Source organism: Natator depressus, chromosome 15 (genome assembly GCF_965152275.1).
Source record: "Natator depressus isolate rNatDep1 chromosome 15, rNatDep2.hap1, whole genome shotgun sequence".
NCBI lineage: Eukaryota > Metazoa > Chordata > Testudines > Cheloniidae > Natator > Natator depressus.
The window spans coordinates 14215226-14352948 of NC_134248.1; the positions used below are offsets into that span (position 1 = coordinate 14215226).

The following is a 137723-nucleotide window of genomic DNA, read 5'->3' on the forward strand; positions in this document are numbered from 1 at the left end:
GTTTGGCCTCAACAACCTCCTCATATAGGAAAGTACTGTCATCTCCAACAAGGAAGGATGGTCCAGTGGTTAAAGTGCTAGCCTTGGACACAGGAACCTGGGCTGACAAACTTCTTGTGCAAGTCACTAAGGAAAAGGCTTGTGCAAGTCACACAGAGGCTATCTATAAAATAGGGATAATAGCACTTCCCTACCTCACAAGGGTGTTTGTGAGGGGAGACAATACATGAAAAGATTGGGAGGCACGCAGTTATGATGGTCCCAGGTGATGGGGGCCATAGTAGATGGATTTCTACATAGATTTTACAGAGGAAGAAAATGAGGCAGGGAGAGATTAATGAATTTGCTCAAAGTCACAAAAGAAGTCTAGAGTTAGAGCAATGCCTCTCACTCCTGCACTTCCACCACAAGAATTATAAACCGGGGCCTGACACACGAGGCTACAACACTGTTTTTACAAGACCTGGATTCAAATACCGGTAAGATTCCATGTTCCATCCATGACCGTTGCTCAAGTCGGGACTGCATCACCTGGTCTGGATGTTTACACAGAGCAGCCGTAAACATTAGAAATAATTCTCTTGGACTTCCCGTTTTTACTGGCAATATTGATCACATTCCATGCAAAGAAGCTTTATCCAGTCCCACATCTCATCCTGGATCTCCTGTCACTATCAAAACGCGGACATGGCCAAATCTGAATGCCTTATTTTTCCTTCCAAATACACAGCTCTCCCTTCATTCTCTGTCACGGATAACACCACCCCCTTCTCCTCTTGTCCACTCAGGCTCATAACATAAGGACCCTCTTTGATTTTTCCCTCTCCTTTGCCCCATATATCTACACTGTATCCAAATCTTGCCTCTTCTTCCTCCATAAAATATCAAGGATTCAACCTTTTTCTGTGTCTCCATACAGCTAAAAATCTCTTCCAGGCCTCCTTATCTCCCTTCCCTGTCCAGCTAGTTTTGTGGGAAATAAGTCATATTTTATACATTCAGTCACCACCAATATCAGCTCTGCTTTATGACGTCATATGCCCACATCACATATAAAACAATGCTAAGGGTTCTACATCATCCAACTAAAGAGAACTAGGGTATCTCAGATGACCACCATGGAATGTACAAGAACAAGCTGTTAGCGTGTGTGATGCACAGTCAATTTCAGTTTAGAAATCACTTGTTGCCTCTGGCACCATGGATGATGCTGCAATCCTTAAAAAGAGAGGCTATGTCTTGGGAATCAATCTGGGAGAAGGGTCATATGCTAAAGTGAAATCTGCCTACTCTGATAGACTGAAATTCAACGTGGCTGTGAAGATAATCAACAAGAAAAAAGCTCCTCATGACTTCCTGGAAAGATTTCTCCCCAGGGAAATAGAGATTCTGGCCAAAGTGAATCATCGTGCAATTGTCAAGACCTTTGAGATTTTTGAGACATCTGATGGCAAAGTCTACATCGTGATGGAGCTTGGCGTACAAGGAGACTTACTGGAGTTCATCAAGAGCAGAGGGGCCATCTCTGAGGATGTAGCTCGCAAGATGTTTCACCAGCTGTCTTCTGCCATCAAGTACTGCCACGATTTGGATGTAGTCCACAGGGATTTGAAATGTGAGAACCTCCTTCTAGACAAAGACTTTAATATCAAACTGTCAGACTTTGGCTTTTCCAGACGACTGACTCGAGATGAAAATGGCAAAGTTATTCTCAGTAAAACCTTCTGTGGTTCTGCTGCGTATGCAGCCCCTGAAGTGTTACAGGGCATTCCTTATGAGCCTAAGATTTATGACATATGGAGTCTGGGTGTCATTCTGTTTATAATGGTCTGCGGATCAATGCCTTACGACGACTCAAACATTGGAAAAATGCTAAAGATTCAGAAAGAACACAGAGTGCACTTTTCCAACTCCAAAAGCTTGACAGTTGAGTGCAAAGATCTTATTTACCGCATGCTGCAGCCAGACGTGGCTCGGAGGTTGCACATAGAGGAAGTTTTTAATCACAAGTGGCTGCAGACTCCAAAACCCAGAGTTCCTTTGGCAACTTCATTTGTAAAAGAGGGAGAGTGTTCTCAGAATCTCAGAGAGTTGAAGTCAGAGCACAGACGGGAAATAGAACGCTTGGGGGAATCTAAGACAGATCGACCAGATTACAAAACTGAGTTTAAAGCAGTGCCCAGATTGGAAGCAGTAGCGGAAGCAGAGGATGCCGTTCCCGAGGAAGAGCAAGCAGAAGTTAATGATCTTACAGATCACATGCAAAAAATAGGGATCAAAAATGGTGATGATTAAAGGATAGCCAAGTATTTTATCTAGCCCCCAAAAGACTAATTGACAAGACTGTGAAGTGAGGAGTATGAAAAGGGACCAAAGCAGAAAGATGTAAAAAACAATTTTATGAATTCTTTTAGATCTCTATATCGGTAGCAACATAGCTGAACAATCCATCAATAAATCACTTACATTCATAATAGAAGTGTAAATGTAACCAAAGGAATATTTTTTTCTCCTAGTCAGATCTGGCTGCAGAATGGTGTAGGCACTGCCGCAATACCTGGCTTCTTTTGCTACATGTCTCCTGTCACTGTGAAGCTGTTATGAGATTTGTCATCATTTTGATGTTTGGGAACTCACTGAGTTGTAGCCAGCCTCTGACAGCCTGTTCCCTAAAAGAGTGGAATAAAAAGCTATTGTCTCCTTCCATTAATCGTATCTTTGAGCTGGTTCTCAGTGCCAATTCCTTAAGTCATCTGAAAATGCATAGTTGGACTTGGAAAGACTTCATGCTTCTAAGCAGGTCAGCATGGCCAGTTCTGCCCACACGGGTGAATTTAGGCTTGACAAGACCTAGGTCCACCAAAACGCTATGGGGCTGCAACTGTGTTATGTGGCTTTTATGCAGGCAGGAGCTTAAAGGTACATTTTGACACACACTTGCCTATCTCGACTATAGCTACATGAACCCTGTGGGGTTTCATTTTTGATGGGGTCCGTCAAATCAGCTCTGTTGTTTCGTTCACAGGGGGTTGGAGGTAAAACACCCCCTGCGTGCTCTGATGGAGGCTTGGCTTTGCAAAGACAAACTTCCATCTGAATAGCCACTCCCTCCCAAGCTCTGGAATGGCACCTCAAGGGCACCTCTTTTCTCCCACCTCTTTCTGTACTGTGGGCTCCCCTCCTGCAGTTTGCACCATGGTGAAATGTAGGGGAAAAAAACCAAGACTGAATTCTGCAATTTACAAAACAATTGCACAGGAGTTTCCCTTTGGGCTTAAGAATCAAAGGTTGCCTTTGGTCAAGATGGACAGCAGCACAAGTAGCTGCAGCCTCCCTACCCCAACTCTGCCTATACTGACAGCCCTGACTGTCGCACCAGGTCTATAGAACCAGCCAAGAGATTTTTATTGATTGATTTTTACATCATTCCCATGTTCATTTGGTCCTGAACGTCAGCCTCCTAATTGGAATTATTCTGCCATGTTTCCTAGTTCTGTGCAAAGCTGTTCCCATGTAAGGCTTGTCCCATTTAGCTTGCATGTAAGGATGCAGCAAGTCTTGCTTCACACAGGATCTCACACTAGCCTAATTATTTTAATGTAATGCCACCTAAGGGGTTTCCTGGCAAAGTGGGTTAATACTCTAGTCTCATCTCTGGGGACCCAGATGCCCAGCCTGATTAAGGCAAGTGTAAAGAAGTCGGATGGGTTTACTGTAGGTTTTACTATCCACCCCACCGAAGCATTAATACAAGGTCTTCTAGTACTAGTTCCCCTTTAAACATTTCAGCTGGAAGTACTGCATGCTGTGGACGTGGTTTTCTAGACATTGGAACTAGAGTTCCAAGCACGTATTAAAAAGGGCTGACGGAGGCCCAGAGGGATGTCTCTGAGAAAAGCAACGCAGGTGAAACCTGGATAACATACTGCACTAGATCACTGCCTCTCTTTCATAAGAATGAAGAACTCCCCCAAGCCATTAAAAAGAGAGAGTGGTGAGGAGGAGGTGGAAGGCAAGTTAGAACCACTGATGCCATTCCAATGTCCAGAAAGGCACGTTAGAGATGGCAGTGATGTGCGCTCAGACTCCAGCACATACACCTATTACTGCTCTGTCTCTCTCTATCCTCTATGGATCTTAGACGTTTTTCTATTCTTGACAAACTACTGAGGACTATGCCAGAGTTAGCCAGGACCTGCACTCAGCTTGGACTTTTGGTTCTTAAGTACTGTCATCCCTCATGCTGGCAACTTCTCCCTCTCACAAAAGTAGCTTACGCTGTGCCAAAACAATTATGCTAAGTATCAGATCCTCTCCAGCATTCCTTTGACTTCCCCAGAGATCGACCTGATTGCTAACTACATATTAACGTAGCACTTACATGGCACTTTACATCTTCTGAGAGCTTGTACAGATGTTAATTCATTTGCACAACATCCCTGTGCAGCAGCCAAGCAAAATCACCCCCACTTTGCAGGTGGGTCAGCTGAGGCATGGAAACCTGAAGGTAATCACCCTGGGTCACACAGCAAGTCACTGGCAGAGGTGAGATTAGAAATCAGGTTTGCCTGGCTCCTAATCCCAAATACAAGACACTAGCTCAAAATGCCTTTAGCTCCAGGGGCAGCCCACCACAGAACTAGTCTATTGAACAAATTTCTCTCTGGTTACCGAACCTGGCTCTGTAGAAATGTTGGCACAGTTGGGGAACAGCATTCTGTTCCTCTCCGACTCCCTTGTCATGTGTGATATTGACAACCACACCTTTGTATTAATGTAGATCTTATCTGGTCTATCCTGCAGTGAGCTGCTTCAGACCTCTGTATCCACTGGCTCTCTGCTCATCTTCATTGGAACATGTTTTACATCTACACACAGCCCCTTGGCAGTCATTATTCAGGGAGTTGCTAATGGCCCTAGCTTAGTCAATGACTCCCAGCCCCTATTTCAGTTCCTCTGCAGAGACTAAGGTTTAGAAGATGAATGATTACTTTGAGATGAACACAGAGAAAACAGAACCATTGCTGATCATCCCTTCCCAGCACTGCTGGTCACTGTCGTCTCCTAAGAGATCTAAACTGTGTAATATTGGAGGCACCTGGGAGGCCATATTGATCAGGCGGTAAAGAAATGAAGGTTCATTACCTGTAACTGGAGTTCTTTGAGATGGTCTTTGTGCATTCACACGCCTGGGAGGTGCTGGCGGGTCCAGTTCAGACAGTGGAACCTTTTCATAGCAGTGGCCATTGGAATGCTCACATGACCCTCCCCTCAACATTCCTGAACGTTCGGAGGGTGAAGCTATAAAGGAGGGGTAGGGGTGGAGTCCTCTGATGCATCAATTCCTTTCACCACCTCCTCCAAGTCAAGTTCTATGAGGACTTAAAGGAAGAGATGAAGATGGGCTGGAAGTGTGACTATGCAGAGTCTAGCTCCAAGAAGTCCAGATACAGGTAAGGCCAGGTCTACGCTACAGCTCCATATTGGTAGAACTGTGTCACTCAGGGGTGAGAAAAGTCCACACTGCTGAATGACGTAGTTGTACCAACCCCACCCCACCACCCCCAGACAGTGCTATGTCTCCAACATAGCTACCGCCTCTTGAGGAGGAGGATTAGCTATGGGGATAGGAGAAGCTCTCCTGTTGGCGTAGGAGCATCTACACTAAAGCGCTACAGTGGCACTGTGCACAAAGACAAGCCCTAAGTAACCTTCATTTCTTCAAGTATCTGCTGCATATTCCCACTCCTGGGGTAGTTTGGCAAACAGTACCCCATAAATGGAAAGTGAGATTCAGAGTTCTACTGACTAGGAATTGAGGTCGTGCTCTACCAAACTGAGCAGCTGATGTAGATTCTAGCTGTAGGGAGTAGTGCTTTGTAAATGTACGTACAGAGCTCCAAGCAACAACCCTACAGATTTCCGCAATAGCAATACATCTAAACCATGCTATGATGAAGGTAGCCATTGCTCTGATAGAGTGTGACCTAACGCCTATGCAGGGTGGAGTAGATGCTAGTTTACACTTTCCTCTGTGCACTAACTGACACTAGACAACATCTGTGAAGCGACAGCATGACCTTTATGTCTGCATGTGAAATAAAGAGACTAGAAAACTTACAAAATCCTTGACTTCTGTTTAAATCTGTTTGTCCAGTTTTAGAAATGTTATTCCATGAGATAAAATGAACAAGGACATACTTATAATGTTGCTTCTAAAATACATTCTATTTGCTGGAGAATAAAACGCTCTCTTAACAGCCAAAGAACACAGCTTTGACTCACCTGTGTGAGCATGAAATCTAAGGGGAAATACTGGCAGCTTTATCGCTTGGTTAACGTCAAAGTCACATACCACTTTGGGGAGGAATCTAGGGTTAGGGTAGATCACCATCTTATCCTTGTGAAAGATGGTGAATGGAAGCTCAGCCATGAAGGCACAGAGGTTACTCAGGCCCCTGGCAATTTGCCACTGTAATTCCAAGCGCTACCAATGAAAACACCTTTCTACTGATTGAATCCATTTTCTTTCTCTCCCTATCAGAAAGTCTGGAGGGTGATTGTCCTCCTCTGGATCTTTGGACAGCTACTGCCACAACCAGAGAGCTAAGGTAAGGTGCATGTGAATGAATGAAAACCCTTTGTAGGATAAATGATATCATGTGTCAGTGTTTTGATGTAGCCTGACATGATGGAAGAGTAGACCACACTGCTTTCACAGGGTGGAGTAGTCCACGGAAGGGTAATCTTATTCTTGATGGAAGAACCAGAATGGAAGGTTTCTTGCAAAGTGATCAGTGTCATCACCCTACAGTTCTAGAACTTATGGACAGAAAAACATCCTCAGAAGGAGAGGAAGCCAAAGCAACCCCAACATTTGCAACTGGGGGAAGATTCAGCATCAAGTTCTGGCTCCAACTCTTGATATTCTTCCTGAGCTGCAGGCCACTCGTCTTCTGACGGAGTGTGACGGACTAGGATTGGAGAACACTCCCTGAAAGCAAGTGACATTGACAGAACTGGGAATCTTGAAACTTTTCTGGACCCCTAGTAGGGCAGGGGTTCCTACACTGATGAGAACGTGGATTATTTCTGTAGTGCCTAGGTGAAAGCTAATAGGGCCATCCAGGCCAGGGAAGTACCTGCCAATCATGACAGTTTGTTGAACTGTTGGCTGCATGACTGGTGTGAAGCTGAAGGGTCTGGTTTTGTGGAACATTGGGCCCTATTCAAGTGGAAGAGGGGTCTGTATGAACAGGACAACCTGCATCTCACACTTAGTGGGGGCTAATCTTGGTTGGAGGCCAGCTGGAGCAGCCAGGAGGACATTAAACTAGCAACACACAGGGAGGGAGCTAAGAAGGGAAATGTAGTACAAACTCAAATGCAGCTTGTCACAAACAAATTGAACCTATGTGGCAAAGAATGCAGAAAGAAGAAAATTTTCTATTGCTTATATAGCAATGCTAGGAGGTCTGGGGGCCAAGCAAGAAGAATTGGAATTCTCAGGGATGAAGAGAAAATTGATCTATTTTGACTTTCTTGAAACCTGGCTGGATAATTCACATGATTGGAATATTAAAATTAGTGGTTAAAAGCTGCCTAGGAAGAGTAGAGGGGTAAGAGAGATGTACACTCTACATTAGAGACTCCATCACCTGTTTAGAGCTGTTGATAACTCAGAACTACAGGATCTTGAATGCTAACAAAGCCCAGGAGATAGTACTAGTGGGAGTCCATCATAGACCATTGAATCAAACTAGAGAATAGGATGTGAGACTCCTTAAGTACCTGTCTGCACTGTGTGGAGAGAAAAATTGCGTTATGGGGGTTGTCAATTTGGGAGACATAGGCTGGAAGGCTGCTTAAGGCAGAAGTGAAACATCATATATAATTTTAAAACACAAAAGTATTGTGCCCAACATGAGGTAACTGCTTTGGACCTCTTTATGACTGAGCAAGATGAATTAATCACTAGAAGAAGTTGTTGGTTGCCTAGGAATGAGTGATCCTAACCTGATTCCATTCAATACAGGCACACACAGGACAGTCCAACCAGTAATAAATATACTTGGTGCTTCAAAATGAACAGTTCCCAAATATGAGGAAAATTATGAGCAGAACCGATTGGGAGAAAAAAATTGGACTGAAAAACATGAATGAAAATGAACATAAGAACATAAGAACAGTCGTACGGGTCAGACCAAAGGTTCATCTAAGCCCAGTATCCTGTCTTCTGACAGTGGCTAATACCAGGTCCCCCAAAGGAAATGAACAGAACAGGTAATCATCAAGTGAGCCATACCCTGCCACCCATTCCCACCTTCTGGCAAACATAGGCTAGGGACACCATCCTTGTCCATCCTGGCTAATAGCCATTGATGTACCTATCCTCCATGAACTTATCTAGTTCTTTTTTGAACCCTGTTAGCATCTTGGCCTTCACAACATCCTCTTGCAAGGAGTTCCACTGTGTGTTGTGTGAAAAAATACTTCCTTTTGTTTGTTTTAAACCTGCTGCCTATTAATTTCATTTGGTGACCCCTAGTTCTTGTGTTATGAGGAGTAAACAACACTTCCTTATTTACTTTCTCTACACCAGTCATGAGTTCATAGATCTCAATCATATCTCCCCCTTAGTCGTCTCTTTTCCAGGCTGAAAAGTCCCAGTCTTATTAATATCTCTTCATATGGCAGCCGTTCTATACCCCTAATCATTTTTGTTGCCTTTTTCTGAACCTTTTCCAATTCCAATACATCTTTTGAAATGGGGCGACCACTTCTGCACTCAGTATTCAAGATGCAGGCATACCATGGTTCTATACGGAGGCAATATGATATTTTCTGTCTTATTTATCCCTTTCCTAATGATTCCCAACACGGTCAGCTTTTTTGACGGCTGCTGCACATTGCATAGGTGTTTTCAGAGAACTATCCACAATGACTCCAAGATCTCTCTCGAGTGATAACCGTTCAGTTAGACCCCATCATTTGATATGTATAGTTGGGATGATGTTTTCCAATGTGCATTACTTTGCATTTATCAACATTGAATTTAATCTGCCATTTTGTTGCCCAGTCACCAGTTTTGTGAGATCCCTTTGTAGCTCTTCGCAGTCTGCTTTGAACTTAACTATCTTGAGTAGTTTTGTATCCTCTGCAAATTTTGCCACCTCATTGTTTACCCCTTTTTCCAGATCATTTATGAAGATGTTGAATAGGACTGGTCCCAGTACAGAGCCCTGGGGGACACCACTATTTACCTTTCTCTATTCTGAAAACTGACCCTTTATTCCTAGCCTTTGTTTCCTATCTTTTAACCAGTTACTGATCCATGAGAGGACCTTCCCTCCATGACAGCTTAATGGGGAGTTCTTTAAGTAGGGTTTATTAGATGGCCAAAAAGCCACAATCAAGAAATAGGACAACTTTGGCTAAAAGCAATCTTGGTTCAGTGGCAAAGTGAAAGCAGCAATTAGAAATAAAAAAGCAACCTATAAAAAATGGAAAAAAGGAGAAATAGCCATCCATATAAATTAGAAGTTATGAAGTGTAGAAAATTGGTATGGGAAGCTAAAGATATCAGAGAAAAATCTATGGCTGGTGGGGCTAGAGACAGTAAGGCGTTCTTTAAGTTATTAGGAAACAAATAAATCCTAGAAAAGGTATAGGCCCATTACTAGGTGGAAATTGTAAAATTATTAGTAATGATGCAGAAATGTTCACTAAATATTTCTGTTCTGTATTTGGAAAGAAGCAGGATGATGGGCTTGTACCACGTAAGGATGATGAGGTGCTTTCCAGTCTATTAGTAACCGAGGATGTTAAACATCATCTACTATGGATAAACACTTTGAAATCAGCCAACTTGTATAATTTACACCTAAGAGTCCTAAAAGAGTTGGCTGAAGAGATCTCTGTCCCACTGACCATTTTTAATAAATCTTGGAATATTAGGGGAAATTCTAGCAGACAGGAAGACTGCTAATGTGCCAATATGCAACAAGGGCAAGCAGATGACCTAGTTAGACTGACATCAATCCCTGGCAAGAGTGGGAAGCTGCTATGGGAATCAACTGATAAAGAACTAAATGACAGGAATATATTGAATTCCAGTCCACATGGTTTTATGGAAAATAGGTCTTGTCAAACAAACCTGAGTTCATTCTTTCAGAAGATTATAAGTTTGGTTGATACAGGCAATGGTGTAAATGTAATAGACTTGGGCTTTAATAAGGCTTTGACTTAGTACCACACAGCATTCTGATTTAAAAAATAGCACTAAACAATGAGCACACATTAAGGGGACTAAAAAACGACTGACAGGTCTTTAATGGGGAATCATCAATGGATGGAGGGAGTTCTGAGTGGGATCCAGCAGAGGCCCAACGTTATTCAACATTTTCATTAATGATCTGGAAGTCGATATAAAATCACTGCTGATCAGATTTTCAGCTGACACAAAGATTGGTGCAATGGCAAATAAAGATGAGGATAGGACAATCATACAGAGAGAGCTGGGAACCTTCCAACAAACTGCATTTTAATACAGCCAAATGCAAAGTTACGCATCCAGGAACAAGGAGTGAAGGCCATACCCACAGAACAGAAGACTGTGTCTTGGAAAGCAGTGACTCTGAAGAAGATTTAAGGGACACACTGGACAAGCAACTCAACATGAACTCCCAGGGGAATACTGTGGCAAAAAGGGCTAGTGCAATCGTTGGACATATAAACGGGAGTAGTGAGTAGGAAGGTGATTTTTCCTCTGTATATGGCACTGGTAAGACTGATACTGGAATACTGCACTTAGTGCTGATGTCCATATTTTTTAAAGAATTTGGAAAAATTGGGGAGGGTGCAGAAAAGAGCCACAAAAATTAGCTGAGGTTTGGAAAAAATGCCATACAGTGAGATACTTAAGAGCTCATTCTGTTTAGCTCAGTAAAAAGAAGATTAAGAGGTGATTTGATTTCAGATAATAAGTATGTTCACATGAAGAACACACCAGATACTAAAGGGTTCTGCGATCTAGCAGAGAAAGGCATAACAAAAACCAATGGCCAGAAGCTGAAGCCAGACAAATTCAAATTAGAAATAAAGCACAAATGTTTAACCGTGAGGGGGATTAAGCACTGGTATGAACTACCAAAGGGAGAGGTAGAGCCTTAATTTCTTGAGGTCTTCAAATGAAGACTGGATGCCTTCTGGAAGATATGCTTTAGCCATACAAAAGTTATTAGGTTCAATATAGAGTTGAACTGGGTGAGATGCAATAGCCTCTGATTTAATGGTTCCGGCTGGCCTTAAAATCGATGAATCTCTGAATTGTTAAACAGTTAATTCATGAACATGACACCAACAGGTACTCATCATGGACCTTTCTAGTGATCTGAAGATATGTAATATTAACAGTAAATAATATTTATAATCTTCACCTTTAATGTCAGATTCACCAATATCCTCTGGCTGCTTTCTGCCACTCTGGAGCAATACAAAGTAACCAGTGTGTACTGGGCAGGTTAAACTGGGTTTACAGTTGCTCTGCATCTCCAGAGGAGCCCCAAGCAGTTGGAGTGTAGTGGGGAGTATGGCTTGTACTCTGTTTGAGCTATCCAGAATATTTTTTTCCACATTTCATTCATATATTATACATTGCATGTATATTTCCAAGATATGAAACTGGAATTTGACTCTCTAGATCACAGACTTCTTCAAACAATAGAACTATATCATGCACATTAGCTGTACAGAAAGGTTTGTGGTTAGTTGAATTGTCTTTTATATCATAGTGGTTCCAGTAAAGAGCATCATGAGCTGCCCCATCTACATAATGACAAATTAGACATAACACTTATTAATAACTTAGTTCAATTACAACTTAAGTTCTTCAAATGTAGCCTATCCATGAGGTTTCAATACTTTTTAATGAGATGGACATTTTAAGAGTATGTTACTCTGTTAAGATCGTCCAGGATGAAGAATGATAAAAGTACTACAGTTCTTAAACAACCCATTTTAAAATTCATTTTCATTCAAACAATTTAAAGGATTTACTTGTAAATTCTCAGAAAAACTTATTCTGTCCACAAAGAATAAGTGCTGTAATTTTGAGGCTATATTCTTCTTACATAAACTGGTTGAATCCCTGCTTTAAGGGCAAAACTCAACTTTCAGTATGGAACCACAACCAGTGGCTCCATGTAAACACATATAAGTGTGTATGTTGTATGAGACATATATAGGGCTTCCGATTTTTAGTTTTAACTGAAAAACACCCCCAAATATAAAACAAAAAGCAGTGTTTATCCCAAAGAACACCAGAAATTGTTACTTGTACCCAAGGGCTTGTCTACATGGAGCAGTAGAAGGGACTTCTAGGGTGTGATCTCTAAAACACGCTAACATGCTGCATCTTACTTGGTCCATGTGGACCCTACTTGTATGCACTAAGGGTTCCCTAGTGCACTTTAACATAGTGCAGTTTGAAACAGTACTACAGTCATTAGTATATTACTGTAATAAGTAAGGAATAAAATCTACATTATTCATTACAATATCTACAAAGAGAAAGCCCCAATTTTTGGACAAAACTCAAATTGCTAAAAATAACCTCCCCAAAGTGAAATTAATAACCCCGCCCCCCCCCCCCCAACAGAAGCCCCAGATAAAAGGGTGTGGAAGCATGTACACACAATTTAGCTTCTAGGGGAAAGTTTTCTTTTGGAATTTAAACATTCTGCTGCGGTGCTGGACACTCAGGACACAATCCGATTGAGCTCTGACATATATGCCAGACAGTGCCACTAATGCATCTACGGGAGTAAAATGCAAAAAAACAAACAAAACAAACAAACATGGCCATTGTTAAATTAGAGTAGATTATTAAAACTGAACATTTAAAAGCAGTGGTAGGAAGCAAAGTAAAGATTGGTTTGATGTATTAAATTTGAAAAGCCCAAAGCTTCAAGCCTTTGAATAATTACAGTTTCTCCTGACTGTGCTCTGCTTATTTCAGAAGAGGTTTTAGAGTATTTTCTGAACCGGTGATTTTCCTTAGTTTTTATGCTACAGCAAATAGAATGTATTTTAGAAGCAATATTATAACCATATCCTTGTTCATTTTATCTCATGGAACAACATTTCTAAAACTGGACAAAAACAGATTTAAAAGAGAAAGCTGTTCCCTAGAGCGGTGTGTGTTTGCTGTTCCGTAGACTCCCTTTGTGTTCATTTTACTTTCATAAGACACACAAAAAGAAGTATCCTATAACTGAAACCAATCAGTTCTCTTAGCCAAGCTATGATCAAAATACAAAATGGAGTAGCACGCTAAGAAGCATACATAAGTATCAAAGCACAGGAATCAAATACTTTCCATAGCCAAAGAATGGAAAAAACACTTCAATTATTTCTCTTCTCCTCTTGTGAGAGTGAATGGAATAATCATTTTACCAGGATGTTACAGTACAAAAACAAGGTGACAGCGCTTGTGGATGATGTGCTGGAATGTTGCTTTGGTTTTTGGCTTCCAGTTGCTTTTCAGTAGGTCTGACAAAGGCATTTAAATTCACTAACCCCTAGTAACAGCAGCTCCGATTTGTGACATCATAGCCCCACATCATACATTAAACAATGCTGAAGATTCTACAACATCTAACTCAAGAGAAGCAGGGCATCTCAGATGGCCACCATGGAATATATAACAACAGGCTTCTGGCATACGTGATGCACAGTCAACTTCAACTTATGAATCACTTGTTGCCTCTGGCACCATGGATGATGTTGCAGTCCTTAAAAAGAGAGGCTACATCATGGGGGGAAATTTGGGAGAAGGGTCTTATGCTAAAGTGAAATCTGCCTACTCCGATCGACTGAAATTTGATGTAGCAGTAAAGATCATAGACCGGAAAAAAGCTCCTCATGACTTCCTGGAAAGATTTCTCCCCAGAGAAATAGAGATTTTAGCAAAAGTGAATCACTGCTCCGTGGTCAAAACCTATGAGATTTTTGAGACCTCTGATGGCAAAGTCTACATTGTGATGGAGCTGGGTACAAAAGGAGACTTACTGGAGTTCATCAAGAGCAAAGGGGCTTTGACTGAAGATGTAGCTCGCAAGATGTTTCGCCAGCTGTCTTCCGCCATCAAGTACTGCCACGATTTGGATATTGTCCACAGGGACTTGAAATGTGAGAACCTCCTTCTAGACAAAGACTTTAATATCAAACTGTCAGACTTTGGCTTTTCCAGACGACTGACTCGAGATGAAAATGGCAAAGTTATTCTCAGTAAAACCTTCTGTGGTTCTGCTGCTTATGCAGCCCCTGAAGTGTTACAAGGCATTCCCTATCAGCCTAAGATTTATGACATATGGAGTCTGGGTGTCATTTTGTATATAATGGTCTGTGGATCAATGCCATATGACGACTCAAACATTAGAAAAATGCTAAAGATTCAGAAAGAACACAGAGTGCACTTTCCCAAGTCTAAAAACTTGACAGTTGAATGCAAAGATCTTATTTACCGCATGCTGCAGCCGGACGTGGCTCGGAGGTTGCACATAGATGAGATTTTAAATCATATTTGGATGCATACTCCAAAATCCAGAGTTCCTTCAGCAACTTCATTTGTAAAAGAGGGAGAGTGTTCTCGGAATCTTGGCAAGTTAAAGTCAGAGCACAAACAGGAAATAGAACCCCTGGAGGAATCTCAGCCAGATAGACCAGATTACAAAACTGAGTTTAAAGCAGTGCCCAGATTGGAGGCAGTACCGGAAGCAGAGGATGCCGTTCCCAAGGAAGAGCAAGAGGAATTTAATGACCTTACAAATGAAATGCAAAGAACAGGGATCAAAAATGGTGATGACTAAAGAATAGCCACCTGCAAGAGTCGTTTGCATGGCATCAGCACAACTAATGAATAAGACGAAGTTAGTTTTGAAAAACAAGAGCCCGGAACAGGAGAAAGTAAAGTCCATTCATAACAAGCAATTATTTTATAGCAATTCTATTAAATTTTCTTCTTAGTAACCATGTTGCTGAATTGAAGGGTTAAATAAGGAGGTAGATTTTCCAAGCCATCTAATAGATTTGTATGCCCAATTCACATCAGGCCTATGGAGTACTTTTTCCATAGCTGCCTCACCGTTGAATGCTGAAATGCTGCGGTGAGTTAAGGTTTCATTTGCGCAATGTTTCATCACAATCTCATGCCCCTTTCACATTTGGGCATTAACACAGTGGCAGCTAGCCCTCTCCCAGCCCGTTCTGTTACGTGCATAGGGAAAAAAGGTCACGGTTTCCTTTCATAGTCCAGTGCCGCAGTGGTGCTGGAGTTACTGGGTGGGCCAATTTCTCACCTCACTAAGATTTACTAGCGATTCAATGCAGCAGCATCACAACAGCAGGCTTGGCTCTTTTTTTCCCCCCCTCTTCATTTTCTGATGCAGAGAAATGGATTTTGCTAAACCATATCACAGTGTAAATGGAGCGCTGATATGCAATTGATTACAAGTGCTGATCTGCTTACCTGTAGGGAAAAGGCAAACTGCACTATTAAGACCCCTAGATTTGTCATATTCTAATAACAGGGAACTATTATTGTTTAAAAACGCAGCGAAGGGGACGCCCTCCCTTACAAACCGTAACTGGGCCTGGAAACGTGCCTTCTGTTAGAAGTAACACCTGAGATTACTGGAACTCTAGATTTGCCTCACTTCACTTTTACTTTGTAAATTTGACAGCACTGTGTCTAGCTAATCAATGTCTCCTGTTGTTTGTGAGAGACTCAGAGGCAGGTACTGGATTAATTCACGGAGGAAATGGAGCATTTTGAAATGTGATTGTAAAGCCATAAAGTGGCTGGAGGGACTCAGGGGCAGCTGTAGAGTTTGAAACTACTTTGGATTCTTTTTTTCAAGCTGCCCAACCTTCAAGTGACCATGTCCCAGTGAACTGTCCCATTTTATAAACAACTTTCCAGTGTCACATTAACAATTTAGGAATAACCAGCAGTGACGTTCTTGTCAACCTGAGCAGGGAGGGAGATCCGGAACAGTGTTAGCTTTTTCCTGGGCATTGCATGGGGAAAATCAGGTTCTGGTTAGCACCACCCCTGTAGGGTCAACTGCCGAGTCCCCTTTCCCCTGAAGGAGGGATTGCAAGTAGCCCCAGTTAGTTTTACAAAAGTCACACTTGACATGGTGGTCACTGTCCTACTAGAAAAGGGCCATACCACCCACTCCCACTGGAATAGCTTTGAAACCACACCAATAACTCAAGCAGTAGTTTGGTTTTTAAACAGTACTTTTTGTACATTCTGTAAATAATTCCCTACAGTTATACACCAATCCCTGCCTGGGGGATGCTATTACAAACATTCAGCATCTTTGAGAAAAGCACAGCAATTGGTTATAATACCTGAGTGAGCTAAATCTTTACTACAGTTTAGAAGCAGGGTTGGGGGAAGAGGGAAGTACCAGATCCCTGCTCGCCCTCAGCAGCTACAAAAGTGATCGGGAGAGGGGCACAGCAGTGAGGTCCAGGACTCACTCCCCCGACCCCTTTGCTGAGAAGGCCAGCTCCTCTCCCACAGCACAGATCCTGCCTGGTGAGAAGGGGGAGAGTCCCGGCAATTACTGTGAGCCGCATTCCATGGGCAGTGGTTATAGGCTCTATCGATTGTCTCCACCATCGGGTGCTAGGTGTTGAATCACCTTTAGCTGCTGGAAGGAAGGAGTTTCCTCTTTTCCCTTTGCTGCAGCCTCCTGGTTGCTGCGAGCCACCAGGGGAGGTGCATCTCCACTACTCCATATCCCTCCTCCAGGCTGCTGAAGGAGCCAGGGAAAAGGAGGGTGAGAAGAGGTGCAGCTAGGGGACTTTCTAGGTCTAACTTTCCCACCAATCACTCCAGCTCCTACTGCTGATCCTCACAGCCTTCCCAAACCACCCCCACCAGGGTGTTCTGAACAGCAACAGCTGTGAAACTGACCCCAGTCTGAATTTCACTCTGCTGCTGCAGGGCAGAGCTAGGGGCAGCACTGGCACCATCTGCAGAGGGAGGAAGGTGATGCATTGTTTACATTTGCCAAGCTCTCTTCACAACAGCTCAACAGAAATATTTAGTAAGTGAAAGCACATGTCTGCCAAAATGAACGGTTTATGCCCCACCCCCTCACCAGAAAATGCTTCCATTCATTAAAGCAGATTTTTCTAACCTTGAATTGTAACATTAATAAAAATAATTTTCTGTAGCTTTTAGAAATATCTCCCACCCCTACTTTCACGCTCTCCACAAGTGAGCCGTGCGAATGCATCTGCTCAGCACTTGTTGCCATCGTGGTTATCCTCTGTCAGCCTGACTCTTTTGCTGCCAAGCAGAGCGAGGCAGAAAATGCAGCTTGCTGAAGTGAATGATGGGGGATCAGAGACTTTCAAGCTTGTACGGAAAGTTCTACTTCTAAAGAGAGAGACAGAGAGATTGGCCATTAAAAAAAAATAATAATAATAATAGAATTTTATACCTTGGAAAAACCAAGTGATCTCACCAATTCAAATACAGCCTGAGCCAATGGCCACTGAAGTCAATGAGAAGCTGGCCATTGAAGTCATTGGAAACTGAATCAGGACCATATGGGGCTGTGTTGTGGCTCCCTAAACCACATCAGATGGTCAAGGTGACAGCTCTGTTTGCAATGATTATATTTGACACACATACAAAAAGCCAGTGATGCATTCCTTGTAACCAGGGGCAGTGAGGAGCACTTTCCTAGTGCACAAGAAACTACCCAAAGGCTGCTGACCTTCCACTTTGACCCCCCCCCCTTTTTTTTTAAAAGAATAAAGCCTCACTTGAAAGGTGATGCCACAGCAACAGTAAATTTCACTGTCCCAGGCTGACCTCTCCCCCAAATGACTGCATTCAATGTCAGAGCATTGTAAAATGCAGGTGTGCTTCAGACCAAACACTGACGACTTGTTTTTTCTGCTCAGATTCTAAGATTTCCAAAGTTCTTTATGACATCTACAACTTGCTGGGTATTTCAGATGTGCACTCCCATAAATAGCTCCTGCTGTACTTCACTGCAGGGCAAAAATACTTGCCACATTTCTGGACTCTACCCAGGAGGGCAGACGAATAGAAAATGTGTGCACTGAAGGCTGCTCCTCTGTGTCCTCAAAAGACTAATGCTCACCAGTGGGCCTGTTGGACACTAAAGAGTGCAGTTTAAATGGATGGAAAGTTAGAGAGAGGCTTTCTGGTATTTTGGCTCTTTCTATGCAGAATTGGGATTGGAAGAGGAAAGAATACGGAAACTTGCCTACATCTCTTCTTTACTCAGCGGAACAGCATTTTTCAGTGGAACGCACAGCCATAAGCAAGGAAGTTTCACACCTTGGTTCAGGCCTTAATACAAAGGCTTGCTACTTTATAAATAGACACATCTGTACAGAAAGAGAGGCACTCAAATGCAGTCAGCAGGGTCACACTTTTTAAAAAAAAACAAGGAGAATTACAAAAAAATATCCCAAACATTTCTGGCTATTTTCCAAAAGTCCAAGCCCTTTTTTGCTATTTCTGGAAACGACCTTGTCCCCTACCGATTCTGTGTAACATGTCCACGTGGTATGAAGAGAACTTATACCACACTGGTAAATAGTCTGCTTCCAAAATGCATGTCGCAGGCTGCTCCACTCTTGTTCTAGTAATGGCATGTCAAGTGCGGGAACTATGCACTACTCGAGGGCAGAAATGGTCCCAAATCCAGCAACTGCTAGATGACATTCTAGCAGCTTTAAGCAAATACCCCTTGCTCCTGGCAGCGCATACTGCCCTCAGCTTGCACACAGCCCTGCTGGTGAAGGTCGTATTCAGAAGAAATCAGATGCCTTTCGTCTTTTAGGGAGCTGCAGCAGGTTGTCTGTGATTGAAGCGGGATCTTGTGTTACTGGCATCTCAGAGACAGTCCTAGGAGGTGGGGTGCTAGTGGGGGTGTGAGACCCTCCTGCTGGGGTCTTATATCCAGGGGTTCCTGGGTGTGCTGGAGAAGGGGTATAACTGGCTCGCAGGGCTTTGTCAGTGTATTTGCTCGCCGTCCTGTTTACTAGTCGTTGCAATGCTGGTGACATAGCTGGACTCAGTCCTTTTGGAGTGAGGCTGCAATAGAAGCAGAATAGTTTTAAGAGAGCAAAAGCTGTGTATCAGAGAGTACACAGATCACTGAACAGACGCAGCACCTCCCAGGCCCTGCAAACTCTGACTCGCACGCTCCCTTCTCCTTCCACTCCTGCATTACTTGAATCATTCAGAGCACAGCTCAGGACAGAGCCTGGCCATTCTGCTCTTCTGGCAGCAATGCCTGAACTCTCCTCCCACTTGTGTGGTTAAACCTCAGCCCCGCTGTCTCTCTCTCTGATTAATGGCAGGAGCCCCCTGAATGCGAGCGATGCTCCCTTGCCTTCTCTTTGGGTCCACTGAATCCTCTCCGTCCCTACCCCAAACAACCAAGTCCTGGAACGTCTCTGCCTTTTGTGATCAGTTGGGGCACTTACCCTCCTGGAGCAAGGGCAGTTTGGCCTGGGAGGAGAGTTCCCAAAGTACATGCCTTTCTACCATACTGCCAACAGCCTTCTCCTAGAAACTGGGCTTGTTCACATCTAAAGTCTCCTCCCAGTTTGAGTGTATCCATTCTTGCTTCTCAAAGCCCCTCCTTCTCCTGATCCTTGTACTCCTTCTCCTCACACAAATGCCTTTCCTCTATGCATGCTGATTTAACTCTTACTAGACAGCACTTGCTATTCTCCCCCACTGCCAGGGACAGTTTAATATGGAGAAGTCTCACTTGGCCAAGTTTTCCGTGACTCTTCTTAACGCTTCCTGTTTCTTCGCTCGGTTTTTAGCAGCCGCCTCATTGGCCATCTTGAGTCCTAACCGCTCTCTGCGCCCAGGCTCCAGGATCTGTAAATACACCAAACCAGGTAAGTCTCCAGACTGCTAACCAAGCCCATTCATAGCTGGAGTCCAACCCGTAAGGATCTACATTAAGGATGGGAGGGGAAAGAGAACCCACTCTTAGCTTTGCTGCTATCTGGACAGCCAGAGGCAGTTGAAGATACACAGATCTTCAGCTTGGAGATCCTGCTGTAACAAAAATGGTAAAACAGTAACTGCCTCCTTGGCTGAGCTGAACTCTGGCATTTCCTCCAGTTGTCTTCCCTGAACAAAACGTATCACCTCTGTTTTACCTGGGTCAGCCTTCAGCCACTCAGCTCTCACCCAAGCCCCAGTCATTGCTAAGCTCTGGGAAAAACCAACCAACTGCACTGCCCAGGTCTGACAAAACGGAGATAGAAGAATTCCACTGCTGCTATCCTCAGGAATCACACCCAAAAGGTGCTCACTGTTCTCCAGGTAGGGAATGGGAGACATCCTGCATCTGAGGTGAGATGCAACTAGTAGAGCCAAGCCACCTCCCCAAACCTCACTGGACTCAGATGTCTCAGCTGGTGGTGATGGGCCAGCAGGGCCAAGCTGGAAGGAAGCCACCCAGCAGGGAAAGTTTGATTTAAGACTCCCTAATCTACTTATATATCAAATCCCAAAAATGAGACACCCTCCTCTTCTCCAGACTCTTGGAGAACCCCAGAATATTCAACCTCAGGATGCCTGGGATGGACCAGGAGCACTCATGGCCAGAGCATTTTATCCAGCTAAACTCTACCCATAGGACCTAGATAGCCAGTACCACAGTCAAGTCATAACCCTACAATAATAAATGTTAGTCTATTAGTGACTCCTCCCCTGCCCCACCACCCCAGTCCATCCCCCAAAAGATCTGAGTGCTGAAATCTGACATGGAATACCTTAAAGGCCGGTCCAGGTGTCCTGTCCACATACGGCGTTTCTGACCCATCTACTCGCAATGGGGTGCTCTCTATCTCACCCCACGTCATGAGAGGAGAGTCGTTCACACCTAGCAACAAGTTAAGAAGAGTCAGTCTGGGATGCAAGACATTTGTAGAGACTGCAACACCCAGAACGTGTGCGCTCTGCCCTAACACAGGGGCGGTCTTCTCCCCACAACAGTTAACAGAAGCTGGTTATGAAACAGCATAAATCACTGGTCAGCCAATGGAACAGCCGTCACTACAGAGACTATCACGCTCACTGTAGGAAAGATACACCATCCCTTTACCAATATCTAGAGCTGCAGGACAATTTCCCAGAGCCTGATCTAGTAGCTGGCTTGTCAGGATAAACCATGGGATCTTCCCCCTAACTGATTTCTGTCTTAGAGAATATTTATACCATGGAAAGGATCTGCACTGAGCATGCCAGCTGCAGGCTTTGCCAGGTGCTGGAAAGGACGCAAGGATCCCCAGTCTTCAATACGAATGACTAAAAATAAATGGTCGCAGAAAGGTCAGCATAAAATCAGTTAGCCCCCAATAAAAACAGAGCCCACTAGATTCTTATGAAGTACCAGAGAGGTCATTGTATAGAATACACAATACAGATCTATTCAAAGGGAGGGAGAGAAAGCCGTAGGGCTGAGGGAGATTGGGCGTGGTGATAATGGATTGCAAAATGAACAGGAGCTTGCAATGCACTAGGGAGCACAGAGAATCTGTTTGGATCAGAATGGCACAAAACCCCAGCGTGCTGTTAATGGATCTATCCTAGTACAGGGGCTGCCCTTTGGATAAGTTGGAATGCTGAACTGTTGAATCATTACCATTGTGAACTGGCCTCAACCATTGACCCACTGGCTCCAAACAGTCCCTTTCTCCCCGTCACTCTCACAGATTTCCTTGGTTTTCTGACATCCTGCGCTGCATGAAAAGAGAGGGGCCCAAACTCAAGCACCAAGGGCAAAAAACAAAGGCGGATTCCGACAGAATGAAACATACTGAATTCCTCAAAGCCTGTGCTGAGGCTGTATTACCTGCCTAGATAACTTCCTATCAGCCTCCACTAAAGCTGCCAAATCCCTCCCAAGGAGCTATCCAGGGTGGCAAACCAGACCACCTACAACCTGCATCAGAGCCGGGCAAAGTGCTGCGAAGAGCGATCTTACTTTGCTGAAAAGATCCCACACGTTCAGGAAGGCTTCTCAACCAGCATGGATCCACTCCACCTGCACCCATCAACCCACCTGCATTCCCAGAGTTCAGGGCACTCACTCACCAAGAGGTTGTGGACACCCTAAAAGTGTCCCGACACAAGACTTGTGAATCTGACTCACACCGCTCCAGGCGTGTTTGTGACCCTCTTTCACAACAGTGCCGCTCCCGACCAAAACAGCCAGAATCTGCTCTTCCAGTCCCACCAACACCAAAGAAACTCACCCTGGATACTTCAGTCCTAGTTATCTTTCAGCCCATGTCAAACCTCCCATTCCTGAGCAAGTTTACAAAGAAGCTAGCAAGAGGCCAACTACCAGCTCATCTAACTGAGGCCAACATTCTAGACCCGGCACAATCTGTATTCACAGCAGGATACAAAACTGAAACTGCTTTAGTTGCACTGCTGGATGATCTCCTGCTGCCAGTGGCTAGAAGGCAGACAGACTCCATTCTCATCCTCCTGAACTTCTCTGCAGTGTTCAACACTGTTGACCATGAGATGCTATGATCTTACCTGAGAGGGGTGGCAGGAGTCCAGGGTAACGTGCTAAAGTGGTTTCAGTCCTTCCTGGAGGAATGCACCCAAAGAGTAGTGACGGGAAACTGCACCTCCACTACTACCCCTCACTTGTGGGTTCTACAAGGATCAATTCTCTCTCCAGACCTTCTCAATATCTACATGCAGCCACTAGGTGAACTGCTCAACAGACATGGACTCAAGTGCCACTAACATGCAGATGACACACAGCTCTCCCTATCCTTCACATCATATGTCCACATCAGCTCATGGACGAAGAGCAGCTGACAGAATCTGAACAAAACACAGGTGATGCTGGTGGGCAGAGAAAGGTATTTTGAGGAGTTGGCAGCCACGGTGCAATCTCCTTTGATTGATGCACAATTGGTCACGTCAGTCCATAGTCTAGGAGGACTTGGATTCCTCACTGACGCTGAACTCTCAAATAGCAACAGCTGGGAGTAATGCTTTCTATCATCTCCAGTTGGCTAGGACACTCTGTACCATCCTGGCAGATGAAGACTCGCCCTCAGTTATTCATGTCTTCATCACTGCTCGACAGGAGTACAGCAACACGATACTCCTGGGCATGAAACCGAAACTCCCGTTAGGACAAAACACCGCAGCACGTCTCCTCAGCAGCACAGGCTGCTGCGAGCACATCACACCTGTCCTCCGCTCTCTACACTGGCTTCCAATGGCATGAGTCCAGGTTATCTAAAAGACCGGAGCCTTCTCCCGGGGTGGCCCAAGACTGTGGAATGAATTCCCTCCAGAGCTGAGGACTATCACAAACCTCCCCTCTTTCCACTTCAAGTGCAAGGCCCATTTCTTTGACGTGCCTTCTCCAATATAAGCACGTAGCAACCAGTAAATGTATTTAACAATTAACAACTGGAAAACAAAATGAGACAAAACAAAAAGCGCTCCCAAAACATGACACTCCCCCACAGGGAAGAGGAGGGCAGAATAAACACCACGTGACAGATGTGCTTAATGCACTACTGGAAGGCACTCAGCTATTTCAGTGATGAGTACTGTATAAAACTATCTATATAGAATAGAACTGCTGGGGGGAGGGGTAAATGTTTGTGAAATGCTTTGAGATCCTTGGATATAGGCACTAGAGAGACACTCACCACCAGAAAGTTACAAGTGCCATGCTCCCCTCAGAGTTCCCATAAGCCTTTCCTAGGATGATCTAGTCCATTCAACCCGAGTCCAGCGAAGCAGCATACACGTCTCAGAGCCTCCCGAGCCCAGCATCGTTTCCATCTTTGGACTGAGACTTGACAGAGCATTAAATTGGCATATTCTCTACCCCAGAGACCCATTGGCTCAGCAGACATACAGAGTCGAGGTCAAAGCTGCCCGATTAAAGAAGCATTGACTCCTAGGGTGGAGTGTTCATCAAAAGGTCAGTGGAACAGGACAGCATTGCAAACTACTTCGCTTTTACATCAGAGCAAAAAAAAGTCTCTTCTTACCAGGGGCAGGAGAAGGGGTGGCCACAAATCCATATCCATTCACTTTTGGAGACTCCTGAGGGATCAGCTCCTTCCCATCTGGCCCTACTTTGCCCTGTTTGTACTAGAACAGAAAAGCTGGCATCAATCGGGTGCACTTGGAGAAAGCAGACAATTAGGCACATTTGCCACGTTCAGTTCTCATAACTCGTGCACCTCTCCCAATGAGGGGTATTTCGGTCACAAGCGTGTCCTTTCTGTAAACCAACCTGGGCATTGAGGGCTGCTGCCTGCTGGAGCTGGGATTTGCTCACAGCTTGGCTGAATGGATCTCTCAGAAAGCGGGTGTTTCTATGGACAACTTCTCGAGGCTTCTTAAACACATCGTCCTCATCGGGCACACCTGGAACGGCAAGCCAAGACATCAAGGAAAGGGCTGAGGGCCCACTAACAGGGGGCAGGCTGACTTAAAGCCCCCAAACAAACAATCTCAGGGGTCAGTACACAGTTCTGCAAGACACAATGTACAGATGCAATTATATTTTGCCATTTCCACCCATTTAAAATAAAGTTCACATTAATGCAATTAGGTGTCTAACCTATGGCCTGAAAAACAAGGACAAGATCAAGGCTACATTAGAAAAGCAGGAAACACATAAGAGTTCCCACATTTCACATGAAGGTTATTTACCATGCATTCATAGCCAAAAAAGGCATCGAGGCCCAGTCTGGGTTTGTTAAAGGATCCCATTGCCTTTTAGACGGCAGCCAAGGGACCAGCAAAGCCCACATATACAGAGCTGAGTAGGATGGTAGGAGGAAAGAGGGGAACTGAAAGTGCTCATTAACAAGACAAACCCAATAGGAAGGAGCTAGGACTCCTGAAAACAAACAGCCACTGCAATGTGAGTAATGAGCGACAGGATGACAAATGGCAGCAGGGTCGAAACAACGCAGGAATGACATGGGAAAGAATGAAACTGAGCATATCCCTGCCTTGCAGAAGGAAAAGCTGCAAAGTGCAATCTTACCACAGTGACAGCAAGTCAGGCACCTGAACAAGTGCTGGGGAAAGCAAAACGGAAATGCAGGTGCTTTGTGACATCCACCCACCTGAACCAGTGCATGTTTCCAAATCTGCTGATGCCTCTTAAGGGGCCAGTTTGCTTTACCTGCTGGGTAATACATCAGGGAATTCTGAGCCTTGTACTCCCAGGTCTCCACGCCAGCTTTCCCGCTCTCCAGCGCCTGCTGCTCTGCTGAGGGAAGTGCCAGATTCTCAAGTCGTCGCTGGAATCAAATTTAAAACAAAGCCTGAATTGCAGATTCTCATCTCAGACTGAAAATAAGCTTGATAATTCATCTGCTTGATGCTCTGCTTTTCATCTTTTACATCTTGTGTCTTTCAGAGAAGAGCAGTTCAGAGATTGGATTTATCTGAAGAGACCAGAGACAACCGCTATAAAATAAGATACCAAGTTTAAAGGAAGAGGTGCAAATATTAGCCCTGGAATGGCTTCTTGCATTTCTCTCTCTCTCTTCTGTGCCCCAGGCTGACTCAATCACTGTGTTTTGAGACTGCTACTCTGGTGCTGGCCTTTTAACTTCGGTATCAGATCTTTTGAGCGGACAGGATGTATGCGGGGCTAAAAAAAAGTGCACATTATTTGTTACAGAATCTTTGTAAACTTAAGTTCACAAAGCTCTTTGAGATTAAATGCTGAGTGGTCTTCTAGAAATACTGACGACAGAGCTCCCCGCACCAGTAACAGCTTCCCCTTCCCCAAGTCCCATAAAACTTTATTAACTAGACAAGACACTTTTTCAGTGTTTCCGGTCATATTTAACACACTTCATATCAGCAACACAGAGGATTCTGAACGCCAATAACTGAAAAAGATCAAGACTCTGTCTGCCAAAGAATAAGGCATTGACAGATGAATACGAAGAGCTGTTCAACAGCTCGCTACGGGTTGCTGCCAAGAATTCTAATACTTGTATTTAGACAGTGCTTCACATTTTCAAAGCTCTGTATAACATATATCCTCAGCACCCCTGGGGTATGTCAATATTATCCCCACGCTCTAGATAGGAACAGCAGCAGCACAAAGAGGTTTAGTGAGTTGTTAAATGCTACAGCAAATTGGGGCAGAGCCAGGATTAAACTCCAGAGTTCCTAGCTCTGTATGCTAGATCTCACTGCCTCATGCACACACAACTCAAAACCAAGCAGTCAGTGTTTTGTCCTTGATGCATCAGTATGATTAATTCAACAGTCACATATCTAGAGACAAGGAACAATCACAGTGGGTTCTAGTGGGACTCAACAATAGAATGGAACTTAATACTCTCTCTTCTCCCTGCCAAAGGCAAGAGAGAAACTATAAACCATCTTTCTCCCTCATTTGGTTAAACAGACGACAGCACTTGTCCACAGTACTATGTTAGAAAAGCTCAGCTATTCAGGAGCCATTTCCCCACCTGGGCAAACTCCTCTTCTGCTTCATACAGCCAAGAATGCCTGGCCTTTTCCTTCTCTTTGGCCACTTCCATGATCTGCTCAAATGAAGCATTATCCTCACTGGTGTGTTTTGTTAAGAAGCTGTCCAGGCTGGGAAGAGTGTCCTTACTCTGTTCTTTCTCCACTTCTCCTAGAGAGATGAGGGAATAAGTCTGAGGAAGAGGCTCACGCTCCCCTTTCTGTAATGAGCAATGCCTGGTTATTAATCCCCCATGCAAGTATTTTCCCCCACTGGTCCACTCTTAACTTGAGCATTGGTGAGGAATCTGTATCTAAAATGAAAGTACATATGAAGTACAGAATAGTAGTATTGACTTGACTTATTGAAGGATCAGTGACCCTTTCCCACACCCATCCCCTTCAGGATCATTCATTTATTCACATTAAAGGACAATTCAGAAGTAGTTTGCTGCCAGATGACATGTCCGTGTTCATACTGTTCTGTACATGAATAGCTGTGTTCCTGCCACCTTGCCCAGGCAGAAACCCTTTTCTTGGGAAGCAATGAAGTTCTCACATCAGAGATGGTTATTGATCCAGGCAGGCCCACATCCCACCCAACCTGTGATGGAGTTTCACTTAGCACAGATACTAGAAGGTGCCACTTTAGCGGAAGGGTAACACCCGATAACATGCACAGCAGTATTTCCCCTCCTGCTGGAGAACCCAAATAAAGAGGATAGCCCCTTCCCTACCTTCCTCCGCAGCTTTGATCCCAACCTTGGGCTTGTTCAACAAGGAAGAGGCGCCTGGGTGCACTTCGGGTGTTTCAAACGTGGCTGGAGTAACATCTGTGCCAGAGAAATAAATCCCAGCATGTGTTACAAAAATGGGGAGCAGATCATCATCATGTTACCCCTAGTGGATAAGCAAGAAGCTGCAGCCTCTTCGGAGGACCTGTCTGCCAGCTCTCATTAGTCTCAGATGACCTACAGATTGTGGTTAAGAGGGAGGAATTCTTTAACTAGAGTTAGGGAAGGGTTTAAAACGACATCTGTGTAAATCAGTTCCAACCACTGATGAAGTTTCAGCTCAACTAGATAACTGGTCCTACTCCTGCTGGGCACCAATGGCAAGATTCCCCATTGATTTCAGTGGGGGGGGAGGGGGGATTGCATTCTAAGCATTCTTTATTTTATCTGAAACAATGACAAATAAAAGCAGGCAATGATTTGTGTTCCATGGTAGCCCTCACTCGGGGCAAGGCCAGTCGCAAATGGCAACACCAATACCACAGGCAGGGAACCCATTCCATGGTACACGTCCTTCACCACACGCTCCCAATAGCGCAGCAGCTGCCCCTTTGCGAGCAAACACCCCAACTCCATACCAAGGAGTCAACCAGAGGCTGAGTTTTACTGTGGGGAAGCCTGTAAATTACCCAGCATGAGAGTTACATGCCAACATGGGAAACAGCACCTAAAACCAGGCTGAAGGAGGGAAGATTAACCCAAAAGGAGAAAAATAAAAACCACACATGCACACACACACCAGAAGCCCTGTAAATGGCATGCTCCCTTAATTGAAATGACTGGGAAACACACAAATTTTGTACAATGGATCTAAAATAAATAAATAAGTTGCACATGTATTCTGACCAGCACGTATTTCTTGCCTACAAGCATCTTCACAGCAGCTTACAGGGTGACTTGGCGTTTGCTGGTATACTTTGTCACTGCACATCCCTCTCTTCATTACATGCTGCTTCCTTGATCTCTTAGTGATGCTAAACAAGTTCTTATCTTAAAATGCTTTTAAATGTTTTAAAGCTTATACTAGGTTTATTTTTAAATCAATTCCTGAAATAGAAGCAGGTATCTAACAGTACAGTGGAGGCCTATGACATGAACCTCTGATAATCAGGTCATCTATTGCCACTGGAGTATGTTAATTAAAAGGATACACCATTGTATTAAATAGAGCTTCATAGCAGGATTCAGAAGAGGGCTTGACATAACAAGACTATCCAGAGTTATAATAGTAAGAATTAAAGAGACAGCCCAGAGTTTCCAAACAGACATAGCACCTCATGTTTCAGAGCATAAGGTGACCTCTAACAAATGGGAGTTAAGAAGCAGTTTCCCCAATGGGCTGGTTATTTTATAACCGCCCCTCCGCATGGTTTCTTGTACCCTTCCTCTAAAGCAGCTGATACCAGCCACTGTTGATACATCATTGTGTCATCCAGGCTGGTAACTCCTGTGCAATCACTACTTTTCCATAATTAGATCAGAAGGCAGCTACAATGTTCGATTCTGTGCCTTAAATAAGTTGGGTTCCCAGTCACTCAACAACACTACAATTTACACCTTGCTAGCATAAAACAATCCATAAGAGTGACAAAAAGACAGTACTTCATATCTTTTACTTTATGACACACATCCACACTAATAGCCTGACCATGAAATCAGCCACCCAAGTGCCAGCCCTTACATGGTGCAGGTGTCTCCCTGGACCATTTCCCCAGTGAGGAGCCAAATTTGATAGCTATTTGTCTCATTTTCTCTAAGTCGCCACTTTCTTCAGCCTCCAAGTATTCCTTCTGAGCACGTAACTTCTCAACATCAGGAAAGAAATCCCTCTGAATAATTTTCTCCAAACTCTATAGTTAAAAAAAAAGAAAAAAAAGAGAACAAACAATTCTGAGCATATCTGGCAAGCAAGAAAAAACAAGATCAGTTTTGGGGAAGATTTCTTGGAAGGGGATAAGGATTTAGGGTTCCATGAAAGGCCACGATTGACTACAGTGCATACTAATACTGAAGTCCTATTTATCCACAAGAGGTACCACAGATGCACAAACAATACCAGTGCTGGCTTCCCCGACACTGCCCCAGCAGCAGGCTCAACTATGATCTAGAGCAGTGGTTCCCAAACTTTATTTGATGAGTCCCCCTTTGGAGATTCACGTTCCATGCATGCCCCCCTCTTTCTAAGAGGGACCAGAGGACCCAGCACCATGGGGGCCTGTACTCACCTTGCAGCAGCTGCGCGGTCTCGGCTCCCAAGACCCAGCTTCTTCCCTGTCTCGCTCCCACCCACAGGGGAAGCAAGTGGGCTGCACTGAAGAGGCGGGGTCAGGAGTAGAGCAGAAGGCTGCACTCCTTTAGTACTGTCCCTCCTGACCCCAGCCCCTCAACACGGTCTTGTCCGTTTCCCCTGGGCAAGCTCTGTCCAGAAGGGGAAGTGGACAGGGCACTGTGTCCTGGGGCCACAGTCAGGAGGTGGCTCTGTCCCACAAGAGTCAATACTTACTAAGTGCAGCCTTCAGCTCCCCGCTGTCCTCCCCAGCAGCGGAGGGTATCTGCCAGGCGATAGCTAAAGCAGTGGGCATGTGAGACAGGCAGGAGCCTGGTCCTAGCATTTGAGACCATTTGCACAGACCCCTCTCCACCTCCCCTACCGGACTGAACTCCTCCTGACTCCAGCCCTACAGTGCAGCCCCATCAGTTCCTCATGCCCCCCTGATAACCTCATCGCACACGTATGGGGAATATGCACCCCAGCTGGGGAATCTCTAGATGGATCACCTCTAAGAGCGAGAGAGATTAATCACCATTACCCTTCAATCCTTGGCATCTTTGCTAAGACTGCTTAAGGGTGCCAATTAGCATTAAACGTGAGGGTGGCATTGTGAAGTAGACATCAGGAAATGGATGGAACCCAACTCATTTAAAATAGGCCACTAAAGATCTGTCAGAGTGTAGAGACTTTGGATATGTCTATGCTGCAATCGAACGTATATCACAACTCGAGTAGACATACACACACTAGCTTTCATCTGCTAGCATGGCTAAAAATAGCAGTAAAGATATAGTGACAGGGTTTGGCCTTGGCTGTGCAAGCCCACCCAGAACCTCAGGTATGTACTTGCCTAGCTAGCCTGAGCCAGGGTCCGTGCCATCACGTCTCCACTGCTATTTTTAGCTGTACTAGCTAAACTAAAGCTAGTGGTGTACGCCAAGCTGCATTCACACCTACCCTTTGTTACATCTTATCTGGCCCTGGCTAGCAGGATAACAACCCAAGATAAAAAGGTCCACATACCCTTAACAATCCAACCTGACCCATTTAGCCCCCTCTGGCAGATTTTTCTGCCCTTTTGAAAACGTCATGACATATAGCACCTATAATTTTGAAGGATCCAAAAATACTCTGTGAAAAACATTTATAAACATAGACCGTATAGGTGTCATATTATACAGTGCTGAAACGCAGCCAGCTCTGAAACAAAACCCAGCAACTGCAGAGCAGTGCACAGTAACATTACACACCAATCTTGGACAGGAAACAAAGACGACTCTTATGGCCACTATAATTAAAGAGATTGGGAAAATGTATCTTCCCCTTCATTTTTCCTCTTTGTTTACTGTGTATTAGGCAGCACCTTGTACACAGTCAGTTTCACCCTTCCCTGTGTGGTCAGTGCTTTCCCCAGCTGGTCGGCTGGGTTCTCCACCCAGGAGCAGGGTTGGTAACAGTTTTAAACACAGAACAGCAGGACTGTAAAGCCACCCACGTTGGCACGGACGGGTCGGGGTGGCTGGAGTGTCTGAAACCACTTTCCCCCCTTGTTCTAACGAGCTGGGCAATGCTGAGTTGTCAGGGCCCCTTTTGGGGAAAGGCACAAAGCCTGGCTCCCCGAGGCGGCGGTTCGAGCCGCAGTGGGGGGCCCGATCCGGGGGGGGGGAATATCGCTCGCTATTGCAACCCCCCCACCCTTCATGAATGGCACGAGTTGGGGGTGCCTCGCAAGCAAAAGGAGATAGGACCCAACTCACACTGAACCTCTGACCCGAGTGCCCGGGTCACTCCCCCACCGCCACCACCTACCTACCCACTCTCAGACAGGCCTGGCCTCCCTCCCCAACCTACCCCATCCCCCGCCCCCCTCCCTCCGACAGCTCCGGCCTCCCTCCCCAGGCCGCCGCCCCCCCCCTCCCTCCCTCCCTCCCTCCCTCCGACAGCTCCGGCCTCCCTCCCCAGGCCGCCCCCCCCCCCTCCCTCCCTCCCTCCCTCCGACAGCTCCGGCCTCCCTCCCCAGGCCGCCGCCCCCCCCCCCTCCCTCCGACAGCTCCAGCCTCCCTCCCCAGGCCGCCGCCCCCCCCTCCCTCCCTCCGACAGCTCCAGCCTCCCTCCCCAGGCCGCCGCGCCCCCCCCCCCCTCCCTCCGACAGCTCCAGCCTCCCTCCCCAGGCCGCCGCCCCCCCCTCCCTCCCTCCGACAGCTCCAGCCTCCCTTCCCAGGCCGCCGCCCCCCCTCCCTCCCTCCCTCCGACAGCTCCAGCCTCCCTCCCCAGGCCGCCGCCCCCCCCTCCCTCCCTCCCTCCCTCCGACAGCTCCAGCCTCCCTCCCCAGGCCGCCGCCCCCCCCTCCCTCCCTCCCTCCGACAGCTCCAGCCTCCCTCCCCAGGCCGCCGCCCCCCCCCCTCCCTCCCTCCCTCCCTCCGACAGCTCCAGCCTCCCTCCCCAGGCCGCCGCCCCCCCCCCTCCCTCCCTCCCTCCCTCCGACAGCTCCAGCCTCCCTCCCCAGGCCGCCGCCCCCCCCTCCCTCCCTCCCTCCGACAGCTCCAGCCTCCCTCCCCAGGCCGCCGCCCCCCCCCTCCCTCCCTCCCTCCGACAGCTCCAGCCTCCCTCCCCAGGCCGCCGCCCCCCCCCCTCCCTCCCTCCCTCCGACAGCTCCAGCCTCCCTCCCCAGGCCGCCGCCCCCCCCCCTCCCTCCGACAGCTCCAGCCTCCCTCCCCAGGCCGCCGCCCCCCCCCTCCCTCCGACAGCTCCAGCCTCCCTCCCCAGGCCGCCGCCCCCCCCTCCCCTCCGACAGCTCCAGCCTCCCTCCCCAGGCCGCCGCCCCCCCCCTCCCTCCGACAGCTCCAGCCTCCCTCCCCAGGCCGCCGCCCCCCCCCTCCCTCCGACAGCTCCAGCCTCCCTCCCCAGGCCGCCGCCCCCCCCCTCCCTCCCTCCGACAGCTCCAGCCTCCCTCCCCAGGCCGCCGCCCCCCCCCTCCCTCCCTCCCTCCCTCCGACAGCTCCAGCCTCCCTCCCCAGGCCGCCGCCCCCCCCTCCCTCCCTCCGACAGCTCCAGCCTCCCTCCCCAGGCCGCCGCCCCCCCCCTCCCTCCCTCCGACAGCTCCAGCCTCCCTCCCCAGGCCGCCGCCCCCCCCTCCCTCCCTCCCTCCGACAGCTCCAGCCTCCCTCCCCAGGCCGCCGCCCCCCCCCTCCCTCCCTCCCTCCGACAGCTCCAGCCTCCCTCCCCAGGCCGCCGCCCCCCCCCTCCCTCCCTCCCTCCGACAGCTCCAGCCTCCCTCCCCAGGCCGCCGCCGCCCCCCCCCCCCCCGACAGCTCCAGCCTCCCTCCCCAGGCCGCCGCCCCCCCCCTCCGACAGCTCCAGCCTCCCTCCCCAGGCCGCCGCCCCCCCCCTCCCTCCCTCCGACAGCTCCAGCCTCCCTCCCCAGGCCGCCGCCCCCCCCCCCCTCCCTCCGACAGCTCCAGCCTCCCTCCCCAGGCCGCCGCCCCCCCCTCCCTCCCTCCGACAGCTCCAGCCTCCCTCCCCAGGCCGCCGCCCCCCCCTCCCTCCCTCCCTCCCTCCGACAGCTCCAGCCTCCCTCCCCAGGCCGCCGCCGCCCCCCCCCTCCCTCCCTCCCTCCGACAGCTCCAGCCTCCCTCCCCAGGCCGCCGCCGCCCCCCCCCCCTCCCTCCCTCCGACAGCTCCAGCCTCCCTCCCCAGGCCGCCGCCCCCCCCCTCCCTCCCTCCGACAGCTCCAGCCTCCCTCCCCAGGCCGCCGCCCCCCCCCTCCCCTCCCTCCGACAGCTCCAGCCTCCCTCCCCAGGCCGCCGCCCCCCCCCTCCCTCCCTCCCTCCGACAGCTCCAGCCTCCCTCCCCAGGCCGCCGCCCCCCCCTCCCTCCCTCCCTCCCTCCGACAGCTCCAGCCTCCTCCCCAGGCCGCCGCCCCCCCCTCCCTCCCTCCCTCCCTCCCTCCGACAGCTCCAGCCTCCCTCCCCAGGCCGCCGCCCCCCCCCTCCCTCCCTCCCTCCGACAGCTCCAGCCTCCCTCCCCAGGCCCGCCGCCCCCCCCTCCCTCCCTCCCTCCGACAGCTCCAGCCTCCCTCCCCAGGCCGCCGCCCCCCCCCTCCCTCCCTCCCTCCCCTCCTCCGACAGCTCCAGCCTCCCTCCCCAGGCCGCCGCCCCCCCCCTCCCTCCCTCCCTCCCTCCCTCCGACAGCTCCAGCCTCCCTCCCCAGGCCGCCGCCCCCCCCTCCCTCCCTCCCTCCCTCCGACAGCTCCAGCCTCCCTCCCCAGGCCGCCGCCCCCCCCCTCCCTCCCTCCCTCCCTCCGACAGCTCCAGCCTCCCTCCCCAGGCCGCCGCCCCCCCCTCCCTCCCTCCCTCCCTCCGACAGCTCCTGCCTCCCTCCCCAGGCCGCCGCCCCCCCCTCCCTCCCTCCCTCCGACAGCTCCTGCCTCCCTCCCCAGGCCGCCGCCCCCCCCCTCCCTCCCTCCCTCCGACAGCTCCTGCCTCCCTCCCCAGGCCGCCGCCCCCCCCCTCCCTCCCTCCCTCCGACAGCTCCTGCCTCCTCCCCAGGCCGCCGCCCCCCCCCTCCCCTCCCTCCCCTCCGACAGCTCCTGCCTCCCTCCCCAGGCCGGCCGCCCCCCCCTCCCTCCCTCCCTCCCGACAGCTCCAGCTCCCTCCCCAGGCGCCGCCCCCCCCCTCCCTCCCCCGAACAGCTCCAGCCTCCCTCCCCAGGCCGCCGCCCCCCCCCTCCCTCCCTCCGACAGCTCCAGCCTCCCTCCCCAGGCCGCCGCCCCCCCCTCCCTCCCTCCCTCCGACAGCTCCAGCCTCCCTCCCCAGGCCGCCGCCCCCCCCCTCCCTCCCTCCCCTCCGACAGCTCCAGCCTCCCTCCCCAGGCCGCCGCCCCCCCCCTCCCTCCCTCCGACAGCTCCAGCCTCCCTCCCCCAGGCGCCGCCCCCCCCTCCCTCCCTCCCTCCGACAGCTCCAGCCTCCCTCCCCAGGCCGCCGCCCCCCCCCTCCCTCCCTCCGACAGCTCCAGCCTCCCCTCCCCAGGCCGCCGCCTCCTCCCTCCCTCCCTCCGACAGCTCCAGCCTCCCTCCCCAGGCCGCCGCCGCCCCCCGACAGCTCCGGCCCCCACCGCCCCCTCAGGCGGCCCGGCCCGATCACCTCGATGTAGCTCTCCTCGTCCAGGATCCTCTTACGGCGCTTGGGTGGCTCCTGGGCCGCTTCCCGCAGCACAGCCACGGCGGCCCCGTCGGCCTGCAGGGGCACCAGCGCCAGGGACGAGGCGGCGGCGGTGACGGGAGCCCTCGGTTCCTCCATCGCGCCAGGCCGGGATCGCTGTCAAGCCAGGGCAGGGGGCGTCTGCAGCTTCTCGGGGCAGGAACCGACACGGCCAGAATCGGGGTCGGGCGGGGGGAGGGGCTTGGCCCCTTCCCAGCCACCGTCGCAACGCGCCGTTTATTGGAACTTGTAGTTTTCTTGTCGCGCGCACATCCCGCTTCCAGGCCCGGGCAGCGCCTGGAAAGCCTAGAGCGGCGGGCTAAAGAGAAACCACAGAGAGCGGCTGGAGCGTCGCAACGGGAGAGCGCGCCCCCTGCAGACAAGGAGGAGGAAGGGGCGGCCTAGAACTATTGCGCGTGAGGGAGCAGCGTCCGTGAGCTCGGGGCCGACTTTCCCTCGGCTTGATAGCAGCTAAGATTTCCAAAGGGCCGCCCGCGCCTCCTTGGGAAATGTTTCACTTGAGCCTGGGCTCTGGTTCACACGGACGAATGGGAGGGAGGGAGGTTTTATTTAAAGGCCTCCGCAATCACCTTTTACGATTCAGACAATGGCAGACTGATGTCACACTAAAGCACAAGGCTGAATACAGTGATGCTTTGCCTAATTTGCAGAGTTGACTTATTGATTCTATCGATACTCTGCAGCTGGCCTGCAAATATTAATCCTATCATTTCTGAAAACTAAAAAGCAATCCACAGGACTGAATGGAACACACACACCAGAGTTTCCTGCCAGAAACACACAATTGAAAAGTAAAAATTACATGGCAGTATGTTTACTTATGTACTATCTTTGTAAGTCACAGATGGCAGGAGCTACTGCTTGTAAGTACTGCACTGAGGCTAAATTACCCAGGGAGGGCAGAATTCAATTTGTATTTTTTTTTTGTAATTTTGATGGAGAATATCAATGTTATTTTTAAATATGTTCTCTATTTTTAATCCATTTAATTTTCACAGTTAGCTTAAAAACCATAATTTTGTGTATTTTATTTGGCTCTATTTACATATTTTTGCAGTTGCAGGAAGTCTGGAGGGTCAAACAATCATTATTTATTGACAGTAGACACTGAGATATACAAAGTTAAAACTTTACAACCGTTAAAACACAAATTGTCCAGCTCACATGTCAAAATATACAAAGTAAATATTCTTAAATTAAACTTAAGTTCTCAAGCAGCATTTTCATTCACTTTACCCATCAGTAAATTTTGATTATTATCAATGGAAATATTTTTTCAGTGGTTTGTATGTGTTCGGTGCCATCGACATTTACTGATAATGCAATCCTGCCAAGCCTCTATATATCTTTGAAAAGATGGATATTCCATTAATGTTCAATTCGTGTTTTTCAGGTAGTTCGCTTGGGGGAAACAGATTAGTATTATTTTGCCTGTATGTGTGTCCTATCCTGAAACAAGATGACAATTCCCAGCATTCAAACCCTGGATATGTTATCCCCTAGCCGTGCCCCACACCCTGGCCAGCGCTCCCAACTTTCAGGGCTGCGCTCTTCAGCTGCAGCTCCCCGGTAGAGCACGTTCTCCACCAGAAAATGGCATCACTCAGGCTTAACTCAATACCCTTGTGTTGAAAATTCTGCACTAGTGTGTGGCTCTTGGTGTGAGCCCTGCAGCACAGAAGGAAGGCAAAGGTGCTGTGGAGTGCAAAGTGTTATTTACAGTGACAGAATCTTTGTGGACTTATTTCAGAATAGCAGCCGTGTTAGTCTGTATTCGCAAAAAGAAAAGGAGTACTTGTGGCACCTTAGAGACTAACCAATTTAAAGTTACTTCTTTTGTCAGGAGCATCGTGTTTGGCAAGCTCAATGCCAGGGCTCCAATCCCAGTACCAGCTGTCTCCCCAATACATTTATTTATGAATCTTTATTTTACAGACAGCTTGAAAAGAACTCCAGCAGCATTTACTGCACATACACACCCCATTACCCACAATTATCATGGAGGGATCCAAGTCTGAAAACGAAAGGGAATCTGTCTGCAAGGAATAAAACATAGAATGGGGATGGAAATCAGGAATGATTCTTCAAAAGCTGGCTAGCCTTGTAGGACGTTGCCAATTATCATCCTTAGGTAGGTGACGTAATATCCTGGGAGACAAGCTCTCACCAACAAAAGTTGATCCAATAAAAGATATTACCTCGCCCACCTTGTCTCTTTAATATCCTAGGACTGCCATGGCATCCTTAGCGTTTACACAGCAGGTGGGGCAGGTTTTGCACCACATAGACAGTTCTGGGGCTGAAGCTTTCCTCTGTGCTGTTGTGAAGCCCAACACACCACTCCAGACCCGAAAGCAAGGTCCTAGTGCATGAGAACCAGAATGGGAAACTGACAGATCTAGTTTAATTATCCAGCTGAGTGAAACACACGCAAAAAGGAAACAACCAGCTTCTCTGGTGAAATACAGCCTTCTATCAGTACAAACTTTAGTGGATACCCATAGCAGCGGGTGCTGCTTTTCCTCTGCAGTGCTACAGTTTAGTTTTCATTTCTCTTTTGCCCTTTTGTTTGGGGTTGGCAACTGCTGTTGCCCCATTCCAGGCAACCCAACCCACATTGTGACCAGAGCAGCTGCAGAGTGGTCGGGCATGGAAAGAGAAGATTGCGAAGTATACAAATGGCTTTGTCTGCACTAACAACCAACTGTACCACAGCCATGCATTAGCACAGGTTAGTTGAAGACGTTAGTCTGAAAGTACTATGAGTACTCTGATGCCCCCTACCCTGTACATGAATGAATTTATTTTGAAGAATGCAAATAAAGCCTGTTAGTTTGTTTAAGGAATGAGTCGTGTAATTCGTCAGTTTCTACCTTGACCCCAAAATGCAACTGTAGACACCATCATGACACTGTAAAAACAATATAAACCCCCGGCCATTTTCCGGAATAGTCTCCGAATCTACTGTATAACAACAAAACAGGCACAACGCGATCTGTACAGGAACAAAGACAAGTTGAGAGAAATCTTTCTCCATCATCCACATATGCATCTACAATACTAACACTGAAGCAAGCTCTAGCCCCACCTTTGGCATTTGGCAACTTTTCGGCTTACGCTTTTGAGGAACATGCCCTATGACTCATTTGTTTTATTTGTCATGAGATGAACTTTGTTTGGATGAAAAAGCTAAGGACTTGAAAATACAGCACCTACCTTTACCTGCCCTTTACCTCATCGAATCAGAAGATTCCCTCACTGCTTTCCCTCTCCAGCCCCCCTCCTCTTCCATCTGTCCCCCCTGGCCGTGAAAGCAGTGGAACAGGGCAATGGGTGCTTTTCACAGTAGCCCAGTGAGACTTAGTGTCAGTCCCTTAGCAGTTCTCCTCTGAGGGTTTCTTGGTGCCTTGAAGGAGCAGAGCCGAAGTAGAAGCTCTTTTCTGATGCCTCCACTTGGCCCGTCGATTTTTAAACCAAACCTAGACATTTAATAAAAGAAATGCAACGTTTATCTCCAGCCTCCATGAAACGGCCCAGGCCTGAAAGCAATTGGCATTTACAACTTTGGATTTTACAGCATGACGGGAAGTTCTAGGATTTGGCAGCATGTTCTACTCTGGTTATGAAGGCTGCTCCCACACAGGTAATTCACCTGAGGACTCCCTCCCTGGCGTTCATGTTCAGTTACTTTCAAGGTGGGCAGGTGAGCCAGGAATCCCAATGGTAAACAAAAGCGTTATGCAGAACATGAAAATATTTGCGAGCAGGGCAGTGACCGCAGAGTTAAGCAGTGTGTGCGTGTGAGAGCGTGCGCAAGAGTGCCTGTGAGTGTGCCGGGCCATAAAAACAATGCATGAGTGTTCTACACACATCCATTGTGTAGTGGCTTTATCCTATGGCTCACAGAATTTACAATGTGTTTTTTAAATTGCACTTTGAGGTGCTACAACTGGAGTCCCCTGAGGAGGCTTAAAAATGGCTCCTGAATCAGATTCCTCTTTATTTTTTTTAGTAAACAGGGGAAAAAACTTTTTTGATCTCTGTAGTGTGGAAGAATCTCACCTCTACTCTCTCCTCCTTCAAGTGGATGCGGTTGGCCAGGTGCTCCCTGGTGATGACATCTGGGTACTGGTTCTGGTTGAAAAGGGCCTCCAGGGCCTGTAGCTGATCTTCAGTGAAGATGGTCCGGTGCCGGCGGGTCCGCCTTTGGATCTGATGGAAGGTCTGCAGCTCATTCTGGCTCCCACGAAGATTCTTACATGCCCTGGCAGTGGGATGAATTAGCCTCATGGGCCAGGGGAACCTGGTGTCTAATAAAAGGAGAGTTAGAATTTACGAGTTTGATTACAGAACCAAAACAAACTAAGCGCTCTCTGAAGAAAGGCCTGCCCCCTTTCAGTTCCATGTTGGCTGAAGCTGGAGGCAGCTAAGACTCTGCTTGAGCTCCTCTGGGTGATTCATGATGGATCAGCATTGACTGGCTTTGGACAGAGCCACATTCAGCCCCCTTGGATGAAATGAAAGCATGGCTGCCATGATGTGAGGCCTTGGGTACGAGACAGTGATTGACTGGAATCCTCTAGGTTCCAGGAGAGGCATAGAGTTGAAGGGCAGAAGGGAGCACCAGATCATTTAGTCTGTATATCACAGGCCACCAACACCTCCCAGCACCTGCACACTAAACCCAACAACTTGGAAGAAGATATTCCAGCCCTCAGGATACTAGACGTCTGTGTGCCACAGGCAAAGAACAGGAGGGACTGAGGTGCACCAGTGCCTGAGGTCTCTGCAATGGCAGGGAAATGAGATGCACCCAGATATCCTAGCAAGCAACTTGCACCCATATGCTGCAGAGGAAAGTGAAAAACTCCCAATGCCCTCGCCAGTCTGACCTGGGAGAAAATTCCTTCCCGACCCCACATGTGACAATCAATTAGACCCCGAGCATGTGAGCAAGAACCAGCCAGCTGAGCACCTAAGAGACAGAATGCTTGGTGCCACCTCAGAGCCCTGGCCAGCCCCAGCCAGTGTCTCCCCTCCAGCTCTGGGGCTGTCCCCGATGCTTCTGAGGAAGGAGACAAAAAGAAGAAAGAGGAAAAGACAAAAAGGATCCAAGGATTCCACTCGGGAAGGGTGAAGGAACGCTGGCTATGTTCTCCTGGTTTAGTGCCCAGCTGCAGGATTGCCAACCACAAGCTTTAAAATGGCATGGGTCAGGCTCCCAAAACCCATGAGATTGGATTCAAAGCTACAAAATGGTTTAATATAATAAATCTGGGATTCTTTTTATTTGTCTTGTGGTTTGTTAGCCTTCAGGATGCACTTGGACCACATTTTCAAGCTTTTCTCTGCAATCAGGAGGGCTAGAAACAAACTTTTCTTTTTCAAATGAAAAGGTGAGATTTTCACTGAACCTCCTCATTTCAGGAGCTAGGGCTTTAAGAAAAACACCCGAAGTCATGAAAGTCAGCAGCACTCCAGTAGGGTCCCAAGCTCCATTACAGCAGATCCAACCCTACCCTCACCGCGCAACTCAAGGGTATATCCAAAAAATCTAAGAAGATTTAACCGGAAGTCTCTCTCTCTCTCTCTCTCCCCAGAATCCAGGAGGATTGTAGAGTGTTCGGAAGCAGCAGATATCTGCATCAATTAACTCTGCAGAACTCAAGTGGTATCAAAGGGGACGGGGGAATTCCAGGAAGGGTCAGGAAAGAATACCTTCCAACCTGAGCTGGGGTTAACTGTGGGTTCCCATTAGGACTCGGGACAGCAATCTCAGTGCATACACCAGTGTCTAAGGGCTGCTGGCCAAGAGCAGGCAGGGGAGGCAGTTCCTGACCTGTTTTTCAGAGGTCTGCAGAAACCTCCCTGCGAGGCAGATGAAAAGGAAAGCAGCAAGAGAAAAGGGACCTGGCCCACAGAAAACAGTGATGCTATCAGCTTTGCTTTCCCACTGTGAAATGTTACCAGCTTCTAAGGCTAATGAGAGGCAGCCCCTTCATTGGCAGTGGCTTCAGGTCTTTACCCCCAGAGAGCCTCACTGGAGTTTGTAAAGGCTAAGGGCCCTCTACTTTGAGGTGTTGAGCACTCTGAGCTTTCACTGAGGTCACGGGGAGCTGAGGGTGCTCAGAGCCCTTCAGCCAGCCGTTGATATGTCACAGGATTGGGTCCATGCTCACAGAAGGATAAAGGAAAGAGACAGACTGGACAGCCAATGTTTGCCTTTGTGGTCATGTTGGATTGCAGGACTGGCTAGATTACAGCAAGAATCCACAGGTGGTTTTGGGGTCCCTGGTAGGAAAAGACTGTCCCAAGTAATGCAGATTACACTAGCTTTTCACATCTGGGCACTCATGTTGTGGTCTCAAGTGAAACAGCTTTGGTGGTCTCCCCATGCAATGGCCCATGGAGACTTCTCTATAGCACAAACCAAACTCAGAATGTTATATGAAAATCAGAGTAAGTTCTCCCATGCTCACACTCAAAGCATGGCACGAAACTCACAGTCATAGAGAGTAATGAGGAAAAAATGCCTTTTCCTTTAGTCTGAGCTTGTATTTGCCATCAGGTCTGCAAGTCCATTTTGGAGGATGCTTACCAGTAAAAATCAGTTTAAACCCAAATCTGGGAGACTTTATCAGAACTACCTGTAACTAAGAAATCTCTGCGTGTTCTTTTTTTCTTTACTGTGCCAGGAATTATGCAATAGCTGTTCCAGAACTAACTGATTTAGAAATATAACTTTTTTTTACATATAGTGAAACAGAAGTGTTATCACTTAAGTCACTCCCATAATAATGAACCAAATCCTGGATACTTTACTGAAGCTTTACTCACTGGCTACAACTTTTAGCCCAGTAATACTGTTTAGATCTTATACCGTGCTCTTCATCTTCAAAGTGCTTTACAAATGATAACTAGTCATTTTAAAACGATGGTTACGCTGTAATAATATAAAAAATAAATTATTGCTAATAATCTAACGTCTTAAATGTACATAGCACCTTTTGTCCCAAAGCACTTTACACACTTAAACTGAGATACAAATTCCATACATGAACCACTTCATCCGCCCTGAAATGCAGCCACTCTTGGAGTGAACTACAGCAAATAGGCCTAAGTCTAAGCACTTGAGTGTACTTAACTTTAAACACATGCTTAAATGCACATCCGTCCTGTACAAACCATAGGCACAAGGAGCAATATCCAGCTGAAACTGTTGCAGAGATGTAGTTTGGCAGAATATAGTTACCAGCAGTAGATCAACATCTCTACCGTTGCAACAAAGGCCATAGGTTCATTGATGACTATCAGAATTTAGGACCTTCCTTCTTTATCTTAGAGAGCAGCAGCCCAGTGCCATGTTAAAACAATACTGGGGTGTTGATACAATTGTGCCTCGGAAAGAAGTATGCCAGCTACTGAATCACCTACGTTATATCCTGCAACAACCACGCTGTTCCTCGGAGCCCTGCATCGGAGAACTGACCTTTCCCAACTTTGCCCCATGCATGATGACATGCAGGCCACAATGCAGTAATGTCACTGTATTCCCAGGTTTTGCTACTTTACAGTGTTGGTGCCCTCATGAGTGCCAGCTGCAATGTCCCTTCCCACCCGCCCCGCCGCGCCGCCTGTGGGATCCACACAATGACTCATAAAACAGGAGAATACTTACCTAGCCAATTTGAAGAATCCTGCAGGGAACGGGTGCTTGCATGAGAACAGCAACAGCAGCTGCACCCAGCCGCTTCTAGTTCTTCTTCTTCCTCCTCCTCCTCCTGCAGAGAGCCAGCAGCGATGGCCTCCGGCCCACACAGCCCCTTGGGCTCACAGTCCAAGATCCCCTGGAGACAGAACGGGACCAGAACCTGGGGACTTCTCTCTGTTGGGCTGGAGAGAATGTTCTCGATGGTGAACGAGCATTGCTTCTTGAGGCTTCTTCTGCTGAGCTCTGTGTCCAACGGGGCTTCTGAAGACATCCTGTTCCTGGAACTGTATTTGTGGCACTTGGCAGCTCACATTCAGCAGCTGAAAACAGCGGGGCTTACTCTCTGCGAGAGACCAAACTGTGGCTCCCCAGCAAAAAGACGGCTTACACTTGGATGCTTTTTAAACCAGACCAGTGATGCCAGACAGAATTATTGTTTTGTCTTCTCTTTAAAGCGATTGTCATTCTTGCACCTGGGATTTTTATTTTATATATACACATACATGCCTTTTTATTCCCTTCTAAGCTAGCTGCTTTATAACTGAGGCCACCCTAAGTAAATATATATATATAATCCCTTTGGAAAGAAAACCGTAAACCCCCCTGCGAATAAAATAAATTCTAACTAATCTTGGCAGCTTTGTGAAGGGTTAGTGTGGATCTAAGATTTAGCTAATCCTACAGAAATGACTCCAGAAGGAAATCTGATTTCTCCATCTCAAGTGTAGATTTGAAGGTGGGTATGATCTCCATTGTGTTGGAGCCTCTGATTCAAGGCAGGGGGAGAATAGCTGTTCTCCAGCCCAGAAATGGACCAGAGGATTAACTCCTTACAAGAGGCAAATTATCCCTTTCTCTGGCCAAATGAAAGCTTGCCCATCAAAAGAGAACTGTCATATCATACAATATGAGCAAGGGAGGGGAGCTGAATTTGGGGGGTGGAAATCATTTTTAGCAGCAGTGCACCCTTCGCTAGGTGAGGACTCCCCGTGACTGCTGATTTATTTTCCGCTCAGACCACAGGAAAACTGTATTTTTCCACACTGTCCAAGTAATAACAATACGACAGATACTTTGTATTATATAGTTTGCTTCATAGGAGGATCTCTAAGTGCTTTATAAAAAATTAATTAGGCTCACAACCACTGTTCCCTCTCAGCGCTGCACGCGCACGCAGATCCTAAACCCCGCGCACACGGCGAAACCCCACATGCACAAACATTTGCACAGAAGCCCAACAGTTTGCACAGAAGAAATTTTTTGCGCACACGGCCTGTCAAAAATTAGAGGGAACATTGCTCACAACACTCCTGTGATGTAGGCAAGTGGTATGTAAAAGGGCTCATCTCACTCACCCACCATTGAGGTGGAACATGTCAGCTTTATCCCAGGGCATCGCCATACCACATTGAAGCTGAGAAGAAGTGATGATGAATACTGAACTGCAGGGAGAATTTAGGGAGCTAGACACTCCAGTCACTTAAACTGGGCCATGACACCAGAGTTAACATTCTGTTCTTACAAAATATGCCATGGGATCTTTAATGACCAGGATGTAGTCACAGCCTTATGTCCAGTATTGTCAACCACGAGCGTTCAAAAATCCCGTCACAGTCCCAAATATCATGAGATTTTACAAGTATTACATTTTGGGTTCTTTCTATTTGCCTTCTTGTTTTTGAGCTGTTGGGAGGAGGGTGTCATATTTTGAAGCTTTTCTCTGCAGCCCTGAGGGCTAGAAACTTTGCTTTATTAAATGAAAGCTGGGATTCTTACATGATAAGTTGGCTCCAGGAACTGACGCTTTCAGAAAAATGTCAGATATCACGAGACTTGCAATACAATCACAAGAACCGGCAACAGTGTCTCATCTAAAAATAACACCGTCTGCTGCACTGTGCCTCCCAGACCATGCCAAGGCATTGGGTGAATAATAGCTAAGAGAGAATTAATTATTTCTTGAAGGTCTCCCATCTAGGTACCATTGCAGCTTGCTCCATTTAGCTCATCAAAACTAATGGGATCAAGGCACAAGATATGGCCACAGACAATGAGCCACCAGTAGTTCTTTCCCAAAGTCTCTCTACTTTTTTCAGTATCACCTGTTACGGATCAAGTATTCTCTTTTCAGATGCTTCGGGCCCTACAGCTTGACACACAAGGCCAAAGGTGGGATCCTGCCTTCATTTGGCCTTTTCACTTCCTGGAGTCTGTTGCAATTGGTCATGAATGGTGTCACTCTCTCTTCACACATCTGGAATTAGATTTGCTGCTCCATTCTGTCACATCAGCACAGGGGAGGGGATCCAGGGACTTTAGTACTGTGTCAGTGGTGTCAGATTAGGTCGACCCAGAGGGGTTAAGGCCCCTCTGTGCTGTGTTGGTGGCATGGAGCCTCATCACCAAAGTAGGATGAGCCAGAGGGACTGGGGACCCTCAGTGTCATGTCAATGGTGCTGGGATCGTGGTACCAGATTAGGTCAACCCAGAGGTCAACTTAGTTACAGGGCAGTGCTGGAACTGTTACTGCACAGCAGATGAAGCAGATGACAGATAGAATGCTCTTATTCTGGTTTTGCTAATAGGAAACATGAATAAGCTGGGGGAGAGAGAGAGAAAGTAAAAGGTGCTTATCCAGTATAGGTACTTGATGTCATCAGGAGGACACCTCACATGGCCAGTCTGAAATCTCAGTCTTCTCCCACACAGATTTTTTGGCTTTCAGGAAGTGAAGTGGTTAACAAAATCAGTCTCTTTTATCCAATTAGGAAGTTGTCCACTGGGCTGGTCACTTTCAAAAAGCGGATGTGGACCAATCAGGACACAATTCATTCTTCTTACAAAAATCTAAAATGACCCAACAGAACATAAGTCATGACCCATAAGTCATCGTCTCACCATCCAGTGAGAAAACAGGGAACCCTCTTCAGATTTTTTATTTTATTGTAATTATTTTTCTTTAATTTTATTTAATGTATTTATTTATTTTTGGTAGTTGCTTCCTATTGCTCAGTGTGTTTATCCCTGGAAAAATCCATAATCCTAAAGTGCAAAACATCTTGGCCACAGCAGTTTGCAGACATTTTTTAAGAGTGACACCAAAGACCTTAAACCCTCTCATATCAGGTTATGGTCAACAGCCTGTCTTCACAAGATGTTTTCCATGGTCATCTTCTGGATGTTGTCCTTTGGTCAGCATTGCATATTTCTCTTTGTCCTTCAAGTTGCAGTTTCTCTCAGCATTTTTAAGGGACAATTTACAAATGTCCATTTTAAAGTTCTCAAGGTCATCTATGCAAACCGCTTAACAATCCTTTGCAAAATTCTTTAAATTTAAATTCTTTAAATTCTTTTCGTTCTTTATGCAGCAGTATAAAGTCACTTAAGAAAACGGTTTTCTCCATCAGGATGAAACAGCTGTATAGATCTTCCACTTTCCGTTTTCTTAGTCAGTGATGCTAGTAAGATCCTTATATGAACTGTTGAGCTGTGTCTATGTAATTATACTAATCAAGCAGTTAACCAGGCCTCTCTGATGACTAGCTCTATAACCAAGTTCCTGTGTAACCCATTACTCGATTTCAGTGTCTCTTTATTACTGCCTTTTCCAGTATAGGTATATTTCACCTGACGTGTAATAAATAAAAGTACACTTGATTACAAATATTCTCACTGCTTCACTCTCTCACTATTTCCTTCAAGTAAATATTAGCATAACCTCCTTGCTTTTCCTAACAGGACTCCCCATGGGAAAAATAGCACCTTGCCCAAGGTTTGATTAACATTTTGGTCAATTTCCTTTTACATACAACTTTGATCCACCAAAACAAAACTTTTATAAAGGCCAGTTCCTTACATTTTTTCAGGCAATGCTATATGACGTCTTCCCATTGAGTACTGATAGTTCCGTTCACTGACTCAAAGCAAATTGCGTAAAGGAGAACGCCATGTCTCAGATGTATTAAGGGTGGTTAATAGGCTCTCTCCTGGCTGTCCAGAGACACATTTATGTGAAGGGCTGAAGAAATCCTCCCCTCACTTCTTAGATTCTTTTTTTCTCCTGTGTGGGGTGAATACATTTTCTCTTACAAATACCTGAATTTCTGGGTAATTCTGTATAACAGTAATTCACATTTCTGGGGCCATATTTGTTACAGTGCACTTACATTACTGGCATCAACTTTTCCTTTTGAAATATTTTAAAGTCTCCTGAAGTTCAGGAAAGTGTTAGTGAGAGCGAGCAGCACATTGGTCAACAGTGCGGGATCTGTTCCTGCAGCCCGAAGAGGCAGAGCAGAGCGTGCGTTCACAAACCGTTGAAAGATGGTGCCAAATGCAGACGGAAGCACAGGGATTGCTGGGATGCGAAGCAATGCATCACGGGGCATTGGGACAGGACCCGACCCCCTCCGCCTTCCCACAACTCTTAGCGGCAGAAGAGGAAGAGAGGCTCCGTGGGATAGCTGCCCAGAGTGCACCGCTCCGAATGCCGCTGCAAGTGCCACAAGTGTGAACACACTATTGTGCAGACAGCTGACAGTGTGAACACACAAGGGCGGTTTCCCTTTAGCGCTCTCTGAGCCGCGCTGTAACTACCAGCGCTGTAACTCAGCCAGTGTAGACATACCCTCAGAGTGAATTTGTACTGAACAGAGGGTTCTCCAGGAAAGAGAAGCCCTCTGGCATTACCCTGGGAAATCTCTCCATGTTTGAGCCTTCTTGAGAGCCACTCCATCCACATACCTCATGAACCTTCTCCCTCTCTACTACCCATCTGTCTCCTTTCTCTCATCTACTTTCTCATCTCTACACCTACTTTCTCTCTGACTCTCCTCACTATCTGATCACTGACGGAGTGAAAACCTTCTCCTCTTCCACTCCTGATATCTGAGGAAGCCTCCCTATAGCTTTCTGCCAATTGAGTCTCCCTTTCTTTTCAAATCTCCCTAGAAAACACAGATCTTTTGGCTCAAGTATGTAAGTATCTTTGCTCCTTTTCCTTTCTTTACCTCTTAATATCCTTCTCCCTCTGCTACTCTGTATTGGAATCATGTATTACAAGAACTCTGTTCTATAATTCTGTAAACATAGTGGGATTGGGGTGTGAGGAGAATTTCATTGGTAGGGTTTGTAATCAACAGAAATGATCAGGGGTATAGAACAGCTTCCAACTGAGGAGAGATTAAAAAGACAGGGGACTGTTCATCTTGGAAAAAGGACGATGAAGGGCAGATATGAGAGAGCTCTATAAAATCATGACTGGTGTGGAGAAAGTGAATAGGGAAGTGTTATTTACCCCTTCACATAACACAAGACCCAATTAAATTAACAGAAGCAGGTTTAAAATAAACATTAGGAAGTACTTCTTCACACAACACACAGTCAAACTCTGGAACTCATTGCCAGGGGATGTTGTGAAGGCCAAAACTATAACTGGATTCAAAAAACAATTAGTTCAGTTCAGGTCCATCAGTAGCTATTAGCCAAGATGGCCAGGGATGCAACCCCATGCTCTGGGTGTCCCTAAGCCTCTGACTTCTAGATGCTGGCACTGGACGACAGGGGATGGATCATTTGATAAGTGCCCTGTTCTGTTCATTCCCTCTGAAGCACCTGGCACTGGCCACTGTCAAAAGACAGGATCCTGGGCTAGACGGACCATTGGTCTGACCCAATATGGCCTTTCTTATATTCTTACCTACTTTACACAGGTGTAAGACACTACACAAGATGCAAGGCAGTGGAGAATTAGGCCCACTATACAGGAGTTTATTATTATAAGTTCCCTTTTACAAAACACTGAAGCACAGAACAAACATCAGGAGAATCTTGTCCAGATACTGCTCTTAGATGCATGCGTGTCAATCTGGACTAAAGGCATTGAAACTGGTGTAAGTGTGAGCAGAATCTTACCCTTTGTGGTTTTAGCTGTCATAATCATGCACCCTGAAACGGATTAATTCCTATTTCCCGTCTGTAACAAAGGGCTTCTTTCCCCAGCTTCCCCTTGTCGTCCCTGCCTTTCCACCACACAGACACACGCACTTAGCCTATTAGTATCTCTGCTGATTGCTTTCTTTCATTCCCCCCATACCTTTCACTTCAGAAAATGGACTGGTAATACTTCTTTTATCAAAGAATTATGGGATTTAGCACGCAGATCTTACAAAGAGACTTTCGATAGCAGCTGGTAATCAAATCCCAATCGGCAGACACTTCTTTGCACCCTGTTACCGGCAGGGAATAAAAGGAAGGGATTATTGATGTTCTGTTTACTGAGCCTCTGCAGAGATAAGATCTCAGGGCTATTTCATATGAGAAAAGAAAAGGAAAATAAAACAAGAAAAAAAATAGACAAGGGGGAACAATGTAGATCTAGATAAAAAGAAGAAGAAACGGGCTCTTATCGCTTTCTTATTGGTTAAGGAGATTCGAAAGCCATTATAGAGGATTAACAAAAAGGTTAATCTGCTTTAGCCATTCATTTGTCAAAAGTGAATTTATAGGTTTTAAAAATCCCCCCTATGGGGAAACGAGAGAAAAATGCCCCCTTCCCTCCCATGCCTTCTGTCGACAGAACAAGGGCTGTTTGAGCCAGATTCACGCAGCTTGGACACCACCAGACCCTGGGCCGGATTCTGCCCTGCCTTGTGCCTCGGGTAGCCATTTACACCTGTGGGAAGCGGACGTACAATGCCAGGGCTAGCACACCCGTGAGCAGAGAGTTCTGACTTGGTACTGCTCTGCCCCCACTTCGCACAGGTGTAGTAACTACACAAGGTTCAAGTCAGTAGAGAATCATGCACGTAGGGCCTGAGGCTCCACTCACTTATCCTTGGTTTACTCGAGGTAACACCAGTGAAATTAGTGCACTTTCACTAGTATAAAACAAATATTCGAGGGAGCTGATGTCTGCAGTCATTAGAATTGTGCTTCCACGTTAATTTGTAAAGCAGGACAGCGAATATAACAAATGTAGCTGCAAGCTGCAGACTGGGATTAGTCTGTGGCCATCCCAAGAAGTAACAGTCACTACCAGTTACAGCAAGATGCCATTTTCCACATGATCGTCCCAGTTGATCAGACTAAGAGTTGAGCTATCCCAACCAGCACCTACAGTCAATGGAATGACACCGATTTCCACCAGTGGTGGATCTGGCCCATTCTCTTTACCTGAATGTCGGGGGGAAAGCAGTGAGTTTCTTCAGCAGCTCACAAAGAGCACTGGTCCAGGAACTCCTGGATGACCTTCTAGGGCTTGAAGGTATCAGCTTCAAGGATCCTGTTTCCCAGGAAGCACCCTTGTTTTGCCAGGCTGGGAACTTGGCGAGCATAAGAACACTGCAGAGTTAAAAAGCACTTCTCAGTGGGAGGAGAGGAGGGTCATTTGTCAGCATCTGTCTAGGGAGGCAGGCTGATAGAGGCATCTAAAGAAATGGGCCTTCCAGGGAACGGTAAGTCTTAGGGAAAATGTGTCCAGTCTGCTGTATTGTTTTTAAGGCATATTTTATCTGAAATGCTTGTGTTCTATATAAATACTTTGCTTTAAGGAGGCCATCTGGTAACTATATTAACTACTGGCATTGCTCTCAGAGGGAACAGAACCGCAGAGTGTGAGCCTAAGTTACACCTGCTGAGGTAATCATGGCTAGTACCATGGGACTGCAACCCCAGGCTCGGTCTGAGGGTGGAGAATTGAATGATTCCACCCAGAGCCAGGTGGTGGCCAGAGGCTTGAGACCTGGGAGGTGGTGCACTCCACGAGACCAGGAGGGGTCAGCGATGCCGTTCACCCAGGAACTGTGACAAGGACAGGATGGAGGCATGTGCCCGGCATGTCTACCACCTCCTATGGGAGCCCTGGAGGCTGGAAGGCGAGAGGAGGAAAGCTCTTGCCATGGAGAAGGAGATTTGTATCACACAACCTCCTGCAGCTGGGTCTTCACTGAGTGGGGGTTGACCGCACAGTGGGAAGAGTGGAAGGGGCTAAATATTATACCAATAAAGTAAAAACCAGCAGGATCTTATTAAAGGGGAAAAGGCAAAATGCCACATTTATTGTGAATACACAAAGAATCATAGTAAGCAGTTAGTTATAGCTATAACATTCCATTCAATTTCATATTTATTCACACATTCATTCATTCATATACACACACACACACACACACACACACAGGTTCTGCAAGGTTGTTATCATAGTTACCAGCCTTAGAGCTGCTCATGCCAAGCCACTGGCCAGGTGGCCTGGACATGAGAAGGGAGCAGGGCCTTGTCAGGTGCTCATCTGATGCTCCTGGAAGTTGGTTTGCAGAATCAGACCCCAAAGTTCTCACTTTCTAGAGTCCATTTTTATAGGAATTTCTTCCTATGCCACTCTATGGGAATTGCTTCATCATGCTGTTGCTGAATCAATCAGCAGATGGCACATTCCTGACGGCTCCGTGCTGCCAGATGTTGTCTTGTTCTTTGCTTCTCCCATTCTTGAGGCTGTTGGTTGGATTCCAGTCTGCCCTTCAGGGGTCCTCTGGTTATTTCCACTTGACACCTTCTTCAGCCGATGGATACGGGATTCTTAGGCTGTCACTTCCCTGATCATTCAGTTATTATCCACACCAAGCATCCATCCACATACATTCTCTATCTCCATTTTAATCGCAATTGTTAACAAAGCGAGATGAATACAACAAAAGTCGGGGAGTCTCTGGGTGCTGTTTTCTGTTGTTACAGAGTATTGCTTTGAGTCTCTCTCTGTGTGAGTAGTTGTTGTTACAAAGAATTGCTTTGAGAACAGACTCTGTCTTAGAATGTACTAACACAATTAGCAGCTTGCAAGTTTCACACATAGAGGGAGAGAAACAGTACCAAAAACCAAGAGACCTCTTAATTAGTAATACCCTGGAATTTAAACTATGGGGAATCAAACTCATTTGTGATTTTAATACAGAACTTCTTTAATATGATTCAACATGGAGACAGAGGATCCTATCATGAGGATATCTGAGGAGGGCGCAGTCAGAGCCTTTTCCAGCAACGGAGGCATGATAGGTAAGACAACCCTGAGAGGAATGGGAGGTGCTCTGCAGCCTTCTCCAACAGCTGGACACAGACCCTGTCTATTTCCTGGCCAGGAGCAGGAATTTCTTCCTCCCTGTTGCTATGGGGAAACCTTGCCTTCCCTTCTGACTGAGACAGCTCCTACAAAACGTTCCTGTTGGCTCTGCAATCTGTGGGAATAGGGGCCCCGCACTCAGAAGGGAAGGGAGAGCTTTGAAAAACATGACACACATCTCCCTGGTTCCATGTCGTTGGTTACTGACCTTGTCTCTGTGAGTGACACTTCCCTGCTAACTGCTCAGCCATCTTGGCACAGACCTCACCAATGTGCCAGCCAGGAGCAGAGATTTCGCTTGGCCTGCTCAACCATCTCAGCATGGATCGTGGGTACTCTGGGACCCTACAGATCACAGTGAGAACCTGCCCACCATCAATGTCACTATTGTGTTTCATTCTGTCCTCTCTGGAAGAACCTAAAGATCTTAAAAGTTCTCACATCACAGACTTTTCTAGGCCACGTGGCAGATGTCCATCAACTTCTTGTCATGATCACATAAGATCTAGAACACCATGTAATAGTATCCTGTCCTGTTAATGTATTTTTGTACCTGACAGGGAGGACAGAATGGAAAAACTGGTTCCTTTAGTAAAAAGAAAAGGAGTACTTGTGGCACCTTAGAGACTAACAAATTTATTTGAGCATAAGCTTTCATGAGCTACAGCTCACTTCATTGGATGCTCCACCGCCATATGGGAAACCCAACTATTTAAATTCATCAGTGATCTCAGGAATATTGGCCACCTTGATCACTAATCCCTGCAAAAGATCAGGCAGCTCCCACACCACCCGTTTTGATGGATTTCCCATCATCAATCTGGTTCCCAACTGAGCAGCAGAAATCTGAGGTGCCAGTTTCCATAGGCTTTTCCCTGTTGAGGGGTATTGTCTGGACCTCAGCTTGGTGACTGTTGTCAATTACTATTCATTTTTTTATGCTGTCGTGTTGTGTGTGAGAGAAAGGGCAAGAGAGAAGGCACAGCATGGCATTACTCTCTACTTCTTGCATTTTGAGATGGGTATTATTTGCCCTTAGCAACCTTAACTGTCTGCTCTTAAGTTTTGTGTATGTTTGATATAGCAGTTGTGATGAGCTACAGTGAACTTCAGAAGGGATCAGGTATTTTTGCCCAGGAGAATAGCTGTGGTTCAACATGTCTTTATTTTGATTACAAATCTGCCAGTTCACACACAATTCTTAATATAACAGGGTGCACAACGGAATACAACTGTGCAAATGTTTAATATGACCATCCTATGCAGCAACTGATGAAACCCACCATAACAGCCATTATTCATTGTTCACAAACAGATTGAACAGCATGTGTTTTGCAAGAAGACTGCAGAATCCGCCTCACTAAAACCAACTTGTTCAGTATGGGCTTAATTCCAATCCAGTGACTAACACATGGAATTCAAACAGACCATTCATCGCTGTGTTGGAATGAGAGGTTAAATCTGAGAGGGAGTATCAGTTTGGGTATAATGAGATGATCCTTGTAAGTGTAGATGAAAAGTGCCTTTCTATCAGTGTTACACTGAGAAAGAGCTATCATGCACTGAGCAGAGACACAACATACTGGAGAGATGGTCTTGTGGTTAAGGCACTGACCTGGAATTCAGGAGATTAGGGCTTAATTCCTTGCTCTGCTGCCATCTTCCTGTATGATCTTGGGCAAACCATTTCATCTCTCTGTGTCTCCATTCTCCATCTGTGAAAGAAGAATGCTTTCCTGTCTCACAGGTGTGTTCTGAGGATACTATCGTTAATGACGACGAGATGCTCTCACACAACAGCGATGCAAGCATTATAAGTCAGATTTTTCAGTCTGAATCACTTCAAGAAAGCACTTGGTTTGACACACACACGTGTGTGTGTATGCCTTTCTATGTTTCAAGAGCCCTGTTTGCACTTAGCTGCACTGGGAAACATATCTGCATTTTACCAATGAGAATTTAGTGCAAAGTATCCAGTGAACTTGGAGATGGGCTTTGGTTTGTTCTCCCTGCCCTGGAACATTCTGCTGGTCTTTGACCTAAAGAAAGCCTTTGATATATAATGAAAAAATCCCTGGGGTAAAATGGGAAGAAACAGAGCCCTAGAGTCTGTAATAGTGAATTAATTCTTCCATTGCTAGATGCTGCTAAGAATGTTTAACTTGAGTTAATCAAGAACACAGTAGGCCGGACAGCAACAATTGCAGTGTGATCACTCAGCACCTCACACCAATGCCCCAGCTCCTCCAGTGTCTAGAAGGCTCTCACTGATGCTGATCACTTGTAGCACCCATGATGAATTAAGTCCTTCATCCTGTTACCCTCTCCCTAGGCCCTTCTTGCCCCTCCATGGGATGCTCTGTCAACTACACCAGCTGCACTCTCATCACCCCGCTGCGCTCTTGGTCCTTAATAAAAAGGCTCACAGTCGACACACAATGAAAGCACAAACTCCAGCAAACAACCCGCTGGGAAATATTTCTGGTGCCTTAAAAGCCTTTGTGAAAGTATCTCGCCTACAGGCTCCTCCCTACTGCAAAGCACTGAAATTTTACCTGCACTGACTTCACTGGAGTGAGCTCTCAATCAGGAGCCTTGTCTTTTCCCATTCAGGGACTGTCTAGACTAGGATAAAAGAAAAGGAGGACTTGTGGCGCCTTAGACACTAACCAATTTATTTGAGCATCAGCTTTCCTGAGCTACAGCTCACTTCATCGGATGCATGAAGCTGTAGCTCACGAATGCTGATGCTCAAATAAATTGGTTAGTCTCTAAGGTGCCACAAGTCCTCCTTTTCTTTTTGCGAATGCAGACTAACACACACGGCTGCTACTCTGAAACCTGTCATTAGACTAAGATAAACTGTGTTTTTTAAAAAAATCCATGTTAACCACCCTGCTTTAAAATCGTAATCTGGACAGAGCAAGTTGTGTTTTCACACATGTTAAAACCCCAAACCGGGTAAGTGGTGTTCAAACACAGCCTGCCCCCTCCGCATTTTAAAGCCCGTTAGGTAACATGGATTTTCAGTTCCCCTACCTCAGTGGTAGTCAAACCTTTTTCCTTTGCAGACCCCCGAAGACATTTCAAATGGCGGTGCGGGCCCCTTTGGAAACCTGAGGCATAGTCTGTGGGCCCCCGGGGACCACAGGTTGACAACCACTGCCCGAGGTTAGCCAGCCCCTCCAACCACACAGCAGCTGTCAGGGGAGCCCAGGCAGGAGCACGCGTGACGGGGACCACAGCCCAGCCGTGCGAAGAGGAGCGGAGCCGCGCCCACGGCGTTCCCCAGCCCGGCCGGTCTCCAGCGGCGGCCGCCGCCGAGCCGAGCCGAGCCGGGCCGGGCCGGGGGAGCCGCGGCCGCTCCCTGCAGCCCGGCTAGACCCCCGGCAGCACTAGATGGGGCTGGCGCGCCCGCAGGGCAGAGCCTGCCCGTGACGGCGGCAGCCGGGCGGCACGGCCCCAGTCTCCGCCCGACTCTATGGTGGCCGCCGCCGCTGAGTGCGCCCCCGGCCCGGAGCTGCCAAGCCCCACGTGCGGCGCTAGATCCCCCGGGGCAGCCCGGCTCGCTTCCCCGCCGCCCGGGCCGGGCCGGGCCGCGCCGCGCCGCGAGCCATGGGCGCGGCGCAGGAGGCCCAGGCCTGCCTTGCCTTCTACCGGGGGCTCGGGCGGAGCGAGCCGCTGCAGGACCTGTGCCGGGCAGTGCTCGCCTTCCTGGAGAAGCTGGAGCAGTTCGCAGGGTGAGTGGCGGGCGCCCGGCTGCAGGGGGCCCGCTCCTGGGGGGGGGGAACCGGGGGGGGGCGGTTAGCCCCCTTCTGCCGTGGGGGGTCCATTGGAGAGCATCTCCCCCGCAGCGTGCTGGCGCTCCAGGCAGGGGGCCGGGGGCAGAAGCCGGGACGGGGCGTGCGCCCCTTGCCGGCGGTCCCTGGCGCCAGGGCTCTGCCCCGCTCCGCGCCCGGGCGCCCTGCCCGCTTCCTTCCGTGCCCCCCAGCGCTCGGGCTTCTGCCCAGGTTGCACAGCGAAGGTGCGGGGGTGGGGGAGGGTCTCTCCTATCGCCTGGCAATGGCCTGTGACAGTTTGGCCCCAGGTGACTGGTTCATGGCCGCTTAAAGAGTCACTCCACTGAAACCCAAAGCCCTGTGGTAAGAAGCTGGGGTGTTACCTGCTTTGCTAGCACAGCAACGTGGGCGAGCCCGCCTTGACATCCAGCTCGTTGTCCCCTTTGATGCGCTGTCCCCGCTTCCTGCAGCGCTGGCCGCGGGGACCGGGAAGGGTCGGTGGACTGGGTCTCACTTGGGTTTAGAGTCGCTCTGTCTGTCAGGTTTCATTGCTCCCGTGGTTGGGGCCGCACACGGAGCGGGCGTCTGTTTCCTTGAGAAAAACTGATTTCTGTGGATTGTTTTCATGGTGGGAAAGTTTCTAGCAGGTTTAACTCCGGGGCCAAATGTAACTTCCCTTTAAGGATCAAAAGTGTTTGTTCTGTAACCATTCTTCAGGATTAATTGTTTGTATTACTGTCGTGTCTAGATAGTCTAGGCAGGGCCCTGGACCCCCTTTTGCTGGGCGCTGTACAAACACAGAACAGAAAAACAGTCCCTGCCTCAAGGAGCTGCCAGTTCAACACTTCTCCTTGTTTTAGTTGCTGGGTAAATGTGGGTTAAATACGTGCGTTCCTGAAAGTGAGGGCCTGGCTAGAGCTGAGCAGTGCAGGTGGGTGTTGTGCAAGGCTTAGTACAAAGTTCACTTCTCTTCTGCCTTACAGCACGGGCTATTCCGGACTCTCTGCCACTGCGTTTCAATCCTGAGCCTCAGCACCCCCTGCGTTTCCAGTCCTGGCCCCTTCTCACCATGACTGCCAGCACACCCCTGTACTGACTTGCCGTGCCACAGCCTCTCATTTTGACCCGCAGCCCCCTTGTCTCCTCACTGCACAGACTTCCTGACCCTGTGTGTGTGATGTGAAGTCTGTCAGTAGTTAGTCTGAAACCACAATCATTTCACTTGCTATTTTAACCAGACCTCTACCCAGGCCAGCTCTTCAGAGGTATAAAAACTACATGCACTAACCCGCTGTGTGACAGCTGAGAGAGAGAGAGATGGAAATGACAGAAATGCAAGGACTGAAAGCAAGTAAAAGAATAATCAGTGTGCAGGCAACTAAAGGGGACATGTGGATGTCCTGGCTAAACTAGTTCTGTAGGGAAGGAGGGTAACTCAATCAGTTTTATTCCTCTTTCACTTTCCCTTCTCTCCCACCTCCAACTAAGCATTGTTATCCCTGAGTCTGACTGGAAAGTGAGAGCGAGCCAGCAGCACCCCGCTAAAGTCCTGTGTTTGGGCTATAGCCACAGTCTTATGCAAAACAAAACGATGCTAGTTTTCAGCCTGCAACTACTCATTTCCACTGTTGCACGTTATTCTGGTTCAGATATTGATCTGCAAAAACAACAAGGAGTCCGGTGGCACCTTAAAGACTAACTGATTTATTTGGGCATAAGCTTTCGTGGGTAAAAAATCCACTTCTTCAGATTTGCCCAAATAAATCTGTTAGTCTTTAAGGTGCCACCGGACTCCTTGTTGTTTTTGTGGATACAGACGAATACGGCTACCCCCTGATACTTGAGATATTGATCTGTTTCTAATGTAGACTCCCATCCTGCAAGTGGGTCCACAGATTCCTGCCAAAATCAGCCTTGCTATATGGTGCACGTCTGTGGATCCAAGCCCAGGATAAGGGGATCCTTTGTGAGGAGAGTCACTCTCCTCTTCCCCTGATGGGGTTCCTTGCTGTGTTCACGCTGGAGATGTGGCTTGGTTTATATATTTATATCTGTGGTTATATGGGGGGCTTTGGTTGATTTTTTGTTTTACAAGACTGGTGCTATAAAGCAGAATGAAATTTAACTGCTTCTCTTCTATTCAGTGACATTGGGCCCTGATCATTTCCTAGCGCTGTATTTGCATTACACAGGGCAAGTCTGATCTTATTCATCTCCCCTCTTCTGTTTCTTATCTAGAGATTTTGCAGAATTATTTTATTTTTACCAACCTTGGCCCCAGCCTTTGTATATGTGTTAGCATCTTTTAAAGCAAATGGTGGAACATCAGATGGTTTTGGTGAGGAAACAAGTGAAGAACCTATAAAGCACTAGTCACTTATGAAAATCTAGACCAATGCATTTAAATGAATAAACGTAATTTAAACATGCACGCGATACATACTATTGGGGTGGGTGCTAAGCAAAAGCCAGGCATATAAAGCACTGTAGTTTTCCCTGCCCCGCTCCATGACCATACTGACCATAACTGCAGTCTGAACTCTTCCCCTTTCTCAGCTGGAGGTGTTTGGAGCAAGTCAGCATTGACATGACAATCCTGGGTTTCATTTTGCCAGGGGTTCTGTGAAGAGGTGTAAAGATAAAAATCTGGAGGAGGCACTGCTGCTCTTTCAGGAGATGAGCAAGGGATTACGGGAGCTAGAGGATGCTGACGTGCTTCCCCTAGTGCGCTGCGTGCTTGCTTTCCAGATGGAGACGACCAGCAGTTCCAGCTCCTTCCATAAACTCGAGCAGGTAAATCATGTTAGACAGTGGCCGCTCCATTCATCTGGGTGGGTAGGGGGTCAGGCTGCAAAGTTATGCCACAGTTTGCTCTACAGCAGTCACTTCCCTTGTTTGCAGGGGCGTCTGCAAAATAATAAACGCAGGGCCTCTACAGCACCTGTTCTCGGTGACCTGGCAGGGGTGGCGACACTGCAGTTAGACACCCCGGGGCTAGCCCATGCCAGCTGACTCGGGCTGGGCTGGGTGTTGAATTGCAGTGTAAAAGTTGAGGCTTAGGCTGTAGCCTGAGCTCTGGGACCCTCCTACCTTGCAGGATCCTAGAGCCTGGGCTCTAGCCCAAACGTGTACACCACAATTAAACAGCCCCTTAGCCTAAGCCCCTGAGCCTGAGTCAGCTGTCATGGGATAGCCCTGGATTTTTAACTGGAGTATAGGCGTATCTGTACAGTCAGGGATGCTCACAAGAGCATTAGGTAGACAGGTGTTATGATCCCCATTTTACAGATGAGGAAACGGAACTACAGCAACAGTAAGTGACTTACCCAAGGTCCCACAGCAAGTCAGAGCTAGGAATTAGACGGCTGGGCTCCTGCCACGCGGAACTGAGACTGGTACCTGCCTGGGCCATTCACTTACGGGGTGATCTTGTGACTCAGTCTACACGAAGAACCTTACTGCAAACTAGATGTTGAATCTTAACTGAGTTTCCCTGGGAATAAAGGTTACAGCTTGTGCCTTCCCTCTGGGAAAACCAAGAATAAAAACAGAGACTTGTCCCTTTGCTTAGCTACCTACACTTGACTTTTGTATCAGGGCTCTAGCAACATAGATCCCATTGGCTCATGGACACCCTCTTCCCATTCACAACTGCCCAGGCCACCCCATCTTCCCATTCACCACTGTGCAGACTACCCTGCCTTTCATTTGCAATCAAAGAACATTCTGTGGCAACTCCTACAGCCATTGCTATGTGGAAAATGAATATTAGGGAAAGTATTTCATTTGTTTTTAACTTTGTAATGTAATTTAACCACAGGTGATTGGGACTCAGTGCCTTGATTACTGGGTGGAATTCTCTGACCTGTGTTACGTAAGAGCTTAGACTAGATAACCATTGTGATGCATTTCTGGCCTACAAAATCTGTGAGTTTAGCAGCTAAACATGAGGAGGAGAGCCAGCAAGTGGGGAAATCACTGTTCTGTCCAGTCTCTCTTTCATTATAGAGACAAGGTGGGAGAAGTAATATCTTTTACTGGACCCACTTCTGATGGTGAAAGAGAGAAGCTTTTGAGCTACACAGAGCTCTTCTTCAGCTCTTTCATTATGTAAGAGAATAAATACATATAATAAAAGGCAGAACAGAGGCTATGGCTACATGGCCCTGTAGTCTGGAGAGGCAAATTACAGTGCGCATCGAAGCGCGATGCTGTAACTGCCCCCTATGGATGCTGCGGACACAGACTAAAAGGTACCTAGTTCGCATTAACATAGTCCTCTTTGAAGGACTTCGGAGTGTGCGCTGCAATGTGCCTATCCATAGTCCAAACTGCAGGGCTGTGTAGACAAGCCCAGGGAGGGGCCTGAACTAAAACCCCAGAGCTCCTGAGCTCTGGGGAAGTTTAGAGCTGGAGCCAAATGTTGTAACTTGTGCCCTTGACTGAAAATAAACGCTAAAGCTGATTTTAGCTATTTAACAAAAAGCCTGCTGACATTGGACAGACTGTTAGCTTTAACTTTCCATATCTGGCACAGTGCTTGACAACATTAACGCATTTATCAAATGGATTCTTTTCCTGAAATCCCTACCTCTTCTTGTTGTGCATTTTTAGTCTTTCACAGCTGGTTTTATTCACGCATCATTTACTCAAGAGGTCACACGGGTCTCTTTGGCAAAGGTCTGTTTATGATGTGTCTAAATCCTAAGTCTGGGTTCAATAGCATATTATCGACCCAATTGCGAGCGCACAGAGTATGTCTACACTGCAGCTGAGAGCCAGCCCGGTACACAGACTTGCACTAGCTAGCTCACTAAAAACATCAGGGTGGATGTTGTGGCTCTGCTGGACACTCGGGATAGCCACCTGGTCTCAGGTCCAGGGCGTTCGGTGGCCTGGAGAACCCAAACGGCTGCCAGAGCCGCAACATCCACGCTGCTATTTTTAGCGTGCTCACGCCAACTGAGCTAGCGTGGGTCCGTCTACCTAGGCTGGGAGGCTCTCTGCCAACTGCAGTGTAGACAGACGCATATTGGTCTGGGTATTTGTATGCAATCCTGGAACACCTGGATCATTCGAGGTTTCCTTTCCCCCCCCTAGATTGTTACGAAGTTGTCAGAAAGTAAAGAATCCCTGGTTGCTGAGGAAGTGAATAAGTTAATGAGCAGCCTGACCGAGTACAAACAGGTGAGAGGAACTCAGTTCTCTTTAGAGCAGCACAGAAGACAAAGGGAGGCCCTGATCCCGCATCAGGATCCATCAGCTTGGACCCCTAGGCCTGTGCAGAGTCCTGTTGATGTCAGCGGGTCTGAGCTAGCATTGCAGGATTGGGGCCTTAGTGCACAGGGCAGCATTGGATCCGGGGATGGCAATGCGGCAGGAAAGGCCCAGTTCAGGCTGCTTAGCACCCTTGTATTTACTCCCATAGTATTTCAAAGCTCACATCTACCCCTGTACAATGAGACAGTGTTAGGACATACCCCGTTACCTGGCCTGGAGGTTCTTTTTGTTCCCTGTCCCAGCGTTGCGGGTTCACCAGATCTTTGTGTGTAAATAAAAACAGCCTTCTGTACATTCAGCCTCCTGCTCTTCCGGCTGACAGTGTTTCAGCCCAGTGCTGGGTTGGTGGCCCCCCTGGGTAGTGAACTGAAACATGGCAAGTCTTTGTGATTTGTACCACCCCAAAGAGAACTTGGCAGGAAGAAGAGGTGGATTCAAAAGGAGGAAGCTGTTTACAGACAATAGTCAGTGTGGGGGGAGAAAGCAGAGAGTCTGTCACAGTTCAGGGAGTTGGCTGAAGTGTATTAGTTTGTTCCCTTAGGGGTGAGTATGTCAGCTCTACTCCTGCAGAACACCCAGCCGCACTGGCCTGGGACCCTGGAGACAAACGGAGGGTCTCAGCCCTGCCCCGCTGATCTGGCTGGGCTGCCTTGGGTGGGGGAAAACTGCGTGCCATGGTTTGGGAGGAAGGCTTGATTCTAAGCTCAGCTGGCAGATGCTTTGCTCGGGAGCTCAGGTTCTAATTGCCCCTCAGACCTCTCCTAGCACACATTGCGTCCCTCGAGCTGCAATTCTGCACCAGCTGTCTCTCCATGAGTGTTAAACGTTCCTGCGCTTCCTTCTCCCTGCAGGTGCTGTCTCCAGGAGACCTCCAGACAGGTCAGTCTCAAAGACTCCCCCTGCCCCCTTTGAAAGCCGTGACACTAACCCGCAGAACCACGTGCATGCAAATATGCACGACGGAGACCTCTGTGGTTAATAAGAAACTGAGTTCAGACCATGCTGACGCTCATGAGCTGAGCTACCGATTCACGGTGCCAGCCTCAGACAAGTCCCTGACTCTCTTGTCTGCTACTCAGTCTGACTGGGGAATGAGACGAGCAGAAGTGTCACCGATGTCCTGGCCTTCTCCCACTGAGATCAGTGGCAACAGATGTGGGCCCAAAAGCCCGGTGCTGTCTGTGGGCTGAGCTTTTCTGGGCAAATCCCCAGCAAGATCTGGGCATGAAGACATGCACTCTGTGCAGCCTTCTGAAAGTCATGGCACTTCCGTGCCTCAGTTTCCCCACACATAAAATAGGGAGAATTATACTCGCCTCCCTCCCCAGGGTGGGGGGAATGAATTAACACACAGTTGATGAAGAAAAGTGGTATAAGTACTAGGAATCACCAGCTCCAGATAACCATCCAAGAATAGAGAGATTAGAGCCTTCATTTGCTTTGGCCTTTCCCTGTCTCTTTTCATGAGGTAACAATACCGGCAGGGGAAGAGTCATCTCTGAATCTCCGCGCATGAGAGAGTTAGCAGGGATAGTCACCTCTGCAGGGAGGGATTCAACTCAAATGTACGGCCTCAAAGCTTGGGACCCAAACCAGCTGGCAGGGAGAAGAGGATTCCTCAGCCCTGCATAAGAGCATGGGTGTCTGGATCAGTTTGTTTGATCATAACTCACTGCAGGGTGCACATAGATGCTGCTGGCCACCTTCTGAGGTGTTTAACCCAGCATCTCGGGCTGCAGTGCCTGGCATCCGATGCCCTGTGCGCCTCTCTCTCCCCTGTCCACAGTTTGCATGTTCATAGAGGACAGCAGCCTAGGCCGACACCACTGGAGACTCAGCCTAGCCCCACTGCTGCTGCGTGTAGCTGCCACGTTGAATTTGGTGCTGCAAGACCCAACGGCACGGAGCGAGGAGTGGAGCTACATCACAGTCAAGGTAAGATCCACATCGCTTGGGGGTTATAGTCTCCTCTGGATGCCTGTAACATGCTGTAACTCCCACCAGCACTAGGGGAAGAGAGGCATGAACTGAAGGGGTTAAAAAACCCAAACATTCATTGGAATTTGGTGTCTTCCCCCCTGTAAGACAGCAGGACTTAGGGGTTGGAAGAAAAAGTTCCCCCCTATGTTGGGGGAGGCGCATTGTCAAACTGTTAAGAAAAAGATCTAGCAGGTGACAGAGGGTTGCGCTTTGTCCTTTTACTTCCTCAGACCTGCCTGCAGCTTTTCCAGGCGATGCCCAAGGAAGTGTCGCCTCTGGTGTGGAGCGAAGCCGAGAACAGTGGAATCCTGCAGAGCATTTTGGGATCTCTGCTGCAAGTCGTCATGGGGCAGGTGATTATAGTCCGGGCAGCTGCCCAACTGTGGCACAGATGAGACAGCAGCCAAGCTGCTGCAGAGAGTTTGAGCCCACGTGAAGCCAGGCCAGCCTGGATCTGAGAGGAGTTGTTGTTCCTGGTTAGAAAAATAAGGATAATGCTTTACCTGTTCAAAGCAGTTTCCAAACTTTATCTAATTTCACCTCTCAGCACTCCTACCAGGGAGGCAAGTTTTATTAGCTCCACTTTACGGTTTCCTTGGGGAAACTGAGGCAGAAAACACAAGGCCACTGTTTTCAAATATAGGCACCTACACAAAAGTTGCCTGATACGGAGAGGTGCTGAGTATCCACAGCTCCCGTGGAGGGGGAACAACAACTGCACTAAAGTGAAGTCATGGTAGAATGCAGTGATAGTGCCATGCTAGGTGACAGCTGCTGGTAATGGGTGTCTCCACCCTATACAGCTGGAGACATTCACATGTACATGTGACATACACGTGTTGGTGTGGTGTTTCAATGTGTACACTGCAGCGTAAGTGTGAATGCAGCAGAGCGGGGGGGGGGAGTTGTGATGAGAGGGATCCAGTCCACCCTATGTGCTGCAAAAGTGCAGCACGCCCCCTGTGGCTTTATAAATGCCTTTTGTTTGCAGGGAGAGCAGTAAGTGGTGTTTAAATGACTTTGTAAAGACAAGCTTTTTAAAAATGTGAGTTTCCTTTTCCTTGGTGACTTCAGACAGCTAACAAGGACGCCCGCCTGCTGGCCGGCACTGCCGTGAGCATGCTGGTGAACACTGCTGCTGAGCCAGAGAGAGGGGCCAGAGCCGTGCTGACCCTTTTCCAGCTAGTCGACCAAGGTGCGTGCGTGATCTTTAGTAACGATCCTTGTTAGCGCTTGATCTCACGGTGCTTTCCAAAGGTGGGGAAGCGACTTGCCCGAGCGGACAGAGTCAGTGGCTGAACTAGGAACAGATCTCAGTTCCCTAGAGGCCTGCTCTGCCTTCCTAGGTGAAGGAATGGGAGGAAGTCTCCAGCAAAGCCTAGATATGGGGCTCTTGGTCCATAGGGCAAGGTGGCACAGTAGGTTACGGGCCTGGACCGTTGATTTCTGCACCTCCCAAGCTGGAGCAGGCAGCGTACACTGAGTTTGGCAGGCTCCGCCACACAGTTGAGCGGGACTGGGAGAGTCTGCTCAGGGAAGGCCCTGTGTTGCAGGGGCCATATTTCTGAGCTGTCTGCCCACGCTGTGCCTGGCTCTGGCCCCCCGTGCTACGATTAATACTAATGGGTGTGAAGGACTAAAGTTAACCTAAGAAACATAAGGCTGATTTGCAGTTTGAAAGTCTGTGTCTGAATAAGTCTTTGCTCTGTCCTAACTTGGTGATTTTCCCCTAGGGCCAGGAGATCTGAGATTTGGGGAACTGAAGGTGGAGACGTCTGTCCTGAGTTCAGACGGCTTAGAGAGACTGGTGCTTACGAGGGGTTTATTAACTTGCTGCAAGAAGGAGATCCTGAGCTGCCGGCTGGACAGCTTCCCACCCCAGGTAGGAGAGCTCTAAGTTAGAATGAGCGTTCTGTTCAGGGAATGCAGAGGACAAACAAACTGGGTTTTGGGTGAAGGGTTTAGAAGAGCCTTCACCTGTTGCCGAGCATTGGCTCAGCAAGTACTTGGGATGACTTCAGATACTGGGGAGGGGGAGAGTGCTAATTCATTGCTGAGCAAGCCCGTTCCATTTACTTGGCTCGAGCTGCCCCAGCAGTTGGCAAAGGCCTTACACTTGCGCCAGGTGCTGTGTTTAAATGTCGTCGTTGCCAGGAGGTCTTTGTTTCCCTGATCAGTATGGATAGATCTGTTTCCCCGGGAGAATCTTGGAAGTCAAGCTGTGCTGTGAATAACCCCTTCGGTAGCTGATATAGGCATGAACGCACCACAGGTGGTCATCAAGAGCAGAAGAACGCTAGAAGTCTGTTAGCGGCACCATGACCGTTGCTGGTTCACCTGCTGTGGCCAGGGCCTTAGCTGGATGGAGGGGGAACAGTCTATGTAGTTAGTCAACCTGCTGCTGCCAGATCAGCTGTAAGAAGGCAAAGTTCAGTGGCTCAAGAGCCAAAGAGTAAAACTGCAGGTGAACAGACTGGTGTTCCTTGGTGTCATGGCAAAGAGTTTTGCTGGAGGAGTCCAAGAGCCCCGCTAGGGGGCATGTGGGGAAACCTCCATGGATTTCAGTAGAGACTGCGCTGCTAAAGGCTGTCTGACTCAGCATATTTACATCGTGCCCATTGCTGCAGCAGCTCGGCCTAGCTCTGCTGATGGAAGCTTCCTCGCTTGAGATCCCCACAGCTCCCCAGCTGCCGGAGGGGGCAGGGGGACCCCTGCAGCTCCCCACCACCCCACAGCTGCCCAGCCCCTTCCCATTTTGTCATGGATATTTTTAGGAAAAGTCAGGGACAGGTCACGGGCTTCCATGACTTTTTTCTTTATTGCCCGAGACCTGTCTGTGACTTTTACTAAAATATCCATGACAAAATCTTAGCCTTAATTATGCCCTAGTAGGGCCTCTTTGAAGTTCTGGTGTCTAGTAATCTCTCCTATCAATCAGCAAGAAAAGCCCAACACCACAAATACAGCAGTAGCTCATTGCTTAACGCTGGTGTGTGCCCTGCAGGCTTGTCTCTTGCTGGACGTGCTGTTTCCAGCTGTCTGGGCTGTGAGCGAAGAGCAGAAGGATTATCATTACTACCGTTTCCAAGGTAATAAAGATCTGCACCTCCCGCCCGCCCCATTATACCCCAAGAGGGTTTTAAATGTTTGCCACCCTCCCGCCACACTGCAGCAGGAACCTCCAAACCCCCGTAGCTTTCAGACATGCTGTATGGGAAGGGGAAGAGTGACTCAGCTGCCTGCGGATATCTAGGGCACCTTTGCAGGGGGTGGGGGAACCCCCAGCAGTGATCTTTCCCTCAATTCTGAAATTAAAGCCCAATTGAATCCAGCCTGGGCCCCGCAGTACCATCTTGCTGTACCGCACACCGCTTGCCTTAATCTTGCCTTGAGCCCCTGCTGCATAAGGTAGGTTAAAACAGAGAAATCTCAGGGGAAATGGTGTTGAGAGAGGCAGGCGTTTGCCCAATAGCTGGTTGCCCACTCCAGCTAGGAAGAGCTGTGGGAGATTTTGCTGTTTTGTCCGCTGGAAAAGCTCTGTACTAGTCTGTTCTGTGCTTTCAGTTTTTTCCCTCTGGCTGCAACGTATCCTGGAGTGTCTGCCCGAGATCTGGAAAGTCAAGGAGAGCCGCATGCTGGCTGAGAACTCTGAACTGCTCCACAGACTGAGCCAGTTCATCTGGAACAATGCAGAAAGCCCGGTAAGGCACCCAGCCGGGATGGGGAGGGTGCGTAGCTCCTACAGGCCGCGCCCTCTTCCAGGGCAGCCAGAAAATATCCAGAAATCTTCCCTTCTTCCCCCCTCATCATCCCCGTCTTTCACTTGAAGAAAAGTGCACAGTGCAGCCTGGTCAGATTTTAGTCTGTCTACACTCTGCCCTTCTAGCTCATTTCACGCTCGCTGGGAGCGGAATACGCCGCATAGTAACATAGGCAGGATTGCTAAGATACAGCTGCTCTTGCATTATAGGGCTGGGCGCATTGGCATGGCCTTTTCCTCCTGGCTGACGCGACGTTCTGTCCGTGCTGGCGCTTTGCGAAGAGAGCCCCTCTGCCTCGCAGCTCGGCAGAGCCAGACTCCAATAGCCATGCTCCCACTGAGCAGTCCCGCACTCAGCAAGCTGTCTCATCAGTTTCAGAAAGACAGCTTTCCATTGGCAAATGCCATTAAGGAGCCCTAACGGGGAGACTGTGGGGCCTATTTTACCAAGCCCCATCAGGCTGCTGTGTTGTGTCCCCTGCCCCCATTGCTGGCGGCAAAACTGGGACTGCTTAATGTTGGTTATCACTTACCACAGGACAGGCAATCCCTAGTGACAGATAAAGGAGGGCGGAGGAGGTTATAAAGCCCCTCTAACCATTTCCAGCAATGAGACATGATGGACAATCTCTTAGTTTGCGTTTCTTTTCTGGTGGTTCAGGTGGAAGGGGCATCAGAGTTCATACATAGCTCCTTTCAACATCTCCTGGAGATCTACCGCCTGGAGTGCCATCACTTCGAGGACCTGGAGAGACCCCTCTATGAACAGTTCCTGCAGAGAATTATGGCAATGCCCTGGCAGGTCAAAGCCAGATATTTCCCCCTGTGTGCCATTCTCCCCTACGTGGGCACAGAGAAAGTAAGGAAACCTGGTGGGGACATGCAGTGTCCAAGACACTTAACGCATGGGTGGGATGAACGAGTGCTGCCCACAGAGGGACAGGTATTGTGTGTGCCCGGCACAGCTAAGAGAGGAACGGAGGGTGTGATGCAGATGCCAAAACATGCCACAAAGGGCTAGATGAAAACCGGACACACCAGAACTTGTACTGGCCTGCGGGTCTTCAGTTACTGCTTTAAGAAAGGAGGGGCACATTGGTACACCCTATGGGTTGAGGATCTGCAGAGAGAGCTTGTGCTTGGATAACTTGGGTCTCCCTGCGGCTTCCATCAAAAATCAGAATGAGATTGATAGTGTGTGCACCTTGCGCCGTAGGGGATGGGATGCAGGTCGCTCTGCCATGGGTCATGGGCCCTATCCTGCTAACAGCTAATAGAGAATCTCTTCTGGTTCAAGTGATAGCAACCTGTGTTTTTGTTACTTCCCCCGTGGGGCCTTGTATATCCAGCTCTCTTATGCATTGGCAGAAATGAAATGGTTGGATCTCTGCCTAACTGTGTCCATAGCCCCCAAGATCCCCCACAAGGAGGTGCTCAATGGCATGAGCCACTGCCCCTCCTGCCAGCCACCCTGCCTGTCTGGATACCAAGACATGTCAATGCAGAGGTCACAGCAGCGTTTTCCTGCCCCCCCCCCCCCCGCCGTGGTCTCACTAGAGAAGGGGACAGAATATTTTGCTATGTTTCAGAGTAACAGCCGTGTTAGCCTGTATTCGCAAAAAGAAAAAGGAGGACGTGTAGCACCTTAGAGACTAACCAATTTATTTGAGCGTAAGCTTTCGTGAGCTACAGCTCACTTCATCAGATGCATACTGTGGAAAGTGTAGAAGATCTTTTATACACACAAAGCATGAAAAAATACCTCCCCCCACCCCTCTCTCCTGCTGGCAATAGCTTATCTTTTTCATGCTTTGTGTGTATAAAAGATCTTCTACACTTTCCACAGTATGCATCCGATGAAGTGAGCTGTAGCTCACGAAAGCTTATGCTCAAATAAATTGGTTAGTCTCTAAGGTGCCACAAGTACTCCTTTTCTTTTTGTGAATATTTTGCTATGATTGTCTTTGGGTTACTGGGGGGTCTTCTATTTTGAACCCAGTATTGCTGTTGGGGTGTTCCCACTCTCTCTGACCTGGTAATTGGGAGCCCCAGGTTAGCTCTTTAGCTGTTGCACAGAGAAGAGCCAGCTCATGAGAGAGGACAGACACAATACATCAAATGCAATAGGTGGCTTGCGAAAATTGGGAATGGAACATGTAGCCTTTTACCACTGGGTCACTGATTTGAATCCAGCCTTAGTCAGAAGCACTGATCGCTGTGGTATCTCAGCATTGCGTAGTGCCACCGGTGACCAGAAATTACCACCTGTGTTGGGATCCGCCCCTCCTTGGTGGGGAAGGCTGCTCTTCCTCCACGGTCATAATATAGCCTTTGTTTTAGCTACTAATAAGATGAGCAAGGCTTGTGCATGTGTTTCCTTGGTGCATTAGGAGAGTTCAGAGGCTGCCTAAAGCAAACAAGGACTGTAAAGTTATTTGGGGTTTTCTAGGTTCTGGATACCTACAAGGATCTTCCCCAGCACCTTCTGAACTGCCTTGCCACTAACCACCTGTGCCCAGCTGCATCAGACGTGTATAAAACCATTTTGCAACAGCAGCGCAAGCACTGGATGAAGGGAGAGGAACATGCCACGGAGGAGCAGCTGGCTCAGAAGTGGGCACTGCCCTGGCTGCCCACCCTGGCCAGTGCTTTGACCTCGCCCATCTCCTTCCTTCAGAGCAACGCTTCCAACTACCTTCTCGTCTGGACTTTGCGGCTCTTCCCCGCCTCTTACGCTTTGCTTGCTGAGAGCTGCAGTGGTGGGGACTCTGCCCACCTTCGGGCGTGGGTCGCCCTGCTGAGCAGCCGCAAGATCATCACCGGGGCCTTGCCCCTCGATGGGGAGACGTTGGAACGGCTCTGCTGGTGCTTGCACTCCAGGGAGGAGAGCATTCGCCTGGCAGCACTGGGTCTCCTATGTTGCAGCCCCAGGACCAACCAGGCCTTGTCAGAGGTGGAGGTGCGTCTACTGAAGGAGTTCTTGCCACTGAACCTGAACTGCGACTCGTCCTCTTTCCGGCAGCTGCTTCAGGCTGCCGTGAAGAAGGCTCTGGTCAGGCTGCGGGACAGCGCGCTCTCTCAGCTGCGCAGCAAGATGCCAAGCAAAGCTACCGAGCGCTCCGCCAGCGCGGCTCCAGAAGGAGCACTTGCACAAGCAGTAGGTGAGTGAGCCGTTCCCGACATCTCACTCCAAGCCTTTGGGCTCCCATCGCTGCTTAACTTTTCATCTCTTCTCACCTCAGCGGCCTCCAGGATTAGGTTTTTCACACACAAAGCCATCGCCCAACACTACCCTTTTGTGCCCACTTGAGCGGGGATGCACATAAGGAGCTCTAGTGGGTCGTGCAACCGGGCCTGGACAGTGGGGTGGGGCAACTTGGACCTTTAATGGAAGTTTTATTCTGTTTTCTGGCCCCAGGCTTTGTGATTCCACAGCTATCTGCCAGGACTGCTCTCTTCCGAGCTCTAGTCCTGCTACCACTGAGCCAGCCAGGGGGCATGTAACGCAGCGATACCAACTCTTGTGATTTGATCATGAATTTCACAGTCTTTGGTGTTTTTTCTTAAAGCCTCAGCTCCTGGAGTCATGTGACTGTGAGACTCAGCTTTTATGTATTTTTTTCTAGACTTCCTGGTTATGAGGAAAAGCTGGGAAATGTGATCCCCTAAAGGCTCAGAAAGCAGATGGCAAATAAATTGATTGGGGGGGGGATTATAATCATTTTGTTAAAGACTCATAAGTTTGTGGGGGGCTTGACATCTGATGTTAGAATGTTTGGGGCTGGCAGTACAGGTAACGAGGCTGGGCCAACATCAGCGGGTCCAGCATTTGGGTTCAGTTGGGATAAACACCATGAACTCTGGATGCTTCTCCACATTTCAGGAGTCTGAAAAATTGGAAAGCTTACAGAGGAGAGGCAGTGAGGCCTAGTGGGTTAATCTTGGGACTTGAGATACCTGGGTTTTATTCTTGGTTCTGCCACGGGTCTGATGGGCAAGTCACTCAATTGCTTTGTGCCTCAATTTCCCCATCTGTAAAAATAGGGAGAACAATACTGACCTTCCTGTGTAACACATTTTGAGAAATGCCATGTAAGAGAGAGATGTTGGTCGTATTGCAACAGCCTGGGGCGATAGGACATTTTGGCATTCCTGGCCCAAAACCAAGCTGTGTCTGAACATGTCAGCATGTCCAGAAATAAAATTTCTTTTTACAAGTGGTCTAGGCGGGGAAGGGGGGTACTTTCTCTGAACATAGCAAAACAGAGTGTGAACAAACGTGAAACTCACGAGTGGGTTTTCCGTTACCCACGCTGAGCAAAGGGTCACTCTGAAGAGCGAAAAGTAGATTTTCACGTAAAAAAATCCTCCCTGGAGTTAATCTGAAGTAGATGAACTGGCTAATGCGTAAGTCAGTGCTTTCTGTGGGACAGAAATCAAAGCATGTCACAGGGCTGGCACAGCTGACAGCTTTGCCTTTCGCCGCAGTGGCAGGGGGCCTGTGTTTTTGGAGCAGGCGGATCCAAGTCCTAGTCCTTCCGTTGTCATGAAGTGCCAGTTGACCATTAGCTGCTGGGAAGCCCCTCGGTAGCCATGCACTTTCCCACCTTATAGTCAGTCTAGTGTGACTGGAGCCGGTGCACGCTCATGCTCCAAAGGGCTCGCCCCACTCTCCCTCTGTGCATTGCTCACAAGTAACCCAGAGGTGCTTTTTCCCTCCCATGCAGATTTTGTGGAGTGGCTGCTGCAGTTAAGCATTTCCTTTCTGACCCCAGGGTCAAATTACCAGAGGAAGAAGACTGCCCTGCTGCTCCTGGCAGCGGTGCTGGAGACCTGCACCGACACCTGGAGCCCCGCCAGGAAGAAGGGACAGCCTCCACGTGGGTAACAGCAGGCCACCCCTGAACAGAATGAGCTCTGAGTAGATGCCTCAACCTGTCTGCTTCTGACCCCCGTCAGCAGGGTGTCCACATTTAAATGCCCCCATGGAACGACCTCTCCAGGCCATGTGAGGTTGCAGTGATTTTGGGTCGGGGGGGGGATCAAATCCAGAAAAATATCCTGCAGCTTTTTACAAACAACCTCCCTCCCTCTACATGCTTTGGCCCTCAACTCCGTGGGCTGCTGATGAGCAGCTGGGAGTCTAGGCCCCTGGAGGGGTTGGGGTGGGAAGAAAAAAAAAAAAGAAAATCCGGAACCTCTGACACTATATGAGGAATATTGGGGACTCTGCATTAACCTGTCCTATGATTAGGGCCCTCCCAAGTTCACGGTCTAAGGATTTTAAAAATCATAAATTCCATGATTTCAGCTATTTAAATCTAAAATTTCACAGTGCTGTAATTGTTGGGGTCCTGACCCGAAAAGGAGTTGGTGGGGCGGGGGGGGTTGCAAAGTTATTGTGTGTGTGTGGGGGGGGGGGGATTTTCCGATACTGCTACCCTTACTTCTGCGCTGCTGCTGACAGAGGCACTGCCTTCCGAGCTGGGCAGCTGGAGAGCGGCGGCTGCTGGCGGGGAACCCAGCTCTGAAGGCAGAGCCGCTGCCAGCAGCCAGCGCAGGAGTAAGGATGGCTTGGTATGGTCTTGCCACCCTTCCTTCTAGGCTGCTGCCTTCAGAGCTGGGCCCTCAGTCAGCAGCAGCCGCCACTCTCCGGCCGCCCGGCTCTGAAGGCGGCAGTGCAGAAGTAAGGGTGGCAATGCCACAACGCCCCTAAAATAATCTTGCAACCCCCCCAGCAACTCCCTTTAGGGTCAGGACCCCCAATTTGAGAAACGCTGGTCTCCCCTGTGAAATCTGTATAGTATAGGATAAAAGCTCACAAAAGACCAGATTTCATGGCTGTGAATTTGGTAGGGCCCTACCTATGATAAGCTCGCATGTGTGTGAGATGACACAAGGGCTCAGTGGAATCAAATCTTTACCCACCCAAGGGCTCATTTGATAGAAAGTGGTTTGCAGCCCCCAACCCAGTTAACTTTAACTTATACTTTCAGTACTGACAGTGTCTTGTTGCAGCAGAAGCTGCATTGGGTACTCCGCTATCCCTCATTCCCTAGCACAGGGGAGCCTTTGAGACTGGGGACAAAGATTGGGGGTAGTGCTGCTGTGGCTGTGTGACTCCGTACAGGATAAAAAGCCCTTCTTTCCCAGCACGGACAGCAGAAAATAAACCAGAGTCGTTATGAACGAGCAAGACCTGTTTTCCCTGCTGTTTGCCACCACCCTCTCGATTGCGGTCAGCCCTGACCACACTTACTGCTTACATCTCACCGTCCTGCCTTTCTGTCACCACAGAGAACATGGCAGCATTGTTGAGCTGGGCCAGGCGGAAGGGCTGCTGGGACTTTTTCTCTAGAAGCAACTTGTTGGCACTGCTGAGCTGCTTGCAGGACAGTACGAATGAGGTAAGCATCCCCCGTCCCCAACACTGCCACAGCTCTGTGTTGCGGCCAGCCGGAATTGGTAACAGAAGCCGCAGGAGGGGCCTGTTTAACTGAACAGAAGCAGGGGACCCTATCAAGATTGGGCAGGGGTGGCATTGGGGACACTGTCCCCCTCAGTAAAGAGCCAGATCTGGCTGCCAGCTTTCCTTGCACATGCTGCTGCTGGTAGCCGGTGGTCTTCTGCTCGGTCAGAACACCCAGTAGCCTCCCACCACCACATCAGGGCAGAATAGCCAAGTAACAACGGGTGCCCCTTTGCTTCCAGGCTTAGAGGCCTGAATGGGTTCTAGTGGCTCTGGATTCCCGAGGGTCCTGCTCCCCATAGCCTCTCTGCTTCCTCACCTGTGTCCTGACCTAACCTTCCCCTCTCTTCACCCCCCTCCTCTCTTGGCAGGTCCGAGAGCTGGCCTCAGAGCTGCTCATCCGCTACTTCCCGCCAGCTTTCCCAGAACCCATTGCTGTGGCTCTGTTTGAGCGTGCCCAGGAGGCCGTGAGCAGCCCCCGAGTGCAGGAGGCAGAAGCAGGAGCAGTGTTGATGAAAACCATCCTCCAGAAGTACTGACTGGCTTGTCTCTCTCATTTACTCTAGAAAGGACTTAGACAGGGGACGTGTGGGAAGGAGACCAGGAGAACTGGTAGTGTGTACATAATCCTGTCTGGCCACACACACAGCTCACCAGGACTTGCTTAGCTGACTCCTGATTCCAAGAAGTTTGATATCACTTACATAGCACTCGAATGTCTTTCCAGTTTCTCTGATCTCAGACTCTGACAAGGCATCAACATCCACCCACTTGTGTAATCCTCTGCCTCTGTGGTCCCAGAGGACAGATTCTCATGCCAGATGTTGTCTGAAGTGTCTTTTCCCACCTGGAATAGAACTACTTGATTTTGCTCTCTCAGCACTTCAGCAGACCCCACTCTCCCTGCCCAAATAGATTTCTCCTGTGTCCTTTTGGAACAAAACGGACATCTGCCTTAGAATTAATGATGTAGCATTAAAAAAAAAAAAAAACAAGGAGCTATGAAGCGAGAATATTAATATTTCTTACTATTCAGAGGGGTTATTTATAATTCACCTCAGCAGAACTGGAGGCCAGACAGCAGCAGCCTGTGATCTGAAGTAACCTTACAAAGTTTTGAAGGCGATGGTGCTTTATAGTGTTAGGACACAAGGCCTCCAGCCCTCGGCAATGAGGATTGTCACTGTGCTGTTTAGGTGAGAGCTCCTCTGAGGTTTGTCCGTGGTGTTAGCATCTGCCTCCTCCTCCTCCAGGTCAGACAGCAGCACCTTGAAGAGACTATTCCCAGAGGGAAAAGCAGCGCCAACTCTGCAGCACCGAGGCCTGTGCTTTGCTCGGTATCTTCTCAGCATGTTGCAAGCTCACTACGCCATGGCTTGTCAAGACCTGCTGCAGGCAGCGAGCACTAACCCCATGCATGGTGCGTCCCCGGGCATCATGGGGAAGGAGACATCCGAGTTCCCATGCCCCTTCTCTCCCCTGCGGTCCTCTCACGTGATGGCTGTGTGTCATGTGATGGACCAGGTCTGTGATTCAGCAAATCATGCAGCCAGTAACTGGCCTGAGCACAGCACAACTAACTCCACTCCCATATACGACAAAGATTCCCTGTGGCCTTGGGCAAGTCACTTCACCTCTCTGCCCATGTCCCCATCTGGGCTTGGGGCAGCCCTAGCTACACCCCATAGGCCTAGGGATGATTGGCGAGCGTTTAGAGAAGTACGCTGGAGATGAAACATGCGATGTATTTATGGGCTGGGACAAAGGGGTCTAGCTTGCTGTGGATTGGAGAACTGAGGTGTTGGCTACTTGTGTGTGGCACTCTTTCCAGCTGCTCTGGCTAAATTTCCAAGCAGCTGTTGACCTTTTCCTGGCCTTAGATCCCCCTCAGCACAGTATTCTTTCCCTTCTTGTCCCGCACGTTAGTAAACCGCTCCCGTCTGAGTTATGTATCTTCTGTCTCTGGAATGCCATGGCTCTGGGAAGGGATCTTGACTTTGTACCTGGCCTTCTGTCAGTACGGTGGGGATATCTAGGGACAGCGGTTCTTTGCCACAGGCTGCCTCTAGCTCTCACTGACTGTAGTGACCCAGCTCTTTCAGGGGATTGTATGAGAACATGCAAGTGTCCGGCCCTGTGATAACTGGAGTGTTATCTGTGTAGGAGTGATGGCGGCGCTGCGGAGGTGCCTGCTGGAGGTACCGGAGGGGGCAGTCTCCATGCTGAAGGGAGAGCACGTGAAGAGCTGGCAGGAGCTCCTCAGCCGTTTGGTGGCCTTGCTGGGAGACATCAGCACCTTCCTCCTGGGGGTGCTCCAGAGCAGGCAGGGGCCCAACGCCAACCAGGCAGGTGAGGAAGGGTTCGCAGTGTGTAAAGCCGATAGCCAGCCCAGCCCATGGTGTCATGCCCTTTCAACTACGCCTGCCTCCATCATATGCCTTAAATTGTGGATTGCAGAGAGCTGGCTGGGCACAGGTGGTCTCATTTCCAGCTGCCTCTGCAGCCCTCCAGGTTCTTTCCAAAGAGCCGACTGGAGGTCTGTGAGAACCACCTGCTTCCTCTTGTTTCCACCTAGCTGCCTCTGAAAGAGGCTGCTGCTCCATAAGAGGAGGAAAGGGCCGGGAGTGGCCAAGGAGAGGAGGGATGCCCGGGGAAGGATGACACAAGGCAGGGTGCCCAGCAGGAGAAGGGGCTCAGGCAGCCAGACAGAATGGCTAGGGCAGCAAGGGTTAAGGCTACCAACTGACAATGGAGAAGGGACCCAGGTGGCAGAGAAGAATGAGCAGGAGGAGAGAAGAGCAGACCCAGGGGTTGGGGAAAAGTGAAATAAAGGGCAGAAGGAGACCTCAATTGACTTTAAGAAGGAACTTGGCCCTTTAAAGACAACAACCTGAATACACAACTGCAGTTGTGACAGGGATGTCGTACAGTCACAATGGGAAAGTAGGGAGGGTCCACAGGATCATGGTTTGGAGGGGGTGGGGGGGTTCACACCGCAACCTCTCTTTAGCTACTTGCCACACTATGGAAGTTTCACACCCATTCACCCCAGAAGATCGTGGATTTGATCCTTCTCTCAGTCTAAAGCAAGACCTCAGGTGACCATCTACCTTCGTACGGCCATTTCCCTTCTCCTTTCCTCTGGATTTCATACCCATAGCAGGCTCTGCTTTACTTCCCCATGCATCGTTACCTACGCTATGGCTAAAATAAATCTGCTTTCTGCTTGTATTTTTGCAGCTGCCGCTCCTTCATTTGCAGACATGATAAATGCTATTGGCTCCCTTATCATGCTGGGGAAAGGCCTGGAGCAGCAGGATGGGGAGGACTCCATCCTGCTGTCCGAGGAGCACAACCTTATCCTGACCTGCTGCTGGGTCTCAGTGAAGGTAAGGAGCTTCCGTGAGCGGCCGGTAGAGTTCCGTCACCACGAGGCTTGCGACAGAGACGGCAGCCAGGACGGGACACCTTTGGTTTGGGAAGTAGGGGAAGCACACAAGATGCATGTTCCTCTCCTGCAGCCTCTCCGTCACTCTAGCTGAGAAGTGCACTGGGTGAACTGGGTCCTCTGCCAAAGAAAACCCAGGAAACTAAGGTGGGTTTTTTTAAAAAGGATTCCCTTTACAGCTTGCCCTAGCCCCAGTGCTGGAGTTCCCCCTTTTCACACTCAGGGCAAACGAAAAGGGCCCATTTCCCTGGCCTCAGTCTGATTTCCTTGTCAGATAAAGAACAGGCCTAAACTCCTTTACCCCCGGGTTAAACACAAGCCAAGACAAACTCCCGGTTGGTGTGGACAGATACGACTCACCTTGTTTCCTCACTGTGGCTCACTGGTAGTTACTGCCTCAAAGGCATTGCTGACTCCTCCTTTTAAATAGTTGACTGGTTTCCTGGGGACGTAATGGGCTCCAGCTGCTTCAGGTCCTGCCCCACCCCTTTGCACCACGCCCTGAGTCTTCCTGACTCAGGTCCTGTACTGCTAATCCCAGGCACCAGCTGGGGAATGGGTCCATCCCTAGATAGTCTTGCAGTAGGATGGCTTTTTTAATGAGGACAGTTCCTCCAAGCATGTCCTGCTGTTGGCTAGTAAGATACAGCACCATGGAGCCTTTGTACCAACATGCCAGCTGTCTGTTTGGTGTGTCTGTGTAATTCTCTAGAATCTCTGGCCCAGATCCACAATCTCTGTTTGAGCACCTAAGTCCCATTGACTTCATTGAAAGGTGGGAGCCTAAATACCTCTGATGATCAAGGCCTAGATGAAGATACTTAAACGACTGATAACTCTGCTGCTGAATCATATTGTCACAGGAAACACATGGCAGGACAGAAGCTCTTGGCTACAGCAGTACTGGCCCTGTTACAGGAGAATTTTGCTCTTAGTGATGCTTTGACTCTGTGGATCAGCCAATTCCTACCCTGCTCACTGAGGGTTTAGAGTGCCAGGCTCAGCTAGGGAATTATTTCTATCACTGACTTGCATGTTTGGAAAGGCAGGAGAGAGTTTTGCACCTTTCTGCGTTACACTTGACTGCCAGACCAGCAAAGAATTAATAATTTTATTAAGATGATGTTAAAATAAAAAGAAAATGGTACAGAGTTGAAGCATAGAAGTTTCTGGTTATCAGGGAATAAGGTACAGATTATCAAGGGGTGCGAAGTTTGGTTTAGGATTGGATGGCGTAAGGAATACATAATCTGCAATATCCCCGACTGGGGGTAAAAGGTTAACGGGTCAAAGTACAGACATTGAGATATGGGGGTATGTTTTCATATAATGGCTATGTTCGGGTGTGGCATATAATGAGTGGATACAGTGATGAGGATGGATTTACCCTCATTTGGTGAGATTTAATGTTCAGTGAGTTTATGGTTCCAGTTCATATGGTCCAATGGAAAAAGCCTCTCAGTCCCTTTCTCGTAGCTGATGCACGATGTCGTTCCAGCTCACACCTCCTGGTACTGTCGGTGGCCGGTGATGTATTCGATGTAGCTGTCCCTGGACCACTGTAAACAGCTTGAGGGAGCGTTAATTAGAGCCATGTTTCTTAGCTACCTTGCTCTTCTCCTTCAAGGCCCTCCTGAACATACAGTTCTGTTAGCACCTTCTGTTACCTGTCCTCTCCTGCTTTCTTGTGCCACACCTCAGTGTTACAAAATCAGAGGGTTTTGTTCTAGCCATCCCCCCCTCCTTTGTCTGTACATTGTTTAACTCAACTTCTCAGGGCAGGGACCTGGGCTTCTTACATTAGTCTGCAAAGCACTATTCTTAGCTATTGCCCTTTAGCAATAATAGAAGACAACCTGATTGATTTGCCTGGGCGTTAAAATACCTCCCAGAACTTGCAGGGTCCTTGCACAATAGAGACTTGCTGCTCTCTGCCTCTCTGGTTTGGTTTGATTCCTGGGTACTCGCAAACATCGGTGATCAAGGAGATGGGATAATCAGGGACCTGATCTTGCTCCCACTGAAGTCAGTGGGAGTTTTTACCATTTCAGTGGCAGCAGGATCAAACCTGGCTCAGATCGATCCTTGCAGGAGACTGCATAGGTATAAATTCCCCACCTTACTAAAGCATTGACTGGGGTGGGGTGAGGGGGGGGCAAAGCAAAATACAGCTCAAGGGGGCTCTTCAGTTTGTGCAAGTGGAAACCGGGCTGAGGCATGTCTGCCGCTCGCCCTGTGCTCTCAGCTTTTTAAAGCACCCTGGAGCATAATGATGCTCTTAGCCAGCAATGCACCAAATCCCTCACTAGCGCCAAGGAGAGGCCATGTCAATTCAGCGAGGTTGCCTAATTTGGTTTGTTTCTTTGACCCCCTTAGGAAATAGGGCTGCTCTTGGGAGGCCTAGTGGAGAAGATTCTCCCCCTGGCACCCCCGACGGGGCCTGAGCCGCTCCTGCCACTCACCGTGTTCAAGATGGCGGCTAGAGTGTTTCAGGAAGTGCTGCTGAAGTGTCGGCACTGGGTAAGAACAGCGTCCGGCCCGGATAGGCTGTGCCACACTCTCCGTCCCGTCTCAGGCCTGATTGGGGGGTGGGGCTCTCCCACTCTTCTGAATGGCCCAGGGCTCATGTCACTGTGGGGCTTACAGCAGTGCAAAACAAAGCTCCAGCTGGCCCATAACTCAGCAAATGTTTTCCCTCGTGAGTGTGGGTCCCCACCAATCCTTCCCCTGTAACCCTTACAAGGGCCAACTCCTGGCCAAGAACACAGCAGGGCTCTATTTGGAGCCAGTCATTACGGCTTTGGACAGTGGCAATGACCACAGACCAGCGTCCAACATCCCATCTCTTCTTCTTCCTGCCCTACCTTCCTTGTGTCCCAGCAGTGAACCTGGTTTCCTTTGGGTGGATGCAGCTAGTTATGTCACTAGTTCTTGGATAGCGCTATGGGCTCTGTCACTCAGCCTCTGGGCTACACATCACATGATGCAGTGCAGGGACTAGACCCACACAATGCAGCAAACCTCGACACTCAGCCTTCTACAAAATTCTGTTTGAAATGTGTGGTATCCCCAGTGGGGATAATGTATCACGTGAGACAAGCGAGGGGCTCGACTGTCCCCTATGAACCCACACAGTGGCGAGCAGAGGTTCGTAATTAGCTTCACCCACAAAATCCACTTCTCTGCTCCATAAAATTCCTCCATGTTAATGTTTTATCGTGTAGGCCAGGGGCTTTGGCTGAAGCATAGGACTACGATTTCTAATCCTAGCTCTGACACTTAACTTCTGCAGCTTTGACCATGTCATTACATTTATCTACTTCTGCTTCCCCATCTGTGAAAAGAGGCAAATGTCTCCCTCATGGGGCTTGATTAGATAGCAGATGGAAAGCCCTTTGAACCTGCAGAGCCCTGAGTATTCTTCTGTCCTAGGGAGCAGTTGAAGGTTGCAGCATGGGATTCACCAAATTCTGCACTGCTTTACTGAACCATCCTCACGCAGAACTGCAAGCAGTGCCAAGAACGATGCTGGCACAGGTATTGCAACCACTTCTTGCTCTAGGCACTATGGGGAGATGGTCTTTCAGTTAAAGGTAACTGTTACTTATATTACAGAGGTACCCAAAGACCTCAGTCAGGATCAGGGCCCCAGTACGCGTTCAAACACAGGAAAACTCAGCCCCCTTCTGTAAGGAGATACAGGCTAATTAACTTTAATCAAGTCAGAGTTTTGATTGACCCCTCACTCATGTATTGTTCTGAACGCACACCCATGTGTGTTGTTTTTAGAGAGGTTTAGAACAGTTGTAAATTTAAGGACGAAAGACCATTGCTGTATTCCCCCAAAATCCCTTGCTGAGGCCTTGTACACCCCAAGGTCTGAGCATCCCTTCCACTCCACTGAACCCTTCTTCCCGAACCAGCCTATAGCTAATGAGGACTAAGCAGAACGCCCTTTGGATCCTGCTCTCTCCTCGGCTGTTAAGTCCACGTGTACCAGCCCTGTATCACTCCCAGCACTTATTACAGAACAAACATGGGCGCTGGATGTTTGCCTGCGGGGTGAGCACAGGCCTGGGGGCTAGGCGCTCCTAAACTGCAATCCCAGTCTGAACGCTGCAAGGTGTAATCTCTCAGTCACTTACAGCTTCCTGCGCTGGTTTTGTTTCTCAGGGTTTGGAATTGTTAAGTGGCCCCAGGAGCAGCTCCATTACCCGCAGGGCAGCCGGCTTCCCCATGCTCTTCCTGTGTATCGTCGGTGGGGAGGATCCCTCCAAGGGGCGCCCTCTGCTAGCATATTGCATCCAGACTTTACTGGCCTTGGCCAACACGCCTCTCCCGCAGAACTGGGACCAGACACTGGACCTCCCTCAGGTAAGAGGCCTGAGCGCCGAGCGGTTCAGCTCACGCATCAGTGGATGATATTCAGCAGAAGAGATCTACCTCTCGCCTATGTTGGTTAGCCAGGCAGGCTGCCTCCTGAATCCCAGGCAGTGGTGCTGCTGAGCGAGGACCCTGCCCTCCGAACGGGGCTGGGGTCACCGTGCGGCCTGCAGCGCCATCTCTCAGATGAGACAAACCACGCAAGCAAACCACTTGTGCCCACTCCAGGTGTCCTGCTAGTTTTCACTAGAGTAGAGCTGTTCACCGCAGCGTCACACCGACTTATCTTCCCTGGCCAATCCAGCTGAGGCAGACGGCTTTCCGTTTGCTTCCCCGAACTACTGCCTAGTGTTTGCTGTGTCCCCAGAAGCGACCCATCTGCATTCTGTGTAGTACGTCAAGCTCCTTGGCAATGAAAGCTGCTCTATGAATGGGAAATGACTGTGACACTTCAGGGGGGGTGTACCCAGGACTGCAAGGCACCTCGCTACCACCTGCCCCTAGCGTGAGGAAGCCATATCTGTGAGGGGTCAGATCACAAATTCCACCAGCCACAGGCAACACAATCACTCCCCCCCTCAGCCCACGGGGGCTCCACTGTCCCTCTCCAGGTAAGGAATAGACACATGCAGCCCCTGAGCCCTCCAGGCTTCCCCCGGAAGAGTCCAGCCCGTATTCTACTGCATGCTTCCCGCATTCACAGATCCACTACTCCCAAGGGCACAGTACGCACCAGCTGCACCTCAGAACCACCGCTCCACTCAGCTGACGGCGCTTGGATTAGCTTGTAGTGAAACCAAGGAAAAGTTTATTTAACAAAGACCAGAGATTTGAGAAGCAGCAGATAGAATTAATGGGAACAAATGGTTACATATAAAATAAAATTATAACATGCTTTCTAAAGCCTAAACTTAACAAGACATTCTCATAAAGGTTACTCACCCAAAGTCTCTCTTCCCTCATCAGACAGTCAGACCAGCTGTGATCCTCCGTTCAAAAGACAAGCCAGCTGGCAGCTTGACCCCTCAGTGAAGGATACCTGGGCACACCATTGTATCCCCAGATGTAGTTCCAGCCATCCACTGTCATCACTTGTAAACAGGATACCTCCTGCTGCTTGTTTTTTCCTGCAGAGAATTTCCCATGGAGATTTCACAATCTCTTGATTAGCACTGCGGTCAGTCTGTGAAGTATACAGTATTCAATTTACATATAGCTGGACAAGTGGATAAGCAGCTCCCACCCGAAAGAAACACCGTCCCCCCTTTACATATTACCTGTACAAACACTTCACGGGGATTATGTTGATCAGCATGACACAGGCTTTCACTGGAGACCTTACAAGACACCCTTTGAACGATTCTGTAGAGACCAGACCCAGGGCACTGCCTTCTGCCAGTGGGCCCCAAGAAGCCCCTGGGCCACCCCAGTGATCTTTGTTGTGTGTTCTCTGCAGGTCTCTGCCTTGCATGTGTTGCAGACACTGGTGCGTGGCTCCGGCCTGGGGACGGCGCTGCTCCAGTATGTCCCGCCTATGATGGCTCTGCTTCTGAAGGCACTAGGCTCGTCTAGCTGGGCCATGAGAAACGCAGCCATCCAGCTCTTCAGTGAGTAATAGCTGCTTATTCCTAGCAGTGCCATGGGGTGCACACACGGGTGTCCTTCCATCAGTGACCCTCCAGCGGAGCAAGGCCATTGCTCTGCTCAGTGTCCGGCCCATAGTGCCCTCTGAGGAACTAATGGAATAGAAAGCAAGAAGAGCACGTCAGAAACTCTGCTATGAATAATATTGGTGGGGAGGAGATATGGTGTCGTACGGTTTGCAAAACGTGTCCTCCAGTCTAGGGTGAGTCTTAACAGGCTAATTCCTCTACCTGTTCGAAAGAGTCCCAAATTAGACAAGCGCTGGGCTACTTCAGGAATGCTCAGCTTAACAGGTCTGCCAGCCACTTCCTTAGCTATTTAGGGAGGGTGACAGTAGCTGTTCCCTAAAGGGTCTAAGAATAATGTTTTATACAGACTCCCTCCCCACAGAGCATTTTCCAAACTGCCCTCAAGAGATGGCCCCAAGCAAACCCCCGGGTCTGACCTTTGGGGCAGTCCCCGTCAGGATCTACATTTTGACTTGTCTCCATCTCTCCCACTATATACAGCATCAATGAAATGCAGCCATCTGTGGGGTGGAGGGTGGCTCAGCATGAAAGCGAGTGGAGTGGGAGCTGCTGGACAAGGGCCCGAGGCAAACCCCAGCAAACAGGCCACAGCATCTTTAATGCGCTGCAGAGCAGAGGGGACCTGCTCTTCAGAGTCCCTTTGAGAGTGTCTCCCGTTGAGTACTCCATCTCCCTGCCTGGGAAGAACAAATGGCTGAGTCAGCCCTGCTGGGATTTGAAGCAGGCTCCAAGGAGAAGCGTCAGGGAGTCTCTGTGCTCAAACCACTAATATGTTGCCTCTGCCTGAACGCGGCTCTGGTGGACTTGCTGCTCATGCTGAAGCACAAGGCAGAGCACATGGGTAGCTGGTTCATTGCTGCCGTGAGCCAGTGGCTGTGGTTCCTGATGCCCTTCCCCCGCTTGCTTGCTTTCAGGCGCCCTCACAGCTCGGGTGCTGGGTCCGAAGCGGAGCCGGGAAGATAGCTGCGCTCAGGACGGGGTGAGCCCTCAGGCGTTCTTCAGCCGCTACCCGCAGCTGAGGGAGATCCTGCTGGGAGAGCTGCACTCAGCTCTGGAGACGGCAGGAGAGCCGGAGGGAGGGAGGTTTCACCTCTGCCCCTCGCTCCATGCCATCCTCACGCTCTTGGCAAAACTCCAACCCGGGGCGGATGGACTGAGCAGGTAGAGAAAAAGGGGAGGCGGCCACCCCATGGGCAGGTGGCAGGGTGCAGGCCAGGGGTCCCCGCAGGGCACTGCTACCTATGGCCTGCGTGAGGCTGACCGCCTCCCAGAGCCAATGGCATCCAGCCGCCTTCTGCGGAGGGGGAGGGTCCCTGTCCTCTTCTGGTTCACTTGCGTCCTTGCAGAGGATGGGCTGTGCGACGGCCGGGCACTGCAGGGGCACTGCTGGTACTGAGGGCTCAGAGGCCCCGAGGAGCTGACGGGCAGAGCCGAGACATGCTCTCGAGCTGTCGTCGGCCTTTTCTAGCCCTTTCTGTTCAGCTCCATTTAGCAGGGCCGAAGACCAGCAGGAGGATAATCTTTGCTTTGTTTCCCGCTCTGCACTGCTCACTCCGTAGCATCTCCACTTGCTTCCTGGAGCCCTTGCTTCAGCTTGCAGGAAACCCCATCTATGCTGTGCGAGTCATGGCAGCCAAGGCCCTGGTCCCTGTTGTCCCTACGGCTGAATACGGGAAGCTCCTGCTGCGACTGGCTGGGGACTTAGCTAAGCAAGGCAGTGTCCTATCCCACAACACGCTGCATGGGCGTCTGCTGCAGATACGGGCTCTGCTGGCTTACGCTGCAGACACCAACTGGTGAGTGGGTTTCTAAGTGCCATTCCCTCACTCCCTTTCTGTTTGCGCGGCAGCAAGGCATGACCTCAGATCCAGACTCCAAAGCCAGGGGCGTAGTGCGAGCAGCCTGGCAAGGAATGCCGAGGCAAACACTGAAATTAACCTAGGAATGTTGCTTCCCAGCTGAGTGGCAGAGCAGCGGCTCCATCACGGACTCACCAGCTGACTCGCTTCCTGTGCTTATGGCCATCCAGCCTTTTGTGAAATGGCTCCATTTGCTATCGAAGGGGCAAGAAATAAGGACAGACCATACTGCATGGAGCCCTGCTGGCTGCTTCATAGAGTGCGAGGGACAATGCAGAAGGACGTACGCTGACCTCATGTTCTGTTTGGTTGCAGGGGTGGGGGAAAAGGTTCCATCACACACCCTAGAAACAGAAGGAAAGAGCCCAATGATGCCACCATAAGACAGGATTCAGGGTGGTCTAGTAGCGACTGAGCAGTCTTCCCAACCTTTATCAATGCAGTACCCTGTCCCCTTCCAAGAAACAGAACTGTAACGCATGGCTCTGCAGAGAGAACCGGGCCAGCACCTTTCAGAGAGACATGCTAATGCTCCTGCATCCAAGCTGTTTAGTAACAGCTAACCCATAACTATTGTTGCTGGTACCTTGCTAGGTAAACTCTGCCGTTTCCTTTCAGTTTGTCAGCAGATGCCATGCTGTCTGTGGCTCATCAGCTGGAAGGCCAGTTCTGGTTGGTCACCCCCGCACAGCAGTGCCCTCTGATTCGCTCGGCCTACCTCCAAGTCATCTCCCTGTTGGTGGGGAGCTGCACCCAGGGTTTTGCAAAGCGTCTTCGAGAGGTTGTGAACAGTGACCTGGACAGCTTCAGACCAGGGCAGAAGGCAAGATCTTCCAAGCTCCAGGTATTTGCCTGAGGATGTGTTCATTGTGGCTCACTGGGGCCACAGAAACAGCTCAAGGATAAGGAATATGCAGCAGAAATATGCTGCTAGTCAAGCTGCAAACTCACAATGGACCATTGTAAACTCTCTGCTGGGTCTGAAGTACAGGATAGGGATGAGGAGCAGTCAGAGCATCTCTGCTTAAGAGGAAAATGTAGGTTAAAATTAGTTCTACAGCTATTTCACTTTTATTAAATGTGCTTGCAGTGGGCACGTAGTGTAGGGCACTCATCCAAACCTGGTCCACATCAAGAGGATCTTGTCCCTGTCTGGAAAGCACAGCCTTTCATGGAGCAGCATATAAGCAGCCGTTCTGGTTTTCTTGCAGGTGGGCTCCGCTGTGTTCCATCAAGTTATCACCCACTTCCTCTGCAAGGAGGCAGCAAGCCTGGCTGGGGCTGAGAGAGTTGGTGCAGTTTGCTTGCTCCTCCAAGGGGCAGATGTTGATATACAATCAGCCATCCTGACATGGGTGATTGAAGGGGAGGAGGAAAGAAGCAAGGACTTAGAGAAGAGTCTCCAGCTGACGTTACTGGTAAGGCAAGGCTCCGCAGAGATTTTAAATCAGAGCGAACGTTCAGGACCTGTTCAATCCTAACACCCCCACATTGTGGAACTAGATCGTGCCTTTCTGAGCTCTCATTCTGATAAGCTTGGCTAGTTAGGTGTTCCTAGAAATCACTGTGCTGAGCTCATTCACTTAGCACTGACACCGTATGCCTTTCTCCTCGCATCCTAATGGGAGTTTGAACCCAAGTCTCTAGAGGTGAGTGGCTAGAACGTTAATCCACCACACTTCCACAGCTGCAGTTTAGCTTTAGAAGTGTCATTGCTAATCCCGAATTAAAAGGGCTTTTTCAGAGAGGGACACTGAGTCCTTATTTCTCTGGGAACTTTCCCTTTCTTCAACAGGAGAACCTGAAGTCGGTGGTACAAGGTCGGAGGGACAAAGAGTTCCTGAAGTTGTACCTGGAGGCTCTAGTGCATCTGTGCCGCAGTCCTTCATCCCAGACCCAGGATGTTTTCCATAAACTCTTGGGTCCTGCTGCAGCGTGTGTGGACGTCCTGCTGTTTATGGTAGAAACGGAGTCTCCTGGCCCAGACCTCCTCTTCCAGGCACTGTCTGTGATTAGCTTGCTCTTTGTCCTGGGGTAAGTAGGGTCTTATTCTCCTGTATCCTCCCGCTCATTTTCTGATGGTCCATAGAAGTCAATAAGAGTTTTGCCCTGGGTTTCGGTAGGAGCAGCACTGAGCCTTACAATAGCAGACACGTTTTTGGCATTTGCCTGTATAATATATTCAGGTTTGTGCTTCTCTCCTGGCTTTTTTCTCTTGCTCCTACTTGGTTCGCATTGAATTTTATTGGAGGCACGTGCCCTTCCACTATACCGATTTAACTGGCACCGCATTTGAGCTCTGCCCTGCCTGGTAGGTGGTCTGATAACAATTTACTCTACTCCCCGAGAGAGAGGAGACAAACATGGAAGAGAAGCAGATCGCTTGCAACTGAACAGAAGCTGTAGTTAACATGCCTGCAGCGACATGTACAATGGTGCTGGCTAAGAAACGTAGGGGTGCCAGTTACAGAGGTGTCGGTGCAGGAGATGATTGTCCAGTAAGCAGGGTACAGCATAAACAATGCTGTGTGTCCAAGGAGCCCTGGGACAGGTATCACCCTCAAATACTGGCAGCTACGGTAATCCTTTTGTGCCTGGTGTAGCATTTGACCTCAAGTGGCCCTGCTTCTCGGGACTCCCAGACCCTGTGCTTGAATGGATGGAGAATAATAGGATGTAACTGCTGTGAGAGGGACAGAACCAGAGATGCTACGGCGTCTCCACAGTGTTCTGCAGAGAACCATGACCTTTCACTACAGGACCTGATATACTTTAATGCATTTTGATTTAGTCTTTGCAGTGGACATCAACAAATGCCCAATGTCAAAGGATTTATGGCAGCTTCACTAGTCTGGTGCAGTGACCTGGGTCTGGCTTATTGGTACAGAATCTCCCTGAAAAGGGAGAATTCTGTTTTGGGGCAGTCAGCTGAGTGCCAGTGTCTGATGGAGCCAGAAGAAATGACCTGACTTTGACATTCCATCTCTCTCACTCGTCCTGTGACAGTTCCAAGCTTCGGGATTATCCCCTGCTTGAGCGATGGTGCGTGATGCTGGAAAGATGCAGCAGATCCATTTCTTCGGAGGTGCTGAGACTGGCAGCAGCAAGGTCTCTCAAGCTGGTAGGAGCTGACGTGGTTCAGAGTGCCCTGGAAGCCTCCTGCCCATCCCTGCTGTTGGTTGCTGTGCGGTATGTAGCTGACACTTAGAGTCATGAGAGTTGAGGCCAGAAGGGACCCTCCAAATAATCTCATCTGACCTCTCGCGTATCACAGGCCACCACCACCTCCCGCACACTGGTCCCAACAACCGAAATGAGACCAAAGTATTCCAGCCCGCAGGAGACTAGAGTATTATGTGCCACAGGCAGAGAGTAGGAGGGGCCATGGTGCACCAGTCCCTGAGGCCCCCACAACGGCAGGAAATGATTCAATGAGATATACCCACGTAATCCTGGCAACTGACCCACACCCACCTGCTGCAGAAAAAGGTGAAAACTCTGCCAATCTGACCTGGGGGGAAATTCCTTCCCGACCCCACACATGGCCATCAGTTAGACCCTAAGCATGTGAGCAAGAACCAGCCAGCCAAGCATCTGAGAGAGAGAATGGTTGGTGCCATCTCAGAGTCCTGGCCCACCCAGTTCAATATCCCATTGCCAGCTGTGGCCATCCCTGATAAGTCAGAGGAAGGAGATTTAAAAATAACCAACCCAGAATACACTGGAGGGGAAAATCCCTACCTGACCCCTGCAGGTCGCCGGTGGAAACCCTGAAGCATGAGCTTTTAGGACCATACACCAGATATGGGCCTCAGGGCTGCTGAGCCCCTTCCAGCATAAGCAACCCCGTCATACAGTCACAGTAAAAAAAATGTATCCAGCTCTCTCTTAAAACAAATGGTTTGCCCCCACAACTCCTATGGGGAGGCTGTTCCAGAACCTCATCCCTCTGATGTTTAGAAACCTCCTTCTAATTTCCTGCCTGAATTTATTCATCGCCAGTTTATACCCATTTGTTCTTGTGCCAACATTGTCCTTTAGCTTAAATAGCTATTTACCCCTCATGTATGTGGGGGTAAATATCATCCATCCTTATTCTCTTTTTGTTTATATAACTAAAAAACCTCATATTATTTATTTTTTAATTTCCTGGCAAGAGCTAATTCAGCTTGACTTTGAGCAATACGTGTTATCGTGGTGGCATGAAAGTCAGGTTTTCTTGATGGTCATTGACCATACACATTTCCAGTACTGCTCTAGCATCCAAAATCCCAGTTTCTGGCCCTAAAGTTTAATAACTTGCCTCTTTAATAGAAGATTTGCATCGAAGGAAAATCGCATTGAAGAATATTAAAGGGGACGTTGCCAAGTTACAAATCACATTTTTAAAAACAAGATGCTGTTACCTATGCTGCTGCTGCTGACACCTGAAAGCCTCAGCTCCTTTTTGCTATAAGCACTGTTTGTTTACTCTCTGCATTTCACTCAGCCTGGACAATGAAAATGAACTAGGCAGTGTCATTTTCTGGCCCTCATGCAGGATAACTCAACTCTGCAACATTCCAGTTGCAAACACAACACAGGAAAATTTAAATTTAAACAAAAGACTTGTAAGTTGGAGTTTAAATAAAAATACTGGAAATGTTTCTGTTGACCTAAGGGTTTGTAAAACAATATTTTTTTAAACAAAATGTAAATGTTGGGTCCAACTCTCCCCAACAGTGTCCTCATGAAAATCCTCAATATAATATTGGATGGGGCACATTGCACTGATGAACAGAGGCAGGCTGCCTGTGACAAGGTTGTGGAGTACTTGAGGATATTGTATGTCACTTTACAAAAGGGAAAAGAATCTTTGTTAAACATTACCAGGATGTAGCTAGTTTCCATCTGACCGCTCTGCTGGTATATTCCCCCTTTCCCCCAGCCTCCCTCTGTTAGCTTTGTCTCTTTCAACTGGAAGCTCTTGGGGGCAGGGCCTTTCATGTATGTAACACCTGACACATTGCCAAGCACTGCCAGAAACAAGTAATGATGATATTGACCATCCAAGTGTTTAAACCAGTTTCCTGTTAATTATAACCTCACTGTGTAGGATTATCCCCTGGCATTGTAGTTGGACAGCTTGGAAATGCTCCGGATAGCACCAAATGCTACTAAAATGAAGTCTTTCTTTTTCCACTCAGTGTGATGGACATGGGCATTTACCTGCTACAAGATGAGGATCAGGAAGTACGACGTGAAGCCTCTGTCTTCGCCAGCTTTGTTCAGCACATGTCAGGAGCGCAGCCTCAAGATAGTTGTGTCTTCATCCAGGGTAACAGAGGGCTGGTGTGCCTGCTGCATGTCTTGCTGGAAAAGTTCTGGGGCTGCCAAGACACCTTTGAGTTTCTGCTACGGCACCTCCCCACGCTGGATCTCAGCAACATCTTGACAGAACTGGAGGCCAACAAGTGAGCAGCTAGGATTCTAAAGTGGTGTTAAGGAGACACATACACTGTCCCCTCCCCCACCCCCCACAAGAGCCACACACCAGAAACATTTCAGGACCCATCTTCAGCTGTGGCCAAGGGGAGGGCACACGGCAACTCCAGAAGGGATACAAAGATTGCTTTGAGGCACCTTTGCTCTCCCCCATCCCACTTTGCACTGGTCCAATATCCCAGTGTATATTAGAGCAGCTGCCTGGCAATAGCTTCAAGGGGCCGGGAGGAGAGCTGGGGATTGCTGTGGCATAGGAAGATCTGGCCACTCCTAGTTTTCTCCTGGCCATGTCCTCCCAACACTAGCTGCAGACACTAGAAATGGCGTAAGAACATCTATGGTGGTTTCATGCCACAGGAGTATCTTAGTACCCTGGAGAGATCCAGCCATTGCTGGTTATGCCAGCAGTGTATTGCAAAGCAGCCACAGTGCAGACTAGGATTGGGAAACCTGTCTTCAGGAACCAAGGCAAATCATGAGAATTCGGTTGCCTCTTAGGAGGGATCCCAAGTGACCAGCTTGTAAAGGGCCAGCTCAGACATGCAAGCAGTGATCCCCGTGTGCCAGCAAAGGACAAGGAGGGGATGCTCAGTCTCCTCGTAGGAGCGAAAAGAGCAAATGCAGCCTGGTTTTGTCTCTGCTTCCGGAGGAAGCCGCTCTAGATGGTATTCCAGAATAAAAGCCATAGGGACGACTTGTTTTTATAAGGACAGATTAAAAACTAGGCCCTGCAAAGAAATGGTCTGTTTAGGGGTTTGTTTTGTTTTTTTAAATAAAAATGTCCAGACTGGATGCAAATGAGGCTGAAAATAGAGGGCAGAGTCTACTGAGTTCTGTCTCCATCTCTGCCACAGTCTCACTGTGCCACCTGGGGCAGGTAACTTGGTCCATCCATGTTTGAAAATCCTGCCCTAAACATAAGCATCCAAATCTCTTGAATAGAGAGAAAATAAGTGGCCTGATTTATTTATTTATTTATTTAGAGGTTTTGAGCACCCACAGCTCCCATTGACTTCACTGGTGGTTGCGTGTGCTCAGCACCTCTCAAAATCAGGCCACTTACATAGGTGCCTTGCTTTAGGCACTCACGTTTGAAAATCAGGCCTTTAATCTCTCTGCTTCTCCATTTGTACAATGGAAATGACACTTCAGTCTCTCCCAAGCGACTTGTGTGGATTAAGGAGTTAATGGGGGTACAGTCCTGTAAAACTGCTCTATAGATGGGAGATATTATTATTGACAGTATCCCAAGGGAGCTGTCCTCCACAGAGGGAGGGCTTGGGCCTTTCAATCTGTAAACACAAAACTTGTGAAATCCCATCCTTTCTAGTCACCAATACTGAAAGCCCGTCTGCTCATGCAACACCCATCACTGTGCTGTCACAACTGGTACATAGCGTGAAATCGTGCTGGTGTGTTTGGAGGAGCAGATCAGTGACTGAGACAAAACGTGGGGTTTATCGTTTGACTTGGCTTCCCTTTCAGAGCGGTCAGCCTGTATAAAGAGGACGAACCCAATGTTTTTGCAGAGCCAGCTGTCTTATCCCGACTGCTGCTCCCCTTCCTCCTTCAGCTGCTAGACAGGGTGCCCGCCGCCACTCGGCTTTGTGACTTCACTCAACGCTGGCTGAAAGCCACCGGACCCAGCATCTTACACAACCTACAGCACTGCAAGCACTGGTGGGGCCGAGGTACGTAACTGCACTGGCATCGCATCTAATCTCTCCCCACGATGGGCAGTCAGATATCCCGCAGTGTCGGCCTTAACACCAAAGCAAAGCTGGTTGCATATATGACACTTCTGTTCATAAAGCACAGATCTGTTTGTATGTAGGACCTGCACTAATTGCTGCTCTCTTTAACTACGTGGTGCTAGAATAATTGCTTTAAATAAAGTAAAATGGAAGAAGAGGCACATTACTTCCTGCCATATTGCAACTTCAAAGATACGTTAAACTTGGGGTTTAAGTGACTTCATAGTATTCTTTACACTTTTTCAATGTTGTTCTCAGTCAGGTTAATACAGTTCACCTGGGCTCTAGCCCACGATCCACATGTGGAGAAACCTGCTACATTTAGGTTTGTTGTTCCAACATTTCCCCCCATAAACCAGCCTCCCTTCAAACAGCACCAAGGGTGGGACGAACAAAACGAAGAGTGCAAAAGGAAAAGCCAGGGAACAGCCACTATATTCCATAATTGTCCCTTTGCAGGGTCTGTGCCATTGACTGACAATGGTAACTTGTTTTCTGTTTCTTGGCCAAATTCACCACACAGTTCAACTGGCTCCTATTAGTGTATCACAAATAGCGCTTAGAGGTGAAACTGGAGAATGAGAAACAGCTTGGAGGTTTGGGATAACTGGAAATTGCATCCAGAAATCCCCGTAATGTTACCTGCATAATACACTATTTGCCCGTGGCAAGGGAAACTGCAGTAGCATCTCTGTACTAGAGCTGTCGTGCTGGGAAGGGACTGGCTGTGCTCTGTGCAGCCAAGGTAAACTGAGGCAAACGTCCAGAGGAGCTGCCCGGCACTTGTCTAAATGAAGAAAACTAAATAACAAACAGAGACGCTTAGCGTAGGCTTAAGCGCGAGCCTGTCTGGGCCATGTGCTGACAAGCCAAGTCAGGTGTTCTCGGAATTCACCTGTGCCAGGAACAGAAAAAAAGCCAGCAGTCCCTGGTAGGTATTCATGGCTCTGCACCTTCATGCTGCTGCTGGGAGTGCATGTCAAGCATCACTGAGAGCGGCACTGGTTTTTCAGTGACAGCTTAACTCCTGCTACAGCAGCATGGTGCTTTATCTACCCTCTGACGTACATGGGAATTTGGCTCATAGAGAGGATGGGACAGTGAGAACAGGACTATTTGCCCTGTCGTCTGTCTCAATAAATTACTTTTGACGGCCACTGATATCCTGTACACACCCTAACCCTATTAATGCCTTGTTCTGCTCCCTTTTAGATGCCATTGCACCTTTGCATATGAAAGCTCTGGGGTGTGCAAAGGTGCATGCTGCTGTCACAGCGCTACTGGTGAAGGCTACACTTCTGGCCCATGCTCTGGATGGTCTGGAAAGGATCCACATCAGTGCTTCAGAGATCCACTGCACTTCCCAGGAGCTGAGAAGTGAACTTGTGCTGGTACAGGAACTGCTGGCCCAGCATGGAATGGCCCCCACCTTCAGTTTAGACTATGGGATCACAGATATAAGGTGCTCAGTAAGACCGGTCTGATCATCCTGGGTGGCAGAACTGTGTTGTAGTGAGTTACCACGAGCCATTAGCCAAGGGACAGAGTGTGCTGTCTTTACACTGTGCTTTAGATTTCTGTTCTGAGACACTGCTGGATCTCTGTGCTCACCTTCCTGATTTCTCCTCTGCCAGGAGCCATCCAGAACTGGTAGGTTATTGATGGAACTCAGGTGCTCCCCATTTGCCAGCCAGGAAAGGGAAGTGGTACAGTGTCCTACTACCCGGGATCCAGGCCCCTCTCCCCCTCAGGTTATCCTGGTTCCTCAAACTTATTTTATCAACCACACGTTCTCTGGATCAAGCCAGGAGGTGACAGCTTCCAGTTCTTCATTCAGAGGGCAGCTTTACAAATTAGATCACTACCAACATATAATACCAGTGATGGTCTTAGCCCATGATTCTGCTCCTCTCTACCCGAAAGGCATGGGCTCCTTGGTATGCCCGATACTCTCAGGTCAAGACAGCCTTCCCTGTAATGAGGAGGGTTGGAAGCTCTACTCCCGGAAGGACCAGAGAGAACACGTCTCAAACACAGCGGTCACATCTCAAACTCTGATCCCCCTGCTCGCCTGATCTTATTTCACTGTTTTTTATCCACGTTTGTGGCTCCTGTTATAAGGAGCCAATAAACATGCTTTTGGCTGAATAAAGCGTCCCTTGGATTTTATCGCTAATAAAGAGTCCTAATTGGGTGTTGCTATTATTCAGTTTATAAAACACTCTGAAACACTTTTCAAATGGAATATATAGACACTCCAATCAGTTAGCAAATGCCCTGATTCCTCAAGTGTTAGTCTCTGACTCTCAAAGCTAGTTACTGCTTCACTTATTCACCCTTGTAGTCTAAACTCTAGTCCAGACTGCTGGTGCAACAGCAATCCCATACCAACAGAGCCTTCATCTTGTCTCAGTTGAGCCCATGCCTCACTGATACAGCCTCTGTCCCAGAGTTCCTGGCTTCAGAGTACAAAAGGGACCCTTCATGCGTCACTCCCCAGCTTAATCCAGTGTGATGTAGTGAGAGGGTGGGGAATACATGCAGGCGCTGATCCTGTCTGAGAGCAGATCACACACACACACAATCAGAGCTGCCGCAACTTTCCTTGGCTCCCCTCTTTGTAGGAACTAAAGTGAACGAGTCCCAGGCTGACTGACTCTCTCTTCTTGTCTATCACCTATATACTTCAATGAAACATTTAAACCCTCTTAAGGGAGTGAACTCAGCTGTGCTAATCAGTCCGACAGGACTTAAAATACAGAAAGCAATAGCTGTGGCAGAAAAGTGTTATTCTCAAAATGTTTTGGAAATAAAATTTTGAAAGCTTGACATGAAGATTAAGAGCCTGACATTTTAGTTTTAGGCCATTTCAAATGAGATTTAAGATACAGAACTCGAAGGAACCTCCTGTGCCATCGAGTCCAGTCCCCTGCTGTCACAGGTAACCCCATCACTTCACTTCCCGACTCCTTTACCTGTTTATAAAATACAAGCCTAGTCATAAACTGATCAAGCCCCATCTTAAAACTAGTTCAGTTGTTTGCCCTCACGCCTATTGGGAGGCCACTCCAGAACCTCGCACCTCTGATCGTTAGAAACCTTTGTCTCATGGCCAGCTTAGACCCATTTGCTCTTGTGCCAACACTGCCCTCTAGCTTAAATAGCTCTTCACCCTCCCTGGTGTTTACCCTCCTCATGTATTTATAGGGAGCAATCATACCCCCTTTCAGCCTTCACTTTCCTATGCTGAACAAACCAAGCTCTTTTAGTCTCCTTGCCCCTAAATTCAGTCCTCCAGTCCCCAGCTCATTCTAGTGGCCCTTCTCCACACCTGCTCCAGTTTGAATTCAGCTTCCCTGTACATGGGTGACCAGAATTGTGCACAGTATTCCAGGTGAGGTCTTTCCAGTGCCTGGCACAATGGCATTAATACAGCCTCTCTCTTCTGGAAATACCGCACCTGCTACACCCTAGGATCAGATTGGAAGAGGCCCTGGGGGTTTTTCGCCTTTCTCTGTAGCATGGGGCACGGGTCACTTGCTGGAGGATTCTCTGCACCTTGAAGTCTTTAAACCACGATTTGAAGACTTCAATAGCTCAGGCATAGGTGAGAGGTTTATCGCAGGAGTGGGCGGGTGAGATTCTGTGGCCTGCGTTGTGCAGGAGGTCAGGCAAGATGATCATAATGGTCCCTTCTGACCTTAATATCTATGAATCACAGGTGCCATTTTTATGCCCACAGCAGTGGCATAGCCAAGATAGGACATTTGGGTGGGCGGACAATGACAGGGGAACGTGGGGCAGGAGGGATCGGGGGGAACCTGCCTCTCCCCGACGCCTTCTTGCCAGCCTTGCGGGAGGCAATGGATGCTCTGGCCAGGGGCCCCCATGCCCCAAGCACACACCCAGCTCCAGGAGGAGACACCGTTCTCCAGCGCAAACTACTCCAGGCACTTGTCCCCATCCCATCGCCCCACGCCAGGCCCAGGTCCCCAGGGCGGCAGGCTTCCTTTTTCGAGGATCTCCTCCGCTGCCGCCAGCCACCTGCTCGCTCACCCGCCCTCCACCCAGCACTCCTGCCAGGGAGCGGGGTCGGGACACGGGGGCTTGCAAGCGCTGGGGCCGGAGCAGAGCCTGCATGCTAAGTGGGTGGGCTGCGGCCCAGCCATGGGTACGCCCCTGGCCCACAGTCCAACTGGTGGTTCATAGTCAACCTGTAATCAACCAGCACACCGCGGTCTTTCTCCTTCTCTGTTGTTCCCGACCGATGAGCCCCCCATCTTACAGCAGAAATGCTTACCCCTCCTTAAGTGCACGACCTCGCACTTCCTACCATTACATTTCATCCCACTAGGTCATCCCAGTCTTCCTGTATAATCGTCTGATCGTCCTCTGCGTGGACACGGCTGCCCAATGCCCCGTGGTCAGCAAAGTTCAGTCGCACGCTCCAATTTTTGGTGCCCAAGTCATGACTGAAACTATTAAATATCGGCCCCAGGGCAAGCCCTGAAAGGCAGGAACACTTGCCCGAGTTCCCCCCACATCACGACCGCTGCTCCCCCCCAGGTACACGCGCCCCATCCCCATCCAGCACGGACTGGCACGTGCCTGGGGCCCGACACCCCCCCACCCCAGCTGCTTGTGCGGCCCCCCGATTTCTGCCCGGCCCCAGCTCCCGCTGCATTAAGGGCTGGCTCCGTCTCCCCCCAGGCCAGACCCCGCCTTACCCGCGGGGCGCCCGGTCCCGGGGAAGGGGCAGCGCCCGGGGGGGAGGCGGTGGGGCGGAAAGGCCCCGCCGGGGAAGGGCGCGGCGATGCGGCTGCTGGCCCAGGAACCCAACGAGCCCCCGGCCCCCGCCCCGCTGCGCAGGGGGCCGAGCCGGGCGCCATCCCCAGCGCGGGGGCAGGGCCCCGCCGGGACCCCGCAGCCAGGCCGGGGCGCGGCCCCGCGTGTCGCAGGATACGTGTCACCCGCCCGCTTCCTGCCGCGCTGGGCCCGGGGCGGCCGCCGGCTCCGGCTTCCGGCCGCCGGCATGCGAGCGCCGCAGGCAGGTAGGTGCCGCCGGGCCGGGCCGCGCCGCGCCGCGCGGGCTCGCCCCTGCGCAGGGGGCCCTGCCCGGCCTGCGCTGCGCCCCATCTTCAGAGGCGCGGGGCCGCCCGCCGCCGCGAGCCCGCCGGGAGTTCGCGCCGCCCGGCAGGGTTCGCCGCTGGAACTCACCCCCACTGGAGCCTGGGGCGGGAAAGCGCCCAGCCCCCTGCGGGGTTAGCCCAGCACTGAAACTGTCTGGGGTTTCAGGCCCCCGGGGGGTGGGGAAGAGCGGGGGGGGGGCTAAAGGCTGGTGCTTCAGGGCATCAGCCAGGCGCTAGGAATTAAGGGGGAGGAAGAAATTTCCCCCATCAGTGGGTTACTGCGTAATTGTGCCTTTGAGGGGTGCTTTTACACCTCCTTCTGCAGCATCGGTGCTGGCCCCGGCCCAGAGACGGGATGCTGGGCTCGGTGGACCACGCACGTAGCGGGTCCAAGGTCCCAGCGTTGAGGTGATGTCCCTCCTGTCTCCCTCTCTCTGGCATGGGTACCTTCGAAGGCCTGATCCCTGCCCCCCCCAGGGGCACATGCTACAAATCAAAGAGAACGGCAGGCCTTGCAGAACTGGCTGGCTGCAGCTTGTAATTCTCCAGCTCAAAGTAACCGGTGGCACTTTCACTACAAAGGTCCCGCCTTCAGGGACAGCAGATGCCCGTGTGAGCTACCGCTTGTTGATCCCAGCAAGCTATAGTCCTTGTGGGCTATACTTCCATGGAGAACGGGATTGGGAGGCAGGAGTCCAGGGTTCTAGTCCTCGGCTTGCTCTGTGACAGACCAGTTGCTTCACCGTCCTTTGCCTCAGTTTCCCTGCATTTAATGTGGTAATTAATTATATTTACCCTCCTTCATAAAGCCCTGTGAGATCCTATATGGTTATATAGGGTAAGTGCTTAATAGCAGTAGGAAGGATTTCGTGCTTTTAAGATGCAGACTCCATGCTGTGTTGCAGGCTGGGGCCTGTGCTCCGCCAGGCCTCACTTTGGCGTTAAAGGCCAGCGTGGCTGCAGGCAGCTCTGTTGTACGCAGATCCTGTGCACCTCTCAAGCTGTGGCAGTTTGTCAGTGTGGCCTGTGGTTAGGCGTCCATTTGAATCTGTGGCTAAGGCCAAGTTATCTAATGGTAGAGTAATCTTATTTACATGCTTAAATCACCTGAACTTAAAGCTGCAGAGGGTCCCATGGGTATTGATGGCTGAAACATAATTATCAGCCAGTTGATTGCTCCCAAAAAACCCAGATGTGGATGGAGTCACGATCCACCTTGTACGATACCCTCTTCTACCCACCTGGGCTCAGCAGGAGCCCCACCCATGCACTGCAGTTAAGCGGGATCTCATGGTAAATAGTGCCATAATGGTGACTTGTAATTGAATCGCAGGGGCAACATGACCACAGCCAAGCCAAAAAGACTCAAGTTTTCTGAAGAAGAGAAGTTCCTCATCCTTGAAGAATTCAGCCTGCGCAAGGACATCCTGATCCCCAAGAGCGGGCGCTACAAGAACACGATGGACCGTCAGCGAGCGTGGGAAGAGATCACTGCCGCTGTCAACTCCCTCAGCCCGCTTGTGCAGCGCACGCCTGACGAGATCCGCAAGAAGTGGCACAACATGGTCATTGACGCCCGCAAGGAGCTGGCCACGGTGAAACACCCTTTGTTGAGGCAGCGGCCCCAGGAGAGGCTCTTCCACAACATCTTTGCTCTCTTCAATAAGACAGGGCCGGAGGTGGCAGAACCATTGCTTCTGGGCCCTGGTTTCGGAACGAAGCCGTCCAGCAGCCCGGCTGGAACCGCAGTGCCTCTCTGCGCAGCGGAGGGGATGCGGGAGTCTTCGTCAGACTTATTCCTCCACAGCCAGAATGATGGACTTCGGCTGAGCCAGGGGAACAAACTGCTCTGCAAAACGGAGGTCCTTGCGGACACAGACAAAGAAATGGCACCAAGGACTGGCTGTCCTGGAAAGAGTTTCATCCATGCGCCAGGGGACCCGCAGCCCAGCGATTTGTGCTTGGGTGGAGCTCAAGAGAGTGTGGAAAAGAGACTGTTGGGCCCCAGTAAGGATCCGCCGCTGACCTGTGCGCCCGTAGCTGAGACACATCCTGTGCCAATTCACAGGACTACCTCGCCACCGAGCCATGGAGCTGAGGTGCCTGCTCCCGGCAGGACTCCGGTGCCTCTCAACTGCTCCCCAGACTTTGCACTGGCCTATAAGATCAAGTGCCCTTTGAGCCCTGTATTCGAATGGCCTTGCCTAGGGATCGTCTCAAGCCCAGTCACACAAAGCAGCAGGACTGACAGCCCCAGCTCCGAAGGCATCCACACAGCAATGGATGATAATGGTGAGACAGCCACACACGCGAGCCAGGCCACGCAGTGCCTGGCTCCTCCTCCTCCTTCCCAGCAGAATTCAGTCTTTTAATTTGTGCATGAAAGGAAGAGGCTATTAGTTACTGGCAGCAGCCTGGCAAACGGGCCAAATCCTGCCTCCCGTTACACCACCATGTAGGTGTAGATGCTACATGCAGTTCAGCAGAGCTACTCTGGATACTTACCAGCGTCACCGAGAGCGGAACTCAGCCTATACTGAGCGGGAGCCATGTGAGCTCTGCCAGTATCTCCCAGCCCTGACCAGTCACCGCCCTGCTCCTGTCTGGAGTACAAATTTCCATCAGTGCCAGATCGCATGGTGGGTGGGAAGAGGCACCAATCTCATTTCACCTGTGACCTGAGCCGGGATTAGTACTTGGTCTTTCCCCGGGGAGAGAGCTGCCTATGCAGCTTTGCCCTCTGTTATGGAGTGCCATTAATAGGCGCCGCCCCTGCCTAAGCAGGCCTTTCTTGCCATGAGAGGAGCACGTGGTTATCAAGTGACCATTTAGAATAGATTTTAAGACGCCCGGAATTCCCAAGAATGGACCTTCCCTAGGCTGGCTTTCCTCCCAGCCCATTGCCAAGTGGTTGGGCCAAACATGTCTCCCCCGAGAATGGCTCTGAGTCAGTGAGCAGTGCCCCCAGGGGGGTGTTTGTATCTCCAGTCTGTCAGGGAGCATTTTTCCTACTACCCACTCTTAAGATGTCTCTGCAGAAATACAGCCCTGTTCTCCCCTGCTCCGGCTGTGATAACTGTCAAGTTACACGTACTGTTTCCATCCCAGTGCCCAGAGTTGTAAACAGCTTAGAACAGGGGTTCTCAAACTTCATTGCACCGCGACCCCCTTCTGACAACAAAAGTTACTACACAAACCCAGGAGTGGGGACTGAAGCCTGAGCCCGCACGAGCCACATCGCCCCAGGTGGGAGGGCCAAAGCCCAAGCCCTACCGCCCCAGGCCAGGGGTGGGGGCAAAGCCCAAGCCCAAGGGCTTCAGCCCCAGGCAGGAGGCCTGTAACCTGAGCCCTGCTGCCCAGGGCTGAAGCTCTTGGGCTTTGGCTCCAGGCAGTGTGGCTCAGGCTTCAACCCCAGATCCCAGCAAGTCTAAGTCAGCCCTGGTGACCCCAGCCCCCATTGGAGTCCTGACCCACAGTTTGAGAACCGCTTGCTTAGAACCATCTTGGTTCCTTACAACTGTAGCAAGAGAGGAAATGCAGGTCAGCTGGAACAGGTCAAATCCAGTGAGAAGGGACACCTTGCTTTTAAGAGAGTGGACGTACAATTTGAGGCAGGGGAGAAGTTCCCTGTGTCCATTTTTAGTGTTGCTAAACTGTCCTGAAGCTCCGGATCATGCGTAGAATCGTGCCACAGATCTGCCCCGTATTCCCACTCCTTCTCCAATGAATCACACTTCACCCCACTCTGCTGTCTGTGTGACCACACTCCTTCCTGAAGCTGGAATGCACTGGACAGTGGCATTAAGGTATCGCTCGCTCCCTTCAGCCCACTGCAGCGAGGGCTTCTCCAGCTCTTCTTCTGTCCAGCTTGCCAAACAGGCTGCTTAGAACTTCAGCACAAGTTGGCAGTGGCCGGCCCCAGGCTGTGTTAACAACCTCCCCATGGCACTAAGGTTAAACCTGACAGAAGGGGCAGGGCTTGCCCCCCGGGGGAGGGCAGCTGCAGATCTCCCATTGCCATTAAGACAGCCCCACCCTCCGCCATGAGCATGCTTGGGCAGCTTGAAAGAACCTTCATCTGCTCTCGCCACAGGGTCACACCCTGAGTACACAAGCCCATGCTGATTTTGCTTGCTGTTCATCCCCTGGGGTGGCATGGGAGGCTGTCCCATGGCCTGGCTCACTGGCAGCACTGGCAGTGAATTTAGTTATAAGGTGCCGATACAGCTTTAAATGCCCGTTTGTAGCATCTGGCACTGCAGGCATCACCACTATTTGATGCTTGGCATGACTCTTCTTCTAGGACATCAGAGCTACCCCACCTTTTGTGTCTAGGTAAATTATGTGGGTAACAGAAGGGGAGTAGCAAGGCGGGGAGAGGAAAAGAAGCCAGAGGTAACCAGGGAAAGACAAGAGAGAAGACATGGGCGGGGAGGGGGTGTTCGATCAGAAAGAGCATCTCTGTAGAGCTGCTTCCTGTAGCCAGGACGAGCTTTCCTGGCTGCAGGACAGAGCAGTGGTAGATCACTGGCCCCGGCAGAATTGAGACATGACCCTTATTTTGAGGAGGTTGGATCCTGCTGTTTGTGGCGGGTGGGACATTGCCCCACAGGGGCTGGTTTCTGGGAGGAACTGTGCATTTCTGTGTTCTCTTGACTCCGTTTGCTTTAACCATTTGGGGGGTTGTTGTTTGGTTTGTTCAGCAAGCACCTCTGTGACCGAAGATTCGCTGCCCAGCCAGAGGGGTTGTGTCGGGCCAGCCAAGGAGCTTCGGGAGACGCACAGCCGGCTGCACACAGAGATCCTGGAGCTGCAGAAAGAGACCTTGCAGCTGCAGAAGGAAAAGATCCTGCTGGAGAAAGAGAAACTCTTACTGGAAATTGTCAAACTGCGGCGAGAGCTGGACACGTGACCATCTGCCAGGGAATGATCCTGTCCCTCCACAGTCCAGGGAGCTCAGAGCCCAGTTCAGACCCGCTCGGCTCCAAGTACCCTGTTCGCTGGAGCTTCATGTGCTTAAGTGAAAAAAGAATTGCTTGCTCCTCCGAATGAGCAGGAGAGAACTGAGCTGGTGCTGACCCTCACAGGCGTGAATGGCAGGGACTCTGTTTCCTGTGCAGAAAAGACCAGAGAAATCACTCCACCGATGCTCTTAACCTGCAGCGAGAGCCACACCCAGACAGACATCGGGGGGCACCTGTTGTGGCTTTGGTGGCGGAGCGTAAAACTCGCATAGGTTTGGGAGAGCCACAGCACCAAGGAAATAACTCTGCGTGGGCCTGCGCAGGGCCCCTCCCTCAGCAGGGCGCCAGAGCAGTCCACGGGCCAGGGAAGAGGGGTCGTATCTGTGTATGGAACAGCAGCACAGTGCTTCACCCCGAGCTTCACCTGCTGTATCGCGCATTGCAGAGAAGACTGGACATGTAGCCACGCCATTGCTTCCTGCCTCTGCAGGGCCTTCCCCCTTTAGCCACGAGCAGGGAATTTAAACCAGTATCTTCTTTTTTCCATGGTGATATAAACTCACTAAGTAGAGAAGCAGCCTAGCAGCCCACTCCCTTTGCAAGCCAGGATCCAGCCCTGTACTACAATATAGGGAGCAACGGGGCAAAGCCTAAGGGTCTTTCTCAGGGCCAACTCCTGGAGAAGAGAGCGGGAGTTTTACCTGAGTAAGAACTTAGGATTTGGCCTTTAATGATTAAATATTAAGTTAAAATAAACAAGTGAGCACAGCCAGACTCATTCCCTGCTGGCACTGCCTGGTTTTCTGCTCTCTTCTTATTGCCAGAGGCAACAAGAACCTGAGCGCACCCAGGGGTCTGCTTGCTTTGACCTACCCTTATGAGGATTGTCTATCTCATGTCTAAGATGGATAGTCTGAGTTTCTCCCAAATACCGTAGGGGGAACTCCTACTCCTAGCCACTTCCTCATCCTGTCCAGCTGGGCCACAGTTCAGGAATGGCCTTGTTTATGACTTTCTTAGTGTTCACTTTAGTGCTTGGGAAAGTGTCTTGCTATTGACACTAGCTAGAGCTGGACATGACCCCAGCAGACACTACAAACTTCCCACACAACTCTGCCAAAGAATCTCCAGTGTGACCTGGATCAGCCTTGCCAATGACAGTCCCGGTCCATCACTTCTGCTCGTCCCAAGGCATGTGGTGGTTTTGGGATGCAAGCAAAAGCCCCCAGAGAACTAGGTCAGAGGGATTAGATTGATCAGAGATGACCTCTTTTCAGCTGGGAACAGAGGCATCCAGAAGTGAAAGGTCATTGCACTAGTCTACTGCAAGCATCATCTTCCTGCATTACCATCTTATCTCCAGCGCTCTCTTTGGTGAGGATCCTTGCATGGGGAGGAAGTGAGTCTCCTGGGGAATTCCTCCCTCCCATGATACAGAACCATTCCCAGAGGCCCACCTGCTGACGTATTCCGAGGGCTGCCTGAGTCGAGACCTCAGGATTTGGCTGAAGGAGCAGCTCCACCCTGGGAGAGGACATCGGGAGTGAGCATTGTGGTGGTTGGATGAAGCCAGAGGGGCGTTGATGGGGGTTGCTCTGATGCAGCTCTTGCCCAAGGGAGTGGTGGGGAGAGTGTTTTAAATGCTGGGGCTGGATAAGGTTCCATCTCGTTTGGTTGAATTCCGCTCCCTGGACATTTGGAAGCCCGATGACTCCGGTAGCATTTGAGGTTTTTAGCAAGCTCAGCTGATGCTGTGACGAGCAGCTGTACCAGGAACTGGCATGGGGGCCGAGCCAAATAAACTTGATCTCTTCAGAAAGAAAACCCCTGTGAGATGTCTAGTGTGGGGTAGGTCAGGTTATTGCACGTCACCGTGTGAAACAAAATAGGACATTCAAAAGCTGATGTGGGATCTGGGAGCCAGAATGTGGTAACACCTCTCAGATTGCAGCACAGTAGCTTGTGGGGACCAGCATAACAAGCGTACAGACTGGCTGTCTCTCTTGGGGGACTGTGGGTGTCCATAGGGAACGTAATACATTTGAAAAGTAACCTAATGCTTCAGGTGGTGTTCAGATTGGCATCTTCTGCTCACAGGAAATAACCCCGTTTGCATGGGTAGCTGCCGCTTGATTTCACTTCCCTTTGTCTTACCCGGGAATCCCAATGATTGCAGTGACAAGCAAAACAGTATCCATACTTATTCCCCTGCCAGTGACTCCAACTCTTACCTGCCAGCCCTGCCAAATTTAACCTTGATCCTGCAGCTAAGCTGGGCTCTTTCCTTTGTATGCATCATCACTAGTGACCCTGGCCCCGGCATACAACTGAGGCTGCATGGCTCAGGGTTACATTTGGCAGCTTGAAATACTGTGGTGGTTGAACTAAGTAAGTTTGAAACTTAGCTACTTCTCACATGGCACAAGTGAGGGCTAGGCATTTCCTAGCACTTAGAACAGGAAGCTGGAAGTTAGGACCCTGATGGGTGCTCTCTACGAGGAGAGGTTGAGGGAACTGTGGTTATTTAGTCTGCAGAAGAGAAGAGTGAGGGGGGATTTGATAGCAGCCTTCCACTACCTGAAGGGGGCTTCCAAAGAGGATGGAGCTCGGCTGTTCTCAGTGGTGGCAGATGACAGAACAGGGAGCAATGGTCTCAAGAAGCAGTGGGGGAGGTCTAGGTTGGATATTAGGAAACACTGTTTCACTAGGAGGGTGGTGAAGCACTGGAATGGGTTACCTAGGGAGGTGGTGGAATCTCCATCCTTAAGAGGTTTTTAAGGCCCGGCTCGACAAAGCCCTGGCTGGGATGATTTACTTGGGGACTGGCCCTGCTTTGAGCCGGGGGTTGGACTAGATACCTCCTGAGGTCCCTTCCAACCCTGATCTTCCTTGATTCTCTGAGCTCTAACACTGGAACCTTGAGCAAGCCAGCTAACCTCAGCATTTCAATTTCCTCACTGAGGATAATAGTTACTTACTAAAGTCAGGATTTGAAATCATACTTCACGGTCAAGATTCACAGACGTATTATTTTCATAAGTTAGACTTGCACTGAGGATCTCCTCCAGGGTTAGCATCCCCAAGCAAAAGACCAACCGCACAAAGCAAATTCATTTTGCAATACTCTAAACTTTTTTTAGTTTCATGTAGTATAGTTGCGGAAAGTAGGGGTGACAGAGCATCTATCTCCTTTGCCCTGCAGAGGGCACTAGATGTCACTGCCTGGCTGGTTTTGAAGGCATCATTTGATGGCAAAACAGCCCTACTGGGAGAGAGCAGAAGCAGAGCAGCGGTTCTCCACAGATATTGATGCATGGTTTATGAAGCCATCCTTTTGGCACCAGGGACAGGCTCCAGCTGTCTGCTGTAATCTCCATGCACAAATGGACAACACCCGTTCCACCTGAGGCACTGTCCCCTTGCAGAGGCCCAGCTGATCAGGGACTTCATAGGCACCGCAGACCTTTCACGCCTGCTTCAGTTCACACAACCATCAGACCCTCTCTGCCCCGTCCATTACATGCCTGGAGTCCCACTTTTATTTCCACTAAACATGCTTAAAGCAGCGGCTGTGGAAGCCTTTTCGTGCAGGTTAATGAAATGGATCCCGTGTCACTTCCCACCTTTGCCCTTGTCGCCATGGCTGTGGCCCACTCAGCTGCCCGCGTTGCATGTTTGCTTCTGGGAAGATAGAGCTGTGTCAGCAGCAGAGCATGGAGTCCAGGGTTAAGCACTCGGTGTGGCCCTCTGCACTGAGCGGGAGGGATTCTCAAGCACCCTGCTCCTCTTGCAGTGTGTAAGGTACCACGGGATGATGGGGAGAGAAGGGGACATGTGCAGATCAGTGCACTGAAGTACATGTTTCCTGTCAGGCTAATGTGCTTAGCTACCTGCTCTCTCATAGGCCTTACTCTGAGTTCTTAGCAGGAATATCTGCATAAGCAGTACTCCCATGAATCCACCTGCACTCCCCGGGCATGACTTAGGCAATGCAGGCTGCCATGGCTGTTCTTTAGAGTCTGATAAGAACCAGCTGAGCATAGTTAAGGGTCCGGGGGGAGCCTGCAAGTGCCCACCAAACAGCTGTGCTCCCTGCCTGATCAAACCCTGCCGACTCTGTTAGTTTCCTCTCTTTGATGGGCCCTGTGGGTACATAATGTGAGCTGCCTGTTTGGGAAGCCAGGACTATCTGGGGAGAGGGTTAGATTGGCTGCTGTTGGGGGTGAATGCCCCTCCAAGTTCTTAGCACTTGCTCAAAGCTCCATAGGCCAAGGAACTGGGGGGGGTCATGGCCTGACCACTTTTAAGCAGCAATCCCATACTAACGTGTACGGCTGCTGCCTGAGCAGTCTGGCGCATACAGCCGGAGGGGCAGCCAGGCCAGATTTCAGAGCGTGGTGATGTGATCTGGCGCATGAGATCACATCACCAAGCAAAGTTGGCCTGGCCACTCCTCTATGCAGAGAAGTGGCTGGGCCAAATGGTGCTGTGACCTAGCACCCAGGGATTCTCTTTCTGTATGGCAGAGTGCAGGGGAGCCTGGTGAGCACTCATCTCTTGGTAGCACCAGCTCATGTGTTGTGTGGGTAGGAGAGAGGGAGGTTCCCAGGCCAAGGAAGACCCAGGACCCCTGGGGGGAGCGGGGAATGAGTGAGGACAGGAATGGGGTGCCTGCTGTGTGGGGAGAAAGGGACTGGAGTTTGCTTCCCCTTCCCCTGAAATACCTGAATTGGCACTACTGGTTCAGAATCAGGATCTGACCATCCCCGGAGTTCAGATCAGCCCACAGTACACAGAGGGCTCAGCCAGAACCTTTGGATCCAGATTTGTTTTCTTACAAATTTTCCACCATTCAGGGCTTTTGGCTCAGATCCGCATTGAATCATCTCTGTGCTGAGCGAGGAGCAATGGCCCCTGTATCACACCTCTTCCCAGCTGTGCAAAGCATTCCTTGTGTATTCCACCAGGGCATCATGAAAAACACTCCAGCTCTTTGCAGGCAGCGATCAACATTTGTGTGAACAGCCCTCAGAGCTGAGACATATTGTCCACTCACCAAACAGCTGGTACCAGTCAAATTACTAAGCCAGCCCAGAACTGTGGGAGGTAAATGAGCATTTAAAGCCTCTGGCCTAGTTAATTCACAGCCTAACCCTGGCACTGGTTATTGATACCAAAGAAATGCTTTCGACTTCCTTTGAGGATAAACAGAATGAGTGAATCAGACAGGAGGGAAAGATATTCTCATGTACAAGTTCTCTCTCTAAGCTATATTACCTTTAACAAGTGATTGATAGAAACCATCCTGCTGGATTTCTACGTCCACTTTTTCAAAGCAGAAATTACTCACTTGGTTTTAGGTAGTTGTTACAAGACAGGATGACCCGCACAGCCTGCTTTGTACCCTCTCTTTTAGCCAGCCTGTGATAGTGGAGGGGAACAATCAATGTACACTACAAGGTGTGGGTGTGTAAAGCGGGTGTGCTAACATCATCCTGGGTGTAATTTGGGGGTGAGGGTGTCAATGGCACTGCAGCTGGGCTGCATTTAGCCCAGTGGGGTTTTGGCAAGGCGAAGCATTTAGGAAAAATGAACGGATCTTAGAAGGAATTATGGCAGCTTCAGGGAGCAGCTGTCAGTAGCACAAGGCAACGGTGAGAAAGCACCACATTCTTAGCAATCGCACAGAAGGCACTAAGGAGACTCACCAGCTCAAGAGGGGGAGAAAGGCAGCAACCAGTGCAAAATGGCACCAGTAGGGCTGCAGATGCTTGGCTCTGCCCTATTTAAAGGGCCAGCCCTTGAAAGGCCTGCTGGGAAAAGGGGGCAACCCGAGAGTGGGGAGAGTAAGTAGGGGACAAGCTGCCTCAAAGGGAGGGGCTCGAGGTTGCTATAGCAGAGCTTGTACATCCTGGCAGTGATGGTGCTGGGTCACAAGCACTTCCCAGCCAAACATCAACGGCTTGAGCCTTGAGTGGGAGAACAAGGATTTTCTGGCTTGGAGGAGCCGGCTGCAGGGACCCCGGCAGACCCTGGACACAGGCTGCAGCATGGGAGCTAGGCACGTTATGTGGGCGTCTCTTTAAGGCCTGATTCTGCACGGGCCTAATCCCCTCCCATTAAGCCAATGGGAGCTGAGTGCCCTTGGTGAACAGGCTGGGCCCGCTCCTGCTAGCCCCAGCCAGGGAGTCTCAGGCTCCTCATACACGTCAGACTGAGACGCCTTGCTGCAGCCTGCTGCAGGGCTGTTTGCTTTACCAGCCTGTGGCGTTCACGGCTCTGCTCCTCAAACAGGGTCATTCGCTGCAGGGAACGAGCTGCCATTTGTAAATGCTAGTGAGGTGCTGGGATAAGTCTGGCTTGAGTGTCTCTAAATCCCCCCCTTAAAGGCCCTGTAACCCTTCTCAGCCTGCCACCTGGGAGGGGTCCGTGCCATATCTAATGCCCTCCCCCCCGGGTCTAGAGCACAGCCAAAGCATTGGGGCGCGATCATTTCGCAGCCACACAGTCCGTGTGCTGGTTGCTGAGCACTGTTACTCTCTAGGGTGCTTCCCCACTGCTGGCTGCAGAAAGCCCTGGGGATGAGTTGGTCCTTTGGGGTGCAGTCACTGTCACAGCTCCTAGCTTCCTGGTGGGCCCAGGCTCCCCCTGCATTGCCCGGGATGAGTTAAGTGCCTAAAGAAGGGATTCTCAGAAGCCAGCGAAGCGAGGGTATGTCTGCACGGCCATGGGAGGTGTGACTGCAGCAGGCATAGGCCTCCCCAAGCCAGCCTGCACTGACCTAGCTTGAGTCACCCCAGCAGCACAGCACAGCCTCACCACTCGCGTCTGGTTGGGGTCCTGGGCGGGGTTGGTTGCGGAAGGGGCTGCCAGCCCACGCGGCTAATGTTACTTGGGCTAGCTGTGATAGAGCTGGATCCAAGCGAGCTCGGGTATGTCTACAGGGGCTGCTCTCACACACCTGTCACAGTGTCGACATATCCCGAGGGGGAGCCACCTATGCTGGGCAGTCGGACATGCTGCAGTGAGGGGCAGGGCTTAAACCCAGCTCTTCCAAGGTACTTAGGTACCTGACTGATGGGCTAGAAGGAGGCACCTCTCTCTGCTTCCGCTGAAGTGAGCTGTAGCTCCCGAAAGCTTATGCTCAAATAAATTGGTTAGTCTCTAAGGTGCCACAAGTCCTCCTTTTCTTTTTGCGAATACAGACTAACACGGCTGCTATTCTGATAGCTCTCTGCTTGTGTTTCTCAGCTGCGTACCCTCTCCTGGAGGGAGGTGCCTAAGCCAGGGGGATGCACTCTCAGGGAAAATAGGAACCACGTACACCCGCCCCATTATAGCCAATGCAGCTGGGATTCAAACCACTGCTCTGCCGGATTTGGAGCAGGGAGTTGAAGCCATGACCCTAAGCAGCAGGCAATTGGCTACTCTCTCAAGCTCTTCTGTTGGAGCTGGACTTTGCATAACTAGTTAGAGATGTATTGAGCCAGAGGCTAGGGCAGTCCCCTGGAACATAAGAGAATCAGGCTCAAGCCCTGCTCCAGAGCGCAGAGTGGAGATTCACACCTGGAGCAGTGCTGACCACCCCAGCAAGAGCCCTAACCCTTACAGGCAACACCCACCCCTTTGCACTATCTTCCCAGCCTGCTTGTGCTTGGCTGTCTTGGGGCAGTTAGGCATGCTCTGAGGGACCATCATGTACGACACGGCTTTGCAAAGCCAAGCACAATGGGGGTGCTGAGCTGGTTGGGGCTTTACATGCTATTGCAGTACCGGTGGCAGCTACGGAGCTGGACCAAATGATCGGACAGGCAGCTGCTTCTATCTCCAAGTTCTGTGATTCTGGGGAAACTGAGGCGCAGAAGGGTGGGAGCCAACATTTTCAAACTTGAATACACACCCCTAGGCACAAAAATTCACGTAGAGCAAGGGTCTGATTTTTGCATGTGGATGTAAGGACCTACAGCTGTGCACCCATGTCTGAAAACGTTGGCCTTAGCACCCTGGCTTTCTGGAACTGCCTTGTTTGAATAATGTTACTCTTAACGAACGGAGCTCTGTTCACAGGCCCGGCTGTGTTGACACTTTCATTTTTGTCCGGGAACATGGGTGTGTTTAAACGGTCTGGAATGCTGGCTTGGCCGGGGAGGGAGCTGCAGGGCTAAAAGCCAAGCTCCAGGCTGCGTGACTGTGCAGGCAGAGGGATGTGGGGAGTATTTCATTGCCTCCTCTCCCACCAGGCTTTGTGAGCCCTCGTCTCCTTCACATGGCCCGCTTCTGAGGGAACTGCTTTTGGTTGGGGAGCAAATAGTTCCTGCTGGAGCCAGAAGGAAAAACCTGCCCTGCTCCATGGCAGCATAAATCTGCATCTCTATTCGACATCTCGCCCGACACAGCAACTTTGCGCAAGCAGCTATGCACCCCTGTGCAAAGCTACGGTCCCTGGTGAGAGAAGCACTGATGCAGGAACCCTAAAAGGGACGGCAGCTGGGACTGGGTTGGCATTTGGGCCTCACGCGATCACCAGTCCCCAACAAGCTTCGCATTCCTAGTCCATCCCTAGGAGGGGCCTACGCTGCCTGGAAATCAAACAAGCTTCTCCAATGCAGCTCCCTTTTGCCAAGGTCTCCTTTCACTCTGGGCCTCTCTCTGACATCCCACTCTCTCACTGTTCCCTCTGTTAGGACTCATCTCTCTTTTTCCTCCCTTCAGCAGTGCCCTTTGCCATCCATCTCCCCGACTCTGACATCCCCGTGTCTGAGCTGCATGGAGCTGGGGTGCACAAGGGCCTGACCCAGCTCTCTCCTATGTCTAAGTATAGGGGCCAGCTGTATGACAATGGCCCTGAAAACTGGACTATCCCCCCCCTCTGTTCAGTGCTGCTAATTCCAGCAATCGCTGCTGTCAGGGCCGATCAGGCACTGAGCCAAAGACTTGGGTGATCCTATGTCCCGTTTTGGCAGGGGCAGTCCCTTTTTTAAAGATCAGGTGGCAAGAGCAAATGGGACAAATGCACAGTTTTGCCCAAAAAGTGGGGTGTGACCCCTAGCAGGGCCTGGAGGAACATATGGAGGGGCAAGGGGGCAAGCGGCAAAGCCAGCCCTGTACGGGAGGGAGGGCTTGGTAGAGCAGCTTGGGCTGGGCCAGCCCAGCACAGGTCGCAGCAGGGGGCCTCAGGCTGACCCCACAGGGGCAGGCAATGGGGGGAGAAAAAAGGGGGGGTGGTCTGGCCAGCCCTGCAGGCAGGAAGCAGGGAGGGCTAGTGGGAGTCCGAGACAAAGCAATGGTGAAGGTTAAGCTGGGTTCAAGGGGCGTGGCTGACACATCCCTTTCTCCCATGGGCCATTTCAGGGCAACAAAGCATTGTGCTGAACTGGCCAAAGCAGGTGGGCTCCACCTACCGTTTGAGTGGCGAGTAGAGTCCGGCGAGCAGGGCGCGCTAGGCAGTCATGACAGCGAGACCCATTGGGGCAGGTGGTTTTCTGACTGCACATGCCTGGAATTGATGGGGCGCGCGTCTCACAGCTGGGCTAGCACGGAGCAGGTGGCCTCAGCGTTAGGGGAAACACAGCACCTTGGTGAAGGCAGATAGGGAAAGGGGGACCTCACGGAGGAGCAACCATCCCCTACCCCTCACCCTAGGTGCCGACTCCGTGGGTGCTCCAGGGCTGGAGCACCCACGGGGAAAAATTAGTGGGTGCTCTGCACCCAGTGGCAGCCAAGCTCCCCCCCACACCTCCCCTGAGCATGCCGCCGCTTCTCCGCCTACCTCCCCACGCTTTCCGCCGCCAATCAGCTGTAGCAAGCGGCGGGGGGGAGGCAATTTATTGGACTAGGTATGCCTAGGCTCTGCTCTAGCAGTAGGATGCTATGGAATAAATGGAGTGGGAACGGGGCATGCTCAGGGGAGGAGGCGGGGCCGGGATTTGGGGAAAGAGTAGGAATAGGGGCAGGGAGGGGGCGGAGACTTTGGGGAAGGGGTTGGAATGGGGGTGGGAGGGGGTGGGGGTCGAGCACCCCCCGGCGCCAGTAGAAGTCGGCGCCTAGGCCCCTTGCAGAGGATAGTCACTGCAACAGAGCAGACCCCTTTGGCCTGGAGAAACCCGAGAGGCTGTGAAAGGCTCCCCCCCCCCGGCCAAGGAGCCATGAGGAGCTGAAGCCTGCAGCTTCGTGGCAATGACTCATGGTGCCTGGTCAGGTTTGATTCAGTCCAGGCTGCAGGCTCCACTCTGAAGGCACAGGGCTGAGGCTCGATGCAGAGGTGGGGTGTATAGGTCTCACCCCTCCAAAGACAGGAGTTTTAAGCTGCAGCAAAGGCTGGTTAATGCTGCAGTTTCATGGCCGTGGCATGGTGCTTTCCTCCACTTGTTCCCTGCTGCCATGGTGCGTCAGCCCCTCAGGCTGGCAGGGCAGCGGGGCTGTGCCCTCCAACACAAAGGGAGGCTGTTCTGTGAGACTCCCTGTTGACTTCCATTTCTCAGAGCTCACCTCTATCCTGACTCCGCTTCCCCAGCTCAGCGAGTGAGACCTCCCGTGTCATGGGCTGATCGAGGAGGCCACACAGCACTCAGCCCAGCTCAGCTCACCAGGGTTACAGCCAAGGGCTGGTCCATTCGTGGTGAAGACACCTTAGCTGACAATGTGCTCTCAGAGTACACTCACGAATAGGGTGACTAGACAGCAAGTGTGAAAAATCGGGACGGGGGCAGGGGGGGTAATAGGCACCTGTATAAGGCAAAGCCCCAAAAAATCAGGACTGTCCCTGTAAGATCAGGACATCTGGTCACCCTACTCCCAAAAGTCACCGGGCAGCTGCCTCCTACCGAACGCCCTGGCTAAGAGCAAGACTCTACACCCTCAGCCCATACTTTCCTTTCCCCATTCAGCAGAAGAGCAGCAGAGGGCTTGGAGCACAGAACTACAGTACCACAATGAGGGCCCATCCCACGCCTACTGAAGTCAGTGGAAAGACTCACGCGGACATCAGACCATCAAAGCAGAAGCTGGACCAGCTGTGTGGAATCCTGAACACACCCCTGTGTGTTCGGACAGGTCCCAACACCCACGGGTGATGCCTGGCAAGCCTAGAGATGGGTGGGTCCCTACGGCTCTGTTTACACAGTCCATGGCAGCCAAGGACCCCTGCTCAGTGCCTGGCTGCACTCGGAAGGAGCAGGACTACAGCTCAGAACTCTCTGGACCTTGGAAAACGGGGCTGCTGACTGGGGAAACAGCTTGAGAGCCTTGACCACCCAGGCCCTCCCAAAAAGAAGAGCCTGTATGTTTCTTCCCCACCCATTTCCTGGAGGCCTAGGACTGTGCTTCTTGTGGGCTGCAAAAGCATACTAACCCCCCTGTACGGGAGCAGTGGCCCTAAACAGCAGAGTCAGAGGGCTGTGCTCCAGGCTCTGTCTCTTCCCTCGCCCCAAGGGAGCACTAGAGAGGTACAGCCTGCTGCACCATGCATGATCCCAGGATCAAAGTCATCCAGCAGAAGAGTCACATTAGGATGGGCTGGACCCCAGTATGGATTAAAAAAAAAAAAAAAGAAGACTGGATTAGAAGAGAATGCCGCTCAGAAAGAGCTGGAGGGGTCAGGGCAGTAACTGGTTCCACACACTTTGGTCGTACTGGAGGGTAAATCCATTTTGGGATGAAGTAATACAGAGACTAAAATGTGCTTTGGAAACTGGCATCCCCTAATGACTCATTTTCTGATACTAGGAGATTTTCGAGACCTTGACAATCTGAATGGACCACATAAAAATGCCCTTTTAAGAGCAACAGCTGTTGCAAAAAGGATAATGCTACATAATGGAGCTTGATTGTCACGGATGGGTGACAAGGCAAAGCAAACAGGACAATTTGTGATAAGCCAGAGGAGTTATGTCCATCCTGTCTATATACATAAGACTGCCATCACGGCAATATTACCTAGAAAAGTTGTCATACACAGCTATATTTATGGCAAAGCATTTGTGTTGTCGGTATATAAAATGTGCACCTCTCACCCCCATCCCTTACCCTTTAAAGAGAAATTAAACTGGGGGGTGGGGGGGGATATTTAACAAATGTTGCATTTAAGGGTGCTTTGGGGGGGGTTACATTACACACTTCAGTTACAGTAATTCAATTATAATGTACCAAACATACCTTGTATCTATCTCCACTCCCTTTGAAATCACCCGCCTCTCAGAGCAGTGGAGAAATACAATGGATTATCGAAAGGCACAACTTTCACTTGGTGATCTAGGGGTTAAGTGTAATTCAAATCAGATTAAGCAAAACCTCAGGAGTGTTCAGTTTAATCCAGGCAAAACCCATGACTGGAGGCAATTTATTGGACTCGGCAGGTCTATGCTCTGCTCTAGCAGTAAGACGCTATGGAATAAATTATGTTACAGATTGAGTGGATTACTTAGGGTTTAGAAACAAGTCAAGAACTTGTGAGGACCAGCTAAGTGACTAGTTTAGATGGTCTCTAAGAAACCCACATAATGGAATCGTTGGGTCATGGGAGTAAATTGGCGTTTTCCTAACATCCCGCGTTAACCTGAATTCACACACACCATTTTCCTAGCTCGGAACCCTCTAGGATCTGTACCATCTTCAGTCATATGATCCATCTTTATCCTAGAAAGAAAAGGGATTATAATGGCGAAGAATATTAATCCAACCACACCCCTTAAGTTTTCTACTGTCTTTATTCAAAGTAACTCAAGTACATGTTATTGTACAACAGCAGACCTGGCATAGCATATGGCTGTGGAGACATGAAGCGATAAGGTTCAGAACAATTACTACACTATTAAAAACCTGGAAAAAGCCATGCTTGTTTCACTCCAGAATCATGTTAATTTAAAAAGACACGGGAGGAACACTACGAATTCCAAATGCCAGTTTTCTGGTACATACAGAAATGGTGACAAGCTCTTGTACTATATGGATCTCGGTGGACCTTAGAGCAACAGGAAAAGCCAGCAGAAGTATAAGCAAAAAGAAGAGACGTACTTGTGGCACCTTAGAGACTAACAAATTTTATGCTCAAATAAATTTGTTAGTCTCTAAGGTGCCACAAGTACTCCTTTTCTTTTTGCTGATACAGACTAACACGGCTGCTACTCTGAAACCTAGAAGTATAAGGAGTCTAGTGGTCAGTGCTTAAAAAATTGGATATTTGGTAGAGATTGTTTATAAGGCAGAAGGTTGGATCATAATCTTCCCTTTGGCCTGAACATCTATAGCTGGGGATTTCAAAGGAGCTAAGTGAGTTAGGAGCCCAACTCCCACTGAACGTCAACAGGAGACTGGTGTCTAATGCCCTTCGGCCCCATTGAAAAAAAAATCTCTGCCTATGAGTAACATCCATGAATATTCAGTTTCTGTCATGCCGGGACACGGAGGCAGGAGGGAGGGGCGGGGGGGCGGCTTGATAGTTGGACCATATACTGAGCTCCTATGAAGGACCCATGAAGGAGTCCACGGGCAGGTTGGAAGCACGTACATACGTGCTGTCTAGGTTGGTTTGTTTTGTTTTACCTGAGATTTGAAACTGAATTCACGAGAACGGATTTGACCTGCATACACAACTCCATTAGAAAAAGGAGAACATGGCCCCCCGGATTGGACACGGACAATATAGGAGGAGGATATAGGAGCCATCAACTCAAATGGACCAGAAGATACTGAAGTGAGAACATCAGTGGACAGATGAAGGGAACATTGCCATCAGGTAACCGTCTCACTGCTACATAAATAGCAAGGCAAAGCCAGGGCGCACATGGTTAAAGCAGGAACCACTGATCCTTGCATAATATTCCACTGCAATAGTATTATTTCTGTTACACCAAAGACTAGTGGAGATCTGATCAGTTTATCGGACGTGGAACGGACGCAGTGAAGGGACAGCAAAGGAGTACACACAGGGCCTGTTCCAAAGCCCCCTGAAGCCTTGAGAATGACTTCAATAAGCACAGGATGGGCCCTGTAGAGTCCAATCCTGTGATATTAATAAGAGTTATGGGTGCTCAGCATCACACAGAATCAGGCCAAGCCAAAAGCAGCATATCTGTAAAGCCAGAGGTCGTAAAAGGCCGACTGTTTCTATGGATAATCTATGGTGCAGCTAACAATTTGTTTAATAAATGAATTCTCTCTGAATAATGGTCAGTCTTCCGGCTTCAGATTGTCTGGCCTCTTCCCAGCTGGGAGGTAAGTTATTAACTGAAAAACAAAACACGTTAAATGTAATTTGCAAAAAGATGCCTTTTGGACTTTCAGTTCTTTTGGAAGGAGCAAGCACAGCATGTCCTGGGGAATAACGGTGCCATGGGAGAAGCCCGGAGTGGAGGGAACCACGTCAGGAAGAGGCCCAAGGAAGCATGGCGTAGAAGGGGGAAAGTCACCCCTGTGGTCCAATCTGGGAGAGTAGCCCCAGGATTCTGAATGTCATCACATAAAACCTAGGAACGAAAAATGCCCTAGACTTTTTCTCCAGACCTTAAGCCAAGGCAGTTCTCAGTGGTAGTTATGCCAAAGTCCCCAGGACTCTGGGACACAATGATCCACCATTAAAAAAGCAGCAACTGGAATCCTCTATTAACCATGTTCTCACTTGCTTTTAAAGTCCTCAGACTCAGGGGTGGCGATTCCAAGGGCTTCAGAAAACTCAAGACCAAAGAGCACGTAGGTCTAACCCGATTCAATAAATAGAACGTTCGAAGGTCCTAAACGGTGTGTTATTGTCAGCTGAAAAATGGGGTGCAAGCAGGAGGTGTGGCGGAGGTATCTTACTGGGAGAGAGATCTCATCTATATTTAGAGATATTGTATCACTCACGGTAAAGAGCAACAGGTGGAGAAAAACTCCTATGCTATGTTCTGGGCTTTTCCCAAGACAGAAGTGCAGATTTTTTCAATGCCTTTATTCTGATCTTGAGGCGACTACATGACATGTAATACTCCATCCTGTTTGATTCACCCAAGTATCAAGAGAAGAGCAACACAATCACCTTTAAAAGCTCAGAAGCACAGAAGAAGCCAAGTGGCATCTTTTAAGACCTTGGCCAATCTTAAACGGTTCTTATTTCCTTCACACATTCCTCTCAAAAACCAGTCGAAGGACTCGGGTTTTTTTGGAAACCGTTCCACAGCTAATTATGACATCACTCCCATGTCATCCCAAAGAACCATGGCATCACTTCCTCTCTCAGATTTGGCCTCATTCCAATTTTCGTCCATCATTAACTTTGGTGCTGGGGTTCTAGCAAGTTTGTCGCGTTTTAAATTATTTTTTTAAATAGGGTTATTGCAATTTTCTTCTGTTGTTAAAAATCTGCAAAATAATGGAAAACACGGAAAAAGAGTGGTCTTCCATTGTAGCTGCAGTGCTGGAGGTAGGTAGCCAGGTTTCAGCAATATAAAGTTCAAAAGAATGAAGACAGTCTTGTGCTTTGAAACAATACATAGTTATGTGGCCAAAAATATAATTTCATAGGAAGTGAGAGTTTCTAATGAAAGTGATACGAGGTAAAACGTGTAGCAAGAACTTCATTCAGAGGAGGTTTACCCTTCACTTCTTCTGCCTGTTTTCTAGTGATAGCCAGGAAAAGCTGGGTCATCAGCTTCAATCTGTCGCTCTCCCCTTCCCCTTGAAAGTTCATGACCCAGGTCGACAGAGGGTTACACAAAGATGAGCGACAGCAGAGGACACACACAGTTCTCTTGCAGAGACTCCTGGATCCACGAGCCCTGGCACCCAGCGATGGAGGGAGCAGTCCAGAAGGTCCTGTAATTGGAAGCACAGCCAAGGAGCAGGACTGGGTTAATCTTCCATCTCGCAGAATGCTCCATGATCAAGGGGAGCCCGTGAGTGGAGCTCCCAGCATTGCCAACCGCAGGTGTTCAAAAATCATGAGCCAGCCCCCCCCAAATCAGTGGTTTAAAAAGAATAAGATTGTAAAAATAAATAAGTCTAGGGTTCTTTTTAATTTGCCTTCTGGTTTTCGAGTGCATTTCGAAGTCACATTTTCAAGCTTTTCTCTGCAAAAATGAAGGCCCGAAGCGTATTTTCCTGGATGAAAGCTGGGAGTCTCGTGTGATCACATGACTCCAGGTTTTGAGGAAACCACCAGATAGCAGAAGACTCATGATTAAACTGCAAGAACGGGCAACACTGATTCCCACACAGCGCAACACGGGCCAGAACTGCCACTGGGATTCCAGCTATCAAAACCCTGGGGCACAGAGTGGAATAGACAGGCTCCAGGGGACAAAAGCTGCATTCAGCCCTACTTGGCTTGGGGGGGAGCGCTGCCTCAGTTCTCTGTAGGGAAGGTCTTTGAAGATCCCCAGCCCCATGCCCTGGGCTGCTGAGAGCAGCACAGTCCTTGCATGCTACTCAGTCTATGTCGTTGTCCCTCTCTTCAAATGCCCCACTGGCTCCCCGCTGCTCTCCAGGTCCAGCTTCGCTTCTTGTCCTAGCCTCCCAGGCCCTGCATAGCACTGCCCTGCCTCCAGGGGATCCCTCCTTACTTCACAAGCCTTCCCTCTGCCTGTGTATCCTGCCTCCTGCCAGCAGCCCGTCCTTTGTGCGTGGCTCAGGCACAAGCCCTGGTAGGAGGAGCTGGGGCATGCAGGGAGCACATGCCACCCCTTTGCTGGGACAGTGCGGCTGGCCATACTGCAAGGAGTCTACCACGGCCCAAACCCAGTGGGCAGGACTGGGGCAGGCGCAGGACATGGGGGATTTGCGAAGGTGGTTTGCGACTCTGGCTTACGACTGGGGGCTTCCCAGCTGGACAGAAAGTGGGGCAGGAGAGAAACCAAATAAGGACAAAATCCCTCCTCTGCGACACCGACAGTCCCTTGGGCTGAGCTGGCTGGGTAACAGCCCTGATCATCACTCCTCAGCCACTTACCTGGCTCCCTCCAGCCCATCCCCCTGGCATCGGGCCCCGCTGCCCACAGCGTCCGGCCGGCACTCCACACAGACCCGCCTCTCTCTCATCAGCTGGCTGCTCCACCAGTGCAGGTGGCAGGCGGCTCCCACCTGCTTAAGGCGGAAATAGACGCAGTAACTGGAAAGGGAGAGCGAGAGAATTAGCCAGGATGCCAACACCCCTCTGCAATGGGTTTCTGCTCCCACAGGGGCAGAGGTGGCCTGTGTGAGAAGAGAGGTTTGCATTTGCTAACCGTCTCCCTAGAGACCCAGCGTGCCAGCGACAGGCCCAGTGCACACTTTCCTATCCCTAGCGGACATCCCTGAAATCCCCAGACTTTAAACCAGCCGCTTGAATAACCCAACCAGGATCAGTACTCCATGGGCACCGACTCCAGGAGGCTCTCACACAAATCCTCGACTAGCAACAACTTGATGCTGAAAGCAACCTGGTAGCAGCCTTGCCACTGAATGAGAAATCCCGAGGCAGCATGGTCACCTAAATCCTACTGCCACCTCTGAACCTCGCCACATGTCCCTGCCAAAGGATCTCAAGTTCAACCCTAGATGAATCACACCTGCCCACCTCTCCCATTGCTCAAGGGAGTGTTTGATGTTGCACGCCATATAATTTTATAAAAATATGCTAATGAGTGTGAATATAATGTAACTGGAATATGCTTCATGCAAAAGGTCTCTCGTAAGGTATCATTACAAAGATGCATCCGATGAAGTGAGCTCTAGCTCACGAAAGCTTATGCTCAAATAAATTGGTTAGTCTCTAAGGTGCCACAAGTACTCCTTTTCTTATTACAAAGTTTATAATCTACCGAGTGTGGTCATCCTATTTGTATGTATGTACCATTCTTGTATCTGAAACTAGAAATATGAAATATAAATTCTGAGGGCCTATTGCACTTATGCAAAGTGTGGGCCATTCATGGTGGTCTGGAATCTTGATGGCTCCCATCAGCCAGGACAATTGACTGTGGATGGCTCTGTTTGCTTGCAGGCCTTCCTGTGAGTCAGGCCAGGAGGAATGAAGGCTTGGGCGTCTCACAGGACATGTGAACCATGTCACCTGGTACTGGAATCCATCTTAAACCTGGTGCTTTTAGAAGGGGGGAGCGGCAGGTAATGATCTAGTGATCCCTCTCCTGCCATCCATCTCCACCCTCTGACAAACAGAGGCTAGGGACACCATTCCTTACCCATCCTGGCTAATAGTCATTAATGGACTTAACCTTCATGAATTTATCCAGTTCTCTTTTAAACCCTGTTATAGTCCTAGCCTTCACAACCTCCTCAGGCAAGGAGTTCCACAGGTTGACCCCCCAAACATTCCACAATTCCCCTCCACATCTAGAGCATTTCTTCCTTCTCTCCCACTGTTCCCCACATTCACTTCATTTGTGGGGAGGGGAGAGACAGCGTTTGCCCAAACTGCCTGTTCCACACTGGACAGTGTCCTCGGCCTTCGTGTCAACATAGGAACCATGTGTGAGAACCAAGCGGCTATCCCACTGAATTCCATTCACCAGCTCTGCAGAGACCACGAATGGGCTGGGGAGGGGAGGAGCGGACAGGAGGGTGGGTCTTGGGACAGAAGGCAGGTTGTGGGGAGTTGAGTGGGACAGGCTGGAAGACATGGTTTCAGCAGAGGGACCCAAAAGTAGCAGGCAGCGTGGGTGGGAGATTACGCCGAACTCCTGGCCAGGCTTCCTGGATACCCAGAGGCATTCCACACTGCATGAAAGAGAACCTTCCTTGAGTAGCAATTCAATATGGTGCCAAGCCTGTGCCTTGCTGCTACCCATAGCCGTCACTCTTGTTCTCACACATACACACACACACAGACCCAGAGGGGAGCGGCCAGCAGAAGTGCCCTTGACTTATTCCAGCTACAGGCCCTACCATCATCTGTGCCTTTGTCACGCCAGGCAACCCCACAGCGGATTGTGAGGACGCATCCACCTCCAAAGATTCCAACTCCCTGCCCAGCCTCCTGGAGAAGTTGCAGCACCTGCCTGCTGCAGCCCTTCACGTGGCCATGGGAGTGGAATACCCAAGGAGGAGAGGCAGCACACATGCCGGTCACCATAAACCTGCAGATTGCAACCAGGGGCTTCTGGCTTGGGGCCTATTCTTGCCTTTGGAACTCTCTGGAACATCCTGGGCCTTTTCATGGTGCCCAGACCTGACTTATTCCCAGCATTTATCATCTCACTGTAGATCGGCTGCCTTCCATGCCAACCAAACAACAGCAGGCTGTCCTCTCGTGGGAAGTGCACGGCTGACCGCCACAAAGCACGGCATGAAGGACACATTAGGGTTCAAATGCTCATGGCCCAAGAATGTGTCAACGTGGATGTGGCCAGGGTTGGGTTTTTAAACTTGCTTGGAACATGAAACACGTGAGTCAGCTGGAGCCCTCGCCTTGGGGAAGTCAGCCTCCTGGTCAATCTGTCACGTTGGAACATCTAACTGGTGGCTCGTTAGACGTTCCCAAACCACAGGGCCTGCCTGCCTCCAGCAGACCTTCTACCATCTTTGGCCCCACCCAAGCCAACTGCAAAGTGAGCTCAGGCTCTTTATACAGCTGTGAAAGGTGAACAGAGACCGAGAATAAGCATCAAGAGCAAGTGATGTCACCGAGAGAGGAACGGACGGAGAACTTCCAGTTGCTGGCAGCTCTTCAGACCTGCAGCACAAGTTTCACTCTGAAGCAGGTCGTCCCTGTGTTTGTTCTCCCTTCCACGCCAGGGAGATGAGGGTCCCCCTCCCCAGCGGCTAGCACATTGCAGACATCAGTTCTTGCCTACAGGCACTGCTCCAGGGGAAGAAATCCTCACTCAGCTCTCGCTATGCAAGGGGACTTGGGAGAAAGGAAGGGGTAGGGGACCTTCTTATTGCAGTCATTTATGATGTTATCTTATTCACTGATGCTAGAGCTTCCCACTTCCTAGTTCTTTCTTCAGTTAAGCTAGGGAGACTGCAGCAAGTGTCCTGATGTTTGTAGACCATGGACTAGCGTGCCAGAGCGTGTCTCTGCACTACCAAGAAAGATCTGTGGCAGCCTGTCTCAGAGCCTGGGTCAACTGACTTGGGCTTGCACTACGGGGCTAAAAATAGCAGTGTAGGCCAGGCTCCAAAACCCAGCGAGGGGAGAGGTTCTCAGAGCCCAGGCCTGAGCCTGAGCGTTTACACTGCTATTTTTAGCTCCACAGCCAGAGCCCCATGAGCTCAAGTCAGTTGACCCAGGCTCAGACACTTGCTGCCGCAGGGTTTGGGTTTTTTGCAGTGTAGAAATACCTGGAGCAATGCAGGAGGGTATGGGAGGAGATGCTTAGAAGTCAGGACCTGGCATGGGTAGGATGAAATTCCTGGTGTAATTAGCGGAGTTTGGTCACTGTAAATGTTAGCAGCTGCCGATGGAGTTACAGCGCAGAGCCCTGTGTTCCCAAAGGGTGAGATGGACAAGCTGGATGGGAATCCCCCAGGAGTTCTAGGTGGGGCAGCTGCGTGGGGTGCGGGGCAGGCAGCCCGTCGGCCGCACGCAGCAGGGGGCCAGGGTCAGGGTCCGGGCCAATGATCTGCCACCCACCCCCTAGAGCCCAGGTAACACATTGTGGGCCACGATGTGTAATAAGTTGAGACCCACGGATCTATAGTGTCCAGTATGCTGCATTTCACCTTTATTTCTTTGATGTCCTGATGTGCGTATTATCTCAAACTGAACTCACTGTTAACGCCACACGCACCATCATATTCTAACCCCGGGATCCTTTCCTCCCCCTGGCCCGGTCTCAAGTTTTCTCCATCCGTGGGCCTTTGATTTGGACTCTTGCTCACCTCCCTTTTCATCTGCAAAGTTACGGAGGCTAGAGATTGAGAGAGAGTATCCAGGATCAAGGAGAACCAGCATGACGAGCAATAGGACAAAGCCCCTACACACTTGGTATAAGTTAGCGATATCAGCTACGTTCACTCGAACCTCAGCATTAAGTGCCAGGTACAGACAGAGCCCATTCAAAGTGGGCAGATAATCGGAAATGGAATTCTTCACTTTATTCCAATTAAGGAGCATTTTTCCCCCTGTCTGACAACAGGGCAGATTTGGGAGTCTCAAATTTCACCAGCAACTGGTGTGTGCTCAGCTCCCAAGGAGTGTGGCTACACCTTTGTTTTACACCATGCTAACAGCTACCATGGTATGCAGCATAGCCTAGTGGCTAGAGCTCTGACTAGGACACAGGAGACCACGGTTCTATTCCCAGCTTCTCCGTGCCTCGGCTTCTTCTGTACAATGGGGAGAAGGATACTGGCCTCCTTTCTAAAGCACTTTGAGACCTACAGATGCAAAGCCCTGTCAGGGAGCTAGGTACCATTATATACCTACATAACATGGGTACCTGAAAGATCTCAGGGGCAAACCAAAGGCACTTAGCTGAAGTTGGGAACGTAAATCACATCAGTCCTATAATTTATGTTTACGTTGTTGGAACATTCATAACAGTCACCGCGATTGCCGCATATGTTGTGGCAACATTAGGGCTGGTCCCGAGGATCTAAGTTAAGCACAAAACAGATTCGGGATACTTAGGCCCCTTCGTTTTCGGTTTTTATTTAATTTAATTTTTCCCTGGAATTTATCAGTGTTTATTACAAAAACAGGCGGAAATCGGTTAAAAAAACTATTAATTTTGCTGGGTAAATATCAGGGTTTATTTTGGCGGACAGAAGGATAGGATGGGGGGAGTATTCAGTAGAGCAAAGCTTTGATGAATGGAATTCAATGTGGTTTGCTGGAGAATTAAAACAGAACTCAAAACACAACGTCACCTCCGCGTTTAAGAAAATGATACATCTCTAATCCCCAAATAAAACTTTTCATTTGAATACAACTGTTTAGACTTTTCACAACTATTTGCCTATAAATCTTTACATTTAATAATTGGGCCACACCATGTGCTGCGCATGCACTCAACGTCCTCCTTTTCTCCGGTTTGTTTTTTAAACCTTTTGAATACTTCCTGGTGCTCGGAAACGTATTCGGAGACAGATTTTTGTTTTCCTCCCATTTTTGTGGGTCAGATCTTTAACCCATTGTCTGATAACAGCTTGAAATGTGTACTTGGTGGAACGGAGATTCATCAGTACATTTCGATGTGCGTGCACTTCGGAGCTTGTGTGCCTGTTTGTTGAGTGTGTGCATCTTCTAGATGAATACATAGCCTTACTTCAACAGGCAGCTTTGCATATACAGACAGACTAATGTATTGTCAATACACAGATTTCATGCAATATACTGTATTTTCCTAATAAAAAGTTATTTGTTATATATTTAAATGATACAAAAATAAGGTGGAAATCAGGAAAACAACACGAGTAATACTTTTTGTAAAGCCCGGGATTTTTTTTTTTTTAATAAAAATCAGTTTAAACTGAAAACGAAGGGGCTGAGGGATATTCCAAAGAGCAAAGTAAAAATCAGGCATGGAAGAATTGCTCCTAGTCATTACACGTGCAAACGCAGAACCGTGCACTAGCAACTCCATATAGAAAGTTATTTAAGAACCCATCCAGCACGTCAAAAGGCGAAAAGATAAAGACGAGGTCCCGATTTAGTGGATTTCAATGTACTCTGTGTAATCCATTGTGAATCCCCACAGCATTAGGAGTGGTGTCCTCTCTGTAAAGTCCAGGGCCCTGGGAGAGCTAGGAAAAGAAACATCTGTGTATGGGTGCAGCCAAACCCTCAACATCTGGACTCTAGACCTGTGCCAACAACAACATGTTGCTGTCATTTAAGGAAAGGTCACTCACAGGGACCAAACAGCAAGCATTCCGAGCACCGAAAGGCCCCAGCAAGCAAGCAGCTGCCTTGGTTTGGCAAAGAAGAAGTTACAGTTTCATGCGGGAACTGTCCTACCCAAATGAAGTCTGGAACAGCTAAAGAGATGAGGAATAAAGAAAGGAGGAACAGGCCAAAGAACCTGGATGGAGCTGTTCTGGATGTAGGAACACAATCCCCCATGGCCGCAGGCTACCACTGTGCAGGTTAGCCAATCTGGGACACAGCACCCAAAACACGACAGCAGTTCACAGATGACGACGACTTGCTGGATGGAGTAAACTTGTGCTGGTCAAGATCCTCCAAGTGCCTGGCTTCATATTAGACCAGATAAAAACAAGACCAAAATGTGTGAACTGCACCGACAGGTTATTCCACCCCTGCCTTCTGCAAGGCTGCTGGCACCTTCTTCTAAGGCAGCTGGTGCTGGCTACAGTCAGTGACAGGATACTGGACCAGGTGGGTCACTGGTCTGCTCCAATCTGGCGAGTCCCATGTTCCTGTATGCTTCAGATAAACACCCGGAAGTTTGGTGCTTCTCCCAATCTTTGTAGTCTGGAAAACAAAACTGAAAGTGTCCTGACAAAAGGCTTTCTTGTAAGATTTCCAGGACTTCATGGTTCTGATCAAGATTCTCAGAGTCATGGGTTTTCTGGCGCAAAGCAGGAAGACCAGAGGCAGCCACAGAAATGCGGGGGCGGGGGGAGGAGGAGGAAGGAGAGAGATGTTCAAACCCCAACATTGCTAGGAAACAGCACATGAGGTATCCGTAGGGCTTAATGGTAGATGGGCCAAGCTACCCCAGCCCCCTGGCTCTGTGAGAACAGGGCAGCACTCTATGGCCCAGCTGACTGATCTCCTGACCGGCCCAGAAAGGAAACACAGCAGATGAGACAAAGTATTTTAGTGCTCCCTGCTGCCTTTGTTCACATGTGACAACCTGTGGCATGTACCTTGGCTAACTGGCTCAGAGATGGTGCCCTGTCATTTCAAGGCTAGGAGTGGTCTCCCTGGCCAGGCACCCTGGCTCTTCGCATTTCAGCCTCCTGCACAGGACACGCTGTCTCGCTCTCCTGAGGTCACCCTACCCAGGACACGTGAATGGCACAAACTCCCAGGAAAGGGTTCGACTGACTGAACTTCAGTGCAGAAGGGAAAGAAATAGAAATAAAGGGGAAGTGCAAAGTGATCTAGCAAACATCAAGAAAATGCTTTCCCCAGACGGCCCCTTTTTGATTCCTCCCTCTTGTTCTCCTTCCGTTTTTTCCTCGTTTCTCTTTTACAGCCTCTTCCCTGTGTGTGTCTCTCTCTCTCTGCGTCACTACGATGGGAGCATCACTAGATGGGCCACTGTGCTCACTGCAAGGGGAGAACACTACAGCAGTGGCTACGGTGTGTCCTGACTTCCTCCAGCAAGGACTCGGCTAGACAAGGAGCACCCACAGGCCACCCGCTAACTATACTGGCTCTTCACTTCGCTGGCTCAGCAAGGCTGGAAAGATCTCAGGAGTTGCTGGCTGTGGTGGTCACAGGATCTCGCATCACCAAATCCCTGGACGACAAGCGGTGACATGCATGTCCCTCCACAGGCCTACTGGAGTTTTCCCTACCCTCCACACCCGCTCAGTTAGTTTGTTCTCCGTGCAGCGTGCACCCTCCCCCAGTCTGTCACAGACACTGGGCAATTTTCCTCTTAAACACACGGCTGTCAAGACAAATGGATTCTCCTGAAGCCAGTGGAGTTCTCCTGCATGAACACCAATGCAAAGGAGAGCCTTGTGCCCCAGCCACACCCAGCTTCCTCATCCAGCTGCCCCTCAGCAAACACCACCGGGAGTGAACCTGGCAGCTAGCAAGGCCTTGACGCCCACAACAGAGCTCCAAACGGCCCAGATCCCAACACACACCCCCCACACACACACCCCACGGCAAAGCCTCAAATGACCTAAAACAGCAGAGCCCTGACACGCATGAGACGACACCACCACAGCCCCTGTGCAAGCCACTGAGACACAAACGCCTCTTGTTGCCTCAGCACCATGTAGAAAGAGCTGGATTTTTTAAATAGGCAGCCATGCCCAAGGTGCATTTGAGGCTATGATTTGGCTTTATAAGAGTCTCATTCAGAGCAAGGAAAACCAGCAGATTCCGCATTAAGCCTGGAAGGCTGCGCTGACATTCCAGTTTTAATGCACATCATTAGCTCCCGTTCCTTCCCTTAAGCCACACACCAGGCGTTAATCCCACTCTTCTCACAGCCAGGCTGCTCACAAGACATGCAACCCTGAGCATACGGCTCACTTGGTCCTTGTAGCTATGCAGTCAGACAGTGTGCACGCTCAGGCATGTGAAATCAGGCCCAGGGCTGCATTCCTGTACGGGACACACACGGGAAGGCAGGACACAGTTCATATTATTGCAGGAATCTGTGGAGTGATACACGTTCTCCACACGGGAATGGATTGCCCTTCCCCATTAGCTGGATTGCAGACAGGGCTGTTTGAGAGTGGGAGTGGAAAATGAAACAAGGGACTCTTCTGCAGTGTGGTGCTGTCTCCCACCAGTCCCGGGCACTGCTGTTTGAAGGCTCTGGCTGCATTACAGAACTGCTGGGTTTTTAAGATGATGTGGTCTCATCTCCATCATTCGGATGACAGGCAGGAGGGTCCAGTGGATGGGCTGCTAGCCAGGGACTCTGGAGACATGGAGGATTCTGCCACAGACTTGCAGTGTGACCCTGGGCAAGTCACTTCATCTCTCGGGGTCACATTTTCAAAAGCACCTCAATTACTAAGTCCAATTTTCAAAAGTGATTTAGGCTCCTAGGTCACTTAGTCACTTCTGAAAGTTTTACCCTATGTGCCTCTGTAACCTGGAGATAATAGCACTTCCTACCTCCCCGGGGCAAGGGGAGGAGAACACACAGTGCAGATTGTGCGAATACTTTACACAGATTCAGGTACCCCACCACTACAACGTGCGTGCACGCTCCTCATACGTGTTACACGCACAGATGCATCTGTGCTAGAACAGGAGTGTTAGCACCTATCACCAAAGAGAGCGGCTGGCAGGCGCACGCTTCTCTGCTCAATCCAGGACTTGGGGAAAAAACAAACACCAAAATTAAGTCTCTCCTGCTCTTTGGTTACAATACCAAGAAGCCACTGGCCAGTTCAGCCATTGAAAAAGTCACAGAGAAAGTAAGACTATTGTTGTTAAGTCTCCGACAAGAGAAAATAGCTTGAACTTCAGCACCAGATAGATCTTCTCAAAGCCCCACCAATAGCCTCGCCCTGCAGTTCAGTTTCGGATCCCACTGTGCTTAATTCAATGAACACAACACGTTCCCGCACCCCCATTCATTCATTCTCTTTCCTCCTCTCTTTTCCTCACAGTCTCATTGATCTCCACTCTGCTCTCATGCCAGTGTGATGCCTTTGACTCTGATGGAGAAGTAGTCCTGGTTTACACCAGCGTGAGAGAGAATCAGAGGGTCGCTCTTCCTCAAGCACATCTGCAAGGACAGAGCGAACGCCCAGGCGACCAGCTTCCTGGGGCTGGGTCCTGCTGCCCTTACTCCTGTGAGCAAACCAACGGGGCGCTACTTACATGAGAAAGGGCAGCAGGTCACACCCCCGGCTATACCAGCACATATCAAACAGGTTTAGGGCTAAAGGCCTGGTATACAGGGCTTTGCTGTTTAACCACGATCTTGGCAGCCTTCATACTGGGGTAATGGGCCTGAGACATTCTCTCCCCCGCCCCCAAATCCTTCTCTTGAGCCTCCTGGACACTGTGCAACATTGTCATTTGTGCTCAGGGTCCATCCGTCCTCAGGCCAACAGAACAGTGCCATCAAATGCAGCCAGAACCATCAAGGAGTGCCTCTCACTCTGCCCATAGGGAAGAGAACCCCAGCCCCAGAGACACGAGTGGGACCTGCTTAGCGTGAGCTGGGGTAGAGGGCAGTCTCCAAGTCCCGATATATTTCATTACACCAAGGCCAGTTCCAGCTACAGTCACCCTCAGTGCGCAGAAAAGTTGTTCTGGGGCATGGATCTCACATGCACTACACAGTAAAACCCACCATGCACCTGCCATACCAGGTGCATCTCATGAACGTGCCAATCCTGGGCTTCCCTTCTGTTCACTGGAATGGGTGGCCCATTGAGAACTGCCACCCTGCTGGCAGCAAAGGGCCTAACAGGAGACAATGGAGGAGTCATGAAGCCCGTTGGCGTACACACACTGCGTTTGATTATGGGCTGTCATGGGGCAAGGCGCTTATCTTTTACACTGGGTTATTCCACTGTTTGGTGTTCCCTGACTTTGGCTTCCCTTTGCTGGAGCACCAGAGGGGGTTCTGAGCACCTGCCCTCTGGCGGAGGCATTGCAAAGTGGCTGGCCCAGTGCCTCCAGCTGCAGCTGAACGCTGCCTACCCTCCCCCACCACAGGGTGGGGACAATGAAACCCAACTAAAAATAAGGCCCACAGACTTTGTTCCTGCCCTGTATTCCAGGTGGGGTGTTTTTTTTTTCCCCCTAGACTCCTTCTCAGCCCTGGTCTACACTAGGACTTCAGGTCGAATTTAGCAGCGTTAAATCGATGTAAACCTGCACCCGTCCACACGATGAAGCCCTTTATTTCGACTTAAAGGGCTCTTAAAAATCGATTTCCTTACTCCACCCCTGACAAGTGGATTAGCGCTTAAATCGGCCTTGCCGGGTCGAATTTGGGGTACTGTGGACACAATTCGACGGTATTGGCCTCCGGGAGCTATCCCAGAGTGCTCCATTGCGACTGCTCTGGACAGCACTCTCAACTCAGATGCACGATTGTCTGCCATTGCTCTGATGCAGGGAGGGGCAACTGACGACACGGCTTACAGGGTTGGCTTACAGGGAGCTAAAATCAACAAAGGGGGTGGCTTTACATCAAGGAGTATTTCAGGCAGGACTTCACGGAGGGTTCCAATAAGAAATGGTGCACCTAAGTTATTGTTCTTATTGGAACAAGGAGGTTAGTCTGGCCTCTGATTGATACATGGCTAGATTTACCTCGCTGCACCTTCTCTGTGAGTGACTGCAGTGTGACCTAGAGGAATGAGTCCCCTAGACAGGGGGCGGGGGTTGCAAATGAGTACAAAACAAATCTGGTCTATTTCTTGTTTTGATCCACTCCATCTATCTTTTACATCTTTGGCTGGCAGCAGACGGTGCAGAAGGACTGCATGCCATCCACATCTTGTGGCTGCTCGGCAGAAGATGGTACAAGAGGACTGCTAGCAATCCGTATCGCCTGCCTGCTCACCATAAGATGGTTCAATAGGACTGACTGCAGGACTAAAGAGAATGACCTGATCAAGTCACTCCAAATTTAGTCCCTGCACCCATGTCTGCCCAGGCGCTCCTGATCGACCTCACAGAGGCGACCAGGAGCACCTCAGACATGACGATGACGGCTACCAGTCCTACTGTACCATGTGCTGCCACAAGGCAAGGGGTTGCTGCTGCTGTGTAGCAATGCAGTACCGTGTTTGCCAGCACCCAGGAGACATACGGTGACAGTGAGCTGAGCGGGCTCCATGCTTGCCGTGGTATGGCGTCTGCACGGGTAACTCAGGAAAAAAGGCGCAAAACGATTGTCTGCCCTTGCTTTCACGGAGGGAGGGAGGGAAGGGGGGCCTGACGACATGTACCCAGAACCACCCACGACAATGTTTCAGCCCCATCAGGCATTGGGATCTCAACCCAGAATTCCAATGGGCAGTGGAGACTGCGGGAACTGTGGGATAGCTACCCACATGCAACGCTCCGGAAGTCGACGCTAGCCTCGGTACTGTGGAAGCACTCCGCTGCGTTAATGCACTTAATGCACTTAGAGCATTTTCTGTGGGGACACACACACTCGAATATATAAAACCGATTTCTAAAAAACCAACTTCTATAAATTTGACCTAATTTCGTAGTGTAGACATACCCTCAGTAATGCTACTTTGCCCTACGCCACCACCGCCCATCGAGAGATCTCAGAGTGCTTTGCAAACTTTGAGCCTTACAAACATCCATAAGCGGAGAGGTCACTGCAACTAGCTTGCAGTGAAGCCCCGTTACCAGCATGACTACAAGTGACAGAAGGTCACACAATTTAATGCTACTAAGGCCAAGGCTCTGATTAGTACCCATCTACTTCACAGACTGTACATTCTTCATGGCAAATATTTTGGCTTAATATTTACTATACAAAGTTAGATACAACACACTGACTGTAAATAGCTTATTGTGCTAGATAATAGCGAATACAGTTTTATTACAGAGGCCCTTTGACAATAGTATTGCATTTTATACAACTAGAAGGAAGTGAGCTGTAGCTCACGAAAGCTCATGCTCAAATAAATTGGTTAGTCTCTAAGGTGCCACAAGTACTCCTTTTCTTTTTGCAAATACAGACTAACACGGCTGTTACTCTGAAACCTGAGCTACTGTAATCCGTGTCCTGCGGGATTCACTGAACGCAATGCACTAAACACCAGCAGGACATGCAAAAAGAACCTGAGGAGAATTTCGGAGTTTTTAAAACTCTTGATTACAAGGTTTAAAATTGAAGGGAAAACATACACAAAGTGAGGCATCACCCAACGGAGAGGAGGTTACTCTTGCGGAGACGTGTGAAACAAACAAAAAAGAGCCGCACATGGTATAAGAACAACTACTACAGGAGAAGTTCCGATTCCTTTACTCACGCTGCTACGCAGTAACTATTTACATCTACATACATACACGGCGACGAGTCGTACCTTGCACCACTAGTGTGACTGAAATCAACAGGCGCATGAGCAGAGTAAGGGGTATTTTGAGGAGTATGGAGAGAAGATTCAGGCTATAAATACATTTCCACTTTTTCCATTTTAAAACTGGATTCTTTTAATATTTCAGTTTAAAAATGAATACTGAACAGATCAACTCTGCTTTAAACACACTATCTGGAGTGGATCAAACCAATGGCCCATCTAGTCCAATGTTCGGTCTTCAACTGGTGCCAGCACCAGATTCTCGAGTGGAAGAAATCCCATGAGGAAGGAAGCCACACAGCCCAAGGCAGAGAGCAGTTGGGGCAAGGATAGTCTAGTGACCCCACGGTGATGAAACCAGAACCAGTGAAGTCCGGATGCGGCCTGGGAGAGCACCGCTGTATGCGCCAGGAATGGCTCTCCCAGCCGGTCACCCCAACAGAACCCAGGCCTTGCAATCGTCCCTTGCCTTTCCTGACAGGCAGATTGCTCACCTGAAAAGCCTCCTGGCCTTTAGCCACACCACACCGCCCACCAGCGCCCAGGGCCGGGCTGCCCCCATCGGGGCGCAGGGGCAGGCCTTCACTCTGAAAGCGGGACCCCCGTGTTCACACCTGCTAGCGTCCCCGTCGGTTCTCCTCCGCGGAGCCCAAAAGACACGGGCAGGCTCGCCCCTGCCGTGGGGGGTCCCGCAGCCACCCAGCCGCTGCCAGGGGACTCCCCGAGGGCCCTAGGCCCGAAGGAGAGAGGAAAAGCCCAGCGCAGAACCGGGGCGCAGCCGGCCCCAGTGGGAGCGGAGCTACTGGCTTCAGCCGGCAGCCGCATCTGGCTGCGGGAAGCGGAAGCCCGGCGGAAACAGCTGGCACAAAAAAAAACAAACCGTGCGGAGAAGCCCCATTGAAAAACCGGCTTCCTTCACTCCCCCCCGCGCCATGCACCGTGCTGCTAACGGGGCTGGCAACCCAGCCCGGCTGAGCCCGAACCAGCCCCTTCCAGGCACCGGCCTCGCAGCTCAGCAACGCGGGGCTGTTCGCCCCACTTCCCCGCCCCGGCTCCGGCGGAGTCACTCCGGAGTCACTCCGGATGCAGCGGCTCGGCAAAGCCAGCCCGCTTGTGCAGCGGCGGGGCCGGCCCAGCCCTCACCCGCTCGCCGGGGTAATCCCCGCAGCAGTCGCCCGCCTTCTCGCAGAAGGCGTCGCAGTAGCAGGGGGCCCAGGGCCCCTCTGAGGCCGGCGCAGGCGTTATTCCGCCCGGGGCAGCAGGGGGCGCTCCCCCGCCGGCCGCAGCCCGCCTCGGCCCCTGGCAGGTGCCCGGCCGCCAGGAGCCGGCCCCAGCGGAGCAGCCAGCGGCCCGGGACCCCCATGCTCGCTGCCGGCTTAGCGCTGCCCCGGAGCCAGCTCGCCTCCCAGCGCGGGGGCGGCGACGGGCGCCAGCCGCCGCAGGTTGGCCCCGTGCCCCGCTGGCCCGGCCCGGCTCGGCTCGGCTCGGCCCGCTGGCACCGACCCCGCCTCCGCGCGGGACAGCGGCTCTCAGCCCGGACACAAGCGTGGGGCTGACGCACCCGGCTCCGCGTGGACTGTGCTTTACAGGAGCCACGAGATCCCCCGGGGGCGGCCCCGGGCCATTGGCCGGACCCTGGGGGGGGGGGGAGAAAACTTTCTCTCGGTTCCACCTACTTTCTCCCCCACCTTTCACAAGCCCAGGACGAGGGGTGCTCCTGGGTCTTAAAGCCAGCACGCCCGAGCCTTGCACAGATCTGCCTTGGCAGGAGCTCATCTCTGTCTAACGGCCTCTGAACCAGGGAGCAAAGGAACTACCAGAAAAAAAGGCTAGAAGCCCTTGAGTGGCTAAGGCCTGGTCGGCAGGAAAACAGGTCAACCCAGCTCCATGGCTGGGCGAGTGAAAAATCCACATCGTTAAGCTGACTGAATACCTGGTGTAGCCAGCACTTGGTCAACAGGAGAGTTCTTCCCTCCATCTAGTTACTGCCTCTGGGGGAGGTGGATTTCCTACATCCAGGGGGAACCTCTCCCCTCACTGTAGGAAGCGTCTACACTGAAGCACTACAGGTGCAGTGTGTTAAGGGTAGAGGTCACATGAGAATAAACAACAACTTTGGCCCAACCTTTCAAAGCTAGGTGCCTAAAATAATAAGCTCCTAAATCCATAGATCCCTGAATAAAGTGGCCCCGTTTTCCCAGGTGTTGAGCATTTGCACCCGTCCTTGGCTTCACGTGGATTTGGAGGGCTGTGCACTTCGGAAAATCAAGCCACTTTCATTTAGGCGCCTAAATATGGAGCTAGGAGCCCATTGTTTGACACCCAAGCTTGACTGTTAGGGCCAGTTTGCTTACGTGGTTTTATGGAAAATAGGACTTACCCAAGAGATAACAAATGTGGGTGATAAAGGTAACTGCACAGATGTAATATACACTTTTGTAAGGTGTTTGTTTTAATACTGCATGCTATTCTGATTACAAAATTACTACTATGCAATATCAACCACCCAGTCAATGGATTAAGAACCAGTCTCAAAAAGTAGCTGTCCATGGGGAATCATCATTGAATGGGGGTGTTTCTAATGCGGTTCCCCAGGGATTGGTACTAGGCCCACCACTATTCAGCATTTTCATCAATGATCTGGAAGTAAATATAAAATCACTGCTGATAAAATGTGTGGAGGATACACATTACCGGAGTGGTAAGAAATGAGGCCAGGCAGTTATACAAAGCAATCTGGGTCATTTGGGAAGCCAGCCCCATTCAGATAAAATGTGTTTTAATACAGCCAAATGCAAAGTTATAGATCTAGGAACAAGGAATGGCTGGCCATACCTACAGAATGGAGGACTGTATCCTGGAAGGCAGCGAATAGGAAGGTCTGAATTATTCCATCCTGTAGAGAGAAGCGGTGCAAACAAATGAGAGATCAACAAGCCCAACTGCACAGAAATCTCCTACCAGTAAAATGGTGGCTGACAGGAGACACAGTTGTTTAGAGGCTAAAGTACTGGACTGGAAGTCAGGAGATGTCAGTTCTAATCTCTGCTTTGCTCTTGCTGTGGACATGGCCCTGAGCGTCTCTCTGCCTCAGCATGCTCACCTGCAGAATGGGTCTAGCACTCACTCACCTGGCAGGGTATTGGGAGGTTTAATTGCCGTTTGTAAAGCATTTCCAGCCCTGCACCTGAGAGGCACTCCAGATCAGCAACAGAGTATTATAACACACATCCCTTTTCAGGAGCATAACCCGTTTCTTCTAAACGCACTGAGCCAAATACAGTCCTGGTGTCAAGGGACTGAGTTCTACTCATGTCAGTAGAGTTCATCTTGCTTGCCCCATGGCAGAATTTGGCCCTATGAGTCAATTTTACAACTTTGACACCAGTACAACTCTACTGGCTGACTCCCACCTGACAGACAGGAGAGGGGAAGCAGGCTCGCCAAACTATGAGGAGCAGGACTGTTCCTAACAGGTGCTGAATGCAGATTAGGAGTCTAGAAGCCTCTCTTCTAATTGGAGCCATGACTATGGTGCTGAGGTTACTGTGCTGGGCAGTGGACGAATGACGCCTTCTTTTCAGTACTGCAGGCCAGGTTTCGTGGCATGCAGCAATACTCATGCCCTGGACACACATTTCAGACCATCTCAGACAGAGTATTGTGTTAAGATGAGAAGGAGAGGTCCATCTAGGACAATGACAGGAGCTTTTCAGTGCGGCTCTTGCCTTCTTGCTAGGAAGCACAAGGAGGAGGGGTGAGGGTATAGGCCAGGAGATGGCTGGCTCCCTTGAGCATGAACTGGGGGCCTTTCCCCTTTGATGGGACAGTCAGAGAAGCCAGTCAAGGGCCATTCATGGTTGAGAAACACTCTGCGCAAGGGGCAGAGCCTGCCTCAGGGGCATTAAGCAGCAGCAAGAAGTTACTGACAGGATCTTGTGTGTTGCAGTGGGGATGGGTTCAGTCTGGGCCTGTATGTTCCTCCCAACCTGCCCTGATCATCAGAGGGCAACAGTTTCAGCTCTCAGACCCTTACATGGTTTCCTAACTGTAAGCCTGGGGGTTGAGTCATAGAATCATAGCATATCAGGGTTGGAAGGGACCTCAGGAGATCTAGTCCAACCCCTGGGCCCCTGCTCAAAGCAGGACCAATCCCCAACTAAATCATCCCAGCCAGGGCTTTGTCAAGCCTGATCTTAAAAACTTCTAAGGAAGGAGATTCCACCACCCCCTGGGTAACGCATTCTAGTGCTTCACCACCCTCCTAGTGAAAAAGTTTTTCCTAATATCCAACCTAAACCTCCCCCACTGCTACTTGAGACCATTACTCTTTGTTCTGTCATCTGGCACCACTAAGAACAGTCTAGATCCATCCTCTTTGGAACCCCCCTTCAGGTAGTTGAAAGCAGCTACCCAATGCCCCCTCATTCTTCTCTTCTGCAGACTAAACAATCCCAGTTCCCTCAGCCTCTCCTCATAAGTCATGTGTTCCAGTCCCCTCATCATTTTTGTTGCCCTCCACTGGACGCTTTCCAATTTTTTCACATCCTCCTTGTAGTGTGGGGCCCAAAATTGGACACAGTACTCCAGATGAGGCCTCACCAATGTCGAATAGAGGGGAACGATCACGTCCCTCGATCTGCTGGCAGTGCCCCTACTTATACAGCCCAAAACACCATTGCCCCTCTTGGCAACAAGGGCACACTGTTGACTCATATCCAGCTTCTCGTCCAGTGTAACCCCTAGGTCCTTTTCTGCAGAACAGCTGCCAAGCCATTCGGGCCCTAGTCTGTAGCGGTGCATGGGATTCTTCCGTCCTAAGTGCAGGACTCTGCACTTGTCCTTGTTGAACCTCATCAGATTTCTTTTGGCCCAATCCTCTAATTTATCTAGGTCCCTCTGTATCCTATCCCTACCCTCCAGCGTATCTACCTCTCCTCCCAGTTTAGTGTCATCTGCAAACTTGCTGAGGGTGCAATCCATGCCATCCTCCAGATCATTAATGAAGATATTGAACAAAATGCCCCAGGACTGACCCTTGGGGCACTCCACTTGATACCGGCTGCCAACTAGACATGGAGCCATTGATCACTTCCCGATGAGCCCGACAATCTGGCCAGCTTTTTATCCACCTTACAGTCCATTCATCCAGCCCATACTACTTTAACTTGCTGGCAAGAATACTGTGGGAGACCGTATCAAAAGCTTTGCTAAAGTCAAGGAATAACACATCCACTGCTTTCCCCTCATCCCCAGAGCCAGTTATCTCGTTATAGAAGGCAATTAGGTTAGTCAGGCATGACTTGCCCTTGGTGAATCCATGCTGACTGTTCCCGATCACTTTCCTGTCCTCTAAGTGCTTCAGAATTGATTCCTTGAGGACCTGCTCCATGATTTTTCCAGGGACTGCGGTGAGGCTGACTGGCCTGTAGTTCAGGGCCCTCCTGCTGCTATTAAACCCTAGCAGAACAAAGATAGTTGCACCACCAAGGTTTAGGGACCAGCCCCAGAGCTGGGATGCTTAGTGAGGTGCAGGGTCTTGTACTGCTACATGCATCTCTAGTCAGCATGGCCTCCTATTCAGCAGTTTCCTTGGTCTTATTGTTTTCCACTGTGAGATACGACTGCCCAGGATTTCAAATGCAGCCTGGGCCAGTTCCCAGCTATTCCCAAAGCAAAGGCAGAAACCAAGTTCAGATGGGAGAAAGGCTAGGTGCTTTGATCCCCCTGTGAAGCTTGATTTGCCGACAATTTAAAACAGGCTCCCTGCCCTGGCTGCCCAACAGGTTGCAGAGAGAGGACCAGCCCTGGACAACTAAAGAAAGCATGCACTGTCCTGCCGACTGGCATCACTCAACACAAGGCAGCTCAGGCACCTGACAAGCCGAGATGCTCTCCTACCCTGGGCCAACAGAGAACCCAAAACTGAAACTACAACGATCAGGCAGGATTCAAAACCACAACGAACCTAGGCAGGCCCCTGGATAACATAACCCCTGAATAGTTGGAGTACATGGGGATGCAGTAGTGATAAACATTGTCCTGCAGAGTCTTTACTGTCGGTGATGCACTAAGATAGAAAGAACCCAGCTTGACTTTCAGATCCCAGGGGGAGTTTGCAGGGCTGGCAGTTTGGAGTGGGGGGAATATTTGTAAACAAAACACATTCCCTGATCCGCTAGGTCAATTTGTACAGAGCAGAGCTTCCCTGGATTGCACCTGGTTTTACTTTACAAGGATTTGTACCCACTCCAAAACTCTTCTATGAACTAGTTCACTGGAACATTTCAGACCTTGGCTCTTCGAGATGCACACAGCAGCAGAGAGACGGTTGTCTCTCTCCCGCAAACTTCTGGGGGTAATTTGCATCTCTTGGAAGGACAGGCAACCGCAGTAAGCATCACATTCACCACTGGGCCTTTGTTCATTTCATGCCGCATCCCTGCTCTGCTCCAGATGCAGAAGGCATTAGCCCTTCAGTTA

General features: G+C 49.8%; 6 protein-coding genes, 1 long non-coding RNA gene and 1 pseudogene across 8 annotated transcripts; 4 read left to right on the forward strand and 4 right to left on the reverse strand.

Moving 5' to 3' along the window:
* Positions 1-1200: 1200 nt before the first annotated feature.
* Positions 1201-2295, forward strand: LOC141999359 (testis-specific serine/threonine-protein kinase 2-like). Its single transcript, XM_074972690.1, has one exon. It carries the CDS (start codon positions 1201-1203, stop codon positions 2293-2295), a length of 1095 nt encoding a protein of 364 aa, XP_074828791.1.
* An 11480-nt stretch (positions 2296-13775) lies between these two features.
* LOC141999344 (testis-specific serine/threonine-protein kinase 2-like) lies at positions 13776-14956 on the forward strand. The gene has a single exon (XM_074972667.1). It carries the CDS (start codon positions 13776-13778, stop codon positions 14868-14870), a length of 1095 nt encoding a protein of 364 aa, XP_074828768.1. The 3' UTR covers positions 14871-14956.
* Positions 14957-18315: 3359 nt separating this feature from the next.
* On the reverse strand, positions 18316-34967 carry ESS2 (ess-2 spliceosome associated protein). 2 transcript variants are annotated; one of them, XM_074972679.1, is made up of 10 exons: positions 34795-34967; positions 29063-29231; positions 27325-27420; positions 26590-26759; positions 25281-25398; positions 24378-24511; positions 24130-24232; positions 20863-20972; positions 19842-19957; positions 18316-19156 (listed from the first exon to the last, which is right to left on the reverse strand). In XM_074972679.1, the coding sequence occupies exons 1-10, from the start codon at positions 34948-34950 to the stop codon at positions 18871-18873; spliced, it is 1458 nt and encodes a 485-aa protein (XP_074828780.1). In that variant the 5' UTR covers positions 34951-34967; the 3' UTR covers positions 18316-18870. The 2 variants fall into 2 exon arrangements, with proteins under 2 accessions (XP_074828780.1, XP_074828781.1); XM_074972680.1 differs by lacking the exon at positions 34795-34967 and adding an exon at positions 29607-29800 and having other exon boundaries at positions 18318-19156.
* Positions 34968-36164: 1197 nt separating this feature from the next.
* On the reverse strand, positions 36165-42979 carry GSC2 (goosecoid homeobox 2). The gene is made up of 3 exons (XM_074973117.1): positions 42551-42979; positions 38935-39182; positions 36165-38351 (listed from the first exon to the last, which is right to left on the reverse strand). Exons 1-3 carry the CDS (start codon positions 42852-42854, stop codon positions 38247-38249), a joined length of 657 nt encoding a protein of 218 aa, XP_074829218.1. The 5' UTR covers positions 42855-42979; the 3' UTR covers positions 36165-38246.
* A 12331-nt stretch (positions 42980-55310) lies between these two features.
* LOC141999555 (tRNA (32-2'-O)-methyltransferase regulator THADA-like) lies at positions 55311-93566 on the forward strand. Its single transcript, XM_074973116.1, has 31 exons — positions 55311-55435; positions 58090-58267; positions 60575-60661; positions 61606-61633; positions 62541-62689; positions 62965-63087; positions 63809-63929; positions 64468-64616; positions 65739-65823; positions 66299-66435; positions 67156-67353; positions 68944-69655; positions 71222-71374; positions 72792-72901; positions 73335-73495; positions 74217-74383; positions 75127-75312; positions 76204-76352; positions 78788-78931; positions 79844-79948; positions 80585-80785; positions 82251-82401; positions 83382-83628; positions 84027-84263; positions 84945-85170; positions 85538-85744; positions 86122-86360; positions 87333-87515; positions 89513-89779; positions 91296-91501; positions 92777-93566. Exons 1-31 carry the CDS (start codon positions 55311-55313, stop codon positions 93046-93048), a joined length of 5703 nt encoding a protein of 1900 aa, XP_074829217.1. The 3' UTR covers positions 93049-93566.
* LOC141999557 (uncharacterized) lies at positions 77596-90101 on the reverse strand. Its single transcript, XR_012642025.1, has 3 exons — positions 89535-90101; positions 82072-82530; positions 77596-81977 (listed from the first exon to the last, which is right to left on the reverse strand). It is a non-coding gene; the product is annotated as an uncharacterized LOC141999557 (long non-coding RNA).
* A 2962-nt stretch (positions 93567-96528) lies between the features above and the next one.
* LOC141999192 (uncharacterized) lies at positions 96529-105628 on the forward strand. Its single transcript, XM_074972348.1, has 3 exons — positions 96529-96615; positions 98027-98985; positions 101397-105628. Exons 2-3 carry the CDS (start codon positions 98034-98036, stop codon positions 101603-101605), a joined length of 1161 nt encoding a protein of 386 aa, XP_074828449.1. The 5' UTR covers positions 96529-96615; positions 98027-98033; the 3' UTR covers positions 101606-105628.
* An 11353-nt stretch (positions 105629-116981) lies between these two features.
* On the reverse strand, positions 116982-132603 carry LOC141999537 (somatomedin-B and thrombospondin type-1 domain-containing protein-like; annotated as a pseudogene).
* Positions 132604-137723: the final 5120 nt, after the last annotated feature.

What these genes read in the sequence shown, in the direction of transcription:
- LOC141999359 (XM_074972690.1), top strand. Translation starts at nt 1,201, where the DNA reads ATGGATGATGCTGCAATCCTTAAAAAGAGAGGCTATGTCTTGGGAATC.
- LOC141999344 (XM_074972667.1), top strand. Translation starts at nt 13,776, where the DNA reads ATGGATGATGTTGCAGTCCTTAAAAAGAGAGGCTACATCATGGGGGGA.
- ESS2 (XM_074972679.1), bottom strand. Translation starts at nt 34,950, where the DNA reads ATGGAGGAACCGAGGGCTCCCGTCACCGCCGCCGCCTCGTCCCTGGCG. An exon ending in CACCCCTTCTCCTGCCCCTG is followed by an intron (nt 20,973 to 24,129) that starts GTAAGAAGAGAC and finishes ACTTGTTGCTAG; the next exon opens with GTGTGAACGACTCTCCTCTC. An exon ending in GTCACGGAAAACTTGGCCAA is followed by an intron (nt 19,157 to 19,841) that starts GTGAGACTTCTC and finishes CTTCTATTGCAG; the next exon opens with CCTCACTCCAAAAGGACTGA.
- GSC2 (XM_074973117.1), bottom strand. Translation starts at nt 42,854, where the DNA reads ATGTCTTCAGAAGCCCCGTTGGACACAGAGCTCAGCAGAAGAAGCCTC. An exon ending in GGATTCTTCAAATTGGCTAG is followed by an intron (nt 39,183 to 42,550) that starts GTAAGTATTCTC and finishes TCCTTTTATTAG; the next exon opens with ACACCAGGTTCCCCTGGCCC. An exon ending in TGAAGGAGGAGAGAGTAGAG is followed by an intron (nt 38,352 to 38,934) that starts GTGAGATTCTTC and finishes TTAAATGTCTAG; the next exon opens with GTTTGGTTTAAAAATCGACG.
- LOC141999555 (XM_074973116.1), top strand. Translation starts at nt 55,311, where the DNA reads ATGGGCGCGGCGCAGGAGGCCCAGGCCTGCCTTGCCTTCTACCGGGGG. An exon ending in CAAGAACGATGCTGGCACAG is followed by an intron (nt 79,949 to 80,584) that starts GTATTGCAACCA and finishes TTTGTTTCTCAG; the next exon opens with GGTTTGGAATTGTTAAGTGG. An exon ending in ACAGAACTGGAGGCCAACAA is followed by an intron (nt 89,780 to 91,295) that starts GTGAGCAGCTAG and finishes CTTCCCTTTCAG; the next exon opens with AGCGGTCAGCCTGTATAAAG.
- LOC141999192 (XM_074972348.1), top strand. Translation starts at nt 98,034, where the DNA reads ATGACCACAGCCAAGCCAAAAAGACTCAAGTTTTCTGAAGAAGAGAAG. An exon ending in CACAGCAATGGATGATAATG is followed by an intron (nt 98,986 to 101,396) that starts GTGAGACAGCCA and finishes TGGTTTGTTCAG; the next exon opens with CAAGCACCTCTGTGACCGAA.